The sequence below is a fragment of the Prinia subflava genome, chromosome 5 (assembly GCF_021018805.1).
Source record: "Prinia subflava isolate CZ2003 ecotype Zambia chromosome 5, Cam_Psub_1.2, whole genome shotgun sequence".
NCBI classification, from domain to species: Eukaryota; Metazoa; Chordata; class Aves; order Passeriformes; family Cisticolidae; genus Prinia; species Prinia subflava.
The window spans coordinates 22572254-22694149 of record NC_086251.1 but is presented as its reverse complement, the minus strand read 5'-3'; the positions used below and the strand labels follow the sequence as shown (position 1 = coordinate 22694149).

General features: G+C 41.7%; 2 protein-coding genes across 3 annotated transcripts; both read right to left on the bottom strand.

Moving 5' to 3' along the window:
• Positions 1–540: 540 nt before the first annotated feature.
• ALKBH3 (alkB homolog 3, alpha-ketoglutarate dependent dioxygenase) lies at positions 541–18214 on the bottom strand. Of its 2 annotated transcripts, none has more exons than XM_063398347.1 (9): positions 18084–18214; positions 16733–16845; positions 15556–15590; positions 14629–14676; positions 12946–13049; positions 11643–11731; positions 8479–8688; positions 1874–1972; positions 541–1326 (listed from the first exon to the last, which is right to left on the bottom strand). In XM_063398347.1, exons 1-9 carry the CDS (start codon positions 18151–18153, stop codon positions 1234–1236), a joined length of 861 nt encoding a protein of 286 aa, XP_063254417.1. In that variant the 5' UTR covers positions 18154–18214; the 3' UTR covers positions 541–1233. The 2 variants fall into 2 exon arrangements, with proteins under 2 accessions (XP_063254417.1, XP_063254418.1); XM_063398348.1 differs by lacking the exon at positions 18084–18214 and adding an exon at positions 17934–18074.
• Positions 18215–19158: 944 nt separating this feature from the next.
• On the bottom strand, positions 19159–101992 carry HSD17B12 (hydroxysteroid 17-beta dehydrogenase 12). The gene is made up of 11 exons (XM_063398344.1): positions 101545–101992; positions 70618–70664; positions 66120–66195; positions 52626–52736; positions 48029–48093; positions 47044–47088; positions 36954–36988; positions 31503–31584; positions 28119–28184; positions 21006–21155; positions 19159–20858 (listed from the first exon to the last, which is right to left on the bottom strand). The coding sequence occupies exons 1-11, from the start codon at positions 101975–101977 to the stop codon at positions 20754–20756; spliced, it is 1215 nt and encodes a 404-aa protein (XP_063254414.1). The 5' UTR covers positions 101978–101992; the 3' UTR covers positions 19159–20753.
• Positions 101993–121896: the final 19904 nt, after the last annotated feature.

Below are 121896 nucleotides of genomic sequence, written 5' to 3'. Positions count from 1 at the left end.
GTGAAATGGCTCAACCTTTATGTCATCACTAACATTAAAACATAGGCATAACTGAGTATTAATAACTTGACTGTTCTCACCAAGTAAGAACTTAAACCACAATAAATGCTGGCTAAGGAAAGACAGATATTTTCTCAACACCAGTTTATTCTTACAGTGAAGAGGGACATTAGCTTGCTTAACAAAGCTAACATGTTACAAGGCCTATATAGGGTATTTACCTGTGCTTAGATCCTACTGCAGGCAGGCACTGAAGATGGACCAAACCTATGATTTGATGCAGTACAGTGATGATATTTAGCTGCAGTAAGAACTTAATCACATAGGCAGCACTCCTGACTTAACATGCAGACTGCAGTCATCAGCCCACTGCTTCCCAGCAGCAGCTGAGTTGCAGCAGGCAAACTTGAAGGATTCCAGCCTGGAATCTGGTCTGAGGTGCTGACTGTTGATCTGTGACAGCAGAGGCTCAAGAGATAACCCTCTGAGTGATATTCTTTAATGCAATATGCACTGACCCAGAAGCAGGGTCGTCAGATGTCTCTGTTGCTTGCTTTTGCCTTGTCTTGTCTAGATGGATAAACAGTTAACAGTTTGCCTTTGTCTACATGGATAGACAAAGTCTGACCACAGAGTGCATGGCAGACAAGAGCCTTGACTCTCTGTTCCACTAGACACCAGTACAATTCAAGAGTTATTTAAGTTATGAAACTGATTGCTTAATTGGAAAAGACTCTGCAACCTTCAGATAAAAAGCCGTGCACCACCCTTTGGTGAAATGAGTAATACCAAGAGACCACCACCAAGTGCAGCTTTCTCATTTCTGTACAGACACATAGAGGTGGCTTTACACAAAGAATCCCATCTTGTCATTACTTCCAACAGAGATCACAACTTGGGAATAAAGGAGAGACAAGACAAGGTGTGAACTATCTGCTCACTGAATCTGTCTGCTCCAATTGGGACCTCTCAAATCTTTCACGTGCTTTGTGCTTTTTTAAGAATAAACACTGTTCATGAACTCAAAGCCTGTGATTTAACATCATCTAATAACATTTCATTTCTGTCCACATAACACAGGCAGCTTCTGATTGCCACGGATCTTCAGAATATCAACTCTTTTCCCCACGACTTCAAGGAACTCTGTTCCTGTAAGGCTTCCTTTAAATCTGCAGCAATCTAAGGCTCTAGATCTGCTGTGGGTGTATATCCAACAATGTCCAAAGTGGCTCTTTACTTCCAAACTCCATCAGGTTCTGGATAAATGATCCTAAATGTCAAGTTTATCCGTTCATCTCTAGAATGATACTCCTTAGGCACTCGATGCTGTAAGTGGCATAAGGGAGAAAACAAAACAAAACAAAACAAAAAAAAACAAAAACCAGCATGACTTTGTGCATTTAAAACACAGGTAATCAAACAATGACTAAAACCTTTATTTCCTGTGATGGCTTTTTATTTATATTTCTGAACACTTAAGTAAGGTAAAAAAATCAGGTTCTGACTGGTCAGGGGCACTGAAAACAAAAAGTCTTTGTACATTACTGCAGAATTCTTAAATTTAGTTACAACTTCTTGATATTCCAAGTTTCTATATTGATTTTGCTCTTTCCACTGCAGGCTGCAACCTTTGTGGCTGAACTTTAATGCTGGAACATGTGAACTGATTCCTACTGCATCACTTGGCACATGAAAGCAAACCCATTGTTTCTGTGGGTGCTTTCAAATTCTGAGGCAGGAAGCAATACTAATGCCTTGGAAAACAACTGTGCCACTGGAAGCACAATGTCCCAGACCTTCATGGGAGTGCCTCAGTTTATCTGGAAAACTGCACTGCAAGTAAAGCACATGAACAGTGCCAAGGAGTTCTTACCTGCCAATCCTCCTGGGTGGCTCCTTCCATCACCAACAGAGTCCCGTGATCAAGTGGGATTTTAAGTCTTTCTACGTAAGTATAGTCTCCATCCTCTTCCTAAAAAGAAACATTAGACACTGAAGAAGCAGGCATGTGCATCTGGTAGAAAACCAGTCCTTTACAGCAGAGCTTAAAAAGCCTGTGAGGAAGGAGGAGGAGGCTCTTCCAAGATCGAGAAGTCTAAGTAAACCTCTCTGTACCTGTATTTCATATAAAGTCCAGGAGCCAAGCATTTGAATGATGAAAGGAAGCCACTGTACCTCACTGCTTGGATGCCACAGGTAAAGTTCAACAACCAGTTCCTGTATTTAGTGCAAAATTCTGGAGTGAGACTGCAAACCTTATAGAAACATCTTAAACAGTTCAGTGTGGAGACATTCTGCAATAGCCACCCTAGATTCCAACAGTTAACTACTTCATCAAAAGTAACATCTTCCTGCTATTCTGAATTTCTCTTGTTAAAACATTACATGCTGCTATGGCACTAGCTGCTGGAAGAAGAGTTTTTCTTATTAAAAAAATAAATCTCCTTTTCCTATAACACCCTGTAAAACAAGTTGTCTTAATCATCACTAAGCAAAACAGAATGCTGGACTAAAAGACAAAAAAATTGCACACTTTTGTTAAGCCCTTAGATTATGAGCAACTATTTTAAAACTCAAATATAGTAACTAGACATAGTGACACAGCCCAGCAGTGGTCTCACACATGCCACATGAGTGGGAACAGCAACTCTTTATTGCTCTGCACTATCCTTTCCAAATTTAAATCAGATTCATACATTGCTAAGTCATGTGTGTTGTAGTCCAACTTAAAGGAAGTTTGTCCTTTTAAAAGATCATGGCTTGCTGAAAAGCTCAAACTAATGAGGTAGAGTAAAAAATACTGGGAAAATTACGTCCTAAACTAAAACAGAGTTTGATTTTCAGAAAACCAACTGGGAGTATGTGTGTGCTTATAAATAAGATGCAGATAGAAAGAGTACTGCACTTTCTAAAATGCAAAAGAGCTTGGTTGGTATCAAGTCAGTATTAAATATTTTCTTATCTTCAGTGGAAACAAGGAAAAAATTTCAAAAATAGGTATTTATAAACATGACTGCTGAGGAAAAGCAGAGACATATCACTGCACACGTACTTTCTATTTCAGAGGATTACATCACTTCACTTTGTGATGGACAACAGTGGGCTTATTTTTATCTCTTGCTTATCTCATTTAGAAAGGAATTCTGCTAAGATAATTGATTTAGGAGAAAACACCCTTTTGGCTTAGAAAAGTCAGCATGTAAAAACAGCAAGTACTTTCTGGTTTAAATGGGACATCTCTGAACTCCATTTTACTTAGAAAAAGATTTTTATGCCAATTTTCTTTGCAAAGCCAATGAAGTTAAACAAAAAGTTTTTACTTTCTTACATGGCTCATTACTGTCCACCAAAGTGCATTTCAGAACTTTTCTTCCTAGAGCCCCTGTCAGACATCCAGAAAAATCACTTGACTTTCAGAGGTCAAGAAGTTTATGAAGGGAATTTATTTTTGACATCTAAGGAAACAAGGAAAGAAGTGTCTCATGTGACTTCTTTATGTTCACTTTGTAACTCTATATATGTACCACAAAACCACCTGCTTACAAAAACAGATATAGTAAAGCAACTGTTCTGCTTTTTAATATATTAGAATTTTCATAATCCTGAGTTACACATTTAATGCAATCCAAACTTTACACTATCTAAGTACACTGATTAAATCTTTTTTTCAATCCTTAATTGCAGTAACTAAATAAGTAACAAAAGGTCAGTGTGAGTTGATGGGAAGCTGTGAATACAAAATCTGTAAAAATTCCTGCACTCTATCAAGATTGTTTTCTTGAAATGCTACCAAAATCAAAAAGAGAAAAGACCCAGTATAAATCTATATAAATCACCCAAGTTTGTTTCTTAAGTCTCTGGAAAGCTTATTGCTATAGTGGTAGGAAATGGTTTCTGGACAGTGCAGAGGAATTCTCTGTAAAAGGAAAAGTAAATGGAAATATCCTGTAGAATGTATAAATAATAATGCTGTTATACAGGCAAATGATGTAAAATCATTTTCAACTGCAAAAGTCAGCATTTTTCATGGAGAATATTGGTTCATAGTCTTCTGCTTCACCTAATAGCAAGAGAATACCTAATAGCAAGAGCATTATCCTTACAAAAGTCCAAATCTTGTATTTTTCAGATTTCTTCTTGATTGTATCCCTCTTTTCCAGTTTACATCTCTAGCACCAGCTCTGTAAACACCCTCCTCCACAACAAAGTAGTCTCACCTATCAATACTTCAGCATTTAACATGTTTATTTTCACTGTCTGACGAAATCCTCCCTGCAGTTCATTTATCTGCAGATTCAGTAATGATGGATATCAGTTCCACTGCCCTTTCCTCACATAACCACTGCCCTGCCTACACAGGCCCACCTTTAAACCACCTTTAAACTCCCTTGGTCCTTCTGCAGCTGAGCACTCCCTCCTTCCTCTCTGCTTTCTACAGCTTCTCAAGCCCTGCCAATACTGGTGGACAACACCTCCTCCTCTGCAGCCACTGCTATCTGAGTCTCTTTCATGACAATCTAAAAGTTCAACCCCCTTCATCTTGATATGAATCTCTGCTTCTACCACGCTCCACACATTCCCACCCTCATCTTCAATTGGGTCTGTTAATACACAAAGGGTTATTTTTCTGCTCTTTCCAGAAGTACTGGAGGTCTTTACCTTCTGCTAGGAAATAAGGGCTGTGCTTCAGGGATTCATTTGAGAGACAGACCCATCTGAAGGCAGCTGCTTTGAACACCTAGGACGTCCTGCCATTATCTGACAGGTGTGAAGCTCCCTCCCTTCCCAGCAGCCATCGGTTCCCTTGGTTATGGATGGAAGAAGAGCAAGCTGACAGCTGGCTTTCTAACTCCTTCCACAGTTCACAGGGCCATTTGCTGGTCCCTGTGGCACCCACCCCTCTGCCACAGGGCACCTCCCAGTGGGACACCAGTATCACCCTTCCCCCTGTACTAACATCCCCACTCAGCTTGCAGGACACTAGCAGGTAACTGGCACTGTCTCAGAGCTGAGCAGTGAACAAGCAACAGTAAAAGCTGGCAGTGAGGCTGGATCAGAAACACCCACCCCACAGAGTGAAATCAATTCCTCTCCACTGGAGGATGAAGTCATGTCCAAGTGGGCCTGGGGGCTTGAGGCTGTGTGGGGAATGGGAGGAGATCACGGTGGTGACACTCAGGCTGTAGGAAAGCACAAGAGGACTCACTGACTCAACCAAGAGCTGTGTGAACTGTGCATGAATCACAGCTCTAAAGCAAAGCATTTGTCTCCTGATTTCAGTGGAGGCACGAGCTACAATGATGAGGGCAGGGGGAACAAGGAGGCAGGAGCAAGGTTAAAGTGATTTACTGCAACTGGAAGAAGAAAATACAAGAAACCACATCACTGTAGACTTTTAACTATGAAGGAGGCATTCAAAAAACCCTAGAAAACATTAAAAGCAAAGGAAAAATAGCAGCTGCTATCATGTAACTGGTCCAAATAAACAGAAAAGGATATATTTAGAAAAAAGAATGCTTAAAAAGAAAAATTCCAGCAAGTAAAATAAAACAGTTTCTGGAGTCATGTGAATTCCCATGAAGTCTCCTTACTCCAGTGAGGAATTTACACCTGAAATGTATTTGCAGCTTTTTCACATGCACTGGGCTGAAATCCCAAGGTAAGAATTATTTCTATTTATCCACAAAGGACACTTGTTTAAGAAAAGACAAATAGTCTATGCATGTCTCTACACTCCTTTACCCTCTATTATATGAGGAAGACTTAACCAGTACAGTGTTCACCAAAAAGAAAAACAAGCATGAACCTTTCCTTATCCTCACCGCAGAACAATTTTCAGGATAATAAAAAAACCACTTCAACCTAAGTAACTTTTTTTTTCATTTTTGCCAAGTGAAAAAGGATTTCAGGTTGTGTGATTGTTTCAGAGTGACTTACATAAACACTACCAAATTACTAACAGACAATTGTCAAAGTTCACATAAATATGCACAAAAAATGCAACCCATCAGACTACTGGTCATCTTTTCAGTTAGAGAAACAGGATTTTATTCACTGTCAGGTTCATCCACATTTCAAGATACAACCTAGAAAATATTTGTAGAGATATCAACATGAACTGAAGTCTCTGATCTAGTACTCTTCAACTGCCCTTCATGCTGCGACCTCACTTCTGGTACATACTTGTTTTGTACTCAGCACATGATCCCACACAGGAAATCACATTTTTTGCTAGTGCCATTTATCCACAGTGATGTTCTACCATAGTATTTCTCATCTTGTATGTTCATTATATCTTTCATCTCAAAATACTTAAAAGAATTTACAAGAATAGAGGGAAACGAAGGCCTTTGAAACTCCTGAATCTGAAATAGCACAATGTTGGCCCTCAAAGAAGTTTAATTTTGGGAGGAAAAGGATTTACTTTCTATTTCCTTCCTCAATGAAGACTAACACTGGAAAACCCAATGTACTGATACTGGCTGATACTGAAACCAGACAGAGTGTGAATGCCCATGATGACTGTTAATCTGAATTTCTTTTCCCTACATTACATTCCTCTTCCTGTAACTTGCTTTTTAACAAAGGAATGATCAAACTTCAAAGATCTACAATCAGTTTTAACTTTCTCTTAATGACAAGAGAGAATACTACAGTATAATAGAATATTAAAATTACTTCTTTGGTGGTACAGCCTGAAAGGTTGTAATTTCCATCAGAGCCTCTTGTAGCTCCCACTTGGCAAAGCACCTATTGTCATAGGATGCTCTGAGGAAACTTCAGGCTTTGGGAGTGTGCAAAGAATACATGATGTGTGCCATGTAATTATTGAGTATGAGTTCCCTTAGGCACGGGACACACTTAATAGCAACTATTTCAAAGATCTGCCCATGGGGATTCTACCTCAGAAAAAAGGTATGTCACACTAGCAAAAGGAATACACTTCACAACTAGCAAGACTCAGCTAGTCAGAAATATCACGTCAAAGGTGCTAAAAAAAATGAGGAGAGTTTGAGGGATACATCTATAGAAAACCATCCATCTCTGGAAGAAAAGAGGAGAAATCATGCAGTACAGATCAAATAAGGCAGCCAAGTATGAACGGCATAGACTGAATTTCCCCTTTGCTAATAGTGGGCATCTTTTCAGAAAATCTATAAAAAAGGCATCTTACTCAAGAACTAGGATTGATTTTTAAGGCAGAACCTGCTAAGTTTATACTGAAGTTTAAGTGTATTTTATTCTGATTCACTGATGGAAACACGGGCACTTCTAAAATGAATCCAAGCATCATTCACAGTTTTGTAGAGGAATACACTTTTCAGCTGATATTTTACTATCAACACAGCAGCAGGGATACTTACTCATGCTGTGCCCACTGACATAATAGATTGGTTATGTGATCTCATGCTCAGGGACCAAGATTAAATTCACTTCAGGCAACAAAGAATTTGCAAATTGGAGAACTGGTGAAAACTACAAACTATTTGTTTTCTGGTTCAATTTCTGACCTTTGCTGCTCAGATTAGGTGACCCAAGGTGACTCCTGATGGGCAGCCTTCAGTATGTCAGCACAGTTTTCCTGTAGGTTGGTAATTATCACCTCTGCTTTCTGTACTACCTACTCAGAATAAACAGCAACACAAGCAGATAGCAAACTTCTTTCCAAAGTTGTCAAAGACTGCACAAGCAGAAAATTCATCTGAAACAGGACACCCTAAAAAAAGGCCTGTATTCTCAACACTTGTGAATCCCTTACTTGGATAAATACAAACTGCAAAGTTTAAGCCAGTCATTAAGCTGGCTTATAAACAAAGCATTCCCAAACACAGCTCTTTATCTAAAGAGAGTATTCACTGCTGAATCACCAATTAACCCAAAGGGATATTCCACACCTCTCCTTATCAAAGTAGAGGATCTCTGTTTAGCCTGCAAGTATGATGTGGCAGCTTCCAAGGCATTTCATGGAAAAGAAATGAGCTTCTTCCCTTTGTTCACTGCCCCTCAGTCTGAATACACACACGTCAAAATGCAAACACTGTTTAGAAGATTTTTACTTACAAGAGCAGTCAGAACTACTCTTCACCCCATGTACACTCTGCATTACATAACATTGGCCTGAGTTTAAGAAAATGGTAGCAACTCTTTGATTCATTTGCACTGTGTAAGTGCACTTCCAGCATCACTGATCTCACTTTAAGTACCAGGAAGGGCCCTTATTTGGGCAGAAGGCTGCCCAGATTCCAATTTCACTGCAGCACTACACTACACTGCTGCCCATTATTAGGGTGCTCCCATCCTCAGGGGATGTCATGGTCCATGAGAGAGATTTCTTGATCCCTACACTTATTCCACAGAACTTTCCAAGTTGTGCTTTCATTAACTTTGAAATGCTTTAGTAATGAAGTTCTCCTAAACGGGGAAAACAATAAACATGTGAGTAGCTTTAGGACTCTCTCAGTGGGATAGAACACTCACAGGGGAAGGCTTTTTCCTCATCTCAAAGGTCCGAGTAGCCCCAAAGCTGAGTGAGGCAATGACGGGATGTTTTCCCAGCGATGCCTCGTCGTCGCTGTGCCAGTCCACGCTGTCCTTCTCGTTTCGGTAGAGGTTGCAGAGAAGAGAGTTGAAGGTGTGGCCTGTGAACTCCTCAATGCGCTCCTTCAGCATGGTCAGCAGAGGATGCCACTGCAATCAGCACAGAGGGGAATGGAAATGCCATGAACGCAGGCCAGGGGCAGGTAATGCAAGACAGAAGGCAAAAACTACTAAGAAACAAAATATACTGCACTTCAATCACAACTTAAAACAAATTACTCACAGCAATTCTGATGATATTTTTAGTAGAGCAGAGGAATGGGCTGGGCTTTCTGAAAATCAGGGATGTTACCCATCACTAAATACTAAATCATCTCTTAAAACTCCGAAGCCAGGCTGCCTTTCATACTAATGGAGGCAATCAGTGACTAAATGACACTGCTCTCAATTGCCTGCAGCTGTTGACAGAGAACAAGAGGAAATGGCTGGCATAACACAGCCCTCTGCCCCACAGCTTGTTGAGCTCAGCTCATCACCTCTTGAGATTTGGACTTTGACATTGTAACTCTTCTATGGGTCACAAAACCCATGTCACTGGCTCCGGATTTCATCCTTCCCTTTACTAATGGGAACTTACTCATTTACTAATGAGCCCACAGCCCAGGGAAGCTCTGCACATTCCATTGCAGCTCAGTCCAGTTATTTAATGTTATAAACTTACCTCATGACTTTCATCTGTCAGAGTACTTTTAAGAACTACACAAATATATAAAGAAAAAAAAAAGCCAAAGCAATGTAGGCCAGAATTTCTGCCCATTATATAAGCAGAAACAGAGATCAAGAGAGGATAAGAAACTGATTCCAAATTTCCCAGTGCACCACTGGCACAAGAAGCAACAGATAGCTGGAAATATTTTCTAGTATCCACCTCTAATAACAAGGCTGCCCTACCTTCTTTCCAAACTTATTGGTTACACTGCAGGAGCCTCAATGTACCATCTTTCTCTAATGGGGTATTTCTAGCTAATTCATGCCTTCAACAATTAAGCATCAATTAAGCATTCTAGATAAGCACAGCTTGCAGCTACAGAACATGTCGGGAAAGCAATAATACCTCCCAAACCCCACCCCCCAAATAAGTTTCCTTGCAACTGGGCTGCCTCAACGTGCAGGAGAGTCCAATAAGAATTATTGAGCACCTTTCAGTAACCAACCAGGACTAGATTTCTTCAATTCACAAATGTATTACTATACTACACTACACTATACTACACTATACTATACTACACTATACTTATATAGTGTGTACATACATATATATTTTATATATATACACATAATATACTAAATTTACTATTACTATAATGTTACCATATGGTGAATTTTACAATTTAGTTGAAAGCCCACTACAAACTTGCAGCAGTGGAAGTAGTTTTGCTGAAACAACTATATCACTGCTTACAGAGTAACATTTTCTAATAGCAAAATTCATGTAGGCACAAACACTTGATTGTATCTACAAGTGCTGCAATCACATCAGTTCTTACCAAACAAAAAAGGAGGGGCACAAAGCTAATTACTCCTACAGATCAAGTGTTTAAGGCAGTAATCAGTTTTGGCTAAGCTGTGCACTAAATTACCTTTTACTTAGGATATTTTTGTGATAGAAACCCGATCTACAGGTAGGGACTGTGCTCTTTACACCATCCCCTACTTCTTCTAAGCTGCAGGTACTCCACCTGCAAAGCTGTGTGAAATGTCAGAGTGCCCATGTGCAGTGTACCCATCGATCTGCCTACAGGCAGCTTCCAGCTGGGGAAGGGCTGGCTTCCAGCTACGCAACTTCTCCAGTGCATCGCACTTTCTGCTTGAGTTTCTTTCTCTCAGTAAAAAGCAGAAATGTTCAGGAATAAAAGACAGAATCAGCCTGAGTGACTGGTCATTTAGGTCTTGTACCTTTTAGATGAGAGAAACAAGCCAGTGGCCCGATGAATGCTAACTCAGAACTTGATGCAAACGGAAATGAAACCTTGAATTCCTGGTATATGGGCTCTATCCAATCTCTGAGCAGCAATGGGTTTCACAACAGGCAGTTCTGAACTGGATTTAAATCATTAGTGTTCAACAGAATGATTTTGTGAGGGCACTTCCAATCCCTAAAGCCACCCAGCTTTCAGAAAAGCCCATTTAAAATAGTATTTCACAAACGAGTACCAAAGAAATGCCTGTTTTTCCACTACAAGTTCTGTAGGTCATTGAATTTTTAACTACAGTATTTCTGAGACTACAAAATCTTCACAACTCATCATGTTAAATAACGCCTTTCCAACTCTTCCCAAACATCCCACTTTGGCAGCAGTTCTGGGACTTGGGACAATTTTCTCTCATGGTCTCCAGCTTTCAACAGTGACACCTAATTATTGCAGTGGAAATTTTAAACAAAGCAATATCAAAAGACAGGCTGATGGGACAACAGGCTGATAGAGAGAGAGAGACAGAGAGAGGGAGAGAAAACATGAACAAAACATCACTGAGTCACTCAGAAGGTTTTTAACTCTTCCAAAACAGTGTGGGAAATTATATGCTACACAAAGTGGAGCTGCTGAGCAGATGAGCTGCATGTGTGAATTTCACTGCATCCACATAGCAATCAAAATATGCCTAAACTTTCATTTAAGCAGTATTGAACCTAAGTGTTTCTGAAAGTAACTATTTCAATAATTGGTATTACTGTATCTTTACAACAAAAAAATCAGTATAACTGTGTGCAGTATGATCTCCCATGCAAAGATGCTTGGAGTAAGTCACCCAGAGCAATTCAGAGTTTTTTCCAAAGCTACAGAGACCCAAAGCAAAACTTTACAGTAGTAACTTTCTTTTGGCAATGTTTGGCAACTAAATCACACTGCTCTCTCTCAGCTCACTCATAAAGTGTATTTTATAAAACTGACCACATTCCAGTACAATCTGCTGCTGATCACAAATCAAATGCTAACAGATTCTCTAGATAACTAGAATAGAGGACAGAAGGAAATTTTGTCTCTTGATCTCTGCAAAGGATTTCTCTGAACACAATAATAAAACACGTGCAAACATATACATACATTTGGATTTGGCTGCATTGTTATCCTGGAGTACGTGTAAGGAAGTTCCCCATACCAGGATGTAAGACGTGGTTCCTCAAAAGATACTTCTGAAAAAAACAGGAAGACTTTCTCAGCTGCCTTATCAAAGGATTTGAAAATGGAAAGATGATGCAATTCTACCAAGAAACTTATCAAAAAGAGATTGCCCATTTACCAGAAGTTAAAAAGCAGCCTCTTAAAAACCTCAGCTTTACAGAATGAACTCAAATGAAGGAATGAAATTATTCAAACCCAAGTGTGCATCTACAGGAGGAACTACCTAGCCAAAATGTTGAAAACATATCCATTTTCTTACTCCTATGTGCTAGACAGAGCTGGGACCAGATGAGTTAAAGATAGCAAATTAACCTGAAATTTTATCTTGTTTTACGTTCACCTGGTTCTGGTGCCCACTATGCTGGCATAAGTTGCAAGATACAGACGGATCCACTGGAAGGGGTGAAGCAGAAAGGACTGCAGCATCCTTGGGACATTACAGAAATGAAATGTAGCAAGGATGGACACAATATTTTGTGAAGCGTGTGCTCTGTGGTATAGCAAACACCAGGTTAAAAATACTTTTGGCTTCTGAAAAGATTATCTTGGCAACTATTTCTGATGCTTAACAGGTAGCATTCTCCATTATCCTGTCCCTTTACTGCCAGCCAAGAAACACACATGTTGAAGACATTTTCCAGCCCCATCCAGTAACTACTCTGATACATTACCTTACATCAGTTCCTGACTGAAAGTGAAATTTAGCTGGAACAGGTGCCCCTTAGTGAACAAATCCAGAATAGCAGCCTCTTCTCCTGCTGCATACTGGAACTAATAACTAAGCCAAAGGAAAAGGAGCGTGCTCTTCTAGGAGCAATTTCAGCATGCTGCTGACTTTCAGTAAAAGAGGCAAAAAATGTATCTCATGAAAGAAACCTCCAAGAACAGTTTTTGCTGCATTGCTGGGAGATTGTATGATGGTGACCAGACAATCTTAGGGAATGAGTAAAAAAAAAGAACTGGAGATGACAGAAGAGACATTAAAATTCCAAGACTTTTAAGATAGGCAATTTTAATTTGGAAAGATCTCATTTAGTAGGCAATAATAACGTGGTATTAGAGATTGAAAAGTAAGCTGCAGGAGTCTTCAGATATGCCCAGAAAACCTGCATGGAAACTTGAAGAAGTGGTAAATGTAACTGAAATAAAAATGAAAACCAATTCTAAACAGTCCACAGATTCTGTTATGGAATTGACCTTAAAAGGTGGTCTACACACTCCTTACCCTGTCTGATGTGAGTTCGCTGACCCCAGGGTATGTCTTGGAGGAGCTGCTCAAACATCCAGTCTGCTTGTTCTGAGTCAATGAAGTCAGGAACCAAACGAATTCTAAGGATGAAGAAGAAAAACAAAAGGAACATTTCTGTATCTGTTTGGGGAAAATATTTTCATATTGGCTGTAAAAGCCATTTCAAAAATAGCTGTAAGGCATCATATCAAAAGTCAAAGCCCAGTATCCTGTTTCTGACCACAGCCAAACGCAGGTGTGAAGGAAAGAACAGAAGGGCTCCTGTTGAGTCTTACCCTCACCAAACATGGGCAATTTCTTTTCAGAACTTACAAAAACATATACCAACCAACAACATACCATGGATTTCAGAATCAGCCATATGCTGTCAAAAAATGGAATCCTTCTGCTTGTTATCAACTCCATATTTGATAAATCAGGTAGATCTGATTATGGTAATACAATCAGCATTAGGTAAATAATTGCCCTTTATTCACCATCTCCACATCACTTAGAATTCGATAGTCCTTTATTCATACTGCCATTCCTAGTCTCATTTTCAAGGCATAAGGAAAGGTATTTAGCATAAGGACAGTATTTGATGTCTCCTATTTTTTCTTTCCATATGTACATCTAATACTTTAATTGGACTAACAGTCATCCAAGAATTACAGCCACTGTGGCGGGCTGCAGAGTAGGAATGCTGCTAACAGCAGTTTACTCTCACAAGTATTCCATGCCCCAAAGATGTCACTGTAAGAGTGTATAATAAGGTGTTAAAAAAAAGACGAAAATCTGATTATTGACTTTCCAGAAATATATATATATTCCATCACTATATTATGAAAACAAACTCCAGAAAATGCAGGATAACCCAGCTGACTCTGTATCTTGTCTCCTTCCAGCTGGTCAAAGCTCATACTTTCCAAAGTGCTTTAAAAATGTATTTGCATCTTTAGAAGAAACTAAGATGAAGGCACAAAAATAAAATAACACAATAATCAGAAGAAGTTAAATAAATGCACAAAAGATTTGCTATGTCCTTGGCATTTTTTCCACTATTAATCAAATTCAAAAGAAGAGGATTAATACTGCTATTGCAGCTAAGTCAGCAAGGTAAAATGCATTTTAGTTTGTGGGAAGCACAGAACAAGTAGGTTTTGTTTTTAAGTGACCTGAAGCTGAAAGAATTAAGGCATGGCATATAAGCAGAACGGACAATCTTGAGGTTACTACAATTGCCTAAAGTCAAATGCTTTTATTAGATTTATTTAAAACAACTCCAATTTACAGCTACAAGTTTTGGGCTACTCTTTACTGTATGACACAGACATCACACACTTGCTAACACAGGAATACTGATCCAAATTTGCAGCAGCAACTTACTGTGAATCATGACACAAATGGACACAGCCCCTTGTCCTTATTCTGGAAAGAGCACCAGATGCAGTACACAGCAGATATCAAGGTTTATTTTTCTTCTCTTCAGTGCTGCTCAGAACCATCTCAGTCCCTGCTACCTGACACTCAAAAGCATTTCAAGAAGTTCTCTAAACAGATGATGCACAGGAAATGCAGTGTGCAGCTGCTGAAGTCAAAACCTCTGCAAGAGACTGGACTTCAGAAAGCTGAGTATCACCACCTCACTCTGCAAAAACAAATAACATTTCATCCACTTACCTAGAAATACCAGTTGGTCCCTTGCTGAGCTCGTACACACCAGGCTTGCTGAGGATGTAGTAAGGGAAGAGCCATCAGAAAGACAAACAAGAAATTATCTTAGACTGAGCAGCACAGACTAGAATTGCTGTAGGCCTGGACTAGAGAAAGTTTTCTTTAAAAGAGAAAAGAAAGTTAGAAAAGGGAAGAAATAATGTCCTGGACATAAATATCCTGGAGTAAGGCAGCAAGGAGTGCTGCAGAAGCAAATGAGTTTACATGTATTTCCTGTCCCTCCTTCCATCAAAGGCTCAGTACAGTTTTAGGGCTCTTAGAAAAAGATATAAGAGGGATGTCACAGGGAACCTAAAGGAGTCAACCATGACTCAAATCACTATGTTTCCATTTACAGGTACACTGAGAAAGAAAATTCTACCAAGATAGCCAACTGAACCAAGCTGGATTTTCAGTATCTCTAACTCCACCATACACCACCTCACTTTATCACACTTCATACCAAAAGTTATCCTGAGAAGATCCCCATTTCAATACAAAGGGTAAGAGACAAACAAATACCCAGCTTCACTATGAAACTTACTATCAGCTACTTCTCTGAGCCCTGAAAGAAGCTGCCATACCAGCTATATTCCTGGTATATTCCAGAGTAGGTAATTTCCAGCACACCCAGTTCACCCTGGGACTGTCCCAGAAAAAGGTACACTGCTAACCAAAGGAGACACACTGGCAATTGTGCTGAACCAGAATGTCCAAGTGACCATGATTACTGCTTGCCAGCTATACCAAAGGCATAAAAGCTCTTAACAGACTTGGACTCTCCTGATAATACATTTAGCTCATGATAAAAGGGCTAAAAGTCTACAATTTCTACTCTTACCAACCACGATGACACCAAAAGCACACAGAGAAGTCAGCAGGGTGGGTACTCACTCTATCACACCTGCCTCAGGAACTCTGCGCTCCACCTGAAAGGGAACAGGACAGTACACAGTGAATATTAAAGCATCTGGCACTCTCCAGTCACACAGAACTCACAGCCATCCCTAGTGGCTCTGTATAGCCACACACTGATAAGCCAGTGAGAAAAACACACCTCAGGGCAAGAGAGAAGTAGCAACAGCTCAGCCACTCCCTCCTCATCCCAGAAACTCTCAAACACAGCTTCCATTGCAGGCTGATTTTTAGCCATCAACTGCCCCCTAAAGGACACTGGTTTCTAAATTACTTGGATTATCACAACACTTGCTATTTATCAACTACAATCAAGAAAATTCTTATCTTTATATTTATACAAATATCCTTATGTAAGGAAAAACTCAGAGCAACCCTAAGAAGCATGAACAAACTGCAGGCCTCAGGAAAATGAGCACAACATAAAAGATCAGACATGGCAGGAGCTTACACTGTAAAGCTGTCTGCACAGCTGAGACAGCTGTACTTTGTTAAAAGACAGAGTAGTTTTATCCAGCCTTGGCTATCATTCTGGTTGTCTCAGGGATTTATGCTTCCCTTCTCTGAGCTCAGTGGAGTTCTGATTTGCAAGGAGTTACTGCATTGAGCCCACAAGAGGATCAAAATATGGTACTATACAGATAGCAGGTCTCTGCCACAGGGGAAAGAGAATCTTCCCCGGCCATCTTCAATGCTTCCAAGCCAGCCTTTCAAACAAGTCTAGCTTAGAAAGACGTGCTCATGATTATTTTTTTTGCCAAGCAAGGAAGTGCCCTCACTCTACAAAGAGCACAATATCCTTCATCAGCTGATGGACATAAAGTCTATACAACAAATCCCACACTCTTCCCCTGTAACAAGTTAAGACAGGTACTCCACCTGAGGAAAACAAGAAGAGCTCAAACCATGCTTAGGACATTGCACACTGAATATTCAGTAGAACATATTCTTTTGGCTCTCTAGTTATGAACAGGCTAAACAGAGGGACTGTAACTTTCTGTTTGCCGTATATGCAAAATAATTACCAATTCTGCTTACTAAAAGCTCAAAGTCCAGCTCAGATTTTAAACCATGGACGATACTTTTAAATAATTTTTACCTATCATTTGAAGTTTAATAACAGATGAGATTCTGCTAGTTAGCCTGTAATTTTTACCTCTGATGGCTTTTCAAAGACAAACTGCTTTTGAGTGTGAGGCTGATCCTTCTGTCTCCATGCTGGTCTGGCACTTGCAGGGGCAGGGCTGCTGGCCACAGGTGCCATAGGTGCTAGAACAAAAGAGAGAAAGAAAAAAAGATCACATGAATTGAATATCACTATACTAAAAAATATAATTAGGAAAAACTTATGGAATCATTCCTTGGAGTATTCTCCTATGCTTGGCTGAGATTTCAGGAAATTGTCAAGCCTAAGAGTTCAAATTACACAAGAACTGAATTTTTTTTAATGTACATATTTGTAATTCACAGACAAACAAAACTGAAAATATACTTTTATCAGAAAGGATGACATCTGTAACTTTTCAATTCTACAACAAACACCTATCACACAACAGCAGAAAATGCTCCATTGGAACTAAGCTACTTTCCTCTGTATTCCTTTTCTTAGGAAAAAAAAAGAAAAAAATACTTTTATTAAAACAGGATTTTTAAACCAGGGAGAAAGTGGAAGAGCAACTTTGGCATACCACTTCGGGTGTTTTATTTACACATGGAAACAGGCTTTAAAATAGGCCTAAACCATAAAGTCCTCACTCTGTGTAAGTCAAAAAGTAGGGAATTATTTTTTTTAATCCTTTTAGGAATAGGAGCAATGAAATGCATCTGTGACAGAAAATTTTGAGGTCACATGCACAAGTCAAAACAGTTGGCTAATCTTTTTCGTGATTAAGAAAAATCAGCTTGCCTAGGATGTTCCATCTGCAGAGATACGGGAGCTTTATGGAAACTGTAACCAGGTGAGTGGAACATGTTTTGAGCACATTCACAAAAACAAACCAGTCCCTCCTGCAACAGTGAAAGCCTTCAAAGTGCTCCTCTGCCTCTGCACTCTTCGGTTTCAATGTTTGCTAAAAAATCCGTGATGTTAACTCCATCCCTTCACAGTACTTATTTTACAATGTCTTCATCCACGAAGGCACATAATGCGTTTCATGAATAGGAAGTGCCTGTTCTCACACAAGTCAGCTCAGCAAACACTGCTGGTCTCATTCGAGCTGCCCAGAGGTGGAAACCACTCGCTCTCCTCAATGTGCGCGTTAGCGACACATCCATACCCTGCCTTCTGCATCCCAAATCGCCGCACCTGCGGCACACGCGCAAATTTTACTTAAAAACCGGGTCCGGACACCAGTTACCGACGGGAACGGGTGAAACGGGGCCAGCCCTCGGGGCCGCGCAGGGCGGTCAGAAAGTGCAGCCGGAGAGCGGTCCCGCTGCCCAGGGCGGCAGTGGAGAAGCCCCGGCCGGCGGGAAGGAAGGGCAGAGCGGCCCTGGGCGCTCCTTACCTGCGGGCCGCCCCGGCGGGGCGCCGGCCCAGCCGCCCTGCACCCGGGCCCGCCGCCGCCTGTCGGCCATGGCCGGCCGGGCCGTGCGCAGCGCCCCGAGCCCCGCCCGCCGCGCCTGCGCACGCGGGGCAGCGCCGCACTGAGGGCGCCCCGAGCCCGGGCAGCCCGGCCCGCCCCACAGCCCGCCCGGACCGCGGGCACCCGTCCCTGTGCCAGCGGCATGCGCAGACTGTTCCCTCTGCCTTGCCTTTCTGAACACCTTCAACAGCTAGAAAATTGTTATTTGGATATAATTATTTATTAATAGCTTAACAGTTCTAATAAAATTTGTGTTGTGATGATTTTAAATTAGCAGCATTGTAAAATCATAATATCCGAGGTTGGAAGGGATCCACAAAGCTCATCTTAAGTTCAACTCCTGACTTTGCACAGGACAGCTCCAAAAACCATACCATGTGCTTTTTGAGAGTGTTGGCCAAACAATTCCTGAACTCTGTCAGCCTCAGTGCTGTATTTACCTCCCTGGGGAGCCTGTTCCAGTGCCCAAACATCTTCAAGGTGAAGAACTTTTTCCCAATACCCAACCCCCAAACCTCCCCTGACTCAGCTTCACGCTGCTCCCTTGATTCCTGTTCACCACACAGACCAGCGTCTGCTGCTCCCTTCCCCTTGTGAGGAAGCTGTATTCCATGATGAGGTGTCCCGTCAGTCTCCCCCAGGCTGAGCAGACCAGGCCCTCCTGCTTCTCCTCCAGGCCCTTCACCTTCATAGTCGTACTCTGGACACTCTTCAATAGCTTCATATCTTATATTGTGGCACTCAAAGCTGCACACAAAATACACACCAGTGCAGAGCAGAGCAGGAAAGTCACCTACCTCAACTGGCCAGAGATGCTGTGCTTAAAGCACCCCAGACAGGGGCTAGATGACAGCCAGGAAAACAGACTAATATAAGCATTGGTTTTGGCATGTAAAAGGACAGTCATTTTCCCTGTTATTACTCACAGTAAAGGACAATCAGACACTTGAATGGACCCGCAAACATTTTTATGAGAGAAACTTAACACATTAAAGACTCAAGAGTAATTTCCGTTTTATTTGTTTTACAAAGTCAAAAACATACAGATTTTTTAGTCCAATGCTTTCACATCAGATCCAGAGCAAACCAAATCAAGTGCTCTTAGAGAACTAATACCACCAACTTCACCATCCCTGTTCCAAAAAATTAAGAAAACTATGGGATAGGATCTGCATCTCAGATTTGATCAGCACCATTGCATCGGTATTCAGGTTTTTTCAATGTACAGAAATGTTAACCACAAATCATGTCTCAGTGCAACACATCTTACTTTAAAATCAGAGCTTGAAATTATTCTTTGAAGGACAGAAAAAAACCTCTCCCCTCTTCATAGGAAGTCACCACAGAAAACAGTGGTAGCTGCTTGCGATTTCATTTGCCTTGCAATTTTATACCTTTTATGTTTATAAAAAGGAATGTTAGAGACCAAAATCTTTAATAAAGAGTAGGTAAATACAGACAACAGCAGTGCAGATTTCTCATATACTCTGATCCCTGTGTCCAGGAGTTAGGTAACTTGAGCCTCATCGGAGCATTCCACTTTGGAACCACGAAAACCACAAAACAAATCAGTTAATTTTAATGCAATTAAATTAAAACTGTTCTACTCATTAGGACATTTCCTGCTTCTCATTTTCAAAGCCGTCTAAATGTTCAGGATTCACATTTCAAAGGACCTCAGCAGAAAGACACACTGATAAATAACTTCAGAAAGGATTTAACTGCCATTGCTAACAAGGAGAGTAACTCATTTCAAGCTCTGCATTTAAAGTACCCATAATCTGTTACACAGCAACCAGCATGTAACATGTAACTTGTGACATTTATCTACATTGTGTTATCACCACCTATTAGAAAGAGCAGGCACTGAACTTTTAAAAATGTTATTACAAATCATGAAGATTACATATTACTGATAAGTTAGAATCCATATTCAAGACCCAACATTTTAGATGCTTTCCACAATGTTATTTTATGTATATATTTATAGATGAGCTATTACACTTATTTTGGTTTTTGGCCCATTTCCCTCAAGTTCATAACCAAAAAACCCCACTGGACCATGTAAGCAGGGGAGCACTCTTGAGCTGGCTGATAGAGCAGATCCTTGCAAGTATCCAAAACCTGAGCTTCAAGAGGTCAATACTCTGGCAATAGTGCTAGGTTACCTTTTAAAATAATTACGCTCTCTTTCCTCTCCTGCCCACCTGTCTGGGAATATATAAGAACTACTTTTTTTCTGCTCTTCACCCATGAGCACAATAATAGATATGATGGACACTGTATAACCAAGATGTTCCACAACAGCGTGATGTCTGATCAAGTCCATGAAAGTATTTCGTAAAGCACAATGCAATTTTAGTTCAAAGCACTTCCCCCCCTCATAAGATCTATAAACAAATAAAGCCTATTTTTCAATCGGTATTAGAAGTCAACAGTCTTGTTTCATCTGTATCCTCAAAACAAGACTGTTCTCTTGTTAGAAAGCACACCTACGATTGGAGATGTTTAAAACATTAGGTCTACTTGATGTTGCAGCATGGTATGGAACCTGCAGGAGTCCCAGGTTCCTAAGATCAAGTTTCTTCCCACTTACTTCTCCTTCATTTTTTTAAAATAACGAGCCCGTATTTGTTTGTTTGTTTTCATTATTAAGTTTATGGCAGTAGATGTAGGTAGAAGAGACATGACCCATCCCTAAAAAAAAAAAACAAACAACAAACTCAATTAAAAAAAGCGGAGGGAGTGAGGTCTCAGCATTTAAAACCCTGCACTAATTACTGTTTTTTCCATAATAAACACAAAGGGCATTTTAGATCCTTACATTTTTCCAAGGTGACTCACCATGAAAGCATGAGGTAGGTACCCATTGGTGCGGGACTGCAGGCCCACGGTGCCCAAGGCAGCTCTGACATACGTTTCAGGACTGGGCTTATCCAGAGTTGGCTTGCGGATTTTGGACATTTTTGTTGCCACATAATATGGTAGAACACTCTGCACACAGGAAAACTCATGGTTAACGGGGAATGCTTTCAAGATTAACTTACAGATCCATCAAGGATCTAAAGTAACTGGAAATCAGATAATCTGTACACCAAATTCTAGCTCAAGCCAGCCTTATTTTCAGTTCTAAGATCACGATGGGATCCCAATATAAGATCATATAAAATTTTTCACTGGATAACCCATGGGTCATATTTGGGCATAGTTCAGTTGTCTCCTGACAGTCAACATCACCAGCTGGAGCCCTAGAGAAACCACTCTTGCAAGTGTAGGGTTGAAAAGCCATCCTTATAATTTGCCTTGTAAGTATAAAACTTCATTCCAGCTATTTAACAGAAAATGCTGTACTGTTGCTTCTCTGTAGTAAATGTTTGCTTGGGAAGGAGGTGCAGAACCCAAGACAAGAATTTTATAGTGAAAGCTCCTCAGTTTGGCACCTGCACAAAGGCAGGAGGAGGAAGGAGAAAAGACAGTCCAGAGACTCAAAACACAGAGCTTGTAACTCCACTGCAGGGCTCAGAGGATGGAGGAGATTATCAGTACCAGAGTGGAAGGACAGAAGGATCAAGAAACAGGGCATGGTTAATGAGCTTTAATAGCAATGTTTGGAAGCAAAACAGAAAAGTGATGCTGGGTCTCAAACTGTCTGTAGTGGAGAAGCAAGAGGAAGCAGCATAGGTGTATGTTGATGGAGGGATGCTCATAGCACAAAGGCATGTCCATGGTACGGCAAATTAGACCTGAAGGATACAAAATCTCATTCCACCTATCCCAATCTCATGCTGCTGGAGAAGGAGAGGGAAATGCACATATACTTGTACAGGAGGAAGCAATGCTCTTTCCTCATGGTCTTGGTTTTGGCAATGCTTTCAACTTGTCCTCAATTTTTGCCTCTAAAAAAGTAATCAAAAAAGCCCTGGTCTACAGCCCTTAAACAGATATTAGGCATACCATATCTCAACATGCCTAGAGAGGTTGGAACTTTATCACCACTTTGACCAGCACCTCCTAAGAGGTGTCAGTGGCTGTAGCAGTGATTCAATATATCCATCCACTACTGCCCATCTAGTGAGTGCTCCTGCTGCCATACCTTTACAGCAAGTACCTGAGAACACTTCTGCTCTACTAATTCATCTCCGAATGAGAATACCATCTCAAAAACCAGAATATATCTTGACAAGTTGCAGTTTGTAAACCAGCTTCTCCATGTTAGCCTCTTGAAGAATGACCACAGATGCCTGACCTCAGAAAACATCTGCTGTTGCTCTCAGCAACACAGCAGGGAAAGGACCCCTTCAATTCTCATTGAGTGTGTATCCATGCCATAGCTGTGCACATTTCAACAGAAATTTTACCACCACAAACAGGAAGCATTGGTATGTCTGCTCATTCCTTCACCTGAGAACATGAAAACTGTGCCCTTCTGTCTATGAATAGCACTTTTAGTAATGTACTACATGAGTCTACTTTCAAATGGGAAGGAAAAACATGGACACCTAAACTTCAGAAGTGAAAGCAGCTACCATTGCCTTTAACATCATCAAAAGCTACAAATGCTTGGATAGGAAAACTACTCATTCTGCTACCATAGCAGCATAGGTACGTCATTTCAGCTCCAGAATGTGAACCGCATCTATTTTTATGATTACATTTGTAAGCTGAATCTCTAGTTTGATGTTTTTAAAAAAGTTAAAACTTTAAGCTTCTTATTCACCACCAAATTCTATCTGCAACATCCCCACCAAGAAAGGTGCAATAGATATGATTTATTCTCTTTCTCTGCTCAAAACAGACTTCAAAAGTGAACTGTGTTACCCAGTTACACCACTGGATAGCATAAGGGGCAAACAATTGTGCATGAGGATACTCAAAAAAGCAAGCATATGGTAGCTCTATTGCATTGATCCACAGACTTCAAGGCACATAGAAACAAGGAATTACACTCTAACATTTTTCTTCTCCCAGATGCACTCCAGAAAACAAAAAGAGAGGTACTTAATTTCAGATACATTAGATTTACCATCTTTGTATTAACTGGACCTTATTTTAATAGATACCAAGAGACAAGCTGAATCTATTTCGTTTTCTCCCCTTCTTCCTTCCCAAAAGGAATTCAGAGATTCATGAACTGTATCTTAAACAGGCATAACAAATTTTAAAAAAATATTACTGCTTAAAGCCTTGCAGCATTTCACATTCAGACAGATACAACCCACACCACCCGGGCAAATAACTCTCCTTATTCAGGGAAAGCTTAGCCAGCACTACAGTTTCAAAACATGCCTTGAAAGTAGCTTATGTCAGTACAATGTGTCTTGCTCACTTAAAACATTTGCTACTTCTTATAGCTCCAATGCTTATTAAAATTGGCTCACACTCAAAATTGGGTTCTTGAATATTATTTAGATGTAAGAACTCAGATCTCAAGTCCTGAATAGTCAAGTTGTAAGTCCTCCAAAGTCAGAAGAACTTGTTTACACAATTTTATCCCTTTTTTTACCTTACTTTTAAAAAAGTAAAAAGACCTGAAATCTCCAACGTTGCCAAATAAGTTTCCTTCCCTTTACAATGTGGGAAAAAGGAGAATGGGGAACACAAAAGGGAAATGGAAGAGTCACATCAACCACAGCTGACCTGCATAGAAAGCTAAACAGCAAAGCTAAAAAGCTTTGGAGGAAGGAAGATAATGCCATTAGACAGCAGTTCAGTGACAGCACACTTTTGTGAAGAATACCTGGAGAGAGAGCTGGGCCTGCTCAGCATTGTGAAAAGGAAGCTGGTGGTGACATCTTACCTAAAATTATTTCAATGGTAGCTGTTAATGTACGAGTCAAACTCTTCTTGGTAATGACAAGATGGACAACTGTCGATTTTGGCTGTAGACTGTTAGACTGGACATTAGGGAGAAAGCTTTTTTACTCGGAGAGCAATATAAAACTTGAACAGACTGTCCAGAGAGCTCATAGCACCCCTGCCCTTGAAGATTTCCAAGATTTGGCTGGATAAAGCCACAATTAGCCCATGACCTAGTGCCAGCAGCAACCCCACTGCTAAATGCTAGACAATTCAACTACTGGGAGAGCAGGAGGTTAGGGTAGGAAACTTTCTGGTAATCCTTTTAAATGACCATTTTCATTAATTTGTGTTCTGGTATTTTATGTAGTGAATACAATAAAACAGATAGTGCATGCTTCTACTGCTATACTTCTGCTATGCATAGTAACGAAGTATAGAGGGACAATGTCAATAACTAACTGCAGTTTAAAGACAATAAAACAAATGGTCAAAGAACCAAGCAATATTTCTAGACATATTAAAAGAGCAAAAATTTCATGAGAGTCTGCAGAAATCTTTCAAGGAGAGATCTTTCCAAAAGTCTTGAGAAAATACACTGTCATCTTCTTTCTCTTTTGCCTCTTTTCCCCATGTAAACACACACAAAGTTTTAACCTATGCCATTACTGCTTCTGAAAAATGACGCAGACCTGTCAGCCAGAAGAGTATATTTTTAATCCAACGATGGCTACACTGCAATAAAAACACAATCAAAACTGAGCTTCCACAGATGGTAATCCACCTGAGCAAGACACATACTTGAGGCTGATATGAAGAAACTGGTAAAATCCCACCAGCACTTTGTTTCTTCTTTTCACAAAGTGGTACTCTGCAGGTATTGCATGGCAAAATGTAACTGGTTTCAATGATGATGATCTAGCTGGAAGGGCAAGTCCAGAATTAAAAGTGTAACGCTTCTGAAGGTCATAGAGATGTACTTCAAAAAAATCTTTGAGGGATGCAATCTTCCTTAGGGATTGAAGGAGATAGGTCAGCTAGCCTTCACAGGAAGGTACTTCTAATATTCATTAGTGGCTTAAAGTGACTCCGGCTGAAACAAGAGGACAAGGACATGGACTGCAACAAAATTAGCATAACAAATTGAAGCTGTGACAGCTATTGATAATCAGACCCACATAACTCAATGGCAATTTACTATCTACATTTAAGGGATAAAAAGCAGTGCGGTCAGGAATTCAGCATCCTAAGCCAACACCAGAGTCACAAAAAGACAGTTTACCACAACCTGTGAAGCTTTGTACAGGAAAAAATAATTGTAGATACAGAAATATTTGGGTTCCCAATACCTCTGAGGGGCCAGCCCTGCAGAGAAATGGCTTAAAGAATTTAGTGAGATGGCATGGTTGAGTATGTCTTGAAAAACCAAAAAGGTTTTAATAAAAGAAAGAAAATAATACAAAAACAAATAAAGCCATGCACAGTATAAGGAACAAAGTCCATATACCTGCTACAACATCTCAAGAATGCTCGGAGTACACCTTTGTTCTTTCACTTGTCTACCTAATGACCGAGGAGGGTTTAATTAGCCAACTGCCAATAGTAACAGCGACAGCTTTTGAAGAGCATCTAGGAAGTCCAACAGGTGCTTCTGTCTTGGCACTGAACCAATTGTCGTCAGAGAAGCAAGGAAAGTTCTAGCTAAAGTTCCTATTATGTCTGGAGGTAAATTGAAACTCCTTTCCTTATACAGAACTGCCCACTTGGATGTGGGGGATGCTAACCTACAGAGAAAGTTAGATTGAATTCGTCATTTGTTTATAATCCTAAAAATGTAAGATGCCAAAACCCCCTTTCCTAGTTTTTCTATACCCAAAAGCTAGATATTCCTATACCATGTACATTCATACTGTGCTTAAAGCCTTTAGCCAAGCCTGAGTTACTGGGTTATTTACCTTTTCAGTCTCAACAGGTACTCCACAGTCATAAACGAACAGTTCTTGCTCCTCCTTCATTCTCCTCTCCAACTCCTAAGAGTACTATTTAGACAAAATCTGGGGAGGAGGAGAAAGCTGCACATAGAAACAACATATCTCAAAGAGGTAACACTACTTTCTCCTGCAAGCATCTGTCCCTAAGCACCCTCACACTGAAGTAACTTACGAGCAGCTTTGCCTAAGAAAACAGCAGAAAACAGAGGTTAGATGTGGTACCACGACACAGGCCCCAAAAAATTCACACCATCCTCACTGTCAGTGAAGCTGTGTGTTGAAGGGGCCTGTGGCTCAGTTTGTAGACAGACTTCAGCAGGAAGGAAGTCCATCCAGAAGATTTGATATTATTGATGTAGGAAAGGGCAATACTCTACCAGTTCCTTGAGACTCCTTTTGGGACTGTGATCACAGACTGAGGGAAGGCCACATTGCACATAGATGAAAATTATTGAAGAACAGCTGTCTGATAGTGGAGCTAAATCTGCTAGCAATACAATTTGAAAGACACTGAGGAGGTAGAAGTGTATCAAGAAGGGTAGAAGTGAAGAGAAAGCTGTAAGAAACTTGCCATGTGGTAAACATTGACCCATTGCAGGACAGTTTGGAGCTAAAGCCCTGTGATAAGAGAAAGCAACAAAGAGACAGGAAACACTGAAAGTTACTCCAGCTAAATCCACTTCAAGAACTGAGAGCACACAAAATGACTCTGTATGCTGAGCCTGTACCTGTTCAAAATCCTACCTTTTAATGCATCCTTCATTGTTGCACATTAATTTTCTGTACATCCCAGAGTGCTGGGGCATAGAATCAAGCGCCCAGGGGAGAAGTCAAGCTTTCAGAGCAGTACTCCAAGTTAAAATGTTACCAGTGTAAAAGTAAAGTCAAGCAAGTTGGAATGCTTTCGGGGTCCACCTTCGCTAGCTTCCTCTCCACTGCCAGCAGATCCCAAAATATCCAGCACTCCTTCAGATATTTAATATAAAGCTAAAATCTAGGTTTACAGGAGGTTCCCGTTCAAGGGTTGGTGACTGCATGGGAATAGCTCACCCAACAACTGTCTTTTTTCTTAATGCAATCCATTCTCAGGAAATGTGACAGGACATTTTCTGGTGAGAGGTTCTCATTTTACTAAATATATTTAAAAGAAAAAATAATCTAGCACATGAAAAGAGTAACATAGCCTTAATCTGGTAACAACTTCCCTATAGTATTAGCCAGTAATAAAAGTTGTGCTCTTTTGTATGATGATTACACATTTAGAGCAGGCAACTTTGTGCCTTACCTTTCATAACACCTTTGAAGTCCAAATGGCTTTGAGAACCACCACACAGAACAGAAGAATGAGAGGCATGGACAGAGCTAACCCTGTTTGTAAGATCCCTAACTGAACTCCAAAAAGAGATACCATTGTCTTCACAGTACAGGCAAGATCTCATACCACCTTTATTGAACTGATTATTGCTCTGGAGAGGCTTAATTAGCAATGGAAGGTTTGCTTTTTGTGACCAAAGCTGGAATTTCCAGCAAACACTAAGAGTATGTGAGAAGTGATATTAAAGCAAAATCCTATAAAGCTGTGAGAAACTGTCTTGGTTTGCTTTTGTGCCACACCAAAAATAATTAAAATCATGGAAGGTAAACAAATGGGGAAGAGAAAAGAAGGGGTATGAAGCAAGACTCCTTAGGAATACAGCAAATTAAATCAGTCATTTACACATGAAGGATCTTTGATGCTTTTGTTCATTCTCCAACAATGCTTAGATTAGCAGTTGATTCACTGACACTGCAGGGATTCTACTATTCCAGTCGTTTGAGCTGTTATCCATGGAATGCCTGTACAAATGCATTCCACAAGTGTATTCCAGTAGGCAAACCTTCATAAAGATGTATTCTACAGCATTGTGTACAATTTTATGGAATACTTTATCCAAAAAGGTTCACTTAGCACCACCAGCTAAAAAATCACACAAAACCAAACCATGTCTTTTGTTGCTTCAAGACCCATGGTTTCAGAGTGATTTAAGAAAGCTGCTAATGGGATCAAAGGAAATTCTTATCCTTAATCTGTGTCACATACTCATGAATAAGAGAATATGCTGATTCCTTTTTGTTGCCAAGACATCAATGTTGCTGTGGTAACCACACTTACATGAAACTAACTACTCACCTGCACAATGATGCCCTTGCTCTTGTATTCTGCATGGAGGCCTCGGGAGAAGTAATCCACAAAAGCCTAGAGAGAGAAGAAGGGAAACATGCAGCATGCTACACGTTACAATGGAAACTCTAGTTTAACAGTTTTGTGTAAGAGTATTTGAATTATTGCTTGGAGTTCCTGTTTTCAAAGTGAAAACCCTAGGTTTTCAATGAGACTTTGCATACAAGACCAATACCATTGAAACAGAAACTCTATGCTTATGAAGTATTTTTACTGAAGCAAGGCTCAATCTAAACAAATAAACCCCTTTTTAATTTAGAAGAAAAATTAACTACATTTTTTAAATAAAGCCTAGTTAAAAGAGGAAAAGACGACTTCATGTTCAGATTGTTCACTACTCAGGTCATCTTCTTAGATACTTTTAAGAGTGATTTAATTGAGTTCCTCTTGTGCATGGTTTTTAGAACATAGTGTTTGAAAACTTAGTCTTCTGTCCTTACACTTCTAAAAAATGCCACCCCCTATGGTGACACTTCTTCCTCAAGTCCACCTCCACAGTTTCTCTTCCAGACTTCTGGAAGTTTTAGAAATTACAAGACTGGAAGTTCAAAGAAAGAAGTTAAAGGGCTTAAAACTTGGATATTAGCACCTGCCTTCCAGATATTCTCAAAGCTGATACAGCCGTCTCCTTAATCCTGCCAGGAAATATTGTCCTAAGAATCAAAGACTACTCAGCAGTTCAAACCAGCAGATTCCTACTTCCTGAATTCTTCTAAACCACCTTTCCACCTTAGCCTGCTGTCCAGTGATACAAAATATCAAGTTCTGCTATGGTTTCTAGTTTCAGTGAAGTGATACAACCAAGTAGGATCAATAGAGTACCTTCACCTGAACAAATTAAACCATCCCATCCATGCTTGATGCTAAAATAAATTTCTTCAAGTATTTAAGAAGCAGTTGCTTCACACCAGATTCACACCAAGCAGCAAAGCTCTAATACTGCACCTCCTTTACAGGTCACCATGTCCCCAATGGTTTAACGCAAGTCCTAACTGAAACCAGCACTTAAAGTTGGCACTGGCCAGTGTTTTTCCTATCAAGGGCATCCCACTGAATTCCATCCCAGCCTATACAAGAAGCAACAGAAACACTCCCACCCTATTGGACTAGTTCTATAGACACTCTTCTGAGCATACTTGGAAGATCTGAAATGAAACTGGATTTTGCTGTGTAGTAGGTAGGTCCTTTTACTCTTCTTCAAATTGCATGTATAAGCTAGCAGGAGGCTCCTTAAACCATAAAAAACTTATCTGCTGTTCACCTGCTCTTTCTATCTCCCTCTCCCCTGAGTTCATAACAAAATTCACTGCTCAACATAAACATGACTGAAAGTCTGGCCTAGCAGCGACTATTCAAGTGTATCCTCTGACTATCCTTTGCAACAGGAAGGTACCTGCATGGACATGCCAAATGGTTTGGCGCACTTTTTGAACACAGCAGGCAGATGCCTGTGTAATAACTGCATAGAGTATACTGATAATCCATTAAAAATAACTGTATTATGTTAATGAAAGTGCTTTGATCACTCAAATTTCTAACTGTTCCTCCATGACCAAAGTCCTGATGTTAGCTACTGCTCCAGATATGGAGAAGTATAAAAGACTGTCTTCTCTACTGGCTGCAATGAGCTTGCTATAAAGAAAATGTTCATTTTATATGAGTAGAGAAGGCAACTTCCAGTATACAAATAAGCTTTGGAGTTTTTCTTCTTTAAAAATTTATTTCAAGACAAGTTGGTTCTTCAATGTCCACAAGCTCAAGTCTCCCCACAACCTTGAACCTGAAAGTCTTAAGAATCCTACGTAAACATTCCCTGAATAAGCAGATAAGCATTGCATGTAAGAAAATCTCTTCTCCTTGGCTATCTAAATATCTAACAACAAATCCAAACACTAAAGGCATGGGGGTGAAGTGGGAAATGATATAATCATCTTTCACTTCTCATTAGCATTAACACAGGTAGGTAAATCTGTCAAAATACAGCACTATGATTCCTTTAAAAGAGTCTCACTTCAGTGTAAACTCGGGAATTCTCCACAGGGAGGTTAGAGAGTTGGACTGCATTTGTTCCTGATAATTAGTCGAAGTCATTGACTTACACCTGAAGGGTATTATGCTTTAAATCCCCTTTAAATGGATGAGGGAAAAAAAAAAAGCCCCAGAAACTGCAGATACAGTCTTTCTACAGCTACATTAGGGGAGTCACTTTCATGCTTACTAATCTTGCTGTAGAGAAGATGGGCAGTGCTGAGAATAGGTAGATTATTCGACCTGTAACTTAATATTTTAAAGGGAGCAGAAGAAATATTTCAGATTCCCATTGAGAAAAAAAAGCCTAACCAAAGCAGTGTAAGGTATATTATCACTAAAATCAGAAGCTCAGTTGAGTCCATAAAGCTGAAAGCACTGTCACAACAAAAGTGACCATTTGTATTAAAACAAAGAACTGTCCTCTCAGATAACAGCTATTTCAAGGGGAAATTTTATCAGCTAAAGCTGCTTCAGGCTTCTAAACTTAAATATCCCCTCCTTCAGTATGAATAAAATAGTGTGCATCAACTCCCTTCTGGGAATATGAAGATGTTACTGAGAGTCTAGAGGAAATGTGAGTCTGTTCTGACATGAATGACACTACCGAAGATTTCTTCATCCTGTCAAGGTTCTGCATAGACTCTGAGATGCTTGGAATATTCAAGGTAATTACCAGGTGTGCCTGAAAAAGCTGTAGTGCCACACTGCTTTAATACCAGGATAAATGTCTCCTGCCTTCTGTTCTGTCATATATACCTCAGTTCCATGCTGGGTACCCACATTCTATCTTTAAGGCATTCATTGGAGATAATTTAGGGCAACATTTTAGAATCCTCTGAAAGTATCTTCGGGGAAAAAAACCACAAGACCAGCTGCAAAAAGATGAAACTGTCCCAGTGACACAAAGAAACACCGGAGCAGATGAACTTAAGATGAAATACAGATCATAGAATCATCACAGAATTTAGGAGAAAGAAGTTTCAAAACCAAAGTAAGAAAGTGTGTTAAACTTAGTCAGTGTCCTTTCTTAACTTTACACTGAGCTTGCTTGGCACACTATTATCCTTTTCCATGTAAAAATGGAATGCATGAGGAAATACATAAAATAGTCATTTCCATGTCAGTAAACCCTTGCATTCAAGTTTTCTCTGAACCTTCCAGCTTCCACTATTGGAAAAGCTCAAGACAGAAACTCCGTACTTTTAGTTCATGAAAGCACCACTAGATGGACACCAAAACATTTATTCCTGTAAGTGTTGCCTTAGTTTGACACTTGATTTCAGTGTGGAAAGGAACACCTACCTTGGTTGCAGAGTAAAGAGTCAGCAGTGGAGTTGGACACATCCCTGAAGCTGATGCGATATTCAGGATTATCCCTTTTGATCTGAAAGGAAGCAAAGATATATTATCATAAAATTAAGCAAACACCTTTCACATTTCCAAAAATTACAGCAAGCCTAAAAAACCCTTTCGAACGTAACTGAGATTAAGATCTGTTTAAAAACCCCAACCAAATCTTGAATTGAAATTCACTTTATGCACAGTTAGAAGCATCCAAGCATCTAGTTTATATCAGGAGCAACTCCAAGGTCAATACAGCAAGAGAATCAAAGTTGTATTTAAATACATACACACACAATGAGCTAAACTACGCAAAACTATTGAGTCAAGCTGGCACAAGTTCAAGAGGAGCTTCTAAATCTTGGGATAAGATCACAGAAATGGCAACACAATTTCGTTGTATGATTTACACTTTGATAATTCCTCTCACCTTCTAAATATTACTTCATAACAGATCTTCAAGATAGCAAGCATCTGAATCTACTGCTCAAATATAGAAGCGTTTTAAAAAATATGGAAGATATTCAGTGGCTGAATGCGGAAAATGAAAGTTGTCTTACAGCTGTATTACAGTAACACTGAAGGTATTCATCAATAGCATTTTGGTAAAGATACCTGAAATTAGCAACCACCTGCTCTGTCAAGCTGTTCCAAAGCACATGCAGGTAAGACAGGAAGGCTCCTGACCTCCCAATACAGACTGATTTGAGCCATATCTATTTCTGAGACTAGTTTTACCAACAAAACCAGACATACTTAGTGCTAGGTAGAAAAAATAATTAATTTTAAAAGCTGCATGCAAATTAGGGCTGTTAGAAGGTGCTACAAGACAGTCCAACATAGTGAAAGATAAATCTCTACTTCTTCTTACCCTGTTGGAAATTCAAGCTAGTTTACTTGAACATAGCCCGAGTATGCCATGCTCAGTGCAGTGAGAACATTCATGCAGGTAGACATCACACAGTTCAACTCCTGAAGGTTCATACGAATTTCCAGTATTTGTTCAGCCAGGTACACCCTACACCACTGCTGCCACAATCATTTATGCAACCATCTTAAAAACAAACAGTCAATTAATTCACTGTTAAAAACTAAAACAATAGGAATGCTTTGGAAATCATGACAATAGATTCAAACCGGCATGGTTTGTGCCATGATACAAGTGTGAATTAAACTGTGACTGATTTGTCACAAGAAATGAGATGGCAAATGTGGCAGAAAAGAATAATTTCAGTCATTCAGAATTTCAGGCACCTTTGCCAAAGTTCATTGTGTTTTTCAGGACTTCCCTGCAAGGTTTGTTTGGTGAAATAAAGTAGTAAAATGGATCAAAACACGTAGCATGGAAAGCATAATATCACAAATTAATCAGGAATTTTCCATACAGCAAAAGGTTAACAGTGGATGCCAGAAGTTTCTCATATCAAGATAGGTGGTGACTGTGATATTTATTCATGAGCTCAAATGGAGATTAGCAGTGAAATGAGTATTTATGCATTTTTTAAGAGAATATCAGATTGGAGAATACTGTAAGGAACTCTTTTAAAAAGCTCAGGCTGCTGTGTGAACAGACTACAAAATGGCAGATGAAAAATCAATAGTAAGAGTGCATCAATAACCAACAATGCATACTAAAGAAAAAATTGTGAATTAATCACAAAACTTGCAGGACTCCAGATCAACTGTCCCCTCCATGAAAATCCTGAATAAGGAGTTCTCTTTTGTGCAGCAGTCACCAAAACCAGCCAAACAACAGGATGCTGGGAATGACAGGGATAGATCCTTCACCACCACCAAAGCCTTGTATTACAGTCTACAAACCATCTTTATCCCTCTGAATACAGAACAGAAATATTAAGAAACTGATGATTTAAAAAAAGGAAAGAGAAGAAAAAAAATCCATCCTGATACATCAATTTAGTTATTTAAGAGCAGCCACGATAAGCATACACAAACTAACAAATGAAAAAGATCAAGATCTTGATTTATCCTCTCAGAATATAAAAGAAGGATGACATTTATTTAAATGAAAGACTGAAATTTAGATTCAATAAAACATAGTGCTCTTCTCATATTCAGACTAGGGAGTGCTTGCCACAAAACTTAACTGAGGACAAAGGTTTAACAGGATTCAAAGAAGGCTAAGCATTGATAGGGATAAACACGAGCCTCACGCTCTGAGAACAAACTGAAGCTTCAGAAGAGAGGCTGCCACTCAGGCTGCCAGCACAGGTCTCGCAGCATCTGGCTATGCTGCAACTTTCTACCAGGAGTCGTGACCACCGCCTAGATGGAGTGAATTAATGGTTTGACCCAGTGAAGAAAACACTCTTGGAAATACAAAACATTAATAGCAGCCCCTTGCAGAAGCTCTGTGTATTGGTCTCTTTGAAGCAGTCAGTGCCACTGGGGGTTTTGTGGTTTGTATTTTTACATTTTAAAGAAAACAGTCCTAGCCTCAAAAGCTCATAACTTAAAACCTCCAGATAAAATGAAATTGAGAAGCATGTGAGTAGGGGGGAACACTTTCAATTAGTCCAATTACAATTCTGCTTCTTAGAGGAATTGCAGAATAAATGTTTTTAGCGATGGATCTGAAGAATTACACAATCATCAGAGTGGTAAAAAGAAAATTTGTCTCCATCTAATTCAACTGTGCCATTAATGGGGAGAAAAAACAAACAAACAAACAAAACAAGACCAAACAAAAAAATTGGTTAGGATGAAAAGAGCCAGGTCCACACCCTCACACCTCCCGGTCATTCTACCTTAAGTGGTCCAGCACCACCGGGGCTATATTTAGCCATCTCCCTGTTGCTGTGGCAACCGGCGCCTGCTCCAGCTGCATGCCAAGTGGAAAGAGCAAGCTTCTTCTGTAATGTAATTATGCACTTGCTACTTTCCTGGCAATAAATACCATAGTTTGGTATTTGTCTAGCAACAGCCAACTGATTTTTGGTGGTGGTGGCTTTTTTTTGCTCCCAAAGACATCAAGCCTTGATTTTCAGTTCTATGAGTTTCCCATCTAAGACAGAAGCCTACATATTTATACAGAAACTGCTCATTTAAGTGTAATAGGAAGCTTCAGATAATAAATTGTCACTTTAAGTGTTCAGAGCACAGGAGAGAAGTCGCAGCAGAGAATCTAAACGCCATTACCAGAAGCAGTATTCATCTAATGCTGCTGTGTTTATGACAAAAAGTAAAAGGCACACCAAGACGTAGCTTTGTTTTCTCTTATCAGACCTGGATGCAAAGTACGCAAAGTATGCTCTATTTTTGTATATATCTTGCAATATATTGTCATAAAACCATCATTCAAATATGCAAAAGTGCACACTAGAGCAAGCTGCAATATGCTCTAACACACTATGTCACATCTAGCTACTCAACATGCTCTCCTTGAACAAGTGAGGAATGACAATGAGATTCTTAGTCTAGCCTTATTATTAGAGCCTGGAGCCCTTTTTCTAGCCTGTGGTCCCATGTGAGAAATATATGTCTGACCTAAAGAGCAGCTGAGTCCAGCTTCAATTCATTCATGTCCTTGGATCTGGTGGACATCCATGTCCTTCTGTGGTTACAGACACCTAGCAGTATTAGTGGCTTGTGAGCTGTGACTGTGCAGGAGTTGGCAGCTGCATGCATTGCTTCTATGCAAACTCAACCAACTTCACAAAAGTCAAACAGAAAATGGAAGCTTTTCAAATATTTTTCCCTGAGATGCAAACCAAGGCTGTCATCCAAATAAAGCAGTCTTTTAAAGTGGTTCCTTATATTCAGGAGAAAGTTCAAGATGCGCACTTAATTTTTTTTAACCACTATTAACCTTTTCTTTCCAGGCTTCCTGAACATTTATCCCTGGAATCCCTGAGGTAGTCATGCAGTTAGAAAAGAGGAAAGACAATGCATGCTCAAGGGCAGTCAAAATCAGAAGTCAGCAGAATCCTGGTTTGCAGCCTTTCATTCAAATCACCTTACCCGGGTGGATGTGTAACAGAAAAACCTATACAGGGTATTCCATAACTGGAGTACACATCATTCTGTCCTGAGAAGATGAGGAGATAATTCTGCCAAATAGACAGCTACAATATTTCTTTAGATAAAGAAGAAACTGAGGCAAGAAACTGTTAAGAGTTCTTAAGTGCCAAAACCTAATGATGAAAAAACATTAAAACCCCTCAAAAGTATAAAGGTTTTGGTCATGTTGGCACCTTTAGAGGACACAGTTTCACAAAAAAAACAGTCCTCTAATCTATCAATAACAGTACAAGGACAAGGATTCTGACCTACAAGCCCTGAGTACATATCACCTCTGTACTATAATCCTCACCCTCTTCTCCAGCTTCATTGGGAAATATTACACTCCTGCCCCAGAGCTTAGTCTTGGGTCTTGATTTCCAATTCAAATCTCTTTACATGAAATAAACTTATTCATATCTCCTGATTGGCAAAGTTAAAATCTTAGCTCACCACCAACCCTGATGCCAGCTAAACACTGACTCCTGTACTGACCACTAGCTCTGACAGTTTGCACCCAGGAAGAAGCTTTGTTTTTAAAATAAAACATCTGTGCACCTGTGCAACACTTGAATACTGAATTCTGGTCTGCTATGAAGACTCTCAGACTCAGGGATGACACAAAATAAACTTTTTTTCTCATCATCTTTGCTGGATTTGGAGGCTTGCCCCATATGTGGGCTCCTCCTGCCGTATTCGTTTGCATGGCTCTACAGAGGTTTTCCCAATATTGTGAACACAGCTCAAGCCTGTTCCAGGGCAACCCCCAGCAAAGCAAGGTTGGCGTCTCAAGAGAGATGGCAAACAGCCAAGAGAGTCAACATCAGCTGGAAAACAGCCTGGGGGGACTAAATGGAAATCATGAACCTTGTGGTTTCACCTGGGAGCAAGCTGGGAAGTCAGCACATGTCTTCCCTGTCGACACTGGTGTGTTATTCTAAAGAGCTGGTCTCCAATTCTGCTTTTCCAAATGATCACAGCCTTTCCTCAATATACCTCCTACTGTATAATGAGAACATATTCTTTGCATCCATTTTACTTACAATGACTTAGAGAAATTGCCTTAAGAAGGTTATTCCCAGGAACTGTAACCACCCCCTCAGAATAGCAGGTTGTTGAGTTAGTGCTGATGAGTCAGACGGGCTTTTTAATTCTGTTCTAAAAGGAATCACCACAACAGTGGAGAAGGGAGAGGAAAAATAAAAAGGGAATCGAGTGGAAAAGGCTTCCACCGTCTGATGATTCATGCACCATCAGCGTGACTCACCCAGCATTACTCTGCCATTAAAACATGGAGACTAGGCTGATTAGTCACAGTAATGAATTTTTCAAGAAAGGATTCTCCCCTATAAATAATGATGACTTTGTCTGGATAGTGTTAGTGTGACTCACCTTTCCAGCATGCCGGGCAGCACCAATCGTGTCATCTGCAAAAGGAAAACATTCGTGATGGCTGAGAATGCAGACACCAGACAGCCAGAGACCGAGGGAAGCCTCCCTTCCTCCCAGAGGCAGCTGCCACCCCCTCCACCCCAGGCACGGCTCGGGGAAGCAGGGACCATACTTTGCGTGGGCAGTTTATTTTTATTCTACCTGGATAACTTGGCTCTGTCAAGCAGTGTGTGCACTGAATCTGGTGAACCCATCCAGCTAGTAGCACAAGAGTAAATAAAACAAATGTCTTCACCACTCTGCAGTATGCATGGCCTCTAAAGAACATTAGAACATCAGAGTACTACAGTACATGTACCATCTTTCTCTCCCTGCAAAAAACACCTGTCTTCCTCAAGACTGACTGAATTTACAACCTATGCCAAGATTCAAAATATTATCCAATACATTTTAGGTAGGCTTACCGAACTGCTGAGTTTAGGACAAAAATAAATTATGGAGCAGCAAGAGCACTGACAGAACTAGTGAACATAAATTTCCTACATTATTACCTACAGGAAATACTTAAGACTCCAAAATATTTTTTGCTGATTGCACAGATGTTTTCACACTGAAAAAACTACATCCCCAAGAGGAAAGTCACCTGGCAAACCTCCTCACTGCTCTGGAAACTCCTGCCTTTATTATGACTCTGAGCAATCCATCTACAAGCTGACTTAAGGATTCTCCAGAGCAGTAATCCTAAAACAAGATTCCCAGTTGCAGACAGAGCATCTCTGACAAGGGAGACAAATTAAGCATTGATCCAAACCTGGACAAAATTTTAATTAGTGTAAAATAAGTTAATTTTCCCATTACTAATTACTATCATCCTAAAATACAATTTCAATCAAAAACTTCTGCCTTCCTGAAATAGTATCAAAATTCTGCTTGTGCCAAATTCTGCCTGCCACAACTAATCCTATGAATAACTGTCACTGACACCAAAGACAGATTACACAAGAAATCTAAACTGCTACCACTTTTGACATCCAAAAGGTGTTCCAACAAAGTTTTTGAGAACATGAGGGGTGGGTAATAAAATACTAAAAGCAGCACACACCAAAATGTAATGATACTCCACTGATCCCAAATTACCTTGATAGCTTAAAATAAAACACTGAATATTTGAATAGTATGGGAAAAATATACCCCACACAAAAGAAAACAGCACATACAGGCACACAAAACACCTGTAAGCACTTTCATTACAAAGCAAATTTTATTGCAGGAAGCTACTCATTTTACTATCACCACTGCATTAGCCCTTACATATGACTCAATCTGGGTTTTAGGTTTTATTGTTTGTTTGTTTTTATTTTTAATTATAAAACATACCCTTTTCAGGAATAAAGAAGAGAAAAAAAACCCACAAAAACCAATCTCAGTTGATTGCAGCTGATACAAAGAAAATGCTAGAGAAGGGCTGTGTTTTGCATTTTATTGGCGTTTCTCCCTTAGAATAGATTCTGCCATCAGCCACACTGCATGACAGTTTTGATAAGGGACTGTACAGGCAGGAGTTGAACAGGCCTTCCTTTCATGAAGTCAGCTGTTGACACACTTCGCTGTCAGCACTGCCCCAGAAGTCAAACTAACTATTCAGAGCTGATAAGTATCAACAAGCTAAACAGATCTGATGCAGCTTCAAAAACCCTCTAGTATTAAGTTTAAGCATACATGAGCTTTTTCATACACTAATGCTTCAAAAGAGATGTAGAAACAACTATTTATTTTACTCTTAAAGGATAAAGAATGATTTGCGCTGATTTTAAGACTAGTTCAAGACTACAAGTGCTTTTATCTGATCCAAGTTTTATGATCTCTTCCACAGATCCCTTGGCAAGAAGCAGCATACTGTTTCTTGCCTCTCAGGGCAGTGTAATGCTGCATATCATCTCCACAGATTGGCACACAGACATGGACTGGAATTGCCTTCCCTTAGGCAACCCATAAATGATCTGAAAACCAGTACACAATTTCCCACTGTAGTGTAGAGGAGACCCTACGTTTGAAACTTTGTCATAAATCCACACAAATGCATTCATGGTCTAAATCCAAATTGCAACCCACCAAGCAGCTCTAATACTTTATCATGAACCTGCTGGCTACTAAAATATGCTACAATAATTGGTGGACTTACATAAAATAAAAAACTGTGAAACCATTAACAGCTTAAATACAGCAATAGGTACACAATTTGGAGAGAAATCGAGAAATCTCACATTACCAACTGTGTTAAATGGTTTGTTTCTGAAGTTCAGCTGGACGGGCAATCAATTTTTTTCCCTTCCACAGAAAAATATTGATGGCAAAACTGAATTTCATACTCGACATCACTTGTTTTACTAAAATTTTTATTTTGAGGCAATTTCCAAATTCTGTGAAATAAGGCAAAAATTTCCATCAGTATTTTTACACCTTGTGATGTGTAAAAAAATATTTGACTATTCAGTATCTTGATGTAAAAATAGCGTTATTTTTAAAGAGCAAGATAACAGAAGGCAGTGCTGTGAGTCAGACTCACCTGACCCAGCCAACTGCACACTCAAAGTGCACGACTGGAAAAATGCTGCCAGGGTATTCTGCAGCCATATTCAGGTCTGGCAATTTTATACACTGCACACATATGTACAGTATTTGCAGCATTAATTCAAATAAAACAATTAACAACAGAATTGTAGTTATATCACCAATAATGGTGTCAGTGGTGTCCACCCCTGCTTGCACTGTATGATCTTTATCTGAAACAGTCCAACTGGTTAACACTCATCTTCAATAGCTGTAATTTCAAATATGCCATTATGAAAAATGGCAGTTCAAAACCAAAACATCTAGAACTGAACAAATATCTCCCAGATTAAAAATCCAAATTTTAGCTAGGTCTTGTTTAGAGATAGTTCTGTAATGGTGTGTATTTCATAAATGGCAAAGCCTTGCAAGTCAATATATAGGAATTTGCATGTAGGATGTCAGAGAACTTTACAGTAGTGCTTGCTTCTTTGAAGGCAATTTCCTACAGATAGAAGGAAGTGTCAGGAAGCAGAGGTTGGGAGCTACCCTATAAAGAGTGCCTTCAGTTGGTTGTTACTGAATATGGTTAGGCTTCCTTCACATAACCCTTTTTTCTGAAGGAATACTACTTTCCACAGGAATATGACTGCTACAGTTGAAAACATGAATGTCCCCAAGACTCTGAAGACTCAGGTAATTCCAGACAAGTAGTTAGGCTACACAAAAACTGCCAGCTCATCCAAAACAAAGTGGTTTTTCTTTCTGAAAATTTGCATTAGAGCAGAGTGCGCATGTGCATCTGACAAATTTGTTCAGGACAGACTACTCAACATCAGAACTTGTTAACCTTTGATATCTTACAGAGTCTGGCTAAAAGTTATGTTTAGCACACAACATTGAAGAGTGGTTGTTACACACTATTTTTTACTGTTTTCTCCAATTATTTCACATACACACATAATGCTACCATAGAATCTGGGATATAGTTGCTTTGGTTTGGAGGGTTGCTTTGTTTTTAAGTTAACTTCTTTCATACCTAACCATCCAGATCCCAAGTTCCAGGATGCTCAGGGCATACAACTAACCTAAGGTAGAGATTGATTACATGCCAGTTCAATAATCTTTAACAGGCAGCTATAATTTCTTGATGTCCTTTTATCTGCAACTGCATTTATTACATTCCTGGCAAGCACTGGTTGCATTGTGCACTCCTCACCAAACCTGTCCTCTACCTTCTAGTTGTGGAAAAAGTAACACCACTTTTACCTTAACAAAGCAAAGATTCCTACTTGCAAATACACACAGATTTATGGCTAGATTTATGTTCTAAAGCAGGCACTACAATTAAAAGCTGCTATTAGAGAACTAATAAATATAGTTGGAAGTTATAATCATGGATTTCCAGTGATTTTTCTTCAGAAGAAAACTTCCCATTCTTAGTTATCATGGCACTGGAGTATTTTCTCAATCTGGTCCAAGCAATAGCCCAGAAATAGAGCCATTGGAAAGAATTAAAATATGCAAAATTTTCAATATCTTTTGAGTGATGTTGCTCAGACTACTAAAATACAGCAGGGAAATGTGAGGTAAATATTCAAAGTCATCCTTCAGACCTTATGGGCCCCACAACTGTCACACAATGCCAGAAATGTAATACCATAGTTGTATATTTAGAGACAAATCATTCTATGATGTTACAACTGCAAGTTATTCTTTCCACTTTGGAAGGGTAAAACGATACCCTTTCTTTAACTTAGGGTACAAATGCAACAAAGGGTGAGGCTTGAGAAGTTGAACAAGTTTGCTGCAGTGTTATACAGCTAAGAAGCTTCCCTCATTCATAAGCCTGGGGTGAAATTTTAATAACTCAGAGCAACATAACTTTTTAAAGATCAGGAATTCCCTGTGGTGCACCCACTCATGTACAAAAACATCATTGCTACCATGAAACAACTCGAGAGTGTCTGGGCAGAGGATTCACACAAGTTCACAAATGCAGTAGCTGTTTAACAAAGTTAACTGGCACCACTGCCTGCAGACAGGCAGGGTGAAAAACTAAGCAACTGTTCTCATGCACTGGTAGTTCAATTGATTGTGAGGCCTATTCTCAGCACCTACAAAGTTTTTTAATGTGTGTCTCTTGAAACAGTAACTTCTGAATGCAGCTCATACCCCAAGCCAAACAAGAATTATTTCTATTTGTATAAACTAGCAAGTAAACCTGACCTCAACTCAACTCACACAGGAACTCATGTGGCCATGTCAGGGGCACCAGACATAAAAAAGCAACTATGGAAGTAACAAGTCCCCTTCATTTTCAGTGATTTTCCTCTGAGCAACAGTTTTAGAACAGAAAGTTTTCCCTATTTAGAGCCACAAACTTTTGGAGTCACGTTAAAAACTGAAAGCCCTCAATTCTCCTCTTGCCCTTTACACAGGACAAAGACTGTTCAAATAATAACTTGCTCTTTTCAAGAGGCAAAATATGTGTTTGTGTCCACCCCAAATCTACAGAAAGACACAGAACTCTAGGATTTCCTGAACTTCCTCAAATTACTTGTACTTTAAACAAAAATCCCCAGTGCTTCTCTGACTATTGCTTAAAAATATTTATCAGAGATACATTTCCCTTGATCTAGCTTTCTGTGTATCACACTCCCAGGTTCAAAGTCAGCAAGGTGGGAAACTACAGCATTGAATTTCTCCCTCTGGACCATCTGAACGATATTCATGACCACCTTCACAGGATGCTTACTCCTTCTCCAAGCACTGGCAGCTGTCCCTCTCTGTTTTAAACTTGTATTATGTACTTAGCTAAATCATCAACCTCCTCTTTGATTATGACTTTGTATGTAAATGTAAAAAGTCTCTTGACTAGACTGGAATAAACACACACACAGAGTGATCTCTTCTTACAAGTCAGTGTTGCCACTTCTCAGAATTACGTTCCACTTACAGTGACCCTTTCCACAGGAAACACAAAAATTCACATCAGGTTCTTGCAGGGGACAAGCAACTACCACCTGATTTCTGGTAAGGTACCTTACAGATGTGGCCTTAGGCTGCATTAGCCCAACTGAACACACATTGGAGAGAGAGATGTCATTTCCTACATTTCAGGATTGCTGCTCCCCAGGCTTTTCTTCTTTCTACACATAGGTCTGCATTAGAATATTTCCCCTTCTTCACAAATACACTAACTTCCACTCCTCCTTTTAATTTTATATTGGTTGTGGGTTCTATTGTTGCTTTCTTTCCTAAACTCACAGTTTCAGACTGCGTAGTAGTTATTCCCATATCCTGCCTGGGATTCACCTCTCACTAGTCCTCCTTTATAGGGACAGCTGACACCAGATCTCTCAGTTCAACATGAAGTATTTATGTATTTTGAAGTCTTGAGAAAATTAAAAGCATCTCAAATATGACAACAAAAATCCTTGACGTTGTAAGGCCTATTAGCCTTTTGTACTGACACAGTATAAAACACAAGTGAAGTCATCAATGTGAAGACTACCACAGACACAAGGGATGCACATGTACATAATTTACTCTCCTGCTTCATCTGCTAATGCCAATTTCCAAGCAAAGCCTGGCCTGCAAGCCTAAAATTTGCATCCCCCCACAATATAATAAGCTGCAAACCAATTCAGCTCCTTGCTTAACCAACTGCTAAGCCAGCACTCCCTCAACTACTTAGTCCTTAAGTTTATGCCTCACTCCCAATGCAATTAGCATACTGTGATGCCACAAAAGAAATAACAAACTTGCAGCTCCGTCCATACCAAGTAACTCTTGCAGCTTTCAAAAGATAAAAGCAAGGGTGCCCTGAAGCATTTGAAGCTATTCTCTGTGCTCATTACCTACTCATGTTTTCACCGGACAGCAGTTCTAGCACCCTTGGCTTTCAGGACATTAAACCAATAGCCAAATCAAGTCTGTTTTCCCAAGTGAAACTAAAGGCTGTAAAATACAAAGATGAATTGACTCAAGAAGATGAAGTTAATACAAAGAAACTATGATTAGAACTATACAGAACAACTCTAAGTTTGATTTCTCAACACTTGCTGATTAATGAAAAACCCCAGGGATTTTGACATGATATTTCACTCAATGCCAATAATATTTGTGTCTCAAAATGCAACAAGATATCCAAAAGTTATAATACAAACCCACATTACCTCAACTGCTACAATCATTGAAGTTCTGCTATTTAAATCCCTCCAGAAGCTTTCGATGAGATTACGACAAGAACCATGAAACTACATATACTACTTCATCTTATTCCTCATTTATTTGTCAATTCAATCCTTGTATATGACTATATTAAGTCTCAAGCTCTCCTGAGAAAATACCACAAATGAAAAATCTTCATTCTATTTATGGCATCAAGACCCACAACACTTATATTTTTGTATATTATAGGAAGACTAGAGTAGCTTCTGCACTGCACATCACCATAAAAACATGATATTGCCCAGACTGCTTAAAAAGTGTCTGCTTTGGCTGGGGGACAGGGTAGTATTTTGTCAAATTTTTTTTAACCAGTATTTTCAAAGACATGAGATTTCCAACATGTTTTAAGCAGTTTTACGTGGCTTATCTTCAGTGATGTATAGAGTGCTTTAAAGGCACGTCACAGTAATCAACAACTCATGACAGACTGAGGGAATCCCAAAATTGCATGACTGCATTCATGGGTGATCTAATCCAACAGTGCTCTAAGGACATGATGGGGACAGGCAGGGCAGCATGGAACAGGATTTGGGAAAGACATGGGTTTTATAAGGTCTGACAGGAAATAAGTTCTCAAAACACCTGCTAAAATTCCATAGTATTAGATACTTTGCAGCTGGGAAAAATACTAAACAGTGGGACCAACTAGGCTAAAAAATTGTCCTGTGAGGTGAAGACGCCTTCTTTCTCAGTGTACCCCTTCTTACACACTGCATATCCCCTAGGAAATCCAATGAGCAGACTAATGAAGGAAACGATGGATCAAAAGTTAAGGATGAGCATTGTGCTTCAAACTGCCCATACTTATGGCAACAAAACAGATTTCAACATTTCTGCAGAACCAATCTGTGCTAATTATCCCAACCTTCCCACTTCAGGTCCAGGGGTGTTTCAGCCAGAACTGGAGTTACTGGACATGCACACCAGAAGAGCTGTGCTGTCCAAAAGGTGCTGCTGATGGCTCATGGTGCAGGTTACTGAGAGGACAGGGGATATCATCACCTTTTAGGCTCTGAGAAAGGTTGGTCCAAAAGGCAAGGAAGTGGATGCCAATGCTCTACAGAATGTAACAGTTCAGGTTATTTGACACCTCTGAGGAGGATCTGGAGATAACATGGGCAGAGCCTGAATGGGTAGTAGCTCTGCCTCTCCTGTACTTTCACATTTCAGCAGACCTTCAGCTTCTTGCCTTTGTGCTCTCTCCCATCACAAACTTCATGTTTTTTGTTGAGACAAGAAGGGAGAATATTCATACTCGTGTTTTTAAAAACACACACATATATATGTGTATATACACACACATATATATAAGAGATGGTATCAATCTCAAAACCAGAACTAAATATTCACGGGATTATATCCTAACAGTCTAAGTGAAAAGATATACAGACTTTTCCTAGATTTATATTTTTTATACCATGATTCTCTAGTTCTATGGGTTCTCCTAAAAAAGTGTCTTACAGATGGCACACATCTCTAATGTGTTCTTCTCCCCAAAACACTAAGCATCTGGCATGCCTACTGTTTAATTACACAACATGCTCGTGCAGGAAAAACATTTTCAAGTTTGGAATCTTATGTTCAAACTCAGATTAAATGCAGTAACAGGAGTTGTTCACAGTCAAGAAAAAAGTTTTCAAACAAGCAAAAACACTATTCACACACAGTAAGCAGATTTTCAGTAAGTTTCTGTATGTGCAAAACCAGCCGTTTTAGGAATGTGAATAGGTTGAGAGGATGGAAAATTTACAAGAAGCTGTATGATAATTTTGTTAAATTGCTGATGAACACTGACACAACAACTAAAGTATTCATTTACTTAGGGAAACAACACAGTCTAGCTGCATCTCTAGAACTTTAGGTGTATGCTGAGTTAAACTATTCCTCAACCCTCCTATCTTCAGAAATAAATATTGAAGTAGTTCATCTGTAACTTTTCTACTCTAGCAAAATGCTCCCAGGAAGACTGACACCCCAAATTCTTTTATCACTGAATAGTGCACTCCCTCTGCTGGCACAGCACAGACCTCACACCTCAGCAGAGGAGATCTGTGCATGACACTTCTGATGTACACCTGATGCAGCTCTGTTAACTTAAATGACTTCCTTAAGACAAAACTCATTAACAACTGACCTCTCTGATTAAACCTTGCAGAAGAAGACGACACCATGGGTTGTCCTTCTCAGTGAACTAGAAAATCTCAGGCTCACGATCATTTTCTAGATGAAACGCTTTTGAAGACTCACTGTTTTAGCATTTCTAACTTTCCAACAAGTAGTTCTGAGATGTCAAATAAAACACACACAGAAGTAAGAGCTTGCAGTAGCAAGCCGACATCACCAACTCCCATTGTCATGCAATGGCTGCATTTTCACTGTTTGTTTATGTTTTAATAAAGAGTGAGAATCTTATTAAAGCATTGTTTTATGAGATGCTGTGCCTTCTCACATGGAGTTTAGACTCCCCAAAAGAACTGTACTAGATTAATTTAGTACTTGACCTAATCAGAAGAGCAGCAAAAAAGTCAAATCTTTCAAGCCATCTCTGAAACTTCTAATATTTTGGCTTTGAGGCAAAGGTTAACCCTCAGCTAACAGAGATACAGTATTATGCCTAAGACAGTTTAGCAGTGAGTAGTCACAAGGAGTTTCATCAGCACACACTGGTAATACACTAACAGCGTCCCTGTGATGTGTAAACAGCCATTCCCTCTGTCCTTTTTAAGCCTTGATATACTAGGATGAAAACCTCATTTTTGAATGGACCTCACGCTAATCAACAAGAGAACAGCCATATGTTTTAGCCTGAAGTCATGCTGATTTCTTCTCAATAAAACCTTCAGCTTGAATATCAAAAAGTGAAGATAACTTCTGAAGTAAAGTTAATGTGTGCTTCTGTAAGTTTGGTTTTCCTTCTTGCTCATTTTGCAGGAAATATTCAAGTGCCTTCTAACTACAGTGTACAAAAACCTTAGGCATACAGAGATAAGGGCTGCCCACCCCAAGAAACACAGATGCAGTGGGAGAAGAATGAAGCATTTGTAAGCAGGACTAGAAGAACAATTGTGAAGAAGCATTAAGTGCTGTTCTACATACTTACCCTGCTCCTTTCAAATAACTAATAGGCATCTTTGCAACAAATTAGATTTCACACAAAAATCAGAACAGTCCGATATGACAATCAGAACCCCTGGGCTTCTCCAAGAAAAAAAGCAAACATGTAGTCCAACAGGACAAAGTAATTCCCTCAGTCAACCGAATCTTATTTTCCGGTTTGAATGATCAAGAAGTGTTGGTAACTTACCTCACAAACAGACATGATGTTAATGTTAACCATTTTGTCGATCGTCTGCAAGAACACAAAGTTTGGGGGTTTACTCATTTTAAATTATTTGAACAGTATTTATACATCCTCTGGGTTTAAGTGCTGGGATAAATTATCTGCCTGTTCTCCTTGCCTACTTGCTTACGTTTCAGGAACAATAACAGGCTTTCAAAGCAAAGTCTGTGAATTGCCCTTGGTCAGGTCTCATCTTTGATTAGGGACTTGCATTAATACAGAACAACACAGGTGTATCACACTGACACTTTTCTAACACTTTTTGCAATACTTACAAATTTTAATAAATTGTTAAATTTTACACATTTTAAAAATAACTACTATATTTTACTCTTCACCATTTTAGTGACTTTAAGTTAAAAACTGGGATTTTTTTTTTTTTTTTGCTAAACATTATGAAGATTATTTGAAGGTGAACCAAACACCAGATGTATTTAACAACACTTAAGCAGATAACACAAAATTGCAGAGGATCCAGTGAGCTACAGAGGTTTCAGAAAGAGAGTCATGCACCAGTGAAATTGTTCATAATCAGAGTTTTCGATGTATCCAGTACAACCAAGACTGTGCCTACATTATGAACTGCCTAAAATGGTCATATTTAAGTTTTGTAAGTGTTGTGGATTATGCAACCTTCATCCATGAAATTGCTTGCTCCCCTTCAGTCACATAAGAAGCTTCCCAGCACAAGCTAAAGAGCTCATAAACAACAGCCAGGTGAGACCAGGGACATGAGCAGAAGAAGCAGGGAAAAGTAGGTAGAGAACACCACCAAAAAGTGAGAGTGCCATGAGCATTGTGTTATGCTGCTTATGGAAATCTCCAAGCTTTTGAACACTTAACTCTAATCAGAAAACCTCATTATGTGGGTTCCTTAACCAAACCTAAATACTTCTGTAATATTTGCTAACCACAGTAGAACACTAGAAGGTACCACAAAAGCACTTACCTTCTCCAGCTCTGGAATATCAATAAAATATTCAGGATAAGCATAGGACATTCCCACATTGTTGACTGAAAGAAAAGGATGAATCAGATCAAAAGGATGAATCAGATCACTCGGATGCCCTCTGATTACTTACAATTTTCAAGCAACGAAATGCTTAAAATGTTGCATTTAAGACATTCTAAGTGCTTTGGCCAAGTTTCCTTGAGTGTAACTATCCCCGCGCACACGCAGAGGGCTGGGGAGCCCACGGCCAGGACACTGGAATGTGGGAGCGTTCATTCTCCCATTGTGTACAGGCTGCCCAATTTAGCACCCACGGCGCGGGGGGAGCGGGTCACGACGCTGCCTCTGCCCCCGCCGGGGGGTCTGCGGGGTGTCGGGGCAGCAGGGGGAGCCGTTCCGCGCGGGTTTTTCTGCTGAATAAACTCTCGGGTGGGAGAGGCGCCGAGCCGCGCTCCGGCGCGGGGAGCGGCCGGCAGGTGGCAGCAGAGCCCGGCGCGGCGGCGGGCGCGTCCCGCACCCCGCCCCGAGCCCGCCGCCCCCGGGAGCCGCCAGCGCCGGGGGAGCCGCGCCGCTGCCCGGCCGCCCCAGCCACACTCCCGCGGGAAACCCTTCTGCCCGGCACCCCACACCCGCATCCAATTACTTAAACCTCCTGGATTCATTTTTTTAAAATACTTTTCACTGGCACGGTTTTATTCTCGGACGTGAAACAACACCCATCCTCTACATCCCAGCCCCAACAGGAGAAAACTTCTAATTCTGTTTTAAAACAGCGCTGCTCTGCAGCCTCGAACTCCATAGAGCACATTGATATGGAGACAAAAAGCAGCAACCAGAAGGGATCTCCGCTCTCTAAGTGTCTGTTGTTCATCTTACGCAAGTGAATCGCGTGACATGTGGTTGCTGTGGCAACATTTTACATTTATATAGTGCCTTACACCCCAGAGAATCCCGAGTGCTCTGTATGCTCAGCAGCACTGAGCACCTCCAGGCAGGAGTCTGCTCGGGGACAAGAAACGTCGTTAAAAGGCACTGATGCCTTTTTCAAAAAAATAAAATAAAATAGCCCCTTCATCTGTGCCAAAAGCTATCGTTTTAAACCCAGCCAGAAAAATAATATAAGTATCAACAGGGATGCGGGATGTGCAAGAAACAAGGAGGAAGAGATTCTGGCAAAGTGCGCCAACTTCATTCGGAATTCCCTCAAGCTCTTTTAGTCCAGATCTTAGTGTATTTATGGAAGTTCATTAGTCACGCTGTGTATTTCAAATTTTTAACTTTTAGATAACCTTTAAAAATTGAGGTGAGGAATTGAGGGGAGCAGGGAGTTGGCAAATTCCCACGAGACATTTGCTATATTTAGAAAGAGTGAAAAGTTTCTAAAGGGAAGAAGATCCACTTTCGCTACTGCCAGAATGAACCGATTTTTTTTCTTCTTTTCATCCAAAAATAAACTATTTTTCGTTCCATCTCTCTGGAAAGGATTTTGGCTATGAATTGTGGCAGGGTTATGGGACTAACCTTATCTCCAAATTTAGAATGCTTATATGATTCATACCACAGAGACAGTCACACAGAATTCACACCCCTTACTGCAAACTGGGTCCCAGATATGCACCTTTCCACTTTCTGCAATCATCTCTGCTGCAAGTTTGTGACAGACCATTAAAAAATCGTGTTTTGGGTCTTACCACCATATTTTAACTAGAAAACAATGGGTAGCAACAGGGTAAGACGCTGTCCAGCACAAACTCCTTTCAAGAATCAGAGCTATTTAAGAACGGCAAAAGGAAGATTTCCCACCTCTGCTTGTTTAACATATTGCTATAGCTAGCACATGTTCGAAGTCACTGACAGACGCTGTTTTGAACACACAGCAAAACATTATGCAAACTCTTTTAGCCTTCCTACGTGGGTGAGAAGAAGCTTCCAAATAAGAAGTTTACAAGGATTTCAATCTGTAAGTACTTTAGTTAGACTCTGTGCAACTCCATAATTAGAAGCTCGTTCTTGAGCAGTACGTGTGGAGACTCCTATGTCTCCAAGGATAAGGTTAAAAAATAATCAGCATTGATCACTGGCAACTGTGCTGTGCTACCAGTGCTTCTCATACCTGCTGTTCCAGATGAGACCTGAAAGAAGAAAATATGCTGGAACCTGAGAACTCAGTCCTTATGACTGTTCTCATTTAAGTCCATGTTTGCCCTCACACAAACATGTAAAACCCAGCTCAACAAAAGCAACATTCTGGATTGCAACAAACGTTACAGAATTTAAAATACAAGACACTAAAGCATGAGATTAATTACCATAAAAAAATAAAATACCATCCTTTTAGAGTAGCCATCATCTGTGTGGAAAAATTACACTGGCAATTGGTTTCTATTAATACAGCTATATCTGATGATCTTGAGCACAAGATCTACTAAAACTGCTAGTGATTAGTTAGAAGAGAGGTTTTTGTAAACCTGCACCGACAAAGGCTGCAAGAAAAAAAAAACAGAGGAACTCAGCTAGAGAATACACAACTCTAGAGCATTTATAGTTGCTATTTTTACCATGTTTTTAGGTAAGGTGCTCATGCAAATAAAAGCAAAAAACAGGCTCTGTTTAAGGAATGTGCTTTGTTTTCCTGTAATGAGCTTACACAAAATTTGACACACACACACTGCTTTAGTGCCCAGTTTGTGCAAGGCTAGAAAAAGTCAGATTTTCATGATTTTGTAAATCACCATAACCTAATCACAGCCTAAGAAATAATAAAATCCCTTCCACTGGGGATATGTACCTTGCACACTAAAAGGTTTGCTGGTGCTTTGAGACATTTAAACCATCTACCATTCTGCAGCAATTGCTATGTGACAGGCAGCTTGCAAGCTTTACACTCCTTGAGTGGATTTTGACAGGACAGATTAGAATGTACATTAATTTTACTCTTCAAAGTTTCTTTGGAACTTATTTCCTTCAAAAACAAGAAACGAGGCATTCACAGCTGTGGTACAACTACTTTTTACACAAAACACATCCCTGGCAATTGAAGTTGCTCAAATGGCTTTGAATTTTTATAGCAATTAAATACTGGATGCCATGAGTTGTACGTGCTCAAGTCTGTTTAAAGTAGTAGGGAGCATTCTGGGGTTTATTCTTTAATGTTATTTTTAAATAGCATTTTCATATACACTCTTCTTGAGCATTATTTTCAAACATTGTACAACAAGATTCATCTATTAGCAACAAAGTTCATTCAGTATATTATCACGTATATAACAAATTTGTTTTGAAATATGCCTAAAATACCCCAAGTTGCAGCTCCAATTACTGCACTTCAGGTTAGTAAAATGAGCTGTGCAGTGAGGAGTGCTTTATCAGATGACAGGTACAGTAGATGTCTGAGCCACATGATTTTTTTTCCTGTGTTTAACTATCACAGGTTCTCATCCCTATACTGACTAACCATAGAAATACAGGATATGTACAGACATATGGGTTTCCAAGGGAAAAGAAAACAGAAAACGAATAAGCATTACCTTTACTCCACTGTTGAAAAAAGGTTCAGGTAAACTGCTGTTGAAACTCTTAGCTTGTGATAAAACACCCCTATGAAATCACTCAGTTCTACATTAGACAAAGTAACTGGAGGGATCAGCTTGTCTTTTCAAGGTCTCCCACACCATCTACACTCCTGTGCTGTAGCAAACCATACTCAGGCATAATACACTCCTATCAGCAAAAGAAACAGCTTACCAACATGGCCAGAAAAGGCTTAAGGTTTCTCAAGCACGAGACAGTTACTTGATGTTTTATTGTAATGATTGAATTTCACCAGTTCTGTAATTAAAAGTTTGGTTCTCCCACAGGGCTCTACTCCTAACTGAGTATCTCCTAAGCTAAGTATGTGAAGCTTGCTTAGGATCTAAGATGGCATTAGGTCATGGAATCATTGAACAGTTTGGGTTGAAAGGGACATTTAAAGGTCATTTAGTCCAATCCCCATGACATCTTCAGCCAGGTCAGGTTGCTCAGAGCCCCATTCAACCTGGCCTTGAACATTGCCAGAGATGGGGCATCCTCTACCTCTCTGGGCAACCTGCTCCAGCGTTTCAATACCTTTTCTTCTTTATACCTAATCTAAACCTACACTATTTTAGCTTAAAGCCATTGCTCCCTTCCAGTCCTGTTACACAGGCCCTGTTAGAAAGTGTCCCCATCTTTCTTACAAGCCTCCTTTAATTACTGAACAGCCACAAAAAGATCTCCCTGGAGAGAGAGAGGCTCAACAACCCCAAGTGTTCACATCATGGTGTGTGCAGTCACAAGCTGCAGTCAAAGGCCTCTAACAATCACAGAATAATACATTGAACACAGTCAATAAACATCACAAATTCCTAGAAAATGGCCATACATGCAAGCATCATCTCATGTAGTGTACCAACAGCAAGGTAGAAAACATCTAAAGCACGCAGCAACATAGCCTTAGTCAGACAAATAATAGCTTTTGTGAATTAGTTTCAATACACTTCAGTATGGGAAGAAGTTAGTAGGCATGTCAAGACAAAACACCACAATGAAAGATTAAGAAAGATCAGATACAAACCTAAAACACCGATCTCCAGGCCTTCCAATCCTGTTTTGATTCCATTGTAAATACCTTCTCTCTCTCCAAAGTCTGCCACAATGACTTTTGTTTCCACTTTGTACTTCTCCCCTAGAAAAAAACAGTTTTGAGAAGTTTAAGTTTGAAACAGTTTACCATTCAGATATTAAGACAGTATCAGTTATTAGGTTTTACAAAACATTTTAAGTAGCTAGCATTACACATGAACATTTTCACCTCTGCAACAGGAATCCTTGAATTTTAACATTATCTGCACAGAAGTTTGTGACACTAAGCTACAAATTAATGTAGCTTTGCTCAAATGATTCAGCATATTCTGTTTGTAAGGGACAAGAAAGGTGGCAAGACAGCAAATTATACACCTTTGCACAGAACAGCAAAAAGGGAGAAATCTGGAAGCACATGTACACAGCAGTGTTCACGTACAGCATGACAAGAACACTTCTTCAGCTTAAGCCGAATGGCAAATCAGTTGCTTCAGACCAAGCAAAACAATTCTTTATTACCCTCCATTTCTATTCTTACTTCTGGTCCCACAAAACTTTTTGAATCTTTAGTTTTTTGAATGTGTAACAAAATGGGAATGTGCAGGTGAACAAGAAGAGCAGAACTTCAAATTTGATCATTCCAAAGCCCTTCTGATGTGCTGTCATCTCCAGCTTTACTTAGAACAGGAAAAATACATGTAGGCAAGTACATTTTGAAAGAGAAGGAGGCAAGTAGTAAAAATACTTCATATAAAAAGCAACTCTGCTTTCATCAAGCTAAATTATATTGAATTAAAATCAGTACAATGTCCTTTCTGACTTCAAAAGAGCAGGATAGCAGCTTAACATCACAGCAGCTCTGCTCTGCTGCACCCAACTCCCACCCTTGCATTCCTTAGGGGACCTATGTACAGTTCGAGAAGGATTTTGCAGCACTTTGCCCCCACAGCCATTCATAAAAAACAGTGCCATGTTAAAGGAAAAGAATCATTCACAAAAAAGATTAGAAGCAGCCAGATTCCCATGATGCTCCTTCCCATTCAAGGGAAAGCCGTGATTCCCATGATCCTGCCATCCATTCATGCAGAATCATGAATCTACTGAACTCACTGGTTAGCTGGCTGCCTCCCCCCGCTCCCCCCAATATCCCTAATGGCAGATGAAATTATTTCTGCTCCTTTTCCCCATCCTCAACCTCTTCATCTCTCCTGAACAGCTGCATTGTTTAAAAATCCCCTGAGAGATGTTGCTATGTCAAATGACGACGTAAATAGCATTAAGCCCCTACTGCAGCAGCAGTCTTGTGATCGCGTCAGAAGAAAATCAAGTTCAGCACTGGAGGGGGGGCACAGAAATGGTCTATTTTTGAACACAGCTGTTCTAATGTTTAACACACACATTTGGTTTTTTTACAGGACACAGAATTAAGGACAACATTAGAGGCTCATCTCATACGTGCAAATGGACCGGATGGGCAAAGCCCAAGTCACACACTTTACACACGTGGCATTTTTAACTGCTTTGTAGGATCTGCAGCCGTCTTCACTGCCACTCAGATGCTTTGTGAAATGCAAGTTTAAAGGACCCAAACACCATTCTCACAAACTTGCTCAATTGGTACTGTCCTTTTTAAACTAAATACTCTTCATCAGGACTGTTATCAATACATCTTCAAAGTTTCCTCAAATCACTACAGAGACACTAAGATGGCAAGGTAAATACCAATCTAAATATATAAATGGAAATAATACTATAAATTATATACATATTACTATACATAGTACTATAAACAGAAAACAAAAATAAATGTTCACACTACTATTCATATAAGACCCTTCCCTTCTTCGAGCCTCTAGGAAATTAGCAAAGAGCCATTACACTTAAGCTAGTTAAGCAATACACCTATAAAAAGCTGCAGCACCCTTTGTGGGCAGAGGACGCACAGCACAATGTATAAAAACATGTGAAAAGTAGAAGGCTGCCCACTGGTATAGCCAGAGGATAAGGTCTTTGTGCAGTTGCTCACACAAACATGCAAGGCTGTCTTCCCCAGCAGATACCACCAGCTGACCAAATCCTCCCTCCCCATTTCACAACACCTTTCAGGTATCCTGTAACTTTTGCACACCCTTTGCTTTGTCCCAGAACCTGAAATAGGTGGGACAATCCCCTACCTCAGAGAAAAGACTAGGAGATACACCTGAAAAAACAATTCTATGCCAAATGACAGTGCAAAGAGCATGAAGTCACTCCCGTGTAAACTTGGTCTAGTAGTAAGAGCAGAGGGTGCAGAGGAGAGCAGGTGTGCTGTGCATGAAAAAGTGGAAAGGGGAATTTCCTTGATCTTAAGGATTAACATGTTCTCAAACAGATGGGCTAGAAGAGAGAGTAGAGCACATTCCTATTTTATCTGCAAAAAAGACACTGAGATGTAGAGTAATAGAGAAAGAAGCAAATAGGCTATGTCCTTATCCAGTGTATCTAGGAGTGTCTGGGCGACTGCTGTCCAAGAGCAAATCTGAAACTCCTTAATGGAGCTTTCAGCTTGAGGACCAGGAAGTACTTGAGAGCCACGGGGAGTGAAAAGAGGGTATATGCCAGTTTTTGCAGTCACAGCTAGAGGACCTGAAAGAGCTATTGCCTGCCAGCATGTCCAACATTCCTGATGATATTTTGAATAGTGCATCTCATGTTCTGTCTTTGGAACTGGTATTTCAAATGCTCCTTATCAGGAGACTAAATATTACACCACCATGTTATCAACAGTTGTGCAACAGTCAGTCATCACCCACCCATAGGATGGGAAAGGGAATTCAGCAGATCTCCTCCACAATTCTCAATTCTGACACAAAAGTGTCCCAATCATCTCATTTACTAAAAAACTCAGGTGAGATCAGTACTGACCCTACAAATAAGTTTTAACCTAAACATTCACATGTCCAGTTAATTCACATGGTCCATATTACCTTAGCCAAGACATCTGATAACTTAGCAGGATACCAGCTGTGCTCAACAGTATCCTGGTAAACCAATAAAAGCAGACATGATCTTCTGCAATCACAGCATGATTTGAGAAGTAAGCTGTTGACCATGAACAAATTTTCACAGTTGTGGAAAGGCTGAATGAACCAACAGTCCCAACAGTGATAGAGCAGGCTGGTATAAACACTGTACAAGACAAAAAGATGAAGTGAACTTTTGCAGAAGATACTGGGATGTATTCTTCCCAAGACTCAGAGTGCAACCCAAGAACACAGACTCCAGAGGCAGAGGCACAGCACCGCCTGATGCAGTGGTCATGCAAACAAAAGCACTATGTAAGATACACAATGAAAGGGAAATATAAGTTAACTGAAAGAAGTGCCTACTTCTGCAGTGGTAAAAACTTCTGACTTCCTGAGGCATGTTCCCATTGTGCATTTCTACACAACACAGGATGAGACAGTCTGGAAACAAATACACTATTTAACTACATTCTTCACACCATCAGAAGTAAAAACACTTTCATATATAAGCCCTTGAAGGACACACTACCTTCAGTATCCTCAGAAAAGGATTCCAAATAGTGTCTGAAACCTTGGCTAAGGTGTTACTTACTCAAAATAAGCATAAAAAAAACTTACAGCCATCCTGATGAACAGCCAACAGGACAACACTTGCCTGATTTCTCATCTAAGACCATCAGTTACAACATCAGTAGGTGAAGCAAAAGCTTACTTAACTCCAAAGGCCAGATATGTCTGACTTACAAGAAACGTATCCAGTCTTGCTATGCAAGGAAAATGCTAATCTTAACTATCAGCCAAAGTAGGACACACCTTGTCTACTAAAAAGATTCACTTGCAAAATAAGACCACTAGAACACCAGCAAAAAAAAGATCACATTGTAATTTTAAAAAATAAAGCAGTGCGCTAGAAACCACAGTGGGCTACACCCAAATAATAACAAAAAGCTGTAAAATGGTTAGGAGGCAAGCATTTTTAGTTTTTTTAAAATTTGTTCTAAATTTTTTTAAGCTTGCGAATAATTCAAACCAGCAGCCCCCCTAAACTGAAATCTTGGTTGACATGCTAAGAAAATGCTAAGGAGGTTTACAGACACAGGTAAACTGGGCTTAAAAGATGGTTCCCCGAGAGGAGTGAGCTTGTGTACTTCCATGAAACAGCAGACAGACACCAGTTTGGTGGTCAGGAGAAGCAGCTCCATTTACCCGAGAGAACCATACAAAGACTTGCTGGGACACAGGAAAACTACATCCCTAATGGAATGACATTAGTTCTTGAACCACCTATTTCCAAGTAGTTTGCTACAGCAGCTTGAATTTGCACCACGAACATTGACACAAATCCAGTCAACTTTGCAACAGAGAGGTTTGGGATACAAGGCCCACACTCTGTAAGCAGGTAATGGAGATGGTTCTTTCAAGATCAAGAAAAAGAGATTAAAAATAAAAACTCTTGCTAGAACGGAAGCATCTCACCACTTTACATTCAAAGCCACATATAAATAAATACTGCCATCACAGTGATACAGTATAATGTAAGTGCTTGCAGAAACATAAACAAGTCTCACTTGGTCTTTAGCTTCAGGATGGTCAGGGATTCTAAGGAACAGAAAAATAGCTCTCCATTTTTCATCTTACAGGAAAGAACAAATTTGTTTAAGTAAGGAGAATCAACTACATCCACAAATAAAGATGCCATCTTTCCAGTAACACTGCAGTGGCAAAATTCATGCAGCACCCAGTCTCCAGCAACAGAGTTTATAACTTTTCAATATAGGTTAAGAAGCTGAGAGATGAAAGCAAAACATTAAAACTTCCTGCTTTTTAGTACTCTATCTATGCAGGACAGAAATGAGGAATTTAAGACTATAGAGTGGCTCCTGAGAGCTCTACAAAGTATTTGGTTGGTTTTATGGGAGAGCCATTCATTTTGGGAATGTATACAATTTAGGACTTTCAGAGTTCACAGAAGTAACTCGCAGTGTCATGGATGGATGGAATCTATTTTCCAGAAGTACCAAGTACTTCCAAACTGGTGATAGCAGACTGTTATTACACAGTGATATATTCACCACGTAGAAGCATGTTAAAATCAGCCAGGTATAACAAGAGCTAGTTTTTTCTGAACGTTTTGAAGGGTGTGAAACTCTGAAGTCGAATACTGATCACCTAAGAAATAGCTAAAAAGAAGCTCAGCTGCACCTGTTGCAAAGGAAGGCTATGCTGGTCCTGCATAGCTTAAGATGCCTGCCTACAATTTAACCATACTTGCTATGTTTCCAGAAGTTTTTTAAAGCATGTGCATATGAACACTTGGTCAAGCACCTAGGAATAGGTTCAATTCTTTGATTCAAGAACACATGCAGGATTCCCAGGGAATTCCTCATGTCCTGCAATACTTGCACATGTAATCTCATAGAAACAGCCACCTTTAAAAGAGTGAATATTTTTAAAAATCCAATCACATAGAACTGAAGGGCAGGTAAAAAAAATGACAGACCTTAATTAAAATGTTCTGTTAACTTTAAGTTTCAATATATACAGACATATAAAAGTCAGCTCTCACAGATGACTCCCGCTCTCCAAGCCAAAGTCCAAAAACCATTGAGCCACTGGGGTGTGTAAATTTTTAATATGTACATACAGTACTACAAAACAGAAGGAAAACACACTTTATTAATAGTTGCCTCCATTTGCTCTCGTCTGACTTCCATTACATCAAAACATATTACAATTTCTAAGACACACTAACCAAGTCAGAAACACATTCTGAGCAACACAGGATCAATCAATAAGGCCATTCACCCAAATATTACGCTCGGCATTGTAAGCTTTTCTAAATCAAGCGTGTTCTAATTACCAAGCTAAGTAAAAACATGAACTCAAGGCGGCTGTGACGAGCAGCTGCAGAGGCTGGCAGCCGGGGGGGCTGCAGGCTGCAGCCGTGGCCATGCAGCAGCCCCCACGCACAGCCCTGGGCCCGGGCACGAGCGGCGCCCGGCAGCGCACGTGCGGCGCCCTCGTGGCGCGCAGTCGTGACTCCCAGAATAGCTCTGCTCACCGCAACCCCGAAATATCCACCTGCCTACAGCCGCACAGGGAGCCCCACAGCCCCGGCCCAAGCTGCTGCAGGGGGAAGCACAAGGTGAAGTGGGGGGAGGTCGCTATTGTGTAGCAGGCAGCATCTCAAACTCCACCTCTCCTCTTTCCCCAGCACTATTTTCAACCCCTCCAGCAAGATTTTTTTTTTTTTAATATTCATTGATGTATTTGTTTTTACTAAGCATGAAGAGAGCTATTTTTAATTTACTTAATCATTTTAGGAAGGGCATACAGACTATTTCCATACTTCCTGTAACATTTCCTCTCCCTTAACATCATTATTATTGTCTGTGACAGTGTGTACATCTAATACGTGTATACATGTAAACATGAATTTTGCATCACTTTTTGCAAATGAGGTCTAAATTCTTCAGCCATCTACTTATTAGAATGATAATTATTTTTAAAAGAACTAACACCTTTTTTTCAGATTTAGGCTCAACAGAATGAATTTCAGAAAGACCAGAAAAAATACATTGTATGAAAAATTTAGGGTCACTTACAGAGACTGAAAGGTGTCATACCATGGATTAACAAAAATAAATTGTGCCCTTACTGTCAAGCCAATTCCAAGACATTTAAGTCAGTCACTCTACTTGAATTAAAGCAAATTTAGAAAAAGAAACAAGTTCCTGGGCTAATTCAGCATTATCTTTTACAGCCCCAATTCAGCATCCATAGTAAAATGTTTGCTGTATCCCAAGTCAAGCACTTAAAAGCACAAGTTTTCAGGGTTCTCCAAAGTATTACTGGTAAGGGAAAATAATTAGTCCACATCTACCGCTCAAAGAAATAAGTATGCACCTCAGCACTGGAAGTGTGGCACATGCCTAAGGAGTTAGGCAGGCATACTTTTATCTAGCAGCTACACGATTTTGAAAATTGTTTCTTTCTCATATTCAAGTATTATGTTTTTACAAATTTGTTGTGCAGAACAAATCAACTGAGTTTCCTTTCCCTATGAAAAGCTACTAACTAGCATTTTTTCCCCTCACCACAACATATTCCTGAGAAAACACAGAAGAGATTATCACCATTTCCTCAGCAGAGAAGTCTATCAGGGATTTTTACAGCTTTGACAGATAAAAAGAACTTGATGTAATGGAACTTAACCTGCTAAAAAAGTGACATAAAACTAAAATACACATTCATGGAAGAAAGCTGCAGAAGGAAGACAGCACTGTTTGTACCACCCAGTTCTTTCTTGTGCCAGAGAGAGACTATTCCCTGCAGTGACACTTAAAAGGCCTAATTTTAAGTCTCTTAAATATAGAGCTTCCACCAATTGGCTTAAACCAGATTTGCAAATCAGACTTTCAGCCAGTGCGATGTGAAAACAACCCAATACTTATCTTTTCAGGCGATGTTCAGCTTATTTTACACTGAACATGATAAGCAAGAGATTGCAGCTTACACGTTCACATGTTTAATAGCCCAGAGACTGACACAACGGCTCGTGTTCTGGCATCCCTGAAGGCTTATGTTACAAATAGGTTGGTAGCAGAGACAGGCATTAAGTTTCTGAGTATTACAGAAAATGCAATGTAGCCCCCACACCACTACTGGCAGGCAGAGGCAGCAGTGACCCCAAATGTTTGAAGGGAAGACAATTCCTGGTTGTTAAAGTCTGGGTTTCAAAAGTACCAAGGAAGTCACCTGCCTATTGATCCAATTACCCAACAAGTAAAACTTAAAGACTCAAACCATAGGGTTCCAGAGTTAGTCCTAATCCTACAGGCACAATATACAGAGTATGTGAGGAGAGGAAGAGACAAGGAAACCCAAAGTACCTAATTCACATTTAAATAACCTTCACATGTTTCTTTCCCTTGGATTTTCTGGGTTTACAGACTATTAATAAATACTCCACAGAAACACACCGACAGTGAGGTTCACAGCAAAGCACCTTCTTTCTGGAAGTGGCTCACTCAGTCCTGCCAGGTGTGAAAACCATCTCCTAGAGCTTGCCAGCTCAGCTGCTTTGTGAAACCTGTAACAGTGACCAATAAACTTCCTGGTTTTCATCCTTAAAACCACCTGTGATGTGGTTTGTTACCCCATATGCTGACAGATGATATGGAAACAAAGTCCTTCTGCAAGGATATCACCAGTCATCTGCAGAACATTTTACCTGTGGCTTGTCCTACCAGATTGCTGCCTCAAAACTCTTAAGAGGTGAAGTAGTTACAAGAGTGCATCGTGTAGCTTGCAGAACATCTGTCAAGTGTTCCTCTCTAAGTATTCTGCTCATTTCTTTTAAATGAATCCAGGCAAAATGTCACTGAGAAAATTCAAAAGATGATAAACAGGGACTAAGCGGGGAAAAAAAATCCAGCCAGAAGCACAGAAGCAGAATTCTTCTTAAAGAAGAAAAAAAATCACCAATTAAAAATAAGCTCCCTTTCAAACGGCTCTATCTTTTACATCATGGTTCATCTATTTAATTTATTAACAAATTAATAAAAATTAATTCAGTTTGAATCCTTTTTCCGCTCTCTACAGTACCTGCCAACTGCTCCTTTAGTAAGTGGCTCACACAAGGCAAATCCAAGAGAACTTCCTTCACTTTATCCAAGGGAAACTTTCTTCAGAAATTAAATCCAAGAGCTCATTTTGAATCAAAGACCCTCACACTGCAACTTTATGTGAAAAGCGACTTCTGTGCATCAAAACAAGTTAAAATATTAGAAGCCATTTTGTTGAGTTCAAGAAATATACAGGAATTTCAAGTATGTCAAGCTGAACCTGGCTCAGAGAAGGCTGCAAACACATTCATTTAACTTAAAATAGATCACAAAAGGTCAGAATAAATGCCGGATTCACTTAGTCTTCAAGTTAAGCTCAGACAAGTGAACCTTGTCATTTCTGTGCAAGAAAAGTAAAAAGACGTCCCCTTCCTCTCAGAGCTTGCCTACCTTTCAACCTCCTCTGTTAAACACAAATATTCTTACTTGCCAGCTCCCAAATGTGAGGAGGATTTGTGGGGTGCAGCAGGCAGGAAATCTGAGTGCAGGGCAGAGAGGAAGGAGGCAGGTGCTCCACGGGAGGTGCGGGCGAGCCTCTGCAGGGCTCAGAGCTGCCAAGGGGCACGGCCCATTTGTTGCAGTGGGTCATGGTAAGGGATGGGACACAAGCACAGGGGTCAGCATCAGAATGCTGCCCACAGCCTGGTTACCAAGAAAGCTGAAGAAAACTGTAAAACCCACCTGCCTAGGAAACAGGGAAGAAACATTTCTGGGTTTGGCACCACGTCCCATTTTTGTACTCAAAAATCATGCCAAAGTAATAAGAAAACAACAGATCCTGAGTATAAGCATGACAGCTATCAATTTATAATGCCCAAAATCTTGGGCTTAGAGAGTAGCTCAAGATCAAACTACCATGACCAAGAAACTTAGATACATTATACACTGGGCTGAGGAAATGTATTGGAATGAAATAGCTACTTAGATATAATTCCAAAAAATCCGTATTTCCTTATAGAAGAAACTTGTCTTTTCTTATAGACATGTAGCAGAATCAAAGTTTTGGACATTAGTTCCCAAATAGTATGAAAAGCTTACAATGTATTTCAATTAAATGTTTATTTGTGAGAATACATTGGAAAAACAATTGATTTCTCTCAATTCAAACAATTTAATTGAAGACAATTTTATCATGAGGGTGATGTAACATTAAACCAGCAACTTTAACACAGTAAATAGGAATTTCCTTTCATTATATACTAACTGATGACAAACTCAAAATCTGCCATGTTGCTTTTATGCACTCACCCACAAGTAAGTAGCTACTTAGACTTGTAAGTAGAAACACTTGCAAACAATAACAGTTTTTTCCTGGCTCTTGCAGCTCATGCTCTATTCCACGACCTGTCCTGTGAAACTGCCAGCTAACAATGGACACCAATACCAAACTATTTCAACAATTTCCCTATAGACAAACTGAAAGATTTTCCTTGCTTGTTTTTCTGCCTGCAAATCCATGGTTTGAGAACCAACTGCTGGCACAGAGCACCTGAGATGTCTTGGACCATGCTCATTATTAAATACAGCAAATCAAGGAACAGATTCATTATGTGGCACTCAAACAATTCCATTCACAGAGAAATTTTCTTTCTGATCCTCCTCGAGCCTTCAGAAGTGTTTAACAATGCAATGCAGCAGACACTTCAGAAAAGTGGTGGAACAGTGAAGCAGCATGAACTAAACTAGACAAGCATTTTTTACAGTGACCTTAATAATCTGTGCTTGTGCATGACAACTTGATTAGAAGATCAAATATACTTCCATAAAACTTATATAATTCCTCATAAAGGTTGTCCATGACGACTGAAGAGGAAATTCTAAATTTTTTCTTCTGTCAGTGGCAAATAATCTATTTCTTAGGGAACAGAAAGCAGAATTTCTCTTTCATGGCAAATCCTACACCACCTAAGTACTCTATTAAAAACAAATAGCTTGAAAACATAATGAAAAATCTTCTAAAGTCTATAACAGTTTGTAATTAACCCACTAATTTTTGTTGCTCAAACTGAGCTGCACATTCAGAACATCTGGCATTCCTGTAGCATCAGTTCAGCCACTTTAATGTGCATATGCACATTAAAAAAAATCAGCTCCAGGTCAGCTGGCATTTAACATGCAGAAAGACATATCAGTATTTCCCTTATGATGGTGGTTATACAACTTGCATTTTGTAAATAGATGTCACTCCTAGTAGAAGCCTACCCTGTGAGCAGAAGACTCTTCTGAAATAGAATGAACACACCTGAGCCTCAAAAGCCTCTTATTCGTGGCAGACTGCAGCTATCCATTCAGTAGGATAATCATGAGGCTGATTAGTGAAAAGGAGGAGGAAACCGAAAACATGCACAGAATCACACAACTCAAAGAACTGGAATTAGTTAAACAGCCATTCTTCCTTAAAGAAGAGTAGCAAGCTCATGCCAATTTGAAGAACAATGAACCACCATAAAGAAGTTTAAAGCTACCTTAGAAGCCTGCAAGGGAACCATTCAAGTAGTTACAGCCTTAGCATTAAAAAAGTCACCCTTTCACTTATATATGACAACATCTGAGCAGACTGCAGAGACCACATGAGACTGAATACAAGACAATTCTGCCCAGCTAAAACCTAGCAGGATCTGAAAGTGCGACTCAGGCTTGCTTCATCATGCAGACTATCCTAATCCTTCAGTATATCCCACAATGAACAAGGCAGAGTTTTCAGTAGCTCAGACTTTGCAGTGTTGTCAAAAGAAGCGTTCTGAAAACCCAGCGTGAGTCATCTCCTTTCAGAACGGTTTAGAAAAGGAAGCAGAAAAAATGTTTGGGTGAGGCCTAAGAGTAATTATGGATTACAGCCGGCTTCACATAGGTACAGGTACCTATTTTTTTCATCTGAGACCCTCCCCCAGCAGCTATCATGTAAAGTGCTGAAGCTCAAAGCAGTAGATTTTTCTGTCTTGTCAGCATCATGCTAAATTGATGGGAGAAAGAGATACCCAGACTGTTACAGAAAGGGTTATGACCACTTTCAGGAAGCTTGTCACTTCATGCACAGGCGTTTGATTCCAGAACAAGATTATTTGTAGATACTTCTTTCATTTATAGTTTGACTTAGCAAAACTACTTTATGTAACGTTGCTAGAAACGTGACTGCACATGCCCACACATGCAGCAAACTATCATCCAGCTACTGCAGTGAGCCACCAAAAAACACCACCTTGCTGTAGCGTCTTTGTGTGCTGGCAGCCAGCATCAGCAGTCACACAGCTGACCTGGGCAGTAACACCCATTCTGCTGCATTTACACTGGCACTGGATGGATCAGAGCGTCACAGATAGGTCCAGACACTGCAGTGACACCCTTAAATGCAGGATACTAATGAACAATCCCAATTACTTCCAAATCAGTGAAGACAAAACTTGATTACAGCTTTGCTCTAAGAAGGAATGCTCTCTACAACTTAAAGATATGCACAGAAAAAAATAATTTTCTGTCTAGAAAACAGTTTCATATGCCATCTTACACTGGACACTAAAATCAGAAATAGTGACATTTACATCAGAACTGTATGCCCAGACTTTCACAGATCTAGTACAACAGCTACTGTTTAGCAAGTTGAGGTCCTTGAGTCTTTCAGTCATCCTCACTTTCACTCAGCAGTCCCTTACAAGATGGTACAGGACAACATGTTGATGATTGACTTAGGGGATTATGGTTTATAGCAGTGCCACTAACAAATTCACAGAAATTTTTAGTAAACTTAAGCCAAAATTATACATTTATAACCTTGGAAAGAGCGCAGTTCTTACCATTATCTGCATTATGTACACAAATGATATTAGAAAGCCTAAGCAAGACAAGGGAGGGTGACATAGAAGCATCATCTTAAAGGTTTCTTTGCCCAATATCTTTATGCTGAGAAACCTGCTTCATAGCATACAACTCCTACTCCTGCTTATCAGAACCTTTTCACATTGTTACATTTCTCACTTTATCTTGACATACTCTGCACAAAACTAATAACCTTGTGTGAAATATGCCTTAATAAAAGAGAGATAGATTAGAAGAGGAATTCTTGTGGGTTAGATTATACTTTGCTCTGATTGGAAAATCATTTGTCAGCATGAGACTTGAGGAAGCTTTTTCCTAACTGATCCTGTACAAACATCCATTTAGGATTGAAACACTAAAGTTGCTCCCTTGTTTTTCCATTATGGCCATTTACTACACAGTTACTGAAGAAACAATCCTTAATAAAGGTTCTTAAACACATTAACTCATTCTATATAGTCTGATGACTATGAACACTTATCATCTCAGAAGATCTTACAGGTCTTTAATCTAATTTTTGAGTAGTTTATTCAAACAAAACAAAAAAGAGGGAGGAGGGGCAAGCTACCCACAAATTTGTATACTTGGTAAGACAGCAAGTAACATCAGGAAAATGGTTTGAACAGCTTCTAGTTGCAAAGAAACCACCCTTATGGCTGGAGCCCATGAAATCAAACTTGTTCAAACTGAGGGAATATTCAGATGGAGAAATGACTGCACGTTTCTTGCCTTACTATGATTTTAGCTAATACTACATGAATAGGTGGTATTTCAGTCTTGTAAGCTGTTTTTATGGAAAACTAACAGTTTTAGGAGTACTTATTCCAGAACTAAGCCCTATTGTTCTCAGAAGTTAAATATGAACAGCTGTAAAATTGATCAGCAAGGCCTTTACCACTTCTATCTGTAACATTTGCACTGTGCACAAGAGCAAACCCTTTTCAAAATCAGAGCTGTATATATTAGCATGTATGAAATTCATGTGCAACTGCATTTACTTGTAAGCATGCCAGTGAAGTTTTGGGAAGAAGTTTTACTCACTTATTTCAGTAGAAACCTGGTCCAGTTTTTCTTTTGACCTACTGATTAGAACCACCTTCATTCCACGTTTTGCTAACTGCAAGAAAACAAAACAGGAGACATTAGAATAGTCATAAGTCACTTCCAAGTTAGTATCCTAATCAAAGGAATTGCAAAATCATCAAACATCACAATATATGACCAGCAAGTCTGAAAAAAATACAATTTTAAATAGTGGCACAAAGGGGAAAACCAGGACAAATACTTCCATGTTATTTCTCACTTAATTCCCTTCACACCACAGTCAATTTATATAGCTGGATAAGCAAACTTATAACATAGAAAACAAAAAGTAGATATTTTACAAAACTTTTACACTACCTCTGCAAGTCAGAGCAAAGACATTAATTATCCATTATCAAGTTTAACGTGCCAAGTTAAGATATCCACCTGCAACTCAGTACTTCCTCCCTATAGTAAGACTCCACTCTGACTCTGTACTACTCATAGGTACTAAGATTAATTTACTTCTGAAACTCTTTTAGCAAAGTTATCTGTGGAACTTAAGCTGTGCCCAGAGCATACTCCAGTCATCAAATCAGAGCTACCACTGCAGATTTAAAAGGGGCTCCAACAACTCAATTAAAAAGTGTCTACACAGTTATATATCTGAATTACTCTAAAATGAAAATTATGTTTGTGGCTATTACAAGTAGAAACAATATATCTATCCACAGTTCAAAGTAGCACTGCCATTCAGACATTTAAGACCTATGTATAAAAATATGCACGTTGTCATTGCTCCAATAAAACTCCTTCACTGCCTTCAGAAGCTGATGACAATGGGTCTTCTATTAAATTTTAAAAAAAACACAACAAAAAAAATCCCAACCAACCAGCAAAACACACAGACACAAAAACCTCAAAACACCACATCATTGTAAAGCAACAACCTGAACTGGCTCCATGGCATCTACTTTTCCAGCAGGAGTATGCAAAGCAGCAGTAGTGATTCTGTCAGAGAGAGATATGGCAGGGCTCATCAGTGAACTCCATACTTTACTCCCAGACGTGATCTCTAAGCAGTAGAAATCTCATACTGGATCTCAGGAGCATGGAGTGAGGTGTGGTGAAACCAAAGACGCCATGGGAATCACCAGCAAACAGCTGCCAGGTTCAGACTTACGGGCAACTTAAGCCTTCTGCTCGAGGAAATGATGTGACGTTACAAGAATTACTGTCTAAAACGGATGGACACATCCAGCCACCTGCACAGAAGCACCTGCCTCACTGGAACATACTTTACATGAAGCCCACAGTAGGCTTGGAAGGCACCAGGAAGAAGGGAATAGCACTCTCATTCCACAGGATCAAGGCAGTGAAGGCCTTGATTACCTAACCCACTAGAATAATCTGACAGTAAATGAGTCAGAATCCAAACTAACTGTGGCACCATGAGGCAAAAAAGCCCCAGAGATCTTCCTCATGGATGCAAAGCTCCAGACTGACAACGGAACAGTTCACTCTCAGCAATCTTGACCTTTGGGGTCTCAGTATGCTTCAGTATACATACACCTGGGCTTCATGGAAAAGTATTCAGCTGTACTTGTCTCAAAAGCCAAGGAAGTAAAGTGATGCCAATACATCCAGTCAGCGGAATCTCACCACATTTAGAGAATTTCCACCACAAGGGTGAGCTTGAGAGAAATCTCTGCTATGTTCACACTAAAGGGATGCAGTCTGAGAAGTACATGTGAAATCGGAAATCCCTCTGCAAGTGGAGTTCTAAGTAGAGAGCACATCAAACAGCCAACAGAAGACCCTGTAACTAGGAACAAACATCACTAAGAGAAGTAACCAGACTTGGAAAAGATACAGCACTGGAGACCAAGTCCAATTTAGGTGCTTGATGAGCACTCTGCCTTCACTGGTAGACCTAGTTGGTTGGAAAGAACTACAATCATCCAAAGAGATATAATGATCCCCGAGATGCCAGTTACTAATTACATTTTCATACAGGAATCAAGGAAGATCCACTTGCTTTGTAGATAAACTGTTATTGTACTTGTCCCTTTGGCCAGTATCCTTAGAGCCCTGAAAAGGCTGAATGACAAGACCTTAGAACTTAACATAAAATCTTATGTTAGCATATGTTAGCATATGTTTGGAAGATGGCCCTGTAGCCTAAGGATTGATGCAAGCAAGGGTCACCATTCTAATGGAGCTGATTAATGGAGGTGTTTGATTTCTTTAAATGCCATGTTAGTGACTGCCACACTTTCCACTTTGGTAACAAAACACAGCTGCTGTTTAAACCCCTTCTCTCCAGGATGGAAAACAATGACATCAACAGCCAACGGAAGCAAGGTTAAAGCTCTTGGTAGAGTAGACATAGCAAGAGATTCTAAAAATGCTATACTAAACAGACGTGCATAGTAGACTATTGCAGAGTATGCAATGGGATCACAACCTCTAGTTTATCACTAGCACTCAAATACAGCTAAGATTGAATTCATACTAATGACTTTCAAAAGCAAACAGAAGATAATGGTAGAGGGGCAATGAATATTGACTCCTGACCATATTTTCAGAACATGAAACCTTCCACAAAGGAGTGATCTAGCAATGGTAAGGATATCAGCACTGGGCAAAGATTAAAGGTCTTAATACAGCAAGAGTGAAAATGTAAAAACAGTTCTTTGCTTGGAAAAGGAAAATAATCTACAGAGCAGAGTATAACCCAAGATTCCACACACTCATAAAGCTCATCCATCACTTTCCAGTGAGACCATATCGAACTTTCAAAGAGGCAGTTCTCAACACACAGTTACAATTCTCACAAATTCCTCCAAGGAAAAGGAAGTTGTCTACATAACTATAATCACAGTCATCAGGGCCCAAGCAGCCATATGCCAGTGGAATTTATAGTAGACAGAAGGGAATTTTTAGTAGAAAATCAAGCCTCTGCTGGCAGCCTTCTGAAGTTATCTCTAAAGATTGAGATGTCTCTTCAGGTATTCCACATTTCACTCTACATCCACATTTGACTTTATCAAGTATTCTTCATCCATCTAAGCTGTCAAAGGATGGATTTGAGTTTTATTCTAAATAAATACATAAGTAACAATACTAAATACAACGCATGAACAGTGTGTTTTATTCTGTAGCCCAAGAATGAGTATCTGTACCTTTGGGGTGCTTTTCGTATGCTCTGTGTTTACAGCAACCACTGTGAGGTAGCTGTAATAGACATGATTTTCCAACAGTATCTCATACTTATGATGGCTTTCCTAATGGGGGTTTGAATGCAGGAGTCAGCCAGCAGCAGACATTCATGCTCAAAAGCAGCCTAGTTTTTAAAGACATTACACAACATAAAGCAAACTGTAGTTTTATTCACCCACTATTTTAATATATAGATCCTGAAACTAATCTCCCATGATGTTCAGGGGGTATTTCCCACACTAGAGGACTTCCTCCTGATAAAGCTCTGCTGTGGACACAGCGAACTCCTTCCACTTTGTCTTGACAGTTAAAATTAAGTGTTGCATCATTTTCTTCAGTACCATGTACCTGGGATATCTGGCATGTATGAGCTGTGACCAACATGCCAGGACCAGACGCTGCTGGCACCAGGCTTCATTCCTTTTGCAGCCAACTCCCCTTTCTTGAACCAATATTATGAGGTACTACTTCCCACAAAGTAGAAAGAAATTTGGGGGCTAGGGGTGCAGGTGGCAGGGCAAGGCACATCAGGATGACAGGAAACCCGAAGGACAAGGACTAGTCATGGAAAGGAACACCACTTTCCCTGTGGGCTTTGCAAAACAAAAAACCCAAGGAAAAGGGAATCTCCCATACAAAATCATGCTGGTGTTTCAGAAAACACAAAAATGAGCACAGACAGCCTCGCTTTGATACTAATGCTGAGTTTAGAGTTATTTTTGCTATAAATTGTTGTAGTCAGCACTATTTGTCATTATGTTCTCTGGGTTTATAGGCTAAATTCTGCTATACTAACAGGCATTTTCTATCTTAAGCAATACATCCCAGTATATGAAATATATTTGGAGCCCACATATCCATCAAGAGCAAAAGTACAGTAGAAGAGATAAAGGTAAAACCCAGCTTCAGACACTTCATGAACTAGAGGAAATAATTGGAACATACTGCTGGCAGCTGTAAATGCCATTTAGTCAGTGCTTGGAAATACCAAAAGGAAATACCAAGGGCTGAGAAAGCTAAAATTCTTTTAAAAACTCAAAAAAGTTAAAAATAAAAATTGAAGAACAAAGTAAGAGCTGAAAATATAGTTCACAAGTAAAAGAAACTAACAAGAGACTAACAAAAAGAGATACGACTTTTGGCTGGTTAGCAGAGGGAGGCAAGGTACAAGACCTCTTTCTCCACAGTTATCTATGCTAAGATAAGGTGAGGAGATATCATATGCAGTTTGACAGAGACAGCTTGACATATTGCTTAGAATCAAGACAGACTTCCAAGTGGTAAGAATTCTTACCTCTCCTGCATAGGCTTTTCCAATCCCATCAGTAGCTCCTGTGACCACTGCAACAACAACAAAAAAAGGAAAAATCTACATTAGTTGCTTCACAGAAGTAACTGGAATGGGTGTGTTTGTTTCTAGGCTATTAAAGTACTTATTCTAGACAGAAACACATCAAAGTCTCTAGAATAGGTGTACAACTTTTACAAAATCACTTAAAAAACTCACGCTAAAACCTTTCCATAGGTAAGAAAGGAGAGAAAGATGGAGTTAGGAGCCAAATGTGTTTCAAGAATCAAGTTCAGCACCCCTTCTCAAGCCAGTCCTCTGTCCCAATATACTTCTTCAGAGGCATTGTGGACTAAGAGAGATTTCCAAGTCCTTTAACTAAAAAAAGCTGATTTATAACTATTAAACCAGCTGCCAACTGAGTTTTAAGTATACAGTAAAACAAAAGCTATCTCCAGTCCTGTAAGCATCCAAGAAAAGCAATTTTAGGACACGGGCAACAGCTCTCTGTTAGTGTTCCTCCAGCAGATTTCAGATTCCTATGACCACATTTGCTCACCAGCAGCAAGCATGAGTGACTGATCCAGGCATCAGTTGCAAGCTGGGCTTCTAAAACTTAAACCTTCTCACCTGTGAGTGACTGGATCTGTGTCAAGCTTCAGGTCTTTCTAGGATTCTTTTCCACAAGCTGAGAAGCTGTGAGTGACTCAACATGCCATTAGTTTGACAGATTATTCCAAGGCTCTCGCCACACTAGTAGCTGATCATCTCAGTAAATAGCAATTCCTCCATACAGAAACTGTTTTTCCAACCACATTTTGTGCAAGTACATTCAGCACTACTTCTTTTCTCTCTAAGCTTTTTCTTCTCACCAAACCCAATGCCTACACCTCGACATCCTTACATTTTTAGCTCTCCTGTCTAACCTCATTTACCTGTCTCTGCTCTCACTCTCCAAGCAGCCACAGAACACACTGGATTTTTTCTGTCTGTCCTTTTATCACATCAGAACAGCTTGGTTTGTGCTTCCATTGCTTATCACTGAATGTAACCACAGCCAAATAAATGGACTTGTTTGATGTTTCAGAACAGGGAACTGGGAGTGTTGGTTTAACTCTGAGGTCAACCTCTACCTGAATGGAACTCACAGGAGAGAGAGGTGTTGTCTGGCACTGGGATTCAGCAGTAACTTCCCTTCAGAGCACCGGAAGGAGATGTGTTTGCAGATGATTTGATTAGTTACAGCTTGCAGATCCCCTCTAACAGTTGGCATGCAAACTGCAGTCAGAATATTTCTGTTTGAGTAAGAACAGCTAGGAAATGCTGTAACCCTTTCAGTCTCTGTGCCTGCTATCTATAAATAAGTGGATGTAACAACAAAAGATGAAACTGTTCGCGAAGGTTCTATCTGAGTTTGAATGGTCCAGCAACAATTCAGTGACAGGCTAGAAGGAAAGATCCAGTCATATCCCTGATTTAAGTGAAATTCACAGATGGCCACAGATGAAGGTACATGCATATGTTTACCCTCTCCCTGGTTTTAGGGTTTATTTGCAAGATGCCATAACTCCAGCATGGTAAGGATATGCATACTGCACACATGGGATGCTCCGGCTGCTGCACTGTCAGTGCCAGGGAATTTTATTGAGAAAACCAAGTGTCTGTCACACTGCTTTGCCACTTCCCATCCAGCCACCATTATGGAAGTGTGAGTGACAGTTTTGGTACAGAAACAAAGCCATGTAATGAAAGGTGAAGCAAGGGTCCAAATGACCAATAAAAATTAGACTTTGGGGAAGATATCAAGAATATACTCCCAGGAGCCCATTTCCTGCAACCAAACTTACACCAATATTGTTACCCAGCCAGCCAGACACATCCCAGTCCTGCACAACAGCACCATCCCTTTAGTCCAAGGACCAACAAACTTCAGTTTCAACCTTGCTGACCTGGATTCACATTATGTATTATCACACAGTCATTGTTGCTTCAGCAAAACAATGAAGCCAAAAATGCATGCTCCATGAGGCAGGGACTCCAAAAAGCACCTGTAGCCCTTTAAAGACTTAGTAAAGTACAAGTAGTCTCAGTCAAGGATATTTACTCAATTATTGAATCTATTGCTTAGGTAAATGGTAATGGAATCAGCTGGAGCACGAGACATAAGCTGAAGATCAGGGATTTCTAACTGAAGTGTGAGTAACAGGATGGGGTTTTTTCCCTTTATAGGCCCTAATTCAAATTAAAATAATTTGTAGTCCAGAGGTTAAAGTACGCTCAGAACAGGATATGAGAAATTTAAATAAATCTGATGTACATAAAAATTACAAAATCTCATAAGGAAAAAAGAAGTGCTTGAGCCATCACCTACAGAAACAGACTCCTGGTTGATACACATCCCTGTTTTGCTTCTGCTGCAGGAAAAGGCATAGGCATCGGGATAAACTATGCAGCTAGTTTTTAAGGGAACTCCTCACAAGATGAGACTGAGCCCATCATTTAATTAGTAGTTCCATGTGAAGAAGGGTGACTGTCTCCATGCTCCCACACCACCTTGAAGAACAAACACAGTGCAAGGACTGCCTTCTAACATTTAACCTAAACCCCATTTTTTCAGGCCACACTTCACTTCCTAAGGCCCTTTGAGAGAAGCTACCTGGCTCAGTTCCCTCCCATTCAAAGCAAATGGATTGCCCATCCCGAGCTGCACTGGTGGAGAGGCCATCAAGGTTGGCACCCATGGACTGCAGTGGGGAACGTACACTAACAAAGACCTGGCCTGCTACTGAGCAGCAGCAATCCAGTTGAGCCAGCTCTGCTTACTGCCCATGTACTGGATCCTAGCCTAGTGAGCAGTTTGGAGGGTCAGAAAGGCTGCCCTGACAGGAATCTGCCACAGCAGAAAGCAAAACTTAGAGCCTACATTGTAAAAGCAGGGAGAAGAGGTAAGGTAAAGGCGACTGACAGGATCGACATCACAGAAGTCAAGATTCAGCCACCTTATCTTCCTTCACATTTTGCATCACCTAAAGCTTGTACATTAGAAAGTCACTTACAATTTTCTTATTGATTACATTCATCTCAAGCTTCCATACTGGAGAAAAATGTTGCAGTTTCAATTACTCCAAAGCTGTGTCAGTTTAACTAAATTTCTACTATCAACTTGATGTGCCCAAGCTAGTTTGACTCCAAGTGTGAATTAAGCTTTTGAATTCTGTTTCTTCTACAGACTGCCTTCCAACAAAAGTTACAAACTACTGCAGTTGGCAGAGCTTAAAGAAGGCAAAGCAAGTAGGATAGAAATAAGTTATTGTCTATACAAGAAAGCTGCACCAGCACCTAAGTGTGATTATACACATTTACTCAGTAGTCAGACTAACTGTAGTAGCTTCCCACTTCAGCCATCTGCTGTCTCTGGGAGAGAAGCAAGAGGAGTGCCCAAGCAACTTGTGTGTGAGCCCACCAAGTAAATGTTTGCCTGAATGGAAGCTTGTACTGCAGCATTAGCTAATTTTAGACAAAGAAGTCAACCCCCATCTTTGCCTTTTCCCCTACAGCCCTAAAAGTCAGGGGACAAAAAATAAGGGCAGGTATCCAGTAACACAATATACTCTGAGAGCAGCTCACTCTTAATAAATCAATATATATGCACTTGCATTGTGCTGGAGATGTTCTACCCTGTGAACTTCCCACTGGCCAGACCTTTGAAGACATGGTATTTCACAAAATAATTAATCCTCACCTGGAACAGATTCCCATCTTAAGAACCCTTTTTGAAACCAGTATATGCATAACTAGAGAGCTAACATATAGATCATCTTTTGCAAGTTCCAAAAAAACCTGTCTAAAAACTCCTGTTCTGAGTCAGAGCCCACAAAGCCTAGCCCTAGTGAGTCCAGCACACTGAAAGAAACATCTCTTGCTCTTCTAGGAAATTATATTTTGGGTAAGACTGGCATATTCATTGTTATAATTGGTGACAGATGTACATACGGTCTCATCCTCTACTTTCGGCTTTCATTTCAGTTTTGCATTGACAGTCTTATATTCCAAACCCTACACTGTTCGAAGTGGTACACAAGAAGTTGGAAAGCTGATAAAACTAAAATCACTAATCATGCTAGCCACTAGTGTACACCACATTAGAATAAATGACTGTGAACCTGCCCATGCTTTGGATGCAGTGATAGGGTGCAAAAAGAAACTGCTGATGTAGTATCAAGGTCTCCGAATAATGGGAGTAGTATGGGGCATCATCTGCTCACACTGCTGGAGGAGGTTTTGCCATATGTAGGCTGTAGATATTTCAACTACCATTGTATATATACAAGTTATCACCACAAGATTGCAAATCAGCAGTTAAATTTTTTATTACAGTATTATCCTGAATATATCACGTAATCATTTCCCTAGATCACCAAAATCTTCACCTCAGGACAGCATAGCATCTTTGCCCTAATGGCTGTGCCAGAATTTTGCTTCCCATGTGGTTGTGGGGAGAGAAGACACAAAAAAGAAATCCACACCTCCCTCTACAGACTTTTCAACTCCCACTTGGAGTTTAACTACACATCTTTGGCCTCTTACAGTGATCTCTTTAATTTAAGATACAGTTACACAGGCACCCACCATAGCCTCTACTACTAGAATAGTTACTGACAGACAACTCACAAATTCTCTATACCTTAATACCACCTAGCCAGCTTATCTCCTAATGCTTCATAGCTTTTGTCACTACACAACAGGTATGACATAATTCATAAGCATTGGCAACATTTCCTGGCCAGTACCAACTCAGGGCAACCCTGGACAAAGTTAGAAAAGCTCACCCGTCAGTGAGATGTGTCATCTTGCACTGAAAGGGAACAGCTTTCCTGTTAGTAAAAAAGCCATAGACCAAGCCTGAGGAACACATGCAACCAGAGAGTGACTTTAGTCTAGAAGAGTAAAACGACCAGTGGTACTTTAGGGGATAAAAATGTAGACATGTCTCCAAAATGGGGTAAAATATACAAATGTTTCCAACATCACTTGCATCCTTCAGAAATCCCACAGCCCATGGCTAAATGTGAGAGATAAAGTGCCACCAACAGTGTGGGGAACTCACACGATTTTTCTGCTTATAAGAAGTAACATTCACTGTGTTGCCAAATAAGAGGTCATCAAAAAACATCCACCACCTCCTAAGAGATATAATAGAGGTGTATTTCTTGCTCATAAAAAAAGGACTACCACTCCAGAGCCAGGCAAAAACAGAACCCAGCAGCCATTGGCAGTCTCTTTTCTGACTGAAGTGAGTATTCAAGGCTCAGGGAGAACATTTTTACTTGCTTCTCATGCAGCCAGGACATCTTAAAACAAAAACAAAGAGTGGTGCAGTAAAGCATGAGGCAGGCATGTAGAAATCATCTCGTTTCACAACAGGAGCAAGGACCAGTGTTGACACAGGGAGAGGGAGCAACAGCAAGCATAGAAAATTCTACTGCAGTTCTGCAGAGCAATCACGCTGAAACAAGATTATAGATTCGTGACTCCCCAACTCAAGGTTAGACTACAGTGAAAAAAAAAGCTTAAAGGGATCAAGCCTGCCTTCAGATACAAACACACGTTTTCCACAGCAAAATGAACTTTTGGGATGCCTAATGGAGATAAAGCACAGAATACTTTTATCCATATTGCCTCCAGCAAACAGCACCAGGCATCCTCCTTGCAGTGCTTTGACTACCTACACAATGAAGCCAGCAACTATTAGGCATGTTCTCTACTAGTCTCTTCAAACTACAAATGCATTTTGGTTCAGCCATTTTCCTGTTTTCATTCAGAAACACCTGAGTTTTTAGGCAATCTTTCAGAGTACTGCAGATGCACTCATGCATGTCACTACTTAGGAGGGAGAACTCAGGCCATCAGCAATGCTATTCTCCCTAGACAGATGTGGGTCCAGCAATTTGGGAATACCTACACTTTTCCTGTCAAAAAACTAAGCTAACTAACAGATTTCAAGGAGGGTGGCCTCTGATCCCCTGAGAAGTGTTCAAATTTGTTGTCAAAATGGTCACTGCAGAGCTAGTCTGGCTGCAACATCCTCCACTCACACAGAAGATCCATCCCAGTCCTGCAAGCCTGAACCCAGACATGAGCGAGGGTCTGTCACAGCACAGTACCCAGCTGCAGCACACATCACCATAAACCAGGATCCTCTGTGTACTGCTAAAGCAACAGCGTTGAGAAAAACTTCACAGCACAACTAACCTTAGCATAGGTTTAAAGTACAGCCCATAAATAACTCAAGACTCGAGATTCTTCTGCTACGAAACACAGAGGCTATATTAAGACTATGACAGCTCCTGGGGAAAACAAAAGCTGGCAAGGGGAGAAAAGACTATCCCTGCTTGGCATCAAGCAGTGCTTCATTTATTACAGATTTATATAAATCACTGGCATTTGACCAATACCAAGCTTCTAGATTATCTCCAGCCAACAAAAGTACTTCAGTCTGTGCTGGTTAAAAATATTCTACTTTTTGTCCTCAGCTTGCTAGGAATGGCTATTTTTAGTAAGACTCCAATCAACCTTATCAAAATCAAGCATCAAAAATAGACTGGAGAAACACTGGAAGCATATACTATTTTTAGCTGCTCCCTCTATCCCTGCGTTATCCACAAATTCTGACTGCACAGACCATGCATGAGTGCTTAGTTATTCCAGGCAGATCTTAGTCGTGACCCTTTTTTTCCCTGAACACCTGAATGCAGAAAACACTCGATTGATTAAAGATTAATACAGCCGCAAACCATGACAGCTGCCTTTCGTCTGAGTGCTTTTGGGGAGGGGGAGAATACAGGATGACAGAGAGCTTACATCAGTATTCCTCTTGGGGATCCATTACATGGAAAGAAAATTGCTATTTCAATTCCCTTTTGTTGCTAAAAATAGCAGCCCAAATTGATTCAAGCAAACAGGGCACCGGCTTAGCAATGCCAAATTTAGAAACCACTGAAGTCCCAAAGAGTGAACGCTAACGCAGTCTAACACATGCCAGCTCATATTTAACAAAGAACAAAGAAGATAAGCATGCCGGCTGCAAGTTAATAAGACAGCAGCAACTCCCCGCATTTTCATTAAATAAAACAGAAAACTCTGTGCAGAAAATAAGACAAACTTCACATCTATTCTCAACTAAACTGCTGAAATAGGAAGCCTCATTCAGAAAGATCTGTACCCAAGCCAGAATCCTAGAAGTTCTGTATATTCTTTTTTTTTTTCCATATAAAGGGTTTTTTCTGCACAGAGGAGCTAACACCTAATGGTCAGGCTTTGAAAAGACAGGCTACAGAAAAAGGTTCAATTCCCAAAACCAAACACTTACTTGGTAACAGCTTGTGTCTAGGAGCTAGGATTGTGGGTAGAAAAATATTCTATAAATACCACAGCACTGACAAGTTCCCATTTCACCCAGAACTACAGCAAGAAAGGGTTTTGGGCAATGTATTCTGATGATTCTTTAGATTTAAGTACTAGAAGCAATCTAGAAACTCCTACAAGAAAAGCATACTGAAGAATTCATGAAAGTCACACTCAATACTTAAGCAATTCAAGTTCCAATTGCCTCTATGGGAGCTCTCCCAGTTCAGGCTGGTTGTCTTTTATGCGCTCAAAACTCCAATCTTTGCTGTGAGGTCTTTTTTCCCTGTTAGTCAAGGGCTGCTGCATTATGGACATGGGAGCCTGGGAGGAGAGGGGAAATTCTGTTTTCCTGTTCAGAAGCCCCCACCCCATCCTTTGCTGCTTTCAAGTCTTTTGATCCAGAAAATATCAAGTGAAACCCAGATTGCCCTGAATTAAACTTTCTGCAGTAGCAAGGAAGTTGTTCAGATCACCTGCTCAAGCCAGTTCGAGTTAAGCATTTGCAAAGGCTACAGCTGCCTTGTGCTCTGTAAGAGACTACAGTAAGAGTTACTGCACAGCATTAATATTCAGCAAAAACAACCTCTCGTTTGTTCATCGTTGTGAAATACGTGACAGATGCTGACTGTCACGGCAAGCACGACCAGGCCAAAAAAACACATGCATAGAGGTCATTCAAATTACCATTTCTGGTTCTTCCTGCCTCTAGGAGGGGGTGAATACAACACGAACATTTTAAAGATCAGATAGCTCAGGACTGGCACCATCTGAAGGCTTTCAGTGTGTTTGCCACTGGAAACACACATAGATAAGTCACTTTTCTGAGAAGAAACTAAGCAGCCAGAAGAATGGCCTCTGGGTTTAGAGCCTGCAATGCTGGAAGAAGACTCTACATCAGAAGTCACTAAAAGAAATTTAAGCTTTTTTGTCCTCTTTCACTAAGTATTTGTAGCAGGCAGAAAAATAAATTCCAGTTAGCAATGTGGCAACAAAGAACCAACATTTGCAAGTAGAAGAGGATAACGAGTGATCCTGGCAAACTGTGGGCATTTTCATTTCAAGTCAAAGCTGTGCAAGGTGTCAAAATAATTGTGAGCACAGAAAAAGTGGAGACTGGTATAAAATGCAGCATTAGATACATTTTTAATCAAAAGGCAAACTGTGTCAAACTTCTAAGAGACATGATCAGTTTAGACAAGAATGAGGCTCCAGACCTATGAGGCAAAAGAAAATAAATTTTATATGATGAAACATAAGAATCTTAGAATATCATCATGGGCTTCCTGGGGAGGCAGCTACAATGGTTCAGATCAAAACTAGAATTTTATCAGGTTAAAAGCAAATGACTAGTTACACTCCTCAGGGACTGATCTCAGCACCAATCTTGTTGAGCACTCTCACCAGTGACCACCACACAAAGAAGGAAATGTTTTATGAACTTCACAGACAACCCAGCTCCTGAAAAGGATCACAGTGTCACACTGCAAAAAATTACATGGGTCTACAGACCACAGGAATAAAACATGATATTACACAGTGACACGGAGATACTGGATGTCAAGATACACACTTGAGACTAACTTTGTTTAGAGGTGAAGTGACCATTGTAAGGAATGGAAGAAAGGTATCTAGTCTTTCTATCTGATATATGATATATCAGTGTCTGCATATTGTCCTTCTGATGCAGCTATGAAGACAACTTATATAACCACTGAGGTGCTTCCTGTAGTAAAAGGAAATAATGATACACTAAGTAATTTAAATGGAAACAGCTGCAAAAGAGACTTTTTAAAAAAGGGCTGCTACGATGATTTAGAGTTAGCTGTTCTAGGAGATGAGTTTAAAAGGGTTTTGTTTGCTCTTCATAAGCTCCCATAGGGTAATCACCAGAAAAGGAGAAGTTTAGGCTAACATTGGGAAGGCAATATAAGTTGGTTGTTTATGACCAACTAGAAATCACTATATCTCAAAGAAGGAAAAAAAACCCTATTTCTGACTCTGAAGAGCAGAATAAGAGTAAGGAACCTGACCTGCTGGAAGAGATTTCAGATGTAGGTCAAGCCAGAGCTAACTCTGGAAACAGAGCTCCAAACTTGCAACAAGAATCTGTTCATTACAACCCATTTAATGGATCAGACAGAAAATGGGAAGCAAAATAAGCCTGACTAATTTATTTATTGTTTTCAATACATTCTGTGGACTGTACAGTTCTACACTTCCTCAGGGCATCACAGAAATTACCCTTCCTCCCCCACCATCTCAACACAATCTGACTTCTAGAGGGTGTCTGTTCATCTCCTCATGAGAAAGAGGCCAGGTGAAGTTGGCAATACGAAACAAAAACAATATGTGAGTCACACACACAGTGGTCCTAACAGAGCAGAGACTCTGGTTCCATGAAGCATTGGAATGAGGAAGGGGTTCCCTCTTGAACCCCTTATTCTGCTGGCAGTAACTCAAACCATTTTGCTCAAGCACCTCCCTATTCACAGTGAGGACACCAGTCTCCATTTGGGGCATGAAAAAAACCAACACCACCACTAAAAATGGCTTTTTAAAGATCAGATCGTGGGCATGAAATTGGTGCAGTGCTAAATACAACCTTTTCTCTGCACCTTTGAAACACTGTTTGACCTTTCACAGCTTCATGACTAGGACCTGAACTATTTGCAGTTACACAAAACACAGTCTTGAAGATTTTTAAATGAAGGTTGGGGTATATTTCAAGCATAAATGCATCATTCTGTATGAGCTTGGCACATCCAACGAATCAGGTCATTAGGAAAAAAAAAACCATGTTAGCATTCACCTGTTCCTTTGCCTTTGCACACATCCAACCATTTGTACTGGACGCAAAGGCAAAAAAACCAACAGAGTGTAGACGAGCTTTCTCACAGCATAACCATTTTATCCCAAGAATAGCTCTTCCAGCTCAGAACAGAGATGCAGCTAACCCAAGACATGGTCTCTGGTAATGATCAGCGTACTGAGGTACTGAGGGGACATTTTGAGAAGTCAAGTATAATGATACCTTCTCCAGGATGCTCTCTCTGTCTCCAGCTTGCATCTCTGCAATTTAGGGAACTACAGCTGGTGATTTTGGACAAATCCACAGGAGTCAAAGCTATTAAGGTATTTTAGAAGTTTAGATTATATTTAGATTTATTTATCTTTATATTTAGATTTAATCCCTGTAAAGTTTTAGCATGTAATACAGACTGTAACAAGAAGCCACCCATCTGAACTACATCCTACATGGGACAGTATCATATCCTTCTGTTCTTTTTGAAACTCATCTGCCACTTTGGGATTTAGTGCTTTCTCCACTAGCTCTTGATCATGGCAAGCAATGACAATGTTCACTTTGCTTAACTTTCTCTCCGTCCTTTAAACTGATGAAGTGGATTTTCAAGTTTTTTTGTATATTACTAAACAGGTAAATCTAACAGATAGAACAAAATTTATAAGATTAGATATTTAGGAAACCCTTTGATGGGAGCCTCTATCAGAATCCTCTTGGACTACAGGTTTGCAGATAGCAAATTAAATTTTAAAAATTAAGAATATATAAAATACCAAACTAACCATAATCCACATAATAGAAAAAACATGTTCCTTTCCTACTCCCAGAATTAAAATCTTCATTTCAAATGTAAGTTACAGAGCAGAATCTCACTGCATCAACAATATACCAAAAATAGACAAACTGGGAAGCACAGAAAGACTATGGAGACTCTCAGGAATATACTCTCACAACACAGCTTGCCAGCTTTCAGCTGAGAAGCCCATCCAAATCTCAGTAGCTCCTCAAAACCACTGGGTGCCTCCATATGGAGCCTCCTGAAAAGCTAAGGAATGCCTTGGAGATGTACATTCATCCAGCCTTGCTCTCACCCAACAAATCTCTTTGCAACACAGTTCCTGAGAAGGAAAGCAGAGAGCTGCTGCCTCATCTCTTCTTCCTATAATACTCCTTCAACCTGAATATCATTACCCTTTATGATATTTTAGGCCTAGTCTCCAATCCTTAACCAATTATTTACAATGTGGTTTCAAACCCATCAGAGTCAAAATAGATGAAGGAAATTAAACACATGGACTACTTCATTTCTTCTGGAATACCACCTACCACTTTACTTTCCACAAAGCCAGTTCCTTAAGGTTTCCAAATTCTGATATGCAAAAATTAAGATTTGCCATATTTAGGGAAGGATGATACAAATCAGGACAGTTACTTAGCTGTGCAGAAGCAAAAACAATTTTTAACCCTGAGAAAGTGTTGTGTTATCTCACGCAGCAGAAATATGATTGATAAAGTGTATCATTGATATGACTGATCAAGTCTAACTTTGATAAGCAACTTTTTAATTACACACATTTAAGGAGGCTACAAGTCACACCACAAGCTCAGTATATTATCTTCCCATACACAAATGTGCACAGTTGTACCTGAGAACCCTCCTTAGGCAGGTCTCAACCTACAATATGTCTATAAATATGATCAAAACCCTATCCATTTTCTCCCCCTTAAAGAGGGTTTGGCATGTGTGGATATATAGTTTAAGCATACTAAATCTCCACTTTTAACTCTGAAAATATCAGTAACCAATCATTCTAAAAAAATTATTGCTCTTACATTTGGGAATACCTTTATTACTTATCGTAAGCTTGGCCCTGCCATCTTGGGTACAACAAGCCATCTTGGGTACCAGTGCTCCAAAGACTTTAAACGCTTTTAATATTAAAAATAAAACTAATCAGGACAGAGTTGACTTAGACATTCAGCTACTAACGGAGTATATTCACCCTTTTCTCTTGTTTCTCTCAGTTCCCTTGGAGCATTGAGATCACACGGTTCAGGCAGTCTTAGTAAGCAGGCACACCACTATGAAACCCATCCCCCTCGCAGGTGAGGCTCCCTTGGGTTACCAGCTAACTCAGCTCCAGCAGCAAGTTGTTCCTGGCTTCCATCTCCCACAGGCAACAACTCCTCTCCAACATCACCAGAAGCGGTGAAGAGCCACTCAAAACCAAGCTGCAACAAAACTGCTACAGAGAGATTTCCATGTTGGTGTTCGGAGAGAAAAGCTGTACCAATTGCTCTGATGTCAACAGCTCCCTGCCAACCCAGAGGCTCTTCAAGGACAAAGAGCAGTTCTTTGAGAAAGCCTCAGGTTTTCTTCACATAAACAGGACTGCTGCATTCCGGAGGTTCTGAAGTCCAGCACACTAGAAAGCAACTGCAATGTGGCACTCCTGCCGTGGAATTTGTGCTGCAGATTCACACTTGGTGAGTTACTGCCTCACCATCCAAAACCTGTGTGGCTTTGAGCCCCTCCTGCCAGGCACTAAACAATTCTCACTATTTCACACCAGAAGAGATCTCCCATCTTCTATTGTTAGAAGTCAGCTGGCCCATATACATTTATTGCAATGAGACCTTGAATAACTTCTCCAGGAAGTAATTTTATATCTGACCAGCACTCCAAAACCATACATGCAACTATTTCTCCACAGCACTGCCACGTGAAGGAATTTTGGGGCAAGCAGAGAGGGCAGCTGAGGTGAGCAGACCGGCAGGAGGCTGCTTTTGCCCATCCCATGCCTTTGCTGCTTGCACCAGAGCACTTCCACCCTCTGCAGACAATAAGCAAAGCTGCGTAAGCAGTCGAGCACAGAAGATGAATGAACCGTGTGACGCTAAAGATCTGTGAATTGAAAAATCTAATGCATGAATTAAAATCTGTACCCTCGTTCCCCCTCTCCCTTTCCCCCCAAAGAAGAAAGGTATATAGGAGGACATAAAAGGAGAAATAGAGAGAGGTGGAAAAATGTGGTTTGACACATTTAAAAGAATTGATAGCCTGTCACCCAGACGCTGATGAATATTTTTTACAGGATAAAAATGGCAACCTAGAGTCTAAAAATAAAATGCTGTGCTGCAGACCTGTCTGGTTCAGCAACACCACTGGAATACAAACACACTCCTTTGCTGGTGATTCTTGACTAAGATTGCAAAATAAGAGAAGGAAAAAAAGCACGGTACAACATATATTCTATTTTCAAGAGAAGGGATTTGGGGTTTGTGGGGTGTTTTTTTAGTAAGAACTCAGATTAGCATTATATTTCACTTGCATTGTGTAACTGCCATTTAAAAAAAAAACCTGCTAAATTTTAAGTGATTGATAAGAAGAGCAGAATACCTCATGCTGCACAAAACAATTTTTTCTTCCCCTCCCCAACAATTACAATATAAGAATATATTTTTCAGTGCATTTAAACTGTAATTTCAGTAAGGTTAAAAATGTATTTTTAGAATCATGCTGCAGACAGAATTATGGACAATGCTATTTTGAAACTCATCCCACCCTCAAAGACAGAAAATAAAACCTTTTGCTTCATTCTTTATCATAGTTTGGATTAAAAACATGCTTAGCTGAGAAGTAAAAATGACTGAACCTCATTCACAAGAAGCACTAAATTCTCAAGACTATCCACACTGCAGACAGGCTGCCTTATGCAGTATAGATGCTATTTTTAGCAAGTGATGCAATAGCTGCAAGGGCTCTCCCAGAACCTCTAATTTAAGAGCTCAAGCCATACTAAAACGTGTTTCAAGATACCTAATATCCCTGCACTGTCACCTTCCCATTCTCTGCACCAGCCTACTACCCACACAAGTCACTCTTTTCAAGTTCTATCTTCCAAGAAAGAGACAGACTCTACATGTGAAGAGAAAATCTGTATCTATACATTTGTCAGCAAACATACCTGCCCTGCAGTGTATATGACAAGAAAGTTATACAACATTGTACAGAGATTTTCTGACCTCTTGGTTTTCTATTGAAATATGAAGCAGCTTGGCTTCCTTGCTGAATTTTTGTGAGGACTTTGAAAAACCCACAAAGCTAATACATCTAATCCTTCCCCAAGCTGTTTCCATTCTTGGAGATCTTTCTAGAAGTTCCTGTGTCTAACAGACAACTGTTAAGACACATTTCTGCTAAGTGACTGTTTCAACAGCTAACAATTCTAAAAAACAAGAAGAGCTCCTGAAATGCTAGGGCTTTTTAAAATTGTTTTTAAAATAGAATAGGGATTTCCCAGCCCTTTGGATTTGTGGATCCTTTATGTTCTGCAACAGCCACGTGGATCTCCATATAACAGAGTCAAGCTTACTGGTAAGTTCTGCACTGACCCCTTTTAAATTCTAATTCCATCTGCTCCCTCCCAAAATCCCCAGAGTTAATCCCAAAATCAGAACACCCAAGAAACTACTTTTCTTTTACTTCTAACCTCCAGGGGCCCATGGGAGAGGACACCATCCAACAGTTCTAAAAAAGCCTTTATGTTTTGAATGTGTGGTCATAGACAAAGTATATTATGTGTGTGTTATATAAATCCACGAGCCCAACTTGCTGCCCCGCAGAGTTTGAGTCCTTTACTTATTACACAGGCAGGGGACATATAAGAGCTCTTACCTCCTATTTCTTACCATCCATTTATTGGTCATGGCCAGCATTTAGGGCTCAGGAGAAACTCCCATATGTGTATCATGTTCCCAAATTTCACACCTCAGCTCCCATAGTGCACTAACAGGTTGTGAGAGAGCAGGTACAAAGATGGCTCTGGGCACAGCAAAAGTATTTGCTTTGTGTAAGGACAAAAGATCTTCCCTCTTTGTGAGTTCTCATCAGGCCACGTACCACGCAAGAAAGACAGAAGTAGGAAAGCTTGACAAAACTTCTCATTTGAAGCAGTGAAGGTCTGCCTCCCCACCACCCACACAATGTATTCATTTCCTCCCCCACCAACACAAGCATGGGGAAGCCAATGTCAGCAGAATTTGTAAGATCTCCAGGCTATCTGGGAAAAAGGAAGCCAACTGCAAAGAGGTAAAACTTGGAGAGATTTCATTCAGAAGCTCTCTCTCTGAGATCCTGACTGCTCAGAAGTAGAACAGAAATCGAGCAGGAAGACACCCAGTGATATTTTATTCATTTTGGCTAGAAGCAACATTAAAACAAGCTGTACACTGAGAAGGTAGCATTAGCTCCAGGGACACAGAGGTATGAAAATAAGGATTCTGCAGAACAGCTGAAGTGACAACAAAACTCATGCCCAAATGTGTAATCTGTTCAAAAGTAAGGAAGCTGAAGCACAGAGACTTCCATATCTGACACCCTTAAACAGCAGGATGGGAAGCATCACAGTGGGAATTTCACAAGGCCTTGTGAAGGTATCAGGAAGATAACAACTGCAGAATGCAAGTTCAGGCCCTTCAATGCATACACAGCAGAAAACAAGTGTACAAACGTACATCAACTTCACCTCAGCACAGCAGGAGCAATGACAAGCCACAAGAACAGACCAGTTTCCATAGCCATGGAAACATTTTCATGGTTTTATGAGACTAAGTAAGAGCACAGCAGCCACATAACATGTGCCACATTAGACACAGAAGTAAGAAACATTATTGTCATAAGAGGCTGAAAAGGTGCTCCCATTTCACCCAGCCCACTGCTCCTCACTTGAGGCTGCAGAACTGTGGAACTGCAGGACATTCACAATCCTTATTACATCTGTAGGCAGCTTGGCTAGGATTTAATGCAGACTGAAACTAATATAACCACTACAGGTGAAAGTCTCCAGCTCTTAAAATGGATAATAAAACGGAAGGGTTTAGAATAAGAAGCCACCTGAGCTAATTAACAAAGTAGTTCACATCAAGCAAGAGCCCAAATCATATTGTTTAGAGACAATACTGGATCTTCCAGTAGAATCTTATGCTACTCATCACTGAAAACATCCAAAATTTCAAGTCACCCAAAACATCAGTTCCCAAGGAAAAAGAAAGGTGGACTGGACCGTTTAGGCTGCCTGTTGCCATCCAAGACACAAACTATCATCAAACACAACCCTTCCTTCCTTCTCCTTTGTAACTTTGGAGTGAAGAATGTGTACAATCTTACTGGAACCAACAGCTAGAGTAGCTCTATTGGGGAGAGAGGAAAACACCCCTCAGGGTGTCCCCTTGCACAGGTTCAAGCATAGCTGCACATACACCAAGCTCCACAAGAAGCTTGTAAGCATGTTTATGCTACGCTAGAAATGGCTCTAAATCTTTTATAAACCCTAGCTCTGAATAACACCTTTATTTCTGTTAGAAAGTGGAACCCTCTCAGATATACTGGAATTAGTTTCTCATGGCTCGTTAAAGGCAAAGATGGCTTCAGGATCATATTTAGTAGATACTGTTTTGTTAAAAAGATGCAAAGACAAGCACAGATAAAAGATGCCATAGCTGACAAGCCTTTGTTCAGCTGTCGAGATCCTATAAAGGTAAGCCTTAAAAATGCAGAGAAGTAGCACTAGAAGAATTTAAATTTCTACTATCTTTGAAAGTTACCTGAGTACGATGAGAAACAATCTACTCAAATAGATGGGTCATACAAATAACAACAAGCCCCAGAAATTAAAGTTGTTGAAAAGCCAATAAACTTATCTTCCAAAGACACCCTGCCTAGAACAAGCGTGAGGTACTCCGCAGTATGCTGTTTCTCGAGCCCACGTTTTGCATTCTAGCCTTTGCGCTGGAAGGGGACACAGAAGGGCAGTTTTGTCTCAACTGGAAGCGGCCCGAGCCCGTCTCTTTGGTGCCCGCGGCCGCCGAGCGCAGCCCGAGCCGCAGCCGGCCGGGCAGGACGCGCCCCCGCCCGCACCGGGCGCTCCCGGCAGCGCCCTCTGCCCGCAGCCGGCGCGGCGGCGGCGGCGCACCCGGCTCCTCAATCGAGCACAGCCCCACCATTCATAAAAAAGGGGTCGCGCAGCGCTGCGAGGCGACCGGGCGGTGCAGGAAACCGAGAAAATCTCAACACCGCTCCGTATTTTTTGACCCTAATATATATATATAGTTTTAGCTAAAATGAGCATATCTGGTAATTATTGCTCCACAGAGGTCCCTTCCATCCCACGCTCTTAATTACATTCGCTTTAATTAAGTATTTCTATCCATCGGCGGGGGGGAGAGGAGATGAATAATGTTAACACGCCCAAGTTAATCAACTTAGAAGGCAACAGTTGTCTCATGAGAAATGCCCTCGATAAATTACCATAAAGCATTAGGGAGACTCTTACGTTAAAGCGCTCTAGAAATCCTTGACTGTTTTATTTGTATCGGCACTGTTTTGCAATAGGTGTTTGCCTTTAAAGATTTAAGGAAGAACTCGGGCAACACTGCCTTTGCTTTCCCGTTTCTAAATAAAGAAACGCCCACCGATGCCTTCTATATTTCGCTCCAAGCCCATGAAAACTTGCAGTATTTCCCTCGGTGGAAAACTCCCCAGATTTTCCCATGGAAACGAGGCTCCCATCAAGCCTCCTTAACTGTCTCGGACACGATTGATTGGGTGCACTTTCTTCTCGCTGGCAGAGCAGGGAGCAGAGGAAGCGCCTGCGGGCGCTGCATGCGCTGGCACAGGCTGCCCGGCCCCCCCGCCGCACGTGGCCAGGCCAGTGTCCCCGGCAGTGTCGCTGTCACGCGAGGCGGCCGCGCATCCCCGCCCCGGCATGGCGGCTCCCACGGGGCGCCGGTGAACGGCGGCCCCGCCGGTCCCCTGCCCGCCCGGGAAACTTCGGGGGGAGGACACAGGGAGCGCTACCCGTCGCCGCCGGGCTCTCGGACGGGACAGCCCGCTGCCCCTCGGGGCGGGAAGCCAGGGCGGCCCGGGAGGAGCGGCAATGCGGGCGGAGGAAGCCGTGCGCTCCCGGCAGGGTTCACACTGGCTGGCCCCACCACCGCCCCGCAGGGTCTGCGAGCCGGCCCCCGTGCTGGCCCCGGGCGCTTCTCAAGCGGAGCGGAGGGAGCGCGTTATGTCACCCGTTAGGTAACGGCGCGGGAGCCGCCGCAGTGACGGCACCGCTCCTCCTCCTCCGCCCCCTCCCGCCGCGGCCGGGGCGGCTGAGGTGAGGCGGCATTAACCCTTGGCGGGGCCGGCCCTTCCCGCGGGCAGCGGCTCCCCTGGGAGCGGGGCGGGCTTCCCCCGCCGCCCACCGGAGGCCGCGGGGAGCGGGGCCGGTCCCGCCGGGAGGGCGGCCCCGAGCGCCCGCGCCTCCGGCGCGCCGCGCGGGCCGGCAGGGGGCGCTGCCGCGCCGCGGCGGGCGGGCGGGGGCGGACAGACGGACGGACGGACGGCTCGGGGGCGCCGGCGCCCTGCAGCCGCGGCTCCGCGCCCACGCGTGAGGCCCGGCGTGCCAGCAGCACGTCCTATTCCCGGCCACCGATCCAGCCCGCCTGCGGCGCGGCGCAGGATGCGATCAGCCCCTGGCACTAAGCACGCGCGATCTCGGGCGCTGGAGCCCCGCTGGCGGCCGGCAGCCGGCACTGCCCGGCTGCCAACAGGACCAGCGCGGGGCCACCAGCGCGCCCAGCCCGCGCCAGGCTGAGCTGAGGCCCAGCCGAGAGCAATCCCCGCACCCCTCGCTGCCGCCTGCCCCGCGGTCTCCGCAGCCAGCCTTCACACACCGGGATCCACAGCAGCAGAGCCCGCCCTCAGCCCGGGGCAGCAGCCCAGTGCTCCTGTCCCAAACACACGGCAGCAGCGCACACACGCCCGGCAGAGGGAAGAGCCTGCGGCCAGCCCACACCACGCACGCATTTCAGGCCCCACTCAGCCCCGGCTCCAGCAGGGAACACCGGCACAAGCACAGCACTATTCACCTTGTCTCTGACAAAGTGGAGACTTCTATGGAGAGTTAAGCCAAAAATGCAGCACTCTGCTGTCAAGGTCCACACCACAACCTCCTTCCAAGGTCTTCACTGCAATCTCCCCAATGCCCTTTTCATTTAAGAGTCCACTCATGCAAGTGGTGACAGGACTCTTCAGCTTGTCCCAAGCAAGCAAACCAGCAGCCATGGCTCAGAAAAAAATTCGGAGGAATTTTCAGCAGTATCCCCTATCCACAGATGCAATGCCATACAGGAAGAACAGCCTCCACCAATTGCCAGGATGCTCTGGAAAGCAGCACACTCAATAGGTTGTACCCTTCTGGTTCCATTTGACTTCAGGTACCTCCTGCCCCATCTCTCTTCTACTTGCCACTTTCCTTTTTTGACATCTCATTCTTGCAGCCCTCCTATCCCAACTTCTCAAGGACTCTGATTTAGACAACTTTATAGGTTCCACAGCAGAAAAGGCTTTCACTAGTACTTCCCCAACTCCACTCTGAGTGGGAATAGGGGCCAACAATTGAACTTCTCTCTCTGGTCAAAGAGAAAACCCCCTTTAGAAGTCAGACACCAGAAAGAGCAATGGAGGTTGTTCTTACCAAATCTGCATAGACTGATCTTCGAGCCTCTCTCTCAAAAAAACCCTCAAAACTGAACAAAGCTGCCCCCCTGCCAACGGGACCCATTCCAACATTTCTGCTGCACTCCTTCAGGTCCTGTAAACCTTTCTTACCACACTCAGCCAGCCAGTACCACCTCACCAAAACACTGCTGTCCCACAAGCACCAGGACACACATGCAAGGACAAACACAGGCCAGCTGGGGCACAGCACAGCCTGGTCAGAGGCCGAGCAGCCCGTTGCACATGCAGACTGTCACAGCAGTGACTTCATGTGCATCATTCCGGCTGAAAGTGGCCATTGTGGCTGGAGAAGGTAGCTTGCATCTCAGGAACTAGGACACCTTAAGGAAGAGAAGGGGACAGGGAAAAAGAAGTTTTTTAAGAACAGGATCACTGCCCCAAGATTTAGGAATAACAGCAAACTTCAGACCACAGAAAATCCACAGATACGTGCATATAGTACCACACTAGGCATTAGAGGTTTTAATCAGCATCCCTCACTTACATGCATCCCATAGCACTAACTCCCCCCACAGTAAAGCTTTAAAATGAAAATATAAACCAACTTCTACAGTAACAGATACTTTAAAACAATATGCATTTGTAAAAAAAAAAAAAAAAAACAAAACAAAACAAAAAAAAACACACAAACCACAAAAAAAAACAAAAAACAAAAACCTTGTTACTAAAATCTGCTTCATCACTTAGTAAAGAATTTGTGCTCAAAGTCAGTTTGAGGGGACTAATTCTAGGTTAGTGCACAAGAAACCCAGTTTCAATCCAAAGCTTACTAACGGTGACTGAAACAAGCTACCCTATGTTGGAACATCACACATTTTTCTGAACAAATGGATTATTTTCATATGTTGCCCCAGCAATGTTTTACATCAGAAATTCTACACTTTGATTTAACCACAACCAGCAACAGCAAAAAGTGACAAATCCAGCTGGGATGAGATGCTACCAAAATTCTGCGTAGCTGGCAGATTGAAAATCCACCTCTTTCATTTAACTAAAATTCCTTGGCTTACAAAGACTTTTAGGTGAACAGATTCCCATCCCACCATTTTCAAACACTGTAAAACATCAAGAATTTGGTTACCAGAGTAAGAGTTTGCAACACAGCCAAGCACAACCTGTCTGTCCCCAAGGACAAGGTCACGGGAAGAACAATACTATAAACTATTGTAAAAAGAATGACAAAGAGGTTTATTTCTTAAAATTAGTAACCCTAGCTATCAAACCAATACAACATCATTATCCTAGTCTTTGAAAAGGAGCTAGTTAAAACCTGTTAGCAGGGACTTCCAAAATCATACTCTGCAACTCATAAACAATCCTCTGAAACACACAAGAGGTACGTGCCACCTATGTGACCCACAAACCACCAAGCAAAACAAGACTTTGGAACAGCCCATCAAGGGACCAAGCAACAGAACCGACATCAAGCTCCTCCTGCAGTTTTAGGCTCAGTTTCAGCCAGCTTAGCTGCAGGACATCCCCCAACCACCCATGCCTACCTGCTTCCTCAGAATCTGATCGCCAACTGCTTTTCAGGCAGCTCAGGAAGCTGACCCAGCTGACTGCAGCTGGTCTTCCTTGCAGAGTTGGAGGTCAGCCACACAAGCAGACTCACCAACACCTCACATCCAGTGAGGAAATGCGAGGGAAACAGCAAGAGCTCCCAGCCAGCAACCAGAGCAGCTGCAAGTCTTTTGACAGTGGCCTGGTCTCAGAGCAACTCAAGCTGACCACTGGGCTCAGCTGTATGTTCAACATACATTTGCACAACACTTCCAGGTTTCCCTTCTGTTGCACCAGCACTGAAATTCATATGACCAAAACAGTCCATGGAGCATAAATAGCCCAAGGGACTAATTTTCTGCAGGGCACAATCCTTAACCGGGTCACCACACAAACAGACCTACCTCAGTGCCAGCATAAGAAGGAAAAACGCAAGAGCTCTCCATCCACTTTCTCTCTCCACACCAAACCTCTGCATCAGAAAGCCATGACATAAAAACACACATTCACTCTTGTGACCAAAGGCATCTCGTTTATGAGCAGACACCATGTGAGTATCAGCAAACTGATTCCAATGCAAAGGAACACGAACAAGGCTCTGCAGGTTAGAGTCAACACCCAAGGTGAAGAACCAGTCCACCACATGGAGTGTTCTAGATCAAAATCCAGGAACAAACACGAAGTTGTGGAGCCCCAAAAGCTTTGCCATAGATCTGGGTCTACCAGGACAAAAAGACTGAGGTAAAGAGTTTGTATCAGGACAGGTAATTTGCCTTTAAGCACACCTGGAAGTTGACAGGAGTACCTATCATATCCCTTTCTGCCATGCCATACAAACACTGGGTTGGACACACAGGACAACTGAGGGCAGGAACAAACTGCAAGACATCCTTACTCTAATCCCTTGTTCAACTACAGACAGGGTAGCAGCTTCTTCCAGCAGTGCAGTGATCCTTTACTGCCCTATCCTTGCTGATTCTCCCCCTTGTTAGAGATCTGACTCGTAAGCCATGCTGAATCCTTACTCTGGGGATGGAGAGCTCTTTGGCAGATGAGACTGAGGCAGCAGGAATACTGGGCACATACATTTCTTTCAAGGAAAAAAAAGTTATGCAAAATAATAGAGAATAACAAGTTTATAGATTAGGCACCTTTGCTGGCAGGATAAGGATCATGAGGAAGGGAGCAAAGGGGCAGAAGCCTATGGGAAACAGGCTTCCAGACACTTCAGAACAATACAAGAGTTTTGGAGAAACAGATCAGCCAGTCACAGACAAGGAAAGTGAAAATAGGACTTGTTGGAACAAGGATCCAGTGGTGATGTAGAGTGCAGGGAAGAGCAGCATGCAAGCATAAACAAGTGTTGGTTGAGTAGCAGCAGCTGCAAAAATAGAAATAGTTCTCTGCCTTCTGCTTTCCGTATCTCTGTGTGTCCTCACACACATCCACAAACCTCTGCATCTAAAAGCAGGGGCTGGATACCTTGGAAGGAGACCAGACTCTTTAGTCTCTGCACAACAGTTTCCTCCCATCAGCAACAAATGCCCTTGTCCCATTGAGCTTATCACCTCCCATTCCCCTTCTCTCGCTACAGCTTTTCTTTCTGCTTCTGTGGCAACCTTCTAACATACACAAAAAGCCTTTGGAAAAATTGTTGCGATTAACAGCTCTAGAGCTGAGCTCCTCAAGTCTGCTCGTCTTTTTCTAGTAAGTACAGAGCCCCTCAAGAAGTGGAGACATGACTGATGGAATACACCCTTCCAGAACAAGTGGGTCACAGTTGCTTAAGAGGACAAAATAAAGGGGCGGTGTAAAAAACAGAAAAAAACCAAACATGCAACCAAAACCAAATCTGCACTGCCAACCAGACAGAAAGTTCTGCACATACACAGACCATGCCTGAACCTGAGCCACCCAGCTGTCTCCCACAACTGAATCATGAGAGAAACACAAGAGAACCCTCAGGAGAGAAAGAAGCAGGGAGGGTAACAAAAATGGGAAAAGAAGTAGAAGAAACAATAGGACAGGCACCATTTTCCCTGAAGCTCAGCTTCTGGACATCTCAACTCCAGTTTTTAAGATCTGCTAAACAAGAGGTTTCTTTCAAAACCTACAACCAAACCCCAGGCTTTTAGGTGTCACCATCTGCTGCTAAAGGCAATGGAGTGAATTAGAAGCTCAGTAGGAAATTTTACATATAGCTCTCTTCCCATGTTAGCTGGAGACACTTATTTTGTGGAACAGGATTTCAGCACTGCTAATGACTCACTCAGTGGGTGATGGTGCACTGCTCTAGACTTTAATTCCAGGAATCTGGGAACTTGCACAGATCTGAAAAACAATATATTATTTTAAGCTTAAGTCAGGAGTAAAAAAATAGCAGATTTAAGGTAGAATTCTTTTGTGCAATTAAATGTACTACAGGGGAAGGAACTTGAATTGCCCTAATTCTAGCATTTTCAGATCTTAATGTACTCAATCTGAAAAAATCTTTCGCTTTCCTCTAAGAACCCAGGTTTTCTGAAACTTATCGGTAAGTTGTTAGGTTTTTTCCCTAAAACTTATCGGGAAGTAAGTGAGCATCAGAAGTCATCTGAAGCTAGAAGCAGCGACTTAGGCAAGTGATGAAACTATGCAAGCCCAACACAGGGGTGCTTCACGTACTAGTTACAGTGTTTATCCCACATTTGTGTTCATATAGGAGCCTAAAGAATCACATTTGGCATTTCTGTTAGGATAATCAGGAAAGATACTTCCTTACTTATCCCATCCATAGCAGAGATGGTCATCCTCACCCTATGGATGAGCAATTAATATATTCAGAAGACCAAGAACAACGTGTTCCACCCACCTACCAAAAACAATTCCCAGGTGGAGAACTACCACAGTTTTCCCACAGGACAGCCTCAGCTCTGCCCTCAGACCCACTGGGCCTCCTGCCAGCTTACTTGTTCCTTACACAGGAGTGCATTTACCCAACTGGCACTAACACCCAGCACAATTCCAGCTGGCACTTCCTTGCTGAAGACATTTGTGTGCTCACCACTTCTACGCAATGCCTTTCCTTGCTTCACAGGGCACCTCACATGTGATCTTCCCAAAGTGAGGGAAGCACACTGGCCAAAAGAGCAAACCAAAGAAACTGGAGCGAGATATTACTCTAGATTACATCCTTGTATAAATTCTCTAGTTTTAAGTAACCAGTTTCCATTACAAGTATTCCTACCTTAAAACACACAAAAGACTGGGAGAATGAATGAGCTGGCTTAAAATAACACAGCTATTAATCTCCAGCCTAGTAAATCGTCAAACATTTCCCTCTCAGGCTGTTTATCAGAGATGGGTATTCTTTTCACCTTAATGCAAACATCTATCCTCCACTCACCATTCGCTGGTTTTTGAGAATGTTTTTTTCTTTTTGCAGGTGGAGAAACCATACTACAGCACTTAGCCCTCCTCCATATCCATCTCCCTGCTCCTGCAGATGAACATGGCAAGGTCAGTCCATATCCTGAATCGAACTGCAGAGCTGTAGATCACGAGCTTGGCTATGCTGAGGCTGGTGCTACCCACACACACATTTAGTGTGCTGGCATGAGCCACAAGGGAAGGGCTCACGTCCATCAGCAAGGACACAGCACAACTGAGACTCCAGACACCTGGGCTCTGAATAGTTGCTCTCCCTCTACTCTTCTGACCAGAGAGTGCACAAATGAGTATCTAATGCAGTAAGTCTTGAGCAACCCTATTAAGTAGAGGTTTTAAACAGTCAGTAACATCATGTGCAAATGAAAACACCTGAAAGAAGTAAGCAAGCACCAGAAAGAGAGAAAATTTGTAGAAAACAGCAGAGTGTGGTGCATTACTTTATACTGTCTAGGAAGCAGGACTGACTTTAGGGTATGTTAATAATAGCAGTAGCCTATGTGAAAAATACTAGAGAACCTCCCTGACTCACCAAGACCTGCAAGGTCTCTGAAGGAGTTACAGCCCCCTCAAACACCACACGAGCTGCCAAGTCTAGAGAAACAGAGTAAGAGATCCCACTTCTCCTGGACTGCTCTGGAAGAGCATCATTTGCTTAGTCCAACAAAGCACAGGCTGAAGGGATACACTGACAGAAGTCTTCTAAATTACAAGCTATGAGTAGGACTGATGACTGAAGGCAGACAGCTAAATTTTTACTAGAGAACATTTAGGATGGATACTTGGAAACATTACATGGCAAATAGGAAAAGAAAAAGCCATACACACTGGAGCACAGTACTCCTGGGAAGTACAGACAGGATTAGGACACTTGCATCAGGCTGTTCTCTGAGCCACTCTTCAGTGCAGTAATTCTTCAGAAGCAGTTTGCAATAGCCATACAAAATAAAACATGCTCTGAGTTCAGTCTGCACATTTCACTTCAGCTGTCACAATCATCAGTTAGTTTACACATATTCTCACACATTCTTAACATTACTTTTCAGGTTAACAAGTGCCATGCTTTATTTCATACAACGGTAGTGTCTAGAATTGAGGACAAGGCCAGAAAACCTTCACCATGGATCTGAAGTGCTGAAGATGATAAATCCCTGAATAAGTGATTCAGCTAAAGAACAAGAGATAACCAAAAGCTCCCCCCAAAGCCCTGCACACACCAGCCAAGCACTCGTGCACAGGGAAAATGGGGAGCTGGGCAGAGCCTCTCCTCTCACATCCTGTAGGGAAGCAACGCTCAGAGGCTGAAACTGCCTTCCCCTCCATCTCCCTACTAATTACACCCTCATCACACATTGCTCCAGGGTGGCTGTGCAACACTCACTTGTGACATGGCCTGTCAACTATTTATCACTGCACATCGTGAAACAACGCAAAGCAAGACTGCACTTGTTTGTGCAAGTTTGTGAAACTTGCTTGCAGAAAACTGAGAAGCTTTAAGGTAACAAATATTTCACTTGATGCTGAGGAGTTTGAAAAACGACACTGATTGTGAAAGCTGCTCAAAGTCATAGACAAGTTAGCACCTGATCAGCAGTGAAGTGAACGTCTTCTCTATGGAGTTCTTAAATTGTAACTAAAATATTTTACCATCTGACTTATTTCATTAAGGATACCCCAAGAACTTTATAAGAATCAACTGGCTGTTTCATAAGACACCATTTCTAAGGAGCACAGAAAGCGTTACCTTTCAGATGGAATCTAACTCAAACCAATTACAAGCACAAAATCCAGCTAGTCTTCCTCTCAGACTTCCTTCTCATGACATAAGCATGACATGTTATTAATTTAATAATATTATCAATAAGGTCTGATTTATTGAGCTTGTTGCATACTAGTCAACCAGATTTTGGGAACTGTCCCCGTATTCTTAGTTTTTAAGAGACCTGACTGTACAGACACAAAGAAGTGTCTACTCCACTACTCATGTACCAGTTACATACATTTTTCATGTCTCTCTCAGTGGCCCTGGCGCACAAGTTGCTATGTTTAGATGCTGGACTAGGCATAGCCCTTGTTAAGTAAAAGAAGCTGACAAGAAGACAGAGAGGGTCACAGCTTTACTGCTGCTCAAGTAAGTTTTTGTTAAATATTTACACAGGAAAAGAATGGTTTAAGACTGAGTAAGGGGATTTTGTCTAAAATCAAATTGCACAAAGTTAGAGGCAGTTGAGAGCACCATCCTGATTAACGACTTCACACAAATTCTTTTTTAAGAAACCTAGAGCAAATTGCCCACATTTAGTTAATTTTGCATGTTAGTGAATAAACTCCAAGAAGCTTAATTAAGGCAAACTCATCTTCACAAACGTTTGTTGGCCCAAATATGACTGTACAGCTGTATTCAACACATGAGAAAGCATCACCACAATCAGACATCTTGTATCCACTAAATGTATGATTATTCAACCATTACTCTATCAAAGGCACTGGGGGAAGAAGTGGATGCTTTTCTAAGTCACTGTGAAGCTTGAAAGAAAGCAGGACTTTTCTTCAAGTGTCATATCGCCAATCACACAATCAGAATAAACTTTGTTTCCAGTTGACACATTGCTTTAGCTACAGAAAACTGGGAGGAGGAAACCCAACATTTATCATCAAAATATTTGCAATGTTGAGACAGGAAAAAAAAACCAAAAAATTAAGTATCCACACAGCCATGTACTGACACAACCAAGATGTCAGATGCTTTGGAGCACCAGGTCAATCCAACTTGCACTGACAGTGTGTTTTGAATACACAAAGTTGATTATCTGCATATACTGAATTGGTCTGATTATACAGCTGACCCTGCTCCAAACAGGAGGTTGGACTACAAGCCTCCTGAGGTCCCTCCTAGTCTAAATTACCAGAGGATTTTGAATTCATTTCACCAAGTTACTGAAGGGGAGGAGTAGAAAAATGATTTTGTGTTTTCCTGAAAAAGAGGTGGCTTCCTAAAATAGGAGACACGGCAACTCTCCAAATGGGAGCTATAACAGCAGCAGACAGTTCCCTGCTCCAGACACTCTGTACTCCAGAATACACCCAATTTTCAATGGCAGAGAAGCAAGGTGGCTGCCTGCCACTACCATCAACGGGAGAAGAACAGGACTCTTATCCAACCTAAGGAAATACCACTATGGATCACAACAATCAGCACTACCAACAGATCTGTCTGCCTAGAGGAAGGCAGGGGAACAGCCACATCTTTGCTGTATTTTTGGTGAATTCAGAATGACTCCTTGGCACTCTGGTCCTGTTGAATCTGTGGTTTATTTAGCTACATTGTTTTTCAATCACAAGAGCTGTTATCCTTATCTTCTTCTACCAACATCCATCCAACTTCCATACTGTATTTCATTGTACAGTAGACAAAAGCCAAGCTAGACATAAGGTATATGGAGAGAAAACCAAAGAAGCTGCATACAGACCTTCACACATAATTGTAACTGTAGAAAAACTAACTTTTTGTCAAAAGAGGTGCTATTTCAAGTAGTATAAACCTGATTTTTCCAGAGTGTATTACCAGCTCACATAGTTGTTCCCCCTCCTCACATCCCCTCCTTCTAAATACCAGTAAAATAGACTGAGTATAGACAGAAACAATCCAAAAAAACCTCTGAGAAAGCAAGGAAAGGATTTGCAACCCGATTTTGGACATGCAGAAGAGTTAAAGGACTGTAAGAAGTCCTTCCAAAAGGACTTGTGTTTTAGCATTTTTATAAAGTTGCTCTCTAGTTGTGCACTAGAAAGAATACATTGACACAGTAACTACAGCAGCCAATTAGCATCAAAACCATTGGTTTTTAAAATATCAGAAAAAAAGGAAATGTGCTTCTTCCTACAGTATGATTTAGTAATTTGCTAATTCTCAAGGTGACTCAACATATCTGCAGCTATGCCTCCATCCTCCTTTGCATAAAAGAAAACAGAGAGCCTGCCCAGCCACAATGTACCTCAGGGCAAACCACCCCAGCACTTATTCAGACTAAGACAACCTCTCCTCATTTCAGCTGGAGACTACAGCAGCTGTCCCAATAAAGCAGCATCTCACCTGCATCAGCTGCACACAGAGGTCAAACTACAGCTAACTCATGATGGCAACTTCCTACAGTGACAGCAAGCATCATCACCCTATTTCTCCATTCTCCTTGACACTGGAGCAATGGTCTCACTTTAAAGCAGAGCAATAAACATGGAATTTAGCTGTGCTGCCAGTGCTCCTCTTCCTCCCTGCCTTGAAGATCACAATCTTGGCAGAGAAAGAACAATTTCTGTGAGCAGCCATTGGCCACAAGCAGTGGCCCGCTGCTGCCTGCACTTGTACAAAACAGAGACAGAAGACACTTGCACTGCAGTTCTCTGGATGTTTGAGGCTGACTGCAGGAAGATCTGCTGTTTATAGTTTGTGGTTCCAGCTGATAAGCTGGCATTTGGCTCAAGCACTGGAAACTTCCACATTTGAAACCATGCAAAACAAACTCAAGTAGCCACTGAGACTTCTGTGATGCACCACAAGTCAGCAGGCAACTGACAATGCAGCAATATATTCAAAACTAATATCAGAAAGTCAATGAAGTTTTGGGTGTCCTGTGGCAGCCATCTCTTTAACAGGCATAACATTTCTCCAGCTGAAAGGAAGACCTGGGCCATAATTATTTGTATGTAAAGCTGTAACTTATCCAAGGCATGGCTGCTGCACTTCAGGCCTGTGCACACAGGACTCATGACGTGCTGTGGCATTATTCATGCTGCCAGTAGCCGTGCTGGGTTACTGGTGTCTCACACAAGCAGACACCCAGCTACCCAGCCATATGTCACATACAAGTTCCATGTTGGCTGCAGCAGAGGTCATGGGGGAGCACAGCCACAAGCCCAGCAATCAACCAGCTTGTTGCAGGCTGCTCTGCCTACAGGTCTGACCCCTGGAAGCAGCTGCAGCGCTGAGCGCTTGATGCCCTCCTAGTTCCCTTGAGGGATGGAAGTTCCTTTCACAGCCTTTCAAACTGTCACCTCATCTTAAACTCACACCTCTTACATGCTACAATTATTTCTGTGCTCCACCTTATAATTTCCCAATCACGCACAAGATTTGCCCTTTCCAATGACTTTTCCAAGGATGGATTTGAAAATTCCCCTGTTACACCAGCAGAGATGCCATTTCCACCACCTCATCACTACTTAAAGGCCACGGTGGCAGCGGCAAACTCAGATGGAAGAAACTGTCTTTCCCCACCGTGGCTCCTGTGACCAGGAATCGAAGTACTCAGAAAAGTTAGAGCAGCGTAGCATTGAAAATACCCTGGTGACAGCCTCTGCTGTACTTCCACAGCGCTCCTGTATTTCGGGGATGCCAGCTAAACGCTGCCGCCACCCCCTCCCGGCCACCGCTACTGTCACCCCTCCACAGGGCGAGCCCCTGGTGCTTCAGCCCGTCCTGAGCGCGGCCCGGGACCCAGGAGGGGCCGAGCTGCCGGAGCAGGCGGGGTCGCCACAAGTTTCGACGCGCTCCGCTGTTCGCCCGCCGCTCTCGGCAGGGCTCTTCCCTCGCTCTCCAGCGCGGCTCTCCTCCCGAGGCTCCCGCGGCTGCCGCCGCTGGCGGTGCCGGGCAGGGGCCGCGCTGTCCGCGGCTCCCGCTGCGCCGGGAGCGGCCGCTCCTCCGGGGGCGGCGGGGACGGGGCGGGCCTGACGTCAGCGATGAGGTGCGAGGCCGGCGCGGAGGGGGCGGCGCGCACCGACCGGCCGCGCCGGGAGCTGCGGAGCGCCCCGGAGCCGCGCTGCGCGCCCGGCCGCTCCGGAGGCACCAAGTTAAACACGCCGTGCCCGCCCGCCCGCCCACAAGTGCCAACGATGGGCGCTTCTCTCAGGACCGACCCGACCGGCGCGCTCTCGCCCTGCACGTTTCGTGGAGAGCCTGAGAGCGACTCCCGGCGCGGTGGGGTCCCACCCGGCAGAGGAGTGGAACCCGCCGGCCCCTCCGCCGCTGCCCCCCGACCGGCCCGCCCCAGACCCGGCCGTCGCCCCACGGGCACTCCGCCAGAGTGCCCCGGTCCCCCCGAGGGCCGTTCCCCGCCGCCCGCGCCCCCCTCCCCGCCAGGCCGAGGCCGCTCCCCCGCGAGGTTCCTGCCCCGGCCCGGGGGGCACGGGAGAAGGAGCGGCGGCGGGGGCGGCCGGGACGCGCACTCACCTGCCCAGGCGCCCAGGGCCGGCCCCACGGCGGCCGCGCCGCTACCCAGCACCCACACGCGGAGCCCGGTCAGCAGGCGGTACGAGGCCAGCGCCGCCGCGTAGAGAGCGCCCAGCGCGCCCACCCAGTAGAAGAGGCCGGCGGCCGGGAGCGCGGCGGGAGCCACCATGCTGCGGAGGCTGCCGCGGCCGGACTGAGCCCTCCCGGCCACCGCCGCCCCGCAGCCGTCACGGCGCCCGCCCCCGCCCCGCCGCGATTGGCGGAGGGGCCTCTCAGCCACGGGGTAACCCGGCAACGCGGCCGGGCCCGCCCGCCCTGGGGCCGCCCGGCCCGCCGCGCCGGGAAGGGGGGGGGCAGGCAGCGAGCGGCCACACGCCCCCGTACTACTTGCGGCCTGCGCCCCACGTGGTCGGCAGCGCTCCCTTGCCGCCATTGGCCGGCGAGCATGGCCGTCAGCCGGCCGCCGCGCTTCGATTGGCCCCGCTGCCCGGGAACCGCGCAGGACTGGTGGAACACGGGCCCTATGCTCCCGCCCCACTGACGTCATATGAGCCCATTCATAAAATGCTCAGGCTCCGCCTCGCACTCGAATATGTCCCTGGGTTCCCCTCCCCCAGCCCCGCACTGCGCTCGCCCACGGAGCCGCGCCGCGATCGCCACGGCACGGACCCGCAGGGACCCCTGGGCACAGGGAACCCACACCGGGGAAAGGCCATCCCGGGGACAGCGGGGCTGGGCACCACAGCCCAGCTGCCACTGCACCCCACGCACCGCGGGCTGGCAGCGCTGTCCCGTCTGACCGGCCTCCATCTGTCTTCCCCGACAAGACCCAGGGTCAATGGAGGCTTCCTGAAATATTTCCCCTGAGCTGCCCGCTTGTTGTGCCATGCCTGGACTTAGCCTATCCCGTCGCCCTTCACCTGCCCGTTTGGCACGACCTTTCTCCCAGAGCCCCACACGCGATGGGCTAGGAACGCCTGGACTCGGGAGGAATGTAGGAGACAGCTCTGAAATGACACCCACCCCGTCGTGCCCCATCGCGGTGAAGGGCACAAAGCTCCCCTGCCTTCTGTCCCACCCCCAGCCACTGCTAGGGCCGTGCCACCCGTACCTCACTTAGGGGCCCGGGGTTTTCCCTCCCTCCCGGGAGGGAGCCTGGGGCGGAGGGTGCAGGGGTGTAGGCTGTGGGAGCTGAAGCCCTGCAATCGCTCATGGTTGAGGGATATTGCCTCAACAGGCTGAAACGGCAGGAGAGGCTGAGGAACGTGGAAAGTCAGTGGCAATCTGGTGTAAGGTGTGGGGCAATTAAAAGGTCAGAGGAGACCAGTTGAGGTATAGGGGAGTGCTGTTTTTAGAGGGAGCCTCTTGCAACTTTCAGTGCCAACAATTTTTCTAGAGCCTTTTATACCGCTTATTTGATGATGACCTTAGTTCAAGCAGTAAGAAACCTCTAGATCAGGTTTTTTTTGGAGATCAGCATCCATCTGAGTTATTAACAAGTAGCACAGGGGGTAGTGTTGCCTTAATGTTGCCTTTCCTTTCTCTCGTGGACTGGGAAATAGGTCATCCCCAAATCCAGGCACTCCTGCTGAAGATCTCCCAGCTGTACCAGCTGCCAGGCTGCAGCCACGTTCCCCTCATCCTCTCCTTTGCGTCACACATGGTATGGATGGCAGAGGCAGCCTCCCAAGGAGCTGCCTTGGAGGAGCCCAATCTGCCAAACCCTGGCTCACCTCAGGCCTGGCTTCACTTTGCAGATCCCCTCCTGCAGACTGCCCACTGTAAACCCAATGGATTTTCAAGTGCTCTACAATTTCTCTTTCCTCATCTTTGCCTGCTTCAGGGTTTGGAAAGAGCTCATGTCAGGTGCCACCTCAATTGTAACAGGTAAGCAGCACCCTGCGCGTTGCACCTGGAGGCCACAACCTGACCATGGTGCCACGTGAATGCAGTCACAGGCACTAGTGCCACTTCCGAGCTCTCATCCAGAAACAAGATGCACTTGCATGGCACCAAGTACCTGATGCAAAGAATGGTGCATCCTGAGATACCTGAGGTTGCACTTTATGACCTTTTGTCTTTGCTAAGGGAAACAAGACCAAAGAAATTAAATGAAAATTTGCTGTGATACGTTCATCCCTTTTATTAGTTTAATAAAAATAAATGTTTGCTACATTTCCTATTGTTAAATATATATAGACACAAAACAGCTTTTCACTCAAAAATACATAATTAATAGAAATCAAAGGCTTCTGTTCATAATCTACTTGTGGAAAACAAATTCATTGTGGGATTCAAATTTCATTGGATTCAACAATACACTGTCTGCACTGATGTCAATTAAAGGCATGAAGCTATCATACACTTTACAATGCAAAATTAGTCAAGTCACTGTCTTATTGGCTGCCCTATAGCTTTACAGTTGATTTTCAGAAATTAATCTTTATCACAAGCAGTGGTATCAGACCTAATAGGAGGGAACATGTCACAGGATTTTGTCCCATTCCACAACAGGAAGCATCCATCCTTCCACTCCCATGGTGAATAAGTTCACTTTTCTCTTTTTCTTTTTTTTTTTTTCTTTTGTCAGTCACTCATGAGAGGTTATACTGCAGAGGATCCAGCTCTCACCAAGCTTTCTTCCTGCATTTTTCCCAAGAGAGCCCACCTATTGCTTACTGGACACCACTTTTAGAATAGTGTGATATTCTAGGGCTAGCTCCTGCAGTCATTACACAAGGAAAATCCTCATAGGCCTCACCTATTGTGAGGTATTTTGAGTGTATTCACACAAGTGTGTAGTTGACATAACAGCCTCCAAAGACAGGACTTTGATTACAAAGTGCAAAATGCTGGCATAATTTTCCTCTTATTCCATACCAGCCTTTCCTTAATTTGTAAACCTATTTTAATCTGCATAGAGAATCTTGGCATTTTTGCATAAACACTTGTGTGTTGGAAAGAAATTATATTGTTACAGCAAAAGAAAAGAACAGAGGTAATCAGAGGGAGGTTGAGTGCCACTCCTTGTTGGGATCATTGTGCAATTCTTGGATAAAACATGTGCCTGCTGTGGCCATATCACATTATTTTCTTCTATTGGCTGTCAAGGCAGTTTTCATCTGTTCAGTTTTTGCAGAATAAATGACACACTGCTGATCCTCACTCTTTTGTCTTCCAGAGGACAGGTGAATATGGCACAAACATCTGGAAAGAGAATAGAAAAGAGAGCTAGTACAAGTCAAAGACAATATAAGAGCTGAAGCAAAGGATGGAAGGTAACAGTGGTCACCAGAATCACCAAGTGTTGAGGACAGCAGTGGGCTGGGCAGCTGGACTGTGCATGTAGAGGCTGGAGGAAAGGAGATGAGCATTGGGCAACCTGCTCAAGAGAGCAGGCAACTTCCTACTGGACATTCATGTAAGCTGCACTGCAGTTACCAAGGGGATGCTGCCAGTTACAAATGGGTCGGAAATAGGGAAGGAAGTACGTGGGTGCTACAAAAGATTTGCCGGTCTCTGTCAGAGTCTATCTTTTATTATAACATCTGCTCACTGCACTGCAGTTATGCTGCTCCTGAGACCTCTTGTCTGGACAACCTTCTTGTTGCAGGTCAGGACAGAACCTGCCCTGCTGTTCTCGCAGGGGGACTGATAAACCTCTTGACAGAGAAGCATAGACACAGCAAGGCAATCCTCTAGATTTTTGTATTTAAAAAGTCATACTGGTTATTCAAAAGTGTTGCTATTTTTTATGCTATCCTGCTTGGAGAGAAAGGCAGTCCTCTGAGAGGCTTATAGTCTACATTTAGAAGAAGATGAGTCACAGGCAGGGAAAGGGACTCACTGGAAGGGAAAGAATTACACAAAGGTCAAACGAGGGGGTTTGCATCTCTTGTTTATGGGCATCACACATTCCTGAGCAACAGGCATATTCCTCTTTCCAGGGTTAATCCCAGTACTCTCATGAGCTTTGCAGGTCTGTTCCCATTTGCCGTAAACTGCAGCAAATCCCAAAGGAGCACCCAGTCGGCTGCGCTGATGGAGCAGACAGGCATTTTGAGTGTGCTCACACATCAGCATGCATGCACAGAAGAGGATACCTTGCCAAGGCCCCAGAGATCCATATTTCCACAGCCTCTTTTATCAGCTCAGGCATGTAGTCAGTTCCAGATGACTGCAGATGCAATCTGGGTCAGGGCAGTGATGCAAGGCTCAGTCAGCCCACAGCTTGGCTACATTGCTCCATCATATGGATCGTAGCCAAGCTGTACAGCAGGTCACAAGAGAGACAAGAGAGAAGTCCTTAGGAAAGGTAAAGGAGTAGAGAGATGCACGACTGAAAAATGCAACAATAAGGAACAAAAAATAAGGATGTAGAACTACATAGATGACAACATCAAAAGGAGACAAAGAAAATAAAAATATAGCACAGGACCAATAAAACACAATGAACAGGGGATAGAAGAGCACCCAATGAGAAGAAACATTCAGTTTTTACTATGAAGTTTTTCTGTGGCATTGATGCCACAATATCTCACAAGAAATACATAGCTCAGTGAGACCACACTCCCATGTCTCCCTCCTGCCCTGCTCTCTCAGCACCTGAGGAAAACACTTCTCACTGCAAGCCCACAGGTGAGAACCAAAGACAGTCACTCACAGTCCCCACAGTGGACTTGTGGCTTGGAGGTCTCAGCACTCAGGAAGCCTCAGCACTGGGATCCACTTCTCATCCCAGCCTGCCCAGTGCTGCCAGAAATGCTGTCTGCTCTGCAGCAACCCTGAGACAGGGAAGAGGGACTGCTGGTTATCTGTGATGTGTCACTTTTTTCCTGCCACTGAGCAGTGTAGTCATTTGTTTCATTAAATGGCATTCTTGTACCCAGCACTAATTTTATCCCTTTACAAATATGTTTTTCACTCTAGCAATTCAAAAGCAGCTCTCCCCCCTGTACAGTCATTCTGCTCTCATGCCTCTCTTACCATTACTCACACTTATTGCAGTGAGGCCAGATTCAATAAAGGGCCTGGCTGCTGCGGTGCTGAGCACTGCAGTGTGTCTTTGCCTAAATCCACAGCCCCAAATTAAGACACTCTGCCCCAGTGCACACTGAAGCCAAAAATTAGAATACCTAAGAATGTAATCTTCATTGTCCATTCTGTTAAGATCTCTACAAGAACCATTTAGACACACCAACAAATCTCTCAGTACACCTCATCAACTGCTGAGTTCATTGTAATGATGGGGTGAGGCAAGATACCTTGGATACCTGTGGCATTCCAGATCTCAGCCTCTCCTTAGGCACCTACCCCATCTCCTTGCAGGGGTCATGGTACCCCTGCAAGTCCATACACTATTTAGTGCTCACCCAGGAATGCAGGTTTCCCTCCTCTGCCCAAAAGGGCAGAAAAGTGCTTGAACAGCATAGCACAGGTGTGTGGGGTGAGGTGACTTTGGTTGAAGCTGTTGCACAGCACACAGAATCATCATATCACAGAATGACCTGAGTTGAAAAGGATCTTAAAGATCATCTACTTTCAACTCTCTTGCCATGGGCAAGGATGCTTTTCACAAGGCCAGGGTTCTGAGAGCCCCATCGAAGACAGGATTGGACATTCACAGGGATGGAGCATCCACAACTTCTCTGGGCAACCTATTCCAGTCCCTCACCACCCTCAGTAAAGAATTTATTCTCAGTAACTGTTTTTCTTTCAGCTGTAATGATGGGAGGGAAAGCCAGTGGGGGACTGGAGGGGCTGGGGCAGACGTTGTCAGCCCCATCCTGTGCATGTATCTTCAGCATATGTTGAAGTGGTGTATTTGGGCAACTCTAGAAGCAAGGTATTTATGTAACCGTCCTCCCTCCTGGCATGCTACACATGAAGCAGGTGCTGGGGGATCCATGGTTCAGACTTGGGCTTTGCCAGCTGGCTCTTGCTGTCAGCTCCTTCAGTACAGGACTCCTGTGGGCCTAACATAAGGCACCTTGAGCTGAATGGCCCTGCTCTGCAGAGCTTGCAGGAAACAAGGGAGCCAGAGAACAGCAGGCTGAGAAAAAGGGATGGAATTGGTAACATTAAGTGCCATAATAAATAACCAACCAAGCACAAATTTTGATTGATGTGTTGCTCATCTGCAATTGCACACTTCTGGGTATCGTTTCTATGAGAAGGGCAGAAACTTGCAAACACAAGGCAGCTGCAAAACACAAGTCTTAGTGTTGAAACTGAACCACACTGTGTAACAGCTACACTCCTTGCTCCTCAAATAAACCTTGGGCATCAGAAACCTGGCCTGCTTCAGGGAATAAAGTCCCAAATTTCTCAACAACAAAACACTCCAGGCAAATGTAGCAATGGAAGACAAACAGAACCTAAAGCCAAACAGTAGCTGGCATATTAACTAGTTGAGTCTATAGATTGCAAATTTAACATGCCACGCAGCTGTACACTGCTCTTTAGGAGGTCTGCTCAGTTTCCCTTACAAACAGGAAACAATACAAATGGTATTACAAACTTCTAGTATTTGATACACGGGATTTTTCACTTTTACCTACTATGGATTGACAAGTACGTCTCCTGTAAAAACCCAATTTTCCTCTTTTTGTTGCCATTCTCTGTTTAGAGTTCTCAGAATTCATTGCAATGGGGAGATCCAGATCCTCCTATTATGCAAACCAAGGAAAGGCTTAGCAGGACATGCATATAAAGGGGGGTTGGGTTTTATAATCACCAGCAACATTGTAAATCAAGTACTACTCAAAAATTTAAAAAAAAAAAAAAATCTAATAGTTGTGCAGGCTGCAAATCCAAGTCCAGCATGTGTTTACTGGAGACATATATATGGCCATTGCAACAGATTACCCTTTTCCAACCCTACAACCCACTGAAATACATTGATTTTGAGCTGAAAATATCATTTTTAGAAATGAAATCCTGTGTGCTCACCGTTTAATCCTTGATGTCTCCTCTACCTAGTTTTGTAACTCTAGATAAGTGATAGATACTTGTCCACATGAAATGAACAAAGTTCAGAAACGCATGGCACTCACACCACTGCCAGCACTCAGTGTCATCTTGCATGGTACATTCACTTTCAGACCCAGATGACGGAATATATTTGGTAATAAATCTCTGTCTTCTCATCCTTTTTTGCTATCTATCTTTAAATCCCAATTACACATCTGTATATTTTTATTAAATTCCCCATATATCTTTACAATGTTTGGCTTCCAGACTTCCTAAAGGCTTTTACTATTGCAGTTTTAACCATTGAAATTGGCATTTCAAAACCACCATTGTTTAAAAACAATGTAGGATCAAAGACACCATAAGAATGTTTCCACCCAGAAGGCCATCTATTCAAGGTGTGTAAAATGCTATCCTCCTCTGGAGACTTCAATGGAAATCTGAAGATTTACAGCAGCAATGGCCTGGCTCCAAAGTATTCCTACAAACAATAATTAAAACCAAACAATAAGCAATTTAGAAAACCAACCCAAAAATGCTGCCACAGGCTGCAGTGAACCCTCCGTTTCTGAGTCTACTGTTACCAAACCAAGCCCTGCCATACTCTGATTTGCTCAGTGAGTAGGTTCCCAGTATTTCTATATATTGATTCTCTGTTACTTCTACTCATCAGGCAGCACCTGCAGCACAGCAGGTATAGATTTAAGTATACATGTGTGTGAGCATACATGTGTACACACTCCCCCCAGACATGGTTACATAAAACCAGCCAAAGAATGGATTTGGCCTGCACTTAGTGACAGCAGTAACTCCTTATTTTTGTTTAATACTAAGATATGAGCTGTTTTGCTTTTGTTATTGAGTCACACAAATGTCATTATTGGCCTTATCACACAAATGCTGCTCACTTCCATGACTTTGCTCCCCCAGTCAGTGTTATTTCAAGAGGCATATCCAGCACAAGAGGACTACAAACAAGTGACACCAGTGGAAGTGTCTCTTTTAATGGCAGAAAGCCTTGAAGGATGACACAGACAAATCAGGTCAGAAAACTTTTCTTTGCTGAAGGCCTAACACAGTGTCCCCACAATTTCAATGGGAAGTCCATGAATTCCTTCCAATTCAAAAAGGTTAAGAAAAGAACAAGAGAGAGAACCTGCTATGAATAGGAATTATTTTCTTGAAAGAATCAGACTCCTGATGGAAGAGGAAAATAACTGTCAGGAATCAGGGTTAAGTAACAACCAAGCATGTTTCATTCCACATTCATACCATCACTCTATGGTCGCAGCTCTGCCCTGTAAGCTTCAAGATAAGTGTCTGTAGCTCAAATCCCACTTTACACAAAAAAAAAAGGACAAGAAACCATTTAGAACTAATACTTTTCTTTTGGTCTTTTCTTCCTAGTATTTTATACTGTCTCATACCAAATGAGCCTTTTGTTTTCATGACTTGTTCACCTCTAGGCATATGAAGGAAGTTTAATTCTTATAATCAATTCACTCCTTTGCTTCAGCAACTACTGAAAGTGCCAATGGTAGCACTTAATGCATAAATTGATGATTGGATTGATTCTATCACTTCGTTTTCTATTGACCACTGAACAGGAAGTTACCTCCTTAAAACATATTATTTTTCTTTGTATAACCTGCTACAGCTGTGCACTGAAAAATAAAATTAAAATGGATGACTGAGCAATGATTTCTTAACTCCCAATGATTGCCCTGTGGAGATTTCCCAAAAGCCAAAATGCCACTAAGTAAAAATCTGAACTGTCTGCCTAGAGGACAGCAGCCTTGCTGAAAAGCAATTTTCTTTAATCTTTAGGTTCTTCTGTTAATTCTTCAGGACTGCACTAAATGTTGTATGTAAAAGCTATACAATCCAAAAGTCAGGGAAAAAAAACAAAAAAGACACAAGGTCTCAGGTAACATCCCAAGGAAGCTGATTATACATACATTTTAGAATGCAACATTGTCTTGGCCTAGATGCCTAAAAACTTACCTAAAAATTGTTCCACTCAGACTCCTACAAGTAGCCTATCCAGGCACAAGAGGTCAGGCAGCATTGCATGAATTCAGCCATAGTGTCCAAACCAAGCACACAGTTCAGAGCAAACACAACCAAACTACTCTGCTGCTATTAAGAGGCATGAAAGGAATTTCATATGACAAAACTAGCAGCAATTTCAAAACAGACCCACTGCAAATTAACATACCCATCTCAGAATCCACTGATACACAAGAATGTGGTATTATGGGAGGGGATATCCAGGATTACTGAGTCCAATTCCCCACGACTATGCAGAACCCAACTCTGGTGTTCTTTCCTGGATATATCAAACTTCCTTCTAGGAGGACTGTTTCTCATGTGAAACCACTCCAGAATATCATTAGTCTGATAGTTAGAGCTCTTCCTGCAATTTCCAGCAAAGTCTACCCATTATCCTTTTTACACACGTTTGTTTTGCTTTATTCTAATCTTGAGCTCAATATAATTACTTTCCTTCCTTACATAACAGTGTAATTGTCACTCCTGTGTCTTTCTGTTAAGCCTCTATTCCTCTTAACATCCATGTGTCCTTTCCTGTATCTGTTCCATCCATCGGCTTGAATCCTTTTATCTGGATGTGGGTGATAGCTGGGCTCTACATAAGGTCTTACTAATGCCATATACTTTGGTAGTTACATATTCTATACATACAGGAAATCCATCCCTTACCACTTCCTAGGACACTACCTGCTTTTTTATTATTTTCTCAGTGATGTCACATGCTATCATTCTACTGCTGACTATTACACCAAGTACCAACCTGGCACTGGACTGATGAACCCTTCTAGTATAAACTGTGATCAGCTTCTATTTGCATCACTAAATCTCATTTAATTTTACTAATCTCAGTTTTGATTCATCTTGTCAGCACATGGATATTCCAATCCTCCTCTCTATCAATACAGTCCACCAGTTCTGTGTTGTAAGATTTTATCATTGTTGTACTTTTTCACTAGTGCCACTAAGGAAAGAATTCCCATAGCTCTCAAAAACTCCAGTTTGCAGCCTTCTTTCCATCCGTATAATCTGTTTCCACCTATTATCTGTCAGTTCATTCCAAAGTCACCTTATAATGCAGTTAATCCAAATCTTCTCAGTTTTACACGATTTCCTCACATCGTACAGTATCAAAGTTTCCTCACAATGCAACATATGGCAGTAAGGTAGTGGGGCACAGTCTTTTTTTGCTAAGAATGCTGCATTTCATCCCACCTTTAATTTCTCTGTGATCTTATTTTGCCCTTCAAAAATTGTCCTACAGCTATGTGTACAATGTCTGCCAGATTAAATCATCTCTATTAGTAATCTTGTCTTTGCTTTGGGTACCCTGAAGTATTTGACCCCCTTTACATGTAGCTTCCACTGCTCATACAGTACAGTATTTGCAGGTAGAGTATACATTTTTGGAAAGAGGATATACTGTATTTATTGTGCTAAAGCACAACTGCAGTGCTAATGCATTGTCACTGAAATAAGGAAACAGAATCCAGGAAAACCTGCTATTGCAAAACTGGAAAAGCAATGGTTAGAATGGGAACAGAGCAGGCCATACACTAACAAGATTAAAACACATTACAACAGATTTATCATATTTCCCTTGCCTTGATCTTTTCTGCTTTTGTTCTAGACTTGCTGATTTTGTATCTCAAGCCATCTTCACCAGCTTCACTCTGCAAGCCCAAACCACCAGAGGTTGTAACGCTGGCACTGAAGGCACTTACTCCTTTTCTGTGGCTACCCAACAATTTCTTTTATAAGCAAAACAACATTTTCCCCCACCAGAACAATACCTTCCCTTGAAAGACCCCATATACGTCACTTCTTGCTTTTCTTTCTTCTGAGAACCACCTATGTATACTTTAAGAACTGTATTTCAGGTGATATCATTGGCAAAATCTGACATGCTTTTTGACACAAAAATGTTTGTAGAGTTTCTCACATACGTCTTGCAGAAACTGAGCAATAGAAAACAAGCCTACTGTGGCATATTTCTTTTTTATGTTATTGTTAGAGCTCAACAGTGTAATTTTCTTTGCACTTTATTTAGTAGTTAACAAATAAATTAGTCTTCTTCTGAATCCCAAGAGGATTACTATTAGCAAGGAAAATAACCTAACAAGAATCTTTCCATTCCCAAGAGAAGTTTAAGCGTGCTCAGCCCCAAGTTCAGCTGACTGCAGATGCATGACACCACTTTCAAGATCTGCTTCCAAAACGTAAAGAGGAAAACAAAAATACACAAACAAAATTTACTAAATTCGCTTCCACCTGATTTATTATTTTTCATTCCTTTGATACTTAGAGTAAATTATCTCTAGTTAATTAACAAGTTATGTTAAAACGTCAGAAAGTTTAACAAGAACTGACTTTGCACTATTGGCATAATTAAATTAACACGTAGCGTTAATTGCCTTCTTTTTCTTCCCTCCCCGCTTTGTCCGGAGAGAAAATATCCCTCTATCAGATAAACTACCAAGTTCTGATTGCTTCCTGGGTTTGTCCCGGAATTTCAACACTCTTCAGCACCTTCATTTTTCCACTTCACATTTAAGAAACTCAAAGGAAGAAACCCAGCTTGCAGATAAAAGCATTCGATCGCTCTTTGCTCTCCGCCAGCCGAGCGGCGGAGGAGGCCGCAGGAAGGGATTTATCTCTGTGCCCTGGGGCTCGCTGGGAGCTCAGCGCACAGTGCAAGCCAAGGTCCGCACACGCAGCGAGCCCGTGAGAGCCGCTGCCCCTGCGGGGCCCCGGGCGGCCACAGGTGCGGCGGGGCAGCAGGAGCCCCAGAGCCAGCGGGGCGAGCCGCCCGTGTGGTTTAACCAAAGCAAATCCCTCTCGGGAGGACGCGGCTCCGGGCGAGCCCTGCCGGACGGGGCTGATGCTCCACGGCCCGGCTCGGGCGCGGAGCCGCGGGCACCGGGAGGCCCCGGCTCCGGCCCTCGCCCGCGCCCCGGCTCCGCCGATACCGGGGCTGGCCAGGACTGGCCGGGCAGCACCGGCTCCGGGGCAAAGCCGCCACTGACCTGCCGGCGCTCGAGGCGCGCCCGAGGCCGGGCCACCCCGCGAGGCCGCGGGGATAACGCCGGCGCTCGCCGGGACACCCGGCCGGGCACGGGCTGACCCAGCGCGGCAGTGAGCGCGGCAGGCCCGGGACGGAGCTCCCGCCGACGGGACAGCTGCGGCCCCCCCACAGCAGGGCGGGCGGGCGCCGTCACGGCCGCTGCCGGCGAATCCCGGCCGCTCGTGGCGGTTCCCGTCATGCCGCGGCGCCTACAAGTCCCGCCGGCCCCCGCGGCCCCGCCGCCGTTAACCCTCTGCGGCGCCGAGGCGCCTCCGCCGGCCCGCCCGCCCGCCGCCCCCGAGCCGCTGCCCGCCGGGCCCTGCCCGGGACCCCGGCCCGGCGCCTCCGCGGCCCCCGAGGAAGAGCCACCCTGGGCCGGCTCGCCGGCGGAGCTCGCTCCGAGCGGCCCGGCGCGGCCCGGCCCAGCGGCGGGCCCCGGGCCGCTGACATTGTGGAGGGTTTCTGTGCTCCCGCAGTGTGGTTTCTGGTCCCAGCCAGAGTTTGTTACTGGCGGTAACTGCACGCTCCCTGCGAGATAGTAAAAAGGAGGTGAAATACTTTATTCTAGCTGGTGAGGCTTTAAAAAGAATTCTTTATTTATGTTTGAGGAGGCAAATTTGTAATAAGCGAATTAACTCAAAAATAGCTTTACAACCCCCAGAAAACTTTGGGACAAAGATACTGGGAAATGCTGGGCTATCCTGTGGTGAAACTAATGTGAAAATCAGTCACACAGTCACGTACTGCCCTCCTTCCCATACACTCCTCATACAGGTGTTCAGTATACGTGTAGCTAACACAGAACGGCACTTTTCCAGATCCTCTCATAACATAAGTAGCAATGTGCATCCAACCACCCTGCTGGGAACTAAAAAATATCCCGGAGAGTCAGAATCAATTTATAAAGTCAGTCAGGGACGGGGGCAAATAGCGCAAGTTCAGGCAAAAGCAGGACCTCAGAGTAAAACCCTCTGGGTCTCACTCAGCCCCCTCCACAGCTCATCATCGCACCCTGAAACAGCCCCCCCACACATGCACACCTCATCCTCTATTCTTCTATTTTATTTGCAATTTTTTTAAATGAAAGCCTCATGCTGCAAATAAAAGTCAAATAGCTCTAAATTGAAATGCTACAGAATGTAACATGCTCAGACGTGTAACTGCCTGACAGACTACACAGAAATCTGGCTTAGGCTCCAACCTCTGAAACAAATGCAAAGATCCAGAAACATTCTGCTATTTCTCCAATATTAAATTATAAGTAAAACAAACCTACTGCCAGATTTTTCATACAAATATGTCTATTAAAAAATCACTACAAATTTATTATTTATTTCAAACTATAAACAACACAGAGGAAAGAAACACATATACCTTTTCCTTTCTATATATAAAAAAAGCCAACTTATCTATGAGAAAAGCATACACATAGCTCCTTTTCCTTAAGTTCATTTTTTAATACCCTGCCCCTGAAATCAGCCTACAAGCCCACAGATTTATCTAGAGAAAACACAAAAAACCTTTTTATGTTGCACTGTTTTTGGACACTTACAGGAGGTTTTTAAAGACAATTCACAGCCATGCTATTTCAAACAGTATGAATATAATTATTTAGAATTTATTCTTTACTGTAGCAATTTTTACTTTGATATATTTTTCAGAATTTCCTGGGAAAACACAATCGGTCCCCATCTAGCTTAGCGCACCTATACTGTTACCTCTTTCTCTATGTTTTTTCTTTACAAATCAACCACAAACATTTTACAAGTGTTTACATATACATAATAAAATAAGAAGACGGACAATATCACAAGAGAAATGCTAAAAACCAAACTAAAGGTGTAAATGACCTCCTGCCATGTTCCAGACGTACCTACAAAATCCCTGCTCACTGGTACAGGGTTATACATTCCATTATAAGTTCAGCCTTTTTATATTTTGTACTATTTTAACACTCTAAATTTATAGATTTTTAAAACTGGCATGTTAAAAGGGCTTTATTTAAGAATTTCAATGAAAACAGTGTTATGTTTTGTCATATTACCATAATCCTTCTTTTTAAATCACTTAGAATTTTAGTATAACCTAATTAAGTAATTTTAAGTAAGTCTTAACCCAAATACATAGGTCTAATAAAAATGTATTTTGCAAACAGGGAAAATAGACTTCTAAAATGGACTCCTCAGGTATGAACTAAGATGCTAAAACATTTCCTCCCCACAAACTTTGAGAACTGAACTATTTCACAGCACTTACATTCAAAACCAAAATACTTATAACAAATTTCAGCAAATATCTAGCATAATGTTTCATTCCAATTGTATTTATTTATTCCTTTTATATTTGAAAGAAATCCTTCTATTTTACCTGAGGAGAGAGAATAGAGGAAGAAAAATACTGAAAAATCCTAACTACCTATCTGCACATATTATTTATCTCAAAACTCTTCTAACAGCAGTTTATATTTTATTTTAGATAATGTATATTATTTTGCCTGTAGAAATATTATTGTTTACATTTCTGCTTTTTCAAAGGCAGAAATCTAAACAATAAAGAACAATATTATAGATTTTAGAGACTTCTAATAATTTTTAATCTCTCACTTTTTTCCAATGCTACAAACATCCCATTTGGTAAATGGAATTTACATTTCTCTCTTGTCTGAATTATCCGAGTTGAATCAACAATTCAAACCAGGAAGAACAAGTGATGTACCGTAACACAACAGCAACTCCAACACTTTAACACAGCTCCTCTATCTATTGGTGTATAAAAAGATTACACAAAGTATAAAATACTTCAGAAATACAGACTCCTTCCTGATGAGAAAATTTTATTTATTGACTAATTTGACCTCAAGCAACTGCATTTTTCTCAAAAAGCATCCTATCTAGAGCTTTATGCCATTTACTGACTCTTGCTTAATTAACCAGCATGCTTCAAAACCAAGTCTCGGCCCTTCAACCTAATCAAAACAGACTACTTGTAATTACTACCACATCAAATATATTTGTCAACACAATAAACCACGTACAATTAGAAAGAACTATTTTTTCTAGCCCTGTCTTTGACCAACCAGAGATAGTAGCATCTACTTCCAATTTATTAGCTATTCTAATATGAAGCAAACTGAAACACACAGCACACTTCACAAATACATTGATCTTTCTATAATATCCTATTATTTGCATCTTTTAATGGGAAAATTCAGTATACCACTGTCAGCACTGCTGTTCTCCTGCAACCGATCAGACATCAGAAGGACTTGGCATTAACTTCCCTCCCTCACAACACTTTGCCTCCTCACCTCTCTCAAAATAAAACAAAAGTATCTATGTTTGTCTGAAATGTCAATAAACACCAAAATCTAAAAGGCCAAAAGTTCAGGTATTATTTAATCTGAACAGAAAAGCTATTTTTTCTTTCTCAAGCCGTCAGTAAGAGCAGGTTACCTGAGAAGAGATGCCCATGTCCCTCGGACGTCCGTCCTTCTGTCCCAAAACAGGGGCTGTGTCATGCTCTCTGTAACATAAAGGGGAATAGATTAAAATTATTGTCTACCCAGGCACATTTTTGCACATTAAAATTATCTGGCCCTCAAAAAACTTTTTATCTTTTGGTCTGAAAAGCATTTAAAAAAAATCTTACTACATTCTAGACTGAGTCCTCAAAATTAGTTTATGTAAGTCAGGTACAGATGTCAAAAATTAGTTCCATACATTGTCAATTGAAGTACCAGATTCCCCAGGCCTGGTTTTCAGTTCTTAGAGGCCTCTATAACACTGCATGCTCCATCTCATTAGCAACATTTAATTTGCAAGTGGTATGATCTTACATTTTAAAAAAATATGTATTTTACATACACTGAAATTTTTTAAAGCCATTTACATGAGAGACAAAGTCCTGAGATATTTCTTCTGACAGCAGCTTTTCCCTCCTCTGCTTTAAAAGCTAAATACCTTCCCAGATAAATATGGTCTTTGCTTTACCCATTTCTCTGTGATTTGTATTATTTTTTATTTCCTTCTGATGCTGCAGAATTTACATAGGCCTGTAGTTTTGAGACTTCTATCTCTTCCCTCCACCTGTGAAGTAGACACCAGCTAAAATCACTGTCTATACAACATTCCCCAACCCCTCTTCCCTCTAAACTTTTCCAAACAAATGTGAGAGGGAAAAATGAGTACAAATTCTGTGTGCCAAATTAAAAAAAAAAAAACAACACCTTGCTTCAGTTTGTCATTTAATAAGCATTATCAACATAAATCATGGATAGAAAGCCTCAGCACTGTAGGGTGTAGTGTTCATGACTAAACTGCTTAAAAAAAAATCTGTCATCTCTTACCCTTTTCCTTCCACGTATTCACCCTCCTCACACTGCTTAGATCTACAGCAGACTGTTGCCGCACATATATTTTTACACACAATTTCCTAGACACTGACAAATGTGAACCAAGGAAGAATTTTGCACAAACTGAACTTATCTAAACCACTTATTTCCCCCATCCTCTCTTTTTGTCCATGGCATCCAATGCTTTTTTTTTTACCCTCTGCTGTTGTTTTGTTTGGTATTTCCCCACTTTCCTGTACATTTGTCTCCTGCTGATCCTACTAGATCGGGCAGGAAGAACTGAATTCCTGTCTCTCCCCATTGCTGCACTGCCTCTCATTTTTTGGTGTTTTATCAATTAAACATATTCAACCATCATTTTCATACCTTTTTAAAGATACTTTTTCTTTCCCTTCTCTAGAAACTTGCTGATTACAGTCACCAATACTTTTAAAAAGCAAGGTCAATTTTGTCCTGCTCTAGCACATGCTTCTGTCAGAATATTAAGGGTACATGACTTAAAAGTCCGTGATGAAACACATGCAAAAGGAAAATGCATGAGAAAGAAAAAGAGGGTAACGTGTACAGATGCCCCTAAATATCATAAAGAAAAAAAAAAGACATTTTTAATTGGTTCTAACTTTCTAAAGAGATACCATCATGAGAAAACACCTGTCTTAGGGGAAATCTTTGTCTAGATCACTAGCAACGCTTTTTCACATTAATAAAAGTAAAGGAAATTTTAAAATTCAAATTTACTATTAAGCATCAGCACTTTAGGATTTCTGCATTTCATTCAGCCTGGGAAGGGAGAGTTGCCTGTTGGTTTCACTTTTGTTCTCAGCTAGTTTCACTTTCATGCACTGGCAGAATCTTTTATGTTTTTGGTTCGGCAATATTAAAGACAACATTTACATCTTTAAACAATCCTCATTACACTTTTAATACGAACAATTTGTGTCCATCTACTTCCCAGGACACTAAGAAAAAGTAATTTGGGAGCCTAAATATAATGGGTAGCATGCTTCTAAAGGAGCAGCTTTCACCTGTCTCATGTTGGGTTGTAGTCTGCTCTTTCTTTCCCTGAAATCAATAGGAAATGTGCCATTCACTAAAGTGATAGCAGGATCAGGCCACTGGGTCTGTAATCTACAACAAAAGAATGCCACATGCAGACCAATATATTCATTATAACATACAGTCTTTGCCTTTAATTATTTTCCTATGTAAACTCAAGGGGAAAAATGGTCCCTGCATTTACCTTTCTGTATGCTTTTAAATTAGCAATAAATACTTCTTGACATAGGCCATAGGAAATTAGAGGGCACATGTTCACTTTGGTTTGCATGGGGAAGGAAACACTGTCTCCTTGCTACCACCTGCGGTAACTCTTCCTCCTCCTTGTGCCAAGTGCAATCTATGAAAAACACTCCAGCCCAGACAGAACCTTTACTGTCTTGCACCAGGACCTTGTCTAACTAAACTTTCCAAAGAATACATTTGTGTAACCCTCATTTTTTCAGGATAAACCCCAATGCTCTAAGCAACTAACCAGTTAACAGCAGCACAAAAACCAGCTTGCATTTATATTTTCCAAACCTGTATATTGCCCTTTATATTACCTTCCCTGCCTATGGTACAGACTCCAAAACACAGCTGTGAACTCACACATGTGGAGGCAAGCACGTGAAATGAAATGTTCCTTTAGCTACCAAAGCAGGGCAGTTTCTGCCTTTGTAGACATAAGGGCTTCTGAGACACTGAGACGTAATGGAAAGACTTAGGGGTTTATAGTGCAACAATCACTTTTCAACTTCTTTCATAGACATTTTGCATCCCACAAGCACACATAGAAATTGTCACTGGCTGCTTAGAGAAATTGTCATGTTTACATGCCAAAAGTCAAATACTAAAAGCTCACATACGCAACTCCTGTGAGAATACTTATATCATAGTTTTATTTACACTACTATTTCACCATATGAAATATGAATAAAAACGCGGAATTGCATTGGGATCATGTACCCATCTTCTTCACATTCACATACTTTTCTATCCCAGTAATCTGTGGTACTGTATATTTGACTTATCACCTTACACGTCTAGACACAAACAGCTTGCACAGCACAATGTAGCCCACATTCCTGCTTTCTGTTTTCCTCGATATTACTACACAAAAGAGGAGTAACTGCTCTCTCAAAGAATTTGCCTTTGCCTTCCTTCTCAACCACAACGTCTCCTTTCCTGTCTCAGAAGACATCCTTTTTGTTTCCAAGGCCAGTTCAACATGAGACTCACACTAAATTTCAAGTGTACAAATATACCCCATCTTCTATGAGGTTAATCACTCGTTTATGTAAACCACACGTTAAGGTGCCTCAGAGCCATACAGAAACAGACCACTGTGACCTTGGTCACAGAAAACTCTAGTTTACTGGAAAGCGTGATCACAACACAGACTTTCACATATACACAACATGCTACACTTGCGTCCCAGAGTATCCATCCACATTTCTCGTAAGTGCCAAAATTCACTCTTTCCTAACATCAACATCTAAGACTTGTTTGTCTCTAATTTCCTAATGTCCAACCATGCTGCTGATAGAGTGTTTTTGTGGGAGTTAGCTATTACACAGATTTTACATCAGGCTTTCACCCACGGCTGCATCTGCCCCAGTAATAGTGTCCTGGGAGAAAGACTTTGCTACTGCCAGCTTTCTTTGCATTAGCTTTTAGGGCAAAACCCCAAGTTGTATCAATTTCTTTAACATAGGATGAAGCTTAAGTGAACTCTCATGAACCAGTAAATATCTATCAATTAATATTGGTGGAATCAGGTAAATAATTACAGGAAATACAACAACCTGTTTCAAAATGGTTCCTTTAAAGGATGTGCTTCGTAACTTAGCCTTGGTCTGAAGTTCTTGGTGAACTCATAGAAATTATTTCCCTCTGGAACATTCTAGCCTGTATTTTACTTGAATTTTATATAAATATTTGCTGTACATTTTTGTGTTTCTAGAACTAGAATAACCAGATAATTTTAGCTGTGTGATTGCCATTTATCTTTTGTCTTCTAATAATAAGGATATTAAGGCTGCACAGCAAATATTTCAATGAGCCCTTCGAAATACTGTGAGAGTGATAGAGAGGCCGAAGACAGTTACACAGGAAAGATGATGGAAAGAGGGTTGGTGTTACTTCAAAGATACTTAATGTTATTACCAGTTTCTGAAGTGCAAAGAAGGTAACTCTCCATGTGGTGCCTTTCCTAGCCACACTAGCAGTTTTGAAGGGCTCTGCAGTCTCTCCTTGGGGTTCCTAATGGTTTGCAGCCCTCTTCTGACAGGTTCTGCTGCAGTACAAGAGGTTATCACAAGGACAGTCTGCTCTTTTCTCCTTTTCCCTTCTGGAAACAAGGAGCAGAGCAACTATTAACAAATACTTGCTTGTGTATTTGTCTTGGAAGGCACCAGGCATAACACCTGGTGCCATGTAATAGTCACATTATTCATAATCCTGGCAAGTGGAGAGTAACTGTCAGGACAGGTAGGTTAAACGGAGCAACAGAGATGTGAACAGGTCAAACAGAGTCTGTGACCGGTAAGGAGAGCACAGCCTAGGATCGCTGACTTTTCACCTCTCTTTCACTCCAGTTCAGTCTCAAATACACCGGACTTTAGCTGTCTTTACCTTTGCCTGATCTTTAAGCAGTGCCCTGATCCTAACTCAATTGGGCACTCACACAGGAGAGCCCAAGATGAGCACACCAATAACCAGGCTAGCTCGGAGGATGGGATGCATGGAGGGAATCCCAGTAGTGTTGGAACCCCTCTTTTGGCTTGTAATTGAACAGCATCTTCCTGTTTGCACAACAGGCTCATCTCAGAGATACCGTGACCATTGCAACACTTGGATTATAAATGCTATCTGGCCC

What these genes read in the sequence shown, in the direction of transcription:
- ALKBH3 (XM_063398347.1), bottom strand. Translation starts at nt 18,153, where the DNA reads ATGGCCGACAGGCGGCGGCGGGCCCGGGTGCAGGGCGGCTGGGCCGGC. An exon ending in GCGAACTCACATCAGACAGG is followed by an intron (nt 11,732 to 12,945) that starts GTAAGGAGTGTG and finishes TGTTTTTTTCAG; the next exon opens with AAGTATCTTTTGAGGAACCA. An exon ending in TGAGGAAAAAGCCTTCCCCT is followed by an intron (nt 1,973 to 8,478) that starts GTGAGTGTTCTA and finishes GTTTCTTTTTAG; the next exon opens with GAAGAGGATGGAGACTATAC.
- HSD17B12 (XM_063398344.1), bottom strand. Translation starts at nt 101,977, where the DNA reads ATGGCGGCAAGGGAGCGCTGCCGACCACGTGGGGCGCAGGCCGCAAGT. An exon ending in GAAAAGCCTATGCAGGAGAG is followed by an intron (nt 66,196 to 70,617) that starts GTAAGAATTCTT and finishes GTTTTCTTGCAG; the next exon opens with TTAGCAAAACGTGGAATGAA. An exon ending in ACATCATGTCTGTTTGTGAG is followed by an intron (nt 36,989 to 47,043) that starts GTAAGTTACCAA and finishes TTCCTTTTGCAG; the next exon opens with ATGACACGATTGGTGCTGCC.